This window comes from Oncorhynchus clarkii, chromosome 22, assembly GCF_045791955.1.
Source record: "Oncorhynchus clarkii lewisi isolate Uvic-CL-2024 chromosome 22, UVic_Ocla_1.0, whole genome shotgun sequence".
NCBI lineage: Eukaryota > Metazoa > Chordata > Actinopteri > Salmoniformes > Salmonidae > Oncorhynchus > Oncorhynchus clarkii.
The window spans coordinates 26,106,493-26,250,671 of record NC_092168.1 but is presented as its reverse complement, the minus strand read 5'-3'; the positions used below and the strand labels follow the sequence as shown (position 1 = coordinate 26,250,671).

The 144,179-nt window shown below is 44.4% G+C and overlaps 5 protein-coding genes across 11 annotated transcripts; 3 read left to right on the top strand and 2 right to left on the bottom strand.

The window, feature by feature from the left end:
- Window positions 1–4,320: 4,320 nt before the first annotated feature.
- LOC139380645 (uncharacterized) lies at window positions 4,321–20,592 on the top strand. Of its 2 annotated transcripts, XR_011628453.1 has the most exons (8): window positions 4,321–5,993; window positions 6,752–6,825; window positions 7,050–7,284; window positions 8,310–10,438; window positions 15,970–16,179; window positions 17,938–18,058; window positions 18,408–18,469; window positions 20,452–20,592. XR_011628453.1 is itself a non-coding variant. In XM_071123540.1 (7 exons), exons 1-6 carry the CDS (start codon window positions 5,654–5,656, stop codon window positions 18,037–18,039), a joined length of 3,090 nt encoding a protein of 1,029 aa, XP_070979641.1. In that variant the 5' UTR covers window positions 4,321–5,653; the 3' UTR covers window positions 18,040–18,058; window positions 18,408–20,592. The 2 variants fall into 2 exon arrangements, 1 of the variants encoding a protein (XP_070979641.1); XM_071123540.1 differs by having other exon boundaries at window positions 18,408–20,592.
- A 28,433-nt stretch (window positions 20,593–49,025) lies between these two features.
- Window positions 49,026–84,089, top strand: LOC139380644 (B-cell CLL/lymphoma 9 protein-like). 5 transcript variants are annotated; one of them, XM_071123539.1, is made up of 12 exons: window positions 49,105–49,339; window positions 50,847–51,027; window positions 54,990–55,062; window positions 61,534–61,971; window positions 66,592–66,938; window positions 67,447–67,554; window positions 67,664–67,850; window positions 74,899–74,998; window positions 75,463–77,626; window positions 81,793–82,062; window positions 82,232–82,415; window positions 83,110–84,089. In XM_071123539.1, exons 4-12 carry the CDS (start codon window positions 61,673–61,675, stop codon window positions 83,165–83,167), a joined length of 3,717 nt encoding a protein of 1,238 aa, XP_070979640.1. In that variant the 5' UTR covers window positions 49,105–49,339; window positions 50,847–51,027; window positions 54,990–55,062; window positions 61,534–61,672; the 3' UTR covers window positions 83,168–84,089. The 5 variants fall into 5 exon arrangements, 4 of the variants coding, with proteins under 4 accessions (XP_070979639.1, XP_070979640.1, XP_070979637.1 ...); XR_011628452.1 differs by having other exon boundaries at window positions 49,106–49,339; window positions 82,232–83,410; window positions 83,613–84,030; XM_071123536.1 differs by adding an exon at window positions 54,026–54,128 and having other exon boundaries at window positions 49,106–49,339; window positions 82,232–84,030.
- Window positions 84,090–84,814: 725 nt separating this feature from the next.
- LOC139380643 (lysophosphatidic acid phosphatase type 6-like) lies at window positions 84,815–90,734 on the bottom strand. Of its 2 annotated transcripts, none has more exons than XM_071123533.1 (11): window positions 90,547–90,734; window positions 89,825–90,064; window positions 89,521–89,649; window positions 88,722–88,852; window positions 88,170–88,249; window positions 88,007–88,094; window positions 87,743–87,875; window positions 87,498–87,598; window positions 87,194–87,286; window positions 86,857–87,022; window positions 84,815–85,911 (listed from the first exon to the last, which is right to left on the bottom strand). In XM_071123533.1, exons 2-11 carry the CDS (start codon window positions 90,047–90,049, stop codon window positions 85,777–85,779), a joined length of 1,281 nt encoding a protein of 426 aa, XP_070979634.1. In that variant the 5' UTR covers window positions 90,050–90,064; window positions 90,547–90,734; the 3' UTR covers window positions 84,815–85,776. The 2 variants fall into 2 exon arrangements, with proteins under 2 accessions (XP_070979634.1, XP_070979635.1); XM_071123534.1 differs by having other exon boundaries at window positions 89,825–90,059; window positions 90,547–90,670.
- A 2,045-nt stretch (window positions 90,735–92,779) lies between these two features.
- Window positions 92,780–115,306, bottom strand: LOC139380641 (gap junction alpha-5 protein-like). The gene is made up of 2 exons (XM_071123532.1): window positions 114,881–115,306; window positions 92,780–99,089 (listed from the first exon to the last, which is right to left on the bottom strand). The coding sequence occupies exon 2, from the start codon at window positions 99,057–99,059 to the stop codon at window positions 97,899–97,901; it is 1,161 nt and encodes a 386-aa protein (XP_070979633.1). The 5' UTR covers window positions 99,060–99,089; window positions 114,881–115,306; the 3' UTR covers window positions 92,780–97,898.
- A 19,609-nt stretch (window positions 115,307–134,915) lies between these two features.
- LOC139380638 (gap junction alpha-8 protein-like) lies at window positions 134,916–137,202 on the top strand. Its single transcript, XM_071123529.1, has 2 exons — window positions 134,916–135,048; window positions 135,416–137,202. The coding sequence occupies exon 2, from the start codon at window positions 135,431–135,433 to the stop codon at window positions 137,072–137,074; it is 1,644 nt and encodes a 547-aa protein (XP_070979630.1). The 5' UTR covers window positions 134,916–135,048; window positions 135,416–135,430; the 3' UTR covers window positions 137,075–137,202.
- Window positions 137,203–144,179: the final 6,977 nt, after the last annotated feature.

Here is a 144,179-nt window from a genome sequence, read left to right as displayed (position 1 = left end):
TAGATGTTGGAACATTGCTGCAGGGACTTGCTTCCATTCAGCCACAAGACATTAGTGAGGTTGGGTATTGATTTTGGGGCGGCAGGGTAGCCTAGTGGTTAGAGCATTGGACTAGTAACCGGAAGGTTGCAAGTTCAAATCCCCGAGCTGACAAGGTACAAATCTGTCGTTCTGCCCCTGAACAGGCAGTTAACCCACTAGGCCGTCATTGAAAATAAGAATTTGTTCTTAACTGACTTGCCTAGTTAAATAAAGGTAAAAAAAAAAAAAGGCCTGGCTTGCAGGCGGCGTTCCAATTCATCCCAAATGGGGTTGAGGTCAGGCCTCTGTGCAGGCCAGTCAAGTTCTTCCACACTCGACAAACCATTTTTTATTTTTTTTATTTTTTTTAATTTTACCCCTTTTTCTCCCTAATTTCGTAGTATCCAATTGTTGTAGTAGCTACTATCTTGTCTCATCGCTACAACTCCCGTACGGGCTCGGGAGAGACGAAGGTTGAAAGTCAAGCGTCCTCCGATACACAACCAACCAAGCCGCTGCTTCTTTAACACAGCGCACATCCAACCCGGAAGCCAGCCGCACCAATGCGCCGGAGGAAACACCGTGCACCTGGCCACCTTGGCTAGCGTACACTGCGCCCAGCCCGCCACAGGAGTCGCTGGTGCGCGATGAGACAAGGAAACCCCTACCGACCAAGCCCTCCCTAACCCGGGCGACGCTAGGCCAATTGTGCGTCGCCCCACGGACCTCCCGGTCGCGGCCGGTTACGACAGAGCCTGGGCGCGAACCCAGGACTCTGATGGCACAGCTGGCGCTGCAGTACAGCGCCCTTAACCACTGCGCCACCCGGGAGGCCTCGACAAACCATTTCTGTATGGACCTCGCTTTGTGCACGGGGGCATTGTCATGCTGAAACAGGAATAGAATTGTATGCTGTAGTGTTAAGATTTCATTTATTTGTCATTCTTCTGTATATAAAAATGTAAAGAAAATTGTAACAAAACGGATTCTGATCATTAAAACTAAAGAAACAAACATGGTATGGTCAAAAGAAGGGGCCTAGCCCGAAACATTATTCCTCCTCCACCAAACTTTACAGTTGGCACTATGTGTTGGGGCATCTGCCAAGCCCAGATTAGTCCGTTGTGAATCGTGATTCATCACTCCAGAGAACGTATTTCCACTGCTCCAGAGTCCAATGGCGGCGAGCTTTACACCACTCCAGCCAATGCTTGGCATTGCGGATGCTGATCTTAGGCTTGTTGTGTGGCTGCTCGGCCATGGAAACCCATTTCATGAAACTCCCAGCAAACGGCTATTGTGCTGACGTTGCTTCCAGAGGTAGTGTGAATTGCAACCGAGGACAGGCAAAAGAATGTACGTACTACGTGCTTCAGCACTTGGCGGTCCTGTCCTGTGAGCTTGTGTGGCCTACCACTTCACGACTGAGCCGTTGCTCCTAGACATTTCCATTTCACAATAACAGCACTTACAGTTGACCGGGACAGCTCTAGTAGGGCAGACATTTGATGAGCTGACTTGTTGGAAAGGTGGCATCCTAAGACGGTGCCACGTTGAAAGTCAATGAGCCCTTCAGTAAGGCCATGCTACTGACAATGTTTGTCTATGAAGATTGTATGGCGGTGTGCTCGATTTTATACTCCTGTCAGGAACAGGTGTGGCTGAAATAGCCAAATCCACAAATTTGAAGGGGTGTCCACATACTTTTGTATATATAGTGTATGTTGAACTACAAATAAGAAGAAAGTGGAGATGGATTGGCCACACCCTACGAAAACTGGCCACCAGCCACTTGCCTACCATGAAATGGAACCCCCAGTGGGAAAGAAAGAGGGGTTGACCCAAAAACACTTGGAGGAGAGACTTCCAGGCAGAGATTACGGCAAGAATGGTGGATCAATTATGACAGTTCACTCAGGCCATTTACCATTGAAAGAAATGATCAGTTCCTGTCTACTTAAGGGGGTATCTCCCATAGACACCAATGTGATAGCAGCTGGGTCTGGTCTAATTAGTTCATTGACTTCCATTGAAACAGAAAAAATGAGGGAGTGGGATGTCTCGCTTCCTCTTCCATCTCTCATGACTGAGAGTGGCCTCAACTAGTGCAACCTGAAAAAACGTTCCCCCGGCCCAAACCAAGGGGGATGATGGACATTCGTCAATAGCCTATGCTCCTTATAGAAGCCAAGTAAATATGTCAAGTAAGACAATTTATGAACATCTTTAAAAATGGTAGTTGCATCAGGTTTTCAACTAAATGTATCCATCTAACAAAGTACTGGGGATACCTGACACCTGGCAGACATTTATGTTAAACAATTGGACTTGTGAGAACAAGTATCCCATTGGCCTATCCAGAACAGTGTATGAAGGAAGGAAAATGAGAGGAAGCCCGATATACCTTTGAAACCCACCCATTGTCTGACACTGAGGTGAGATTATAATGCCTGAGAGAGGAGGAGGGGTCGATGTGTCCTTGTGAAAGTCACACTGCTTGTTTATGTGTTAATAGTAATAGTTTAACTATTCACAAACCCTCACGGACAATTGTATGAGTAGCAGACATCTTCTGTCGACATTGGTTTCATTTCACACATAGGAAGTTCACAGAATCAATTAAACAACCTCGTCTTTCAATTTGCTTGTTTTTCTGTAACTGGGTGGTTACTTGGTCTTGGACGTTTCTTGGTAGAGGTTGCCCTTTGACACATACCCAGGATCATCTAAAACCCACTTTTGTTTTCAGGCAGAAAGCTCTGACCCCTGTCGTAGCCTGATCTTCTACTGCCACTCAAATCTTCACCACACCCTCCTCCACTGAGAAAGCCAACATGGTTAGTATATCCTGCAACAACCATATGTGTGAGGGAACAATTTACGAATCTGATAAGCAATAATATGGCAGCAAGGTAGAAAGGCGCCTCCTCTTGCCCAATTGCAGATCCATAACGCCTTAAAGGTGAGCATTTAGAGCCTTAAATCAAAACAAATTGTACTTGTTGCATGCGCCGAATACAACAGGTGTAGTAGACCTTACAGTGAAATGCTTACTTACAAGCCCTTAACCAATAATGCAGTTAAGAAAATACAAAAAGAGAGAGTTATTTAAGTGGTAATGCATAGATAATAAGTATCAGCAGCTTGGGGGGGGGGGGGGGGTGCAATGCAAATAGCCTGGGTAGCCATTTGATTAGCTGTACAGGAGTCTTATGGCTTTGGGGTAGAAGCTGTTAAGAAGCCTCTTGGAGCTAGACCTGGCGCTCCGGTACCGCTTGCCGTGCGGTAGCAGGTAGAACAGTCTATGACTAGGGTGGCTGGAGACTTTGACACCGCCTGGTATAGAGGTCCTGGAAGCTTGGCCCCGGGGATGAACTGGGCCGTACCCACTACCCTCTGTAGTGTACTCCTCAATACCATCGGAAGAATCCCGGGAACATATTCCAATCTGTGCGAGCAAAACAGTCCTGTAGTTTAGCATCTGCTTCATCTGACCACTGGAACTGATCACTAGTCTTTCCAACCACAGGTGAACGTACACAAGTGTAATTTAGGGCAGAATCTGTCATTAGAGTAGTGGTGTATATTTTGCCTCAATCACTTTTTTTGCTTGCTGCATGTCATGCTTTGGAAGAAGAAGAGGATGATGATGATAATAATGATGATGATTAGGTTAAGGACAACAGAGTCTGTTATATAGTCAGGTGCATAGCACTTGGTGTGTGTATTTGCTTATGTATGGTCCACTCTGGTCTTACGTCACACAGTCAGTATGGAAAATGCCTTATCATGGCTATGTACAACTGGAAGCATATAAATGTGACGGTAAAGCCCATAATCCGTATAATAAAGGTTCTAAATTCGGTGCTACAAAATTAAATGAAATACTGCCTTCCAGTTTTGGGGCACATACAGTATCTAAACTACTGCATACAATGCATTCACATGAATAAACTTTGTGGGTGAAGTGCATTTATAAAACATGTTATTTATAGCCCATAGCAGATGAATACCTGAACATTTTGGTATCTGATCACATTTATTGGTCTGAATGCATGAGGAGAATTATCTAACAATATGTGAATCCCCTAGAGAGGTATTGGGTGATATATGAGAAGTAGCGGAATTGATACTTGTAAAAATCACACCAAGCGAGGCAAAACTGCCGTCAACAACCTATCTTGATGCATGAAAAAACACCATCTGACTGGCAGTTCCAATGGCCAATCGCATTGTCTATGGTTGGGGATCTTTAAAGGGTCTACTAATAGGCATTGAGGGAGAGATGCTGCGAGTGTTAGAACGAGTTAGGTTGTCATGTAGTAACCAACAGAAGGTTACGAGTTAAAAAATATATATGATTATTTGATCGTCTGACTGGTTTTGCGTAAAGAGAAGAGATATGGAATGAGTCGGATACCACAGGTGCGAGTCTTGTGTTGTTTTTGGAGACATTATTTAGACATTTTTTTATATTCGTGGTGATCGACGAGATACCTCGCTTCACGCGGTCGTTCAACTCGCGATGCTGGACAGATCGCTGCATCATCATGTTGCTTCCGAGTTAGCGAAAGAAATCACAAGTTACACCAGGGGGGCAGTGAGTCGTCGTCATTTAGCTACAGAGGCCACCCGACAATTGCAAGCAGAAAAAGAGGGATGCATTGGCTACATCTGTTGATTTGGCTTGTTGGCACTTCAGTGATACATTGTCGCGCCCGGTGACGTGAATTAGGAAGATCAGTAAGTGTTTACATTGTAGCCTATCACTTGTGTTTATGCCTGGGATTGGCGCGATGTTCCTCCTAATTTGTTGGGTGGGTGCGATCGTAGTTAGCCAATATTTTGATTATGGGCACAGTAGCTGCATTTGGGATAAATAAAAACTAAAAAGCATTATTTTTCAAACACAATTTTCCTGTGAAACAGGCTAATCTATCCAGACCTAGCCTACATCGTAATCATCTGGAATATAGGCAGTTCATGTGTACTGTTATTGACTCCATCATCATCAAATGACCTCTTGGACTTGTCAAGGGAGTGCACATGTTTAGTGTCTGTTGGATTACACAATTTGTGTAGGATAGGCTATCGACTCAGACACCGGACTCTGCTCGGATTATGATCATGACCCTGGAATGTATGTATAATCGCCAAAGAGATGTTGACTCTATTGAACTATGCTGGTGACATTTCTCCTAAACTAACAAATAGTTTACATAGTCTTGTGCTGCTGACTCTTATTGGATAGGCTACGTATTGATTTTAGTGGGTAAGTGTGCCACTGTCTCAGTACTTGGTCTGTTTTTACCACACAATGGAATACAACATAAATAGCCTATCTAAATAGGTTGCAAATGGGTTCATTTCAAAGTTCCGTTGCATCCTATGTGTTCCTGACGCGTGAGTAATCATTGGTCACAATCCACTCCTGTAACTGCATCCACGTGGAGTTCATGTAGGTCTACTTGAAAACTTTGGGTCGAGGAAACTTCCAGCCGTGACGCACAGACGGCTCCCTCTGCTGTAGTCCTGCTGCAAAAAAGTGACAGCTTTTTATTTTTGCTGTCATACAGCGAAGAGGTATTGACTCAATAAGGAGGCTACAGCAGATTAAAAACATCAGTCTAAAATGGCTGGTGACTGCAACTATAAGATGCATTATGTGAATGATGACACATTTTCTCCATCCAAACCTCTACTGGACCAAGTGCGGGTGCCCGCGGGGGAGCCCGACGCCCCCAGTGTTCTGCAGGGGCGTGGGTCCGTTTATTGCTCGCCAAACTTTGACATGATTGATGGGCTGCTGTACCGTAAGAAGTTGGAGAGAGGTTTCATCCACTACCGGGAGGTGCTAGACGAGGACCGACGACTCGGGGCGATCGCCACTTTCCACCGGCGGCGGCCAGGCATGTGCCACCACTCCCTGGAGGATACGTACAGATCAGTGGCCGAGAACTACTGGTGGGAGGGTGAGTCTGGTCGGGTGGGATGGTTGGTTATTATCGATCCCCCATCCAGTTAAGTCTACTCGATTGAGCTCTCTGTGGGTTAGGACTGATGGTTGTGCCGAGATTTACTGTCACTTTCTTTCATCTTTCTCCTTTTCTCTCACTCTCTCATCCAGACAACCTTTCTATCCCACTCACTCAATGACTTTCTCTTTATAGCTGTTCCTCTCTGTCTGCCTGTCTAACCACCTTCTCTCTCCCTGTCCTGTAGGTTTCAGTGAGTCTATCCTGATGTCTCTGCTGGACTTCTCCTACTCTACCCTTTTTACACAGGACAATGATTAACACCACTTAGGATGTTCCTGAAAGTGGCTTTTCAGCCAAAATAATTATACCTCATCTCATCACATTGTAGACTGTTATTGTAATGTTCTTGCAAGGCTTAGTATAGGCCAGTGTTTCCAAACTTCTCTATCCTCCTATCCTCTGGTGAGATGATGTATTCATCTATTCTGTAAAGAGGGAAGTCCCTCTTTACAACCAGAGAGACCTAAAAGAGAAGGTGAACTGCAGGCGTTCGACAGAGGTGTTATTATATTGCAACATAAGTCAGATTGATGCTGTATAATGAATAAATACTGATCTTGTTTTGCGGTTAAAAAAAACAATGACCCTTTTGGTGGTCAAAAACATTGCCTATGTAAAATGGTTTGTTTCGTTTAATATAAAATCCGTTATGATGATCATTGCAATAATGTACATGATTGACCCTTCCTCAGGGATGTACTTCCAGATCCGAGACTTTGTCCGGGGATGTCCGGCGTGCCTGGAGCAGAGGAACAAGAGAGCCAAGGTAAGAGATGGCACCATAGAGCATCCTGATGTGAAGGCACTGATACTGAACGATGTTTTCACCATGTCGTTTTCTCCCCCATCTCTCCGCCACTCACGTTTGCTCTCATTCACACTTCCTTCTCTCACATTCTCTTTCCTTCAATCCCTTTCTCACCCTCGTTCTCACGTTATTGGTGACTCTGTTCTACTCTCGGTCGTGTTAATTCGCTTTCTCTCCTACAGAAGCGTGTGGGTGAGAGGCGTCTCTCTCAGACGATGATGTCACACAGCCGAGACATGCTGAGTAAACTGAGGAGCCAGCGGGAGGCGGGGCTGTTCTGTGACATCACTCTGAGGACTGACGGGTGCTCTTACTCCGCCCACAAGGCGGTGCTGGCAGCGGTGAGCGAGTACTTTCAGGAATTATTCACTGAGATGGACTCCGCCCCTAGCTCCAGGTCTGACATCGACCTCACAGGTACGAGATTGCCACACACACACTTCTAAATGGGGTTGTTTCTTTATCCATCTGTCTCTGTTTTCCTCCATCTACTCTGCTCTCTCCTTTTGTGTTGTGCCCATGTTTTGGCGTGGACATGACCGCTGCTGCTCTGAAAAGGAACTTAACAGCACTTTCTACCTCACTAACTTTTCCACTTTTTCACTTCCTCATGTTTGGTCTCTCCTCCTACTGTTTCCCCCCTCTGGTCTTCTCAACATATGTCATTTACAGAAGTTAAATCAGTAAGGCTGGTCTGAATGTTCATTTAACTTCATCCAGTCAGCATAACATAAGTCACTTTGTTTCCTATTCTACAGGCATAGTGGGAATGACGACAAAACGTATCATCATCAGCAAAGCATCTTGTTTCTTCTCCTCTTCTCCCATGTGCAGAATGCTATTTACCTTGTGGCCTATTAGCACAACACAATAATGCTCATTCCTCATGCTTGCTGTTAAACCTATGGGCTCACTCTGACAATTAATACCTTCCTCTCTCTCAACCAATGGGTGTAAATCTTGGGATGTATTTATGTCAACTTACCGATGTTCTCTCACTTGCTGTTTTTCAGCAACAGTTTGACAACCATCCACCTCCCCATCAGCTATAATAACCTTATGGCCTTGGCATTGGAACTCCTTTCCCCCTGCAGGGGGGAGGGGGTTTCGACGCCAGCAGTCCCACATAGGGCGACCTGCCATCATATGATCTTGCTCCGAGGATTTTCCCTCGCAGACAAAGCCATTCCCCAAACTATTTAATAAAATGTCATATTGCATTCCTATGTTGTCCATTCAGTTAAGCCTGTTACTAGATTGAACTGTCTGTGAGTTAGGACTGATGGTTGTGCCGAGATTTACTGTCACTTTCTTTCATCTTTCTCCTTTTCTCTCACTCTCATCCAGACAACCTTTCTATCCCACTCACTCAATGACTTTCTCTTTCTAGCTGTTCCTCTCTGTCTGCCTGTCTAACCACCTTCTCTCTCCCTGTCCTGTAGGTTTCAGTGAGTCTATCCTGATGTCTCTGCTGGACTTCTCCTACTCCTCTATTCTGTGTGTGTCTGAGGAGGACCTTCCAGAGGTCAGCACTATGGCCCGTCACCTGGGCATGTGGCCTGCCGTGGAGGCCTGTTCTGCCCTCCAGACGGAGCAGGGATACCACGCCGCCCAATACCCCACCATGGAGCACCCTGCCCTGGGCTTCTCATCGCAGATCCCTGGATCTCCCCTGGAGCTCCACCACCACCAGAGGAACAGGAGGAAGAATAGGGGGTTGGCTGGAGAGGGCAGGGAGAGGGTGGCTGGGGGTAGAAGGGTAAGGGGTGTGGATGATGGCTTCAGACAAATTCTGGATCAGTCCAATGAGTCGAGGGAGGAGAGCCCGACCAGGCGGTCACCCCGTCGCCCCCCCGGACCCAGCCCCCTCCCCCTAGGGCAGAATGGTCTCCCCCTCAGCCCCACCCGCAGGATGAAGCTCATGGACTTCAAATCTCCGTCTTGTAAAGTATCTTCTTCTCCTCCAAAAAACATATCCTCCAACCCCCGCTCCCGAAACACCCAATCTTCCTCCTCCTCGCCCCACACGCGTCTTCTCCGCTCTACTCCCGGGGCCGCCCAGGAAGTTCAGAGACTGCTTCCCAGGACAGAGATCCCTCCTCGGGGCCGAAAACCTCACCCTGTCCCCCATCCTGCCTCCACCTCCAGCTCCTCCACACAGAGGGCTGGCTCTGAGGCCCCCATAGTGAGGGTGAAGCAGGAGGAAGAGGGGGACGAGGATGAGAAAGATCATTTCCGAACGCTGGAGAAGTACCGCCTGATGAGCGTGCTCGGGTTACAGAGGACGTCCCTCCTCCCCAGACCAGAGGATCTGATTGGCTGGAGGCAGAAAAAACGCCTCCGGAAGTTGAAGGTCAATAACTATTCGTTGACCAAGAGGAGGAAACCTCGCCTCCAGGCATCAGGGGGGCTTACGTTCGGGGGGCCGCCCCTGTCACTCCCCCTATGTACCCCTGCCAAAGCCCACTTCCTGAGCAGGATCATAAAGACGGAGCCTGAGTATCCAATCAGCATGGAGAGACTGAAGAAACCCAGGCAGCCCCGGCGGTTTCCGCCCAGTGACAGGAGCATGCGCAGTAAAGTAGTGTTACCAGACCTGCTGCAGCCCGTGTCCAGGCTGGTCTACGGAGGGAGGGATCTCAGGCGCTCTGTCAGGGGTGTTGAGGCCAGCCACCCCCCTCCACCCCTCCCACCCCGTTCTGGGAACACAAGAGTTCCAAATCCCAAGAGGAACGTCTCTACTGTCAGGATCAAACCCGAACCTGCAGACTATGCCATCTCAGCACCATCCATCCCCTCAGATGGCCAACGCCCAAACCCACACCTCTCCCCTCCCAGGGCCCACCTCAGGCACAAGGTTACCACAGAAACTGTCAGAGCGCTCCGCTACAACAGCGGGCGTCCGATGGCCAAAGCTAAGCTGAAGCGGAGTGGCATGAAAGAGGCTGGGAGAGCCCAGCGTAAGCCCAGAGAGGAGAGCATGAGGACCGGGAGCAGCCAAGGAGTGAGAAGGATCATGGAGAGAGGGCCTGGAGGTATGAGCAGCAGGGAGACGAGCAGCATCCTCAGCCCTGATCCTGTTCCTCATCCCATCCACAGCCATCCTCTGTACAGGGTCATCAAGGAGGAACCAGCAGACCCTCTACCTGTGGCGGGGTCCTTCCCCGAGTCACCCTCCCTGTCCTCCTCCCCAGAGCTGGGCAAAAGGCAGATCAAGCCCCCTGTCAAGCTCCTAGACCCAGGCTTCCTCTTCAGCTTCTGCCGGCCGGCAGGAGGGCCCATGTTGGGGGTGAAGAGGGAGGAGGAGAGTGTGGATATCTGCCTAACACGGTCGGTCTCAAGGGTAGAGAGATTTGGTTCCGGGGGGGCCCCAGCCAGGGTCCTGAGGGCCAGAGGAGGCCCCCCCACTCTCCACAGGGTGAAGAAGGAGAGGGAAGAAAGGAGTGTAAGCCAAAGTCCAATCCAGAGGCAGGGGCCACCAAGGGCTGTCAACTCTCACCAACACAAACCCCCCCACCTGGATAGAGCCACAGGGTCAAAGGGTGCTTGTGTTGCACGGGACATACCAAAGGTAAACACTGTGGGGTGGGGGGGGGGGGTTCTTGCGCACTCCTATGATTTGGGCGAGTCTTAATATTTTAAAAGGTGTGCTGCTGCTCTCCACAGTCCTCACCTTATCTCTGTCTCACTGACATGAAAACACACGATGGATGAAAGAAATGGCATAGGTGTACTGAAGGACTTTCACATCCAGTACAGGAAGCCAGGATGAAACTATTGAGATGCCTTGCTTTCCTCCACAGTGGAGAGTAGAGTAAAGGGGAGGTCTGGGGTGGGTGAAGTTAACTGTTATCTCTCCATAACACCATTCATCAGACTGAGGATTCCAGTAAGGGTTAAACAGGCTGAACCAATGTCAGCCCTGTCTAAGGGGAAGGGTGTTCTACTCATCAGCCATACTTTTTCTTTGGGAACTAACTGGAGCAAAATGTTGACACTTTAATACTCTCTTAGATTACATTAGAAAAGTCTGATCTGAGATAAGATTACATTCTTCTTTTGGAGATTGTAAATTGAGTTTGATAACATTCCATGTTGATTAATCTCTGCTGACATGCATAGATCATTAAGCTAAAATATGTAATGACCATGTAACTGGTGTCATGACCTGGTGTCATGACCATGTAACTGGTGTCTTGACCATGTAACTGGTGTCATGACCTGGTGTTATGACCATGTAACTGGTGTCATGACCTGGTGTCTTGACCATGTAACTGGTGTCTTGACCATGTAACTGGTGTCATGACCTGGTGTCTTGACCATGTAACTGGTGTCATGACCTGGTGTCATGACCATGTAACTGGTGTCTTGACCATGTAACTGGTGTCATGACCTGGTGTTATGACCATGTAACTGGTGTCATGACCTGGTGTCTTGACCATGGAACTGGTGTCATTACCTGGTGTTATGACCATGTAACTGGTGTCGTGACCTGGTGTCTTGACCATGTAACTGGTGTCTTGACCATGTAACTGGTGTCTTGACCATGGAACTGGTGTCATGACCATGGAACTGGTGTCATGACCATGGAACTGGTGTCATGACCATGGAACTGGTGTCATGACCATGGAACTGGTGTCATGACCATGGAACTGGTGTCATGACCATGGAACTGGTGTCATGACCATGGAACTGGTGTCATGACCATGGAACTGGTGTCATGACCATGTAACTGGTGTCATGACCATGGAACTGGTGTCATGACCATGTAACTGGTGTCTTGACCATGGAACTGGGGTCATGACCTGGTGTCTTGACCATGGAACTGGTGTCTTGACCATGGAACTGGTGTCTTGACCATTGAACTGGTGTCTTGACCATGGAACTGGTGTCATGACCTGGTGTCTTGACCATGGAACTGGTGTCATGACCTGGTGTCTTGACCATGGAACTGGTGTCATGACCATGGAACTGGTGTCATGACCATGGAACTGGTGTCATGACCTGGTGTCTTGACCATGGAACTGGTGTTATGACCATGTAACTGGGGTCATGACCATGTAACTGGTGTCATGACCTGGTGTCTTGACCATGGAACTGGGGTCTTGACCATGGAACTGGGGTCATGACCATGGAACTGGGGTCATGACCATGGAACTGGGGTCATGACCACGGAACTGGGGTCATGACCACGGAACTGGGGTCATGACCACGGAACTGGGGTCATGACCACGGAACTGGGGTCATGACCACGGAACTGGGGTCATGACCATGGAACTGGTGTCTTGACCATGGAACTGGTGTCATGACCATGGAACTGGTGTCATGACCATGGAACTGGTGTCATGACCATGGAACTGGTGTCATGACCATGGAACTGGTGTCATGACCATGGAACTGGTGTCTTGACCATGGAACTGGGGTCATGACCTGGTGTCTTGACCATGGAACTGGTGTCTTGACCATTGAACTGGTGTCTTGACCATGGAACTGGTGTCATGACCTGGTGTCTTGACCATGGAACTGGTGTCATGACCTGGTGTCTTGACCATGGAACTGGTGTCATGACCATGGAACTGGTGTCATGACCATGGAACTGGTGTCATGACCATGGAACTGGTGTCATGACCTGGTGTCTTGACCATGGAACTGGTGTCATGACCATGGAACTGGTGTCATGACCATGGAACTGGTGTCATGACCATGGAACTGGTGTCATGACCTGGTGTCTTGACCATGGAACTGGTGTTATGACCATGTAACTGGGGTCATGAGCATGTAACTGGTGTCATGACCTGGTGTCTTGACCATGGAACTGGGGTCTTGACCATGGAACTGGGGTCTTGACCATGGAACTGGGGTCATGACCACGGAACTGGGGTCATGACCACGGAACTGGGGTCATGACCACGGAACTGGGGTCATGACCACGGAACTGGGGTCATTACCACGGAACTGGTGTCATTACCACGGAACTGGTGTCATGACCATGGAACTGGTGTCATGACCATGGAACTGGTGTCATGACCATGGAACTGGTGTCTTGACCATGGAACTGGTGTCATGACCATGGAACTGGTGTCTTGACCATGGAACTGGTGTCATGACCTGGTGTCTTGACCATGTAACTGGTGTCATGACCATGTAACTGGTGTCATGACCATGTAACTGGTGTCATGACCATGTAACTGGTGTCATGACCATGTAACTGGTGTCATGACCTGGTGTCATGACCTGGTGTCATGACCATGGAACTGGTGTCATGACCATGTAACTGGTGTCTTGACCATGGAACTGGGGTCATGACCTGGTGTCTTGACCATAGAACTGGTGTCTTGACCATGGAACTGGTGTCTTGACCATGGAACTGGTGTCTTGACCATTGAACTGGTGTCTTGACCATGGAACTGGTGTCTTGACCATGGAACTGGTGTCATGACCTGGTGTCATGACCTGGTGTCTTGACCATGGAACTGGTGTCATGACCATGGAACTGGTGTCATGACCATGGAACTGGTGTCATGACCATGGAACTGGTGTCATGACCTGGTGTCTTGACCATGGAACTGGTGTTATGACCATGTAACTGGGGTCATGACCATGTAACTGGTGTCATGACCTGGTGTCTTGACCATGGAACTGGGGTCATGACCATGTAACTGGGGTCATGACCATGTAACTGGTGTCATGACCTGGTGTCTTGACCATGGAACTGGGGTCATGACCACGGAACTGGGGTCATGACCACGGAACTGGGGTCATGACCACGGAACTGGGGTCATGACCACGGAACTGGGGTCATGACCACGGAACTGGGGTCATGACCACGGAACTGGGGTCATTACCACGGAACTGGTGTCATGACCATGGAACTGGTGTCATGACCATGGAACTGGTGTCTTGACCATGGAACTGGTGTCATGACCATGGAACTGGTGTCTTGACCATGGAACTGGTGTCATGACCTGGTGTCTTGACCATGTAACTGGTGTCATGACCATGTAACTGGTGTCATGACCATGTAACTGGTGTCATGACCATGTAACTGGTGTCATGACCTGGTGTCATGACCTGGTGTCATGACCATGGAACTGGTGTCATGACCATGTAACTGGTGTCTTGACCATGGAACTGGGGTCATGACCTGGTGTCTTGACCATAGAACTGGTGTCTTGACCATGGAACTGGTGTCTTGACCATGGAACTGGTGTCTTGACCATTGAACTGGTGTCTTGACCATGGAACTGGTGTCTTGACCATGGAACTGGTGTCATGACCATGGAACTGGTGTCATGACCATGGAACTGGTGTCATGACCTGGTGTCTTGACCATGGAACTGGTGTTATGACCATGTAACTGGGGTCATGACCATGTAACTGGTGTCATGGCCTGGTGTCTTGACCATGGAACTGGGGTCTTGACCATGGAACTGGGGTCATGACCATGGAACTGGGGTCATGACCATGGAACTGGGGTCATGACCACGGAACTGGGGTCATGACCTGGTGTCATGACCATGTAACTGGTGTCATGACCATGTAACTGGTGTCATGACCATGTAACTGGGGTCATGACCATGGAACTGGGGTCATGACCATGGAACTGGGGTCATGACCTGGTGTCTTGATCATGTAACTGGGGTCATGACCATGTAACTGGGGTCATGACCATGTAACTGGGGTCATGACCATGTAACTGGGGTCATGACCTGGGGTCATGACCATGTAACTGGGGTCATGACCATGTAACTGGGGTCACGACCATGTAACTGGGGTCACGACCATGTAACTGGTGTCATGACCATGTAACTGGTGTCATGACCATGTAACTGGTGTCATGACCATGGAACTGGTGTCTTGACCATGGAACTGGTGTCATGACCATGGAACTGGTGTCATCACCTGGTGTCATGACCATGTAACTGGTGTCTTGACCATGTAACTGGTGTCATAACCTGGTGTCATGACCATGTAACTGGTGTCATGACCATGTAACTGGTGTCATGACCATGTAACTGGTGTCATGACCATGTAACTGGTGTCATGACCATGTAACTGGTGTCATGACCATGTAACTGGGGTCATGACCTGGTGTCTTGGCCATGTAACTGGTGTCATAACCTGGTGTCATGACCATGTAACTGGTGTCATGACCATGTAACTGGTGTCTTGACCATGGAACTGGTGTCATGACCTGGTGTCTTGACCATGGAACTGGTGTCTTGACCATGGAACTGGTGTCTTGACCATGGAACTGGTGTCATGACCATGGAACTGGTGTCATGACCTGGTGTCTTGACCATGTAACTGGTGTCATGACCTGGTGTCTTGACCATGTAACTGGTGTCATGACCTGGTGTCTTGACCATGTAACTGGTGTTATGACCTGGTGTCTTGACCATGTAACTGGTGTCATGACCTGGTGTCTTGACCATGTAACTGGTGTCATGACCTGGTGTCTTGACCATGTAACTGGTGTCATGACCATGGAACTGGGGTCATGACCTGGTGTCTTGACCATGCAACTGGTGTCGTGACCTGGTGTCTTGACCATGTAACTGGGGTCATGACCATGTAACTGTTACATGGACATGACCCCAGTTACATGGTCATGACCCAGTTACATGGTCATGACCATGTAACTGGGCTCATGACCTGGGGTTATGACCATGTAACTGGGGTCATGACCATGTAACTGGGGTCATGACCATGTAACTGGGTCATGACCATGTAACTGGGGTCATGACCATGTAACTGGGTCATGACCATGTAACTGGGGTCATGACCATGTAACTGGGGTCATGACCATGTAACTGGGGTCATGACCATGTAACTGGGGTCATGACCATGTAACTGGGGTCATGACCATGTAACTGGGTCATGACCAATTAACTGGGGTCATGACCATGTAACTGGGGTCATGACCATGTAACTGGGGTCATGACCTGGTGTCATGACCATGTAACTGGGGTCATGACCATGGAACTGGGTACTTGTCCAGAAAAAAAGACAGCATTGGAGCATCTTAAGAAATACGTGTTCCTGAATGTCATCTAACACAATGGAATCGATGTGATTCTGTTTCTCACTCTTTGTCTGCAGAAGCCAGCTAAGCCCCTGCCTAGCCGAGGCCCTGCCCTGTTGGACTCGATCCGCCGGACGAGGCTAAAGCAGCTGCGGGGTCCTCGCAGTCAGGCCCCCAAGGACAAGTCATCCCACGTCTGCCTGCAGTGCCGGGCATCCTGTAAGGACTGTAACGCCCTCATCATGCACCGCATCAGGCACATCGAGGGCAAGCACTGGCCCTGCCCTGTACGTACTGAAACTGTTACATCCTTTGAACACTGTTAGTCTCTCTCTGTGTGTGTGTATGTATGTTTGTTCAGTGTTTTACTGATGTGTGTGTGTGTGTGTGTGTGTGTGTGTGTGTGTGTGTGTGTGTGTGTGTGTGTGTGTGTGTGTGTGTGTGTGTGTGTGTGTGTGTGTGTGTGTGTGTGTGTGTGTGTGTGTGTGTGTGTGTGTGTGTATACAGTTGAAGTCGTAAGTTTACATACACCTTAGCCAAATACATTTAAACTCAGTTTTTCACAATTCCTGACATTTAATCCTAGTAAAAAATTCCCTGTTTTAGGTCAGTTAGGATTACCACTTTATTCTAAGAATATGAAATGTCAGAATAATAGTAGAGTGATTTATTTCATCACATTCCCAGTTGGTCAGAAGTTTACATACACTCAATTAGTATTTGGTAGCATTGCCCATAAATTGTTGAACTTGGGTCAAATGTTTCGGGTAGCCTTCCACAAGCTTCCCACGATAAATTGTGCCCATTCCTCCTAGGATTAAGGTCAGGGCTTTTTGATGGCCACTCCAATACCTTGACTTTGTTGTCCATTTTGCCCCAACTTTGGAAGTATGCTTGGGGTCATTGTCCAGTTGGAAGACCAATTTGTGACCAAGCTTTAACTTCCTGACTGATGTCTTGAGATATATTGGTTTCGATATATCCACATAATTTTTCTTCCTCATGATGCCATCTGTTTTGTGAAGTGCACCAGTCTCTCCTGCAGCAAAGCACCCCCACAACATGATGCTGCTACCCCCGTGCTTCACGGTTGGGATGGTGTTCTTCGGCTTGCAAGCCTCCCCCTTTTTCCTCCACTCATAACAATGGTCATTATGGCCAAATAGTTATATTTTTGTTTCATCAGACTAGAGGACATTTCTCAAAAAAGTAAGATCTTTTCCCCCACGTAGTCTGGCTGTTTTATGGCGGTTTTGGAGCAGTGGCTTCTTCCTTGCTGAACGGCCTTTCAGGTTATGTCGATATAGGACTCGTTTTACTGTGGATATAAATACTTTTGTACCGGTTTCCTCCAGCATCTTCAAAAGGTCCTTTGCTGTTGTTCTGGGATTGATTTGCACTTTTCGCACCAAAGTACGTTCATCTCTAGGAGACAGAACGCGTCTCCTTCCTGAGCGGTATGACGGCTGCGTGGTCCCATGGTGTTTATACTTGCATACTATTGTTTGTACAGATGAACGTGGTACCTTCAGGCATTTGGAAATTTCTCCCAAGGATGAACCAGACTTGTGGAGGTCTACAATTTTTTTCTGAGGTCTTGGCTGATTTCTTTTGATTTTCCCATGATGTCAAGCAAAGAGGCACTGAGTTTTAAGGTAGGCCTTGAAATACATCCACAGGTACACCTCCAATTGACTCAAATTATGTCAATTAGCCTATCAGAATCTTCTAAAGCCATGACATAATTTTCTGGAATTTTCCAAGCTGTTTAAAGGCACAGTCAACTTAGTGTATGTAAACTTCTGACCCACTGGATTTGTGATACAGTGAATTGTAAGTGAAATAATCTGTCTGTAAACAATTGTTGGAAAAATGACTTGTGTCATGCACAAAGTAGATGTCCTAACCGACTTGCCAAAACTATAGTTTGTTAAAAAGATATTTGTGGAGTGGTTAAAAAACGAGTTTTAATGACTCCATCCTAAGTGTATGTAAAATTCTGACTTCGACTGTATGTGTATATATATTGTGGCTCTGTGTTGTAGCTGTGCAATAAGACATTCTTCAGGATGAGGAATGTGAAGAACCACATTCGGACCCACGACCAGAGGCTGTATAAGTGTCGCAGCTGTTTGGCTGCATCCTGAGACCTGACTGGGGAAGGAGGTGAGTGTCCCCTGTCCCTCTGTCCCACTTAAGGGCAAGACGCAATAACCAATGTCGGATGTGTGCAGTAGATCACCTGCAGGTGTCGACTAGCTGTGGCGCTTCAACATGTAAAATAGTGAAATGAACAGAAAAACACTGCCGATGTTCTGTAGTTGGAGGCGACGGGACGGCCACCTGCTGCTTTAAAACTGTTTGGCAGCACGGTCTGTTTTGGCATTTAAGCAAGTGTATATGTCAGCACTGTTCCTGCCAGTGAAGATGGCTGTATTTGGTAAATCATTCTACAGTCCGTCGTGCATTGTCAGACTAGCTCTTCACTCCCCTAATTGTCCTATTTGTGTTTTAGGGTTGAAGCTGTCTACATTGACTGACGGGATGAGGAGAGGCACATTGTTAAACTGCAAGCTTGTAAATACAAAGCGTCAGTCCACATCCAAACACAAGTCTACCAGGAGAAATGTAGTTACTATTACGATGATGATGATTATGATTATTGTAGTAATTCTTGATTGGTAATGTTATTTAAAAAACAGAACTTAATTTCTTGTTTGCATTTTAGGTAGCTACAGGGGTTTAAACTTGAAAATTCACTCAGGGGGTGGGGAACTGTGAGGTCACTGTATTTAAATGGTCGACGACATCACAGTATGTAAATTAGAATGGAAATTATGGAGAATTATTATGATAATGATTACTACTATTGCTATCAATATTTTTGTACGTATAGACTGAATCTGAGTGCACCTATACCATAGCTTTGTTGTAAACCTAAAATAAGTTGATGTAAAACGGAGGGGTAGCGGGAGAGCAGTCCCAGGTGGAAATACTTGAAGGTTCACAGGGGTCGATTTGGAGATGGAATTGGAGAGTGTTTCTTAAAGTCTGTAGACGAGGGGGGTTGTTGGGTTTCTACTCTCTTTGGTGTTCAGAGATGGTATGAGTTGGCTAGTATCGCCTCATGTATCGGTTCTCTAGTCTAACCTTTGTCCAGGGTTAGGGTTTGGGAAAGGGAGTTAGGAGGGGGGAATAGGCCCAATCACAAAATGACCCCTAAACACCATGCCCTATGCACTTGTGGAGATCGTAGCACATTTGATTGATTGAAGCAATATGGAGAAACTTCCCCATAGTAGATCAAATGGAAAGGTAGATGTATTATCATATTGCTTACACATGTCATATCCTCTCAGATCTCCATAAGTGCATAGAGTCTAGGGGTCCATTTGGGATTGAGCCCATGAGTTAGCTAGTTTGGGGTAAGGGGGTTCTCTGACATCCCTGCATGTTTGACTGCAGGTCTGTTTCCTCCCCTTGTCTTTTCCAATGTTACTATATGTCTATGAAAGGGAAAACTGTCATGTCTAAATGTGAATTTGTAAAATTGCTTTCTCAATACTGAACTTTGTTTCTGGATTATATGCAGTTATTTTGGCTCGGTAGTCCAGAACCTTTTATTTGAAATGATGCAATGACTACTATGGGGTTAAAGTGCATACGGCCAGCTTTCATTTGAGGGTATTTTCATCCATATCAGGTGAACAGTTTATAAATTACAGCACTTTTTTGTACATAGTCTCCCCCATTTTAGGGCACCAAAAATATTGGGACAAATTCACTTGGGTATTGAAAAGTTTAGTATTTGGTCCCGTATTCCTAGCATGCAATGATTACACCAAGTTTGTGACTCTACAAACTTAACATTTGTGCGTCTAACGTTCACTAATTATTATTCACGATTCATTCAGAACTATTCGTAATCATGGTAGAAACACATTTTAATTTACAAAAGAAGTGACTCCAAAATGATACAATACATTATTTACCATTAATTTCTATTGGGCACAAAATAATCTGAAACAAACAAAACAGCAAATGCATCCAAAAAGTCTGTAGAGCAGGGCTGCCCAACCCAAGATTTTCAGTCCAACCCTAATTTAGCATACCTGATTCAGCTGGTTAAGGTGTTGTTGAGCAGCTAATTAGTAGAATCGGGTGTGTTAAATTAGGGTTGGACTGAAAACCCACAGGACCCACAGGATCTCCAGGAAGAGGGTTGGGCAGCTCTGCTTGGTGTAATCATTACGTGCTAGGAATATGGGACCAAATACTAAACTTTTGGTGCCCTAAAATGGGAGGACTGTTTACAAAAGTGGTGTAATTTCTAAACGGGTCACCTGATATGGATGGATATACCCTCAAATTAAAGCTTCCAGTCTGAACTTTAACCTGTCATTGTTTGATTTCAAATCCAAACTTCTGGAGTATAGATTCAAAATAAGAAAAATACTGCAATATCCCAATAATGGAGGGCACTGTATATGTTTCTCCTTTTTTAAATTAAACTAGGATGTTTGGCCTTTAAATTTGTTTTTTTTCTTCTCATATTTAAGAACCTCTCTCGTACTGAATGCAACGCGTGCACATACTATGGAGACATTGAAGATGTTCCGAATTTGATTGGAAGTCGGATGATTCACACTCTCCTTTTGGTTCTGTAAAAAGAATGATATGGAATAAATGTTTGCCTTTTACATTTTTGCCTTTCCTGTTTGAAATTAGAATAGTTGTTCACATTTGTTTCTTGTCTACTGTACAGTTTCAGCAGAATACAGACAGAGCAGCTATATACACTGTGTGTACAAAACATTAAGGACACCATCTCTTTCCATGACATAAATTGACCAGGTGAATCCAGGTGAAAACTCTGATCCCTTATTGATGTCACTAGATGGAGAGGAGACGGGTTAAAGAAGGATTTTTAAGCCTTGAGACATGGCTTGTGTATATGTGCCCTTGGGTGTGAATGGGGAAAAACAAAATGTTTTAGTGCCTTTGAACTGCACAGCTGCTGGGTTTTTCCACACTCAACAGTTTCCCGTGTGTCAACATTGGCCAGCAGCCTTGTGAGGGGGAGGTGGTGGGGGTTTGTAACTAAATATTAGGAAGGTGTTCTTAATGTTTTGTACACGGTGTATCACACTTCTCATTCTTGAGAAATGCATGTTTAATTAATGCATCAGCTTGGACATGTATTGAAAACCTTAGGGATTCACCCAGTTACATAAAATGATAAGTATTCTACATATTTCAGGCACATCTTCATGGTCCTACTAACCACAGTCTGTGCTCATCCAGAGGGTTAGGAGGAACGATAGAAGGCAGGAATTGACCAGCGATGGTCACTAATCCATTTACTGTGCCCAAACAGCACATAAAAAGCATCTGCTTCTCATTCAAACATAATGATGTGATGTCACCGGTGTATTCAGAATCAGATATGTAACCATGACTGGCGTAATCCCAAGGACATTACCATGCAGTACCTGATACTACCACAAGATGGCAAGAATACTAGGTAGTGAGAATTGGCTGTGGGTGCCTCTGCAAAATAATGAAATCTTCCATCTTTACTCTTTGAAATGGCCCCCTGTAGATCTGAACTTTGGATAGGTGTATGTGTCAATAATATGGTCATACCTAATAAACAACAGACTTGCACCAACCCAGTTCTTTCAGATCTGAAAAGGCCCCTTGTCAATGGTCCATCAGGAAGTGTCTAAGGCAAGGGGATTATTTCAGACTGGGTATCAGACAGTATCAGTAATATAGTCAGCCTTCACTCAGTGGATGTGTAGTGTATAGGTGTTATGTAAATATTGCATGTTTATGAAAAAAATTCACCATGTTGCAACCGTACCAGAGAAGGGACAGCATAGCGTGCAAAACTGTTTATAAAACTATTTGTTCATTTCCTCCTGATAACAGCACGACATTATACCATATCATACTTTACCATTGTCTATCACTTCTGGGTAAAAATTAAGTACCTTACTGTGATTGTTTTCAATTAAAGTGGTAGAATTTTGATAGGACTGTCTGGGAGTGGTCTGAGTGGATAGGAGAAAACGAGCTGTTATTGGCAGAGAGATTTGGAACTCTTTCACCAGGCAGGCCAAAACTCCATCCCACCAAAACAGGCTAACATTTCAGGCGGTCTTTTCAATGAGCTCTTACACTAAAAGGTCTTTATCATCGTTTTCACAATTTCAGAGTATTATTCCAACCTCCGAGTATAGAAATGTATATAACACACAGGGAAATCCTGTTTTTGACTGCACTGGGCCTTTAAATCTAGTATAAAAATGGTGTTGGAGACAAGAACTCAACTCTTCATTGCATAGACAGCATCTTGTTACTGATGGTAAGAGACTGATTGTGGTTTCTTTCTAGTTTGGTGATTAATATCTGATGTGTGTGAGGAATACTGGGTCTGGAGGGCTGTTCAAACTACATAACTATTACCTCTCTCTCCATCTGAACAGAACCTACAGAATCTACTGGGATTTATTCTCTAACAGTTAGGTCCTCTACTCATCTACACTCTGAATTACTCACTGAGGTGATTATGGCAGTATTTCTGTTACTTGTTCTTTGTCTGATTTCTACTATCTGTGGAAATGGTACAGACATTTTATACTATCTGATTTCTACTGTACATATCTTTACAGTATTGTAAAAAAAAGTGGTTTTACTCTTTCTCTTAGGGGACTATCACCATGGCGATGTTGACCATCCTTCTGTCCTCAGTGCTGCATTTGCTCTGGGCGAGGCATGTAGTAGAGACTCCACCTCACACGTACTCCTCATACATTCATTCATTTTAGTTGTTGTACACTGTGAGACTTCAGTAAAACACCTTAGAATGCACAGTAAAATACCTTGACTGTGTTTTACAGAATGACTGCTGTAGATTGCACTGCATTATTGGTCAAATGCAGAAATTACTGTTATTAACTGTACTTGGAAGCCTCCAATAAAAATGACTCTAACATGCTATGTTTCTTTACAGTAATAGTTTACGGTTACTGTAGATTAAAATGTTCTGTTTCAAACGCCAATCTCATGCTGTCGGGTGAGATGCAGACTATTTCAGTTTTTTTATAAATATATTTTTTTAAATCACCCAAATAGTAATTGTTGTAATGATTAGGCTTCGCTGTACCTCAGCCTCAGGGTGCCATAGTAAATTAACTGAATGCAGATTTGTGACTGTTTACATTTGCAATGGCTTGTTTGCACAGAGAAAACATCTTGTTTCTAGGCCAAACAGTTCAAAAGTCTAAGCGGTCTAAGGCACTGCATCTCGGTGCAAGAGGCGTCACTACAGTCCCTGGTTCGAATCCAGGCTGTATCACATCCGGCTGTGATTGGGAGTCCAATCACAAAGGCACACAATTGGCCCAGCGTCGTCCTGGTTTGGCCAGGGTAGGCCGTCGTTGTAAATAAGAATTTGTTCTTAACTGACTTGCCTAGTTTAAAAAAATAAATAATAATATTACCTGTTAGTTTTATTGTATTATACTGTAAAAACAACAGCAACATACCATATTATTTACAATAAATTGCCATAAATCGCAATGCACTCCGGGTGATTTTTAGGCGTAACTGGTAAATGATACCATACATTCCAATGGTTGGTTTAACAGTACCTTACTTTAAAGAAGTACCATATTTCAAACGGTAATGTAATTTCACCCCACAGAATATAGTACCCTACCGTATTTTGAGTGCAAAAAAAGTTTTTGACCACTAGTGGGTGCATGGTATTGTTGTTTCTGTCGCATAAACATATTTTGAGGTGTGCCTTGTAAGAGGTTACATTTGTTGCACCCGTGAGTGAGATTGCTGTACCAGTTTAACTGATATGTGTTACTGTAGTAGTTCCCCAACAATTAAATGTGTATATGGGACAGATTGGAGTGGCAGCAAGCCTCAAACCTTTAATGGTTTAGTATTTGCCATGTTCTTGACTGTTTTGCCCTGTAGTCACTGCAAGTTTTGAAGCTTTTAAGGCCTCTAGAAGTGCAAGTGGTGAACTACCTGTCATATCAAACCCAGTGTGTTAAGGCATATGATTGTGCAGTCAGTCGGACACCCTGCTGTTTATTATCTATACCAGCGTTTCCCAAACTTGGTTTTGGTATTTTCTCTAGCACTACACAGCTGATTCAAATACTCCAAGCTTGGTGATGAGTTGGTTATTTGAATAAGCTGTGTAGTGCTAGAGCAAAAACTAAAACGTCCACCCGTGGATGACACTGTTCTCCATTCAAGTGGCTGCAGTTTGACTTTGGTTTTTGAAAAAACTCACAGATTTTAACATCGTTCATCAGAATCTGTATGATTTGAAGCTTGTTCTGAATTCCTCTAAAACAAAAGGCATGGTATGGCACTATAGAGCAAGTTAAAGTGTAGAAATATCTGTGAGTTTGAGTGGATGAGAAGTTGAGCATCACCACCCATGTAGAGAAACGTATCAGGATATTCCATCTGCTTATTGGGGTTTATTACCGGCACAAAGCTTGTTTTTCCTTTTCCGCCAGAAAGGAGTTGATTCATTGTGCTTTTCTGTCTGTATTGGACTGTGGTGATACTGTTTATCAGGGATGTAAACTAGTCACCTTTCGGCGAAAGAGTGGAAAGGCAGTTTGTGTTGCGGTTTTCTTGCGGTGAAGGAGAGTCGGACCAAAATGCAGCGTGGTAATTTTCATACATGTTTAATAATGATGAAAAAACGAATAATACAAAAACAAGAAATGTAACACGAAAACCTAACAGCCTATACTGGTGCAAAACAAACACAGAGACAGGAACAATCACCCACAAAACACTCAAAGAATATGGCTGCCTAAATATGGTTCCCAATCAGAGACAACGATAAACACCTGCCTCTGATTGAGAACCACTTCAGGCAACCATAGACTTTTCTAGATAACCCCACTAAGCCACAATCCCAATACCTACAAAAACCCCAAGACAAAACACACCACATAATAAACCCATGTCACACCCTGGCCTGACCAAAATAATAAAGAAAACACAAAATACTAAGACCAGGGCGTGACAGAAACCCCCCCCCCCCCAAGGTGCGGACTCCCGGCCGCACACCTAAACCCATAGGGGAGGGTCCGGGTGGCCGTCTGTTCACGGTGGCGGCTCCGGCGCGGGACGTGGACCCCACTCCAACAAAGTCTTAGTCCCCTTGCATCGCGTCATTTGATTGGCAACCCTCGCCGCCGACCTTGGCCTAGTAACCCTCTACAAGAGCCCCACTGGACTGAGGGGTAGCTCGGGACTGAGGGGCAGCTCGGGACTGAGGGGTAGCTCGGCACTGAGGGGAAGCACAGGACTGAGAGGAAGCTCAGGCAGGTTAATGGAACTATAGCTATAGAAGTATAGCTGAAAACTCTCTGGGCAAGTAGCGTGGCCTGCAATTTATCACAATATACTCTACTTCCTTAGATTTCATGCACCAGCTGCTGTCTACAAATATGCACAGACCGCCCGCTCCCCCCCCCCCGTCTTACCGGAGTGTGCTGTTCTGTCCTGCCGGTGCAGCGTATATCCCACTAGCTGAATATCCATGTCGTCATTCAGCCACTGGCCTAGCCAGTCTCCAGATCTCAACCCCATAGAAAGTCTTTGAAGGGAGTTGAAAGTCCGTGTTGCCCAGCAACAGCCCCAAAACATCACTGCTCTAGAGGAGATCTGCATGGAGGAATGGGCCAAAATACCAGAAACAGTGTGTGAAAACCTTGTGAAGACTTACAGAAAACGTTTGACCTCTGTCATTGCCAACAAAGGGTATATAACAAAGTATTGAGATAAACTTTTGTTATTGACCAAATACTTATTTTCCACCATAATTTGCAAATAAATTAATTAAAAATCCTACAATGTGATTTTCTGGATTTTTTTTCTCATTTTGTCTGTCATAGTTGAAGTGTACCTATGATGAAAATTACAGGCATCTCTCATCTTTTTTAAGTGGGAGAACTTACACAATTGGTGGCTCATATATATATACACTGCTCCAAAAAATAAAGGGAACACTTAAACAACACAATGTAACTCCAAGTCAATCACACTTCTGTGAAATCAAACTGTCCACTTAGGAAGCGACACTGATTGACAATACATTTCACATGCTGTTGTGCAAATGGAATAGGCAACAGGTGGACATTATAGGCATTTAGCAAGACACCCCCAATAAAGGAGTGGTTCTGCAGGTGGGGACCACAGACCACTTCTCAGTTCCTATGCTTCCTGGCTGATGTTTTGGTCACTTTTGAATGCTGGTGGTGCTTTCACTCTAGTGGTAGCATGAGACGGAGTCTACAACCCACACAAGTGGCTCAGGTAGTGCAGCTCATCCAGGATGGCACATCAATGCGAGATGTGGCAAGAAGGTTTGCTGTGTCTGTCAGTGTAGTGTCCAGAGCATGGAGGCGCTACCAGGAGACAGGCCAGTACATCAGGAGACGTGGAGGAGGCCGTAGGAGGGCAACAACCCAGCAGCAGGACCGCTACCTCCGCCTTTGTGCAAGGAGGAGCACTGCCAGAGCCCTGCAAAACCTCCAGCAGGCCACAAATGTGCATGTGTCTGCTCAAACGGTCAGAAACAGACTCCATGAGGGTGGTATGAGGGCCCGACGTCCACAGGTGGGGGTTGTGCTTACAGCCCAACACTGTGCAGGACGTTTGACATTTGCCAGAGAACACCAAGATTGGCAAATTCGCCACTGGCTCCCTGTGCTCTTCACAGATGAAAGCAGGTTCACACTGAGCACATGTGACAGACGTGACAGTCTGGAGACGCCATGGAGAACGTTCTGCTGCCTGCAACATCCTCCAGTATTACCGGTTTGGCGGTTGGTCAGTCATGGTGTGGGGTGGCATTTCTTTGTCTCGTCATGTCTCGCTCCATCCACCAACGCCACATTGCACCACAGACTGTCCAGGAGTTGGCAGATGCTTTAGTCCAGGTCTGGGAGGAGATCCCTCAGGAGACCATCCGCCACCTCATCAGGAGCATGCCCAGGCGTTGTAGGGAGGTCATACAGGCACGTGGAGGTCACACACACCTCATTTTGATTTGTTTTAAGGACATTACATCAAAGTTGGATTAGCCTGTAGTGTGGTTTTCCACTTTGATTTTGAGTGTGACTCCAAATCCAGACCTCCATGGGTTGATAAATTTGATTTCCATTGATAATTTTTGTGTGATTTTGTTGTCAGCACATTCAACTATGTAAAGAAAAAAGTATTTAATAAGAATATTTCATTCATTCAGATCTAGGATGTGTTATTTTAGTGTTCCCTTTATTTTTTTGAGCAGTGTATAATATTGTCTTTATATCTCAATCAGTAATGTGGTTAACCTTAAAAATATAAATGAAAATGATTAAAATCTAAAAGATAAAATTCAACCAGAGAGCGCTCTTCGATCATGGGAAAAGGACTTGACCGTTGCACTTGAATTATTCCCACGGTGAATGGCTGAGCCCGTTACACTATGAAACCACACATTATTGCAGAGACTTTGATATTCCCGGCGGCAACTGATATGGTGAAAACAATGTGTGGGGGGGCCATCAGCAGAAGAACAGAAACTCGCATCAATACCTTTGTCAGATCACACTGTGAAACTAAGAATTGATGCTATAGCTAGCAATAAAGAGGAAACTGACTGAACAACTCAAACTCCCCAGCTTATGCTCTCCAAAAGTACGTTAGCTGTGAGAGCTGAGATGCCACGCATTGACATTTGTTGGCGACATGTCGGGGGATGCAATTCATGAGGAAATATTGTTCTGTCTCACGATTCCCGAGCATGACACGGCACAGGGGATGTTCAGTGTGCTGCGTGGCTACTGTTTAGTGACGAAAAACACATTCCATGGGATCGAATGGTGGACTTTTGCACAGATGGGGCTCTATCTATAACGGGACGGGGGGCAGGCTTCTGCACTCTAGTTATGAATGTGTCTCCCTCTGCCATATGGACGCATTGTATGATACACCAAGAGCAACTGGCAGCAAAAGAGCTGAGCACAGAACTCGGAGATATACTGTAGCAGGTAACTTTGATTGTACACTACATCAAACCACATCCATTGGGTGCAAGCTTGTAGTGTTGGGTGCAAGTGTAGCGCTCTCCATAATACTGAACAACATAGGGTTCAGCCTATAGGGTTTTCTAGGATCATGGTACCAGGCAGGCCATCTGTAGAGGAGTAGTACTTTATTGATCCCAACTTAGGAAATTGTTTCATCACCATCTCCTAATAGGTTACTTCCTGAATGCTGTGACACACCCTGTCAAAATACAACTGCGCAGTCCCAGTCATCACAGGATGTATACAGTCTCCTATAACTGTTAACATTATCACTATCAACAGCTGGATTGGCATACGCAGTATGTCAATCATCATGATCAATGGGGATCTGCTGCTGCTGATGATTGCCATAGGAGTATGACAATCCAGCTGTTGATAATGATCATGTTAACAGTTATAGAGATAATAATGTTCATGATAATGATTGTTGTGATTGTTGACTGAAACCTGAGGATGGATAGTTGGGGTTCACTACTACAGTAAGTTCTCAAAAAATCCATTCATTTTTTAACAATGAATATTCTGTTAATACATACCATCGCTCTTTAGGTAACCTTACAGTTTCCAGCGGCTGCATGTGCAAGTTTAGGACAGTTAGGAGAGTAGAGAACGCCCAGGAACAGCTGACTATTTAATACATGTCTAGTGGGGCCCCCACATTCTCAGAGAGAGTGGGAGAGAGAGAGAAAGTGGGAGAGAGAGAGAGGTCAGAAGGGGTAAGGAGTATGTGGGTGGGAGGGAGGTTAAAGAAGGTGGAGGGGGAGAGGCAAGAGAGGGAGGGAAAGGGACAGAGGGTCTGTCTTGTTTGTTGCTTGTCAGCAATTGCTTGAGACAAGCTTCCCCTCCATGTGTGAATGCTACTTGGCAGGAATGCGTGGACTGTACCAAGTGAAAGACAGGAGGGGGTTCAACAGGGAAAACGGACTCCAACTGAACAGCCAGTGTGTGGGGCTGAACTGATTCCTCTACTCTATGATGCTGCCCTGGTGTGCATCTTTGTGTGTGTGTGTGTGTGTGTATGAGAGAGAGAGAGCGAGAGGTTGCCAGAGCGGAGTGTTCTGTATGGATATGTGCTCTCTTTCACAAACAGCAACGAAGAGAGGGAATGAGACACCCCTTTCTCCCCCTCCCTCCACACAGGAGAAATAGAAGGAAAAACAAAGGGAAAAAAGATGATGAAACCCAAAGTGTACATGTAGACTGTGTGTGCATGTTTGCATGTGTACGATACAGAGACATCTCTTCAAAAGAGTCCAGACACACACTGCCAGTTGTGCATCTTGCTTTGTGTGTTTGCAATATGTGTGTGTTTGTGTAAACACCAGCATGTCTCTCCCCTGTTCCCCAGTAGGGGTTGTAATAGTCTTGAGAATGTGTGTGGTTGTGCTGTGGCTGTGGCAGTATAGCCTGTTGCCTTCCCCCCTATCCACTCCTCTCCTATCTGCATCAATAAGAAACCCAGACAGAGACATATTCCCACTTTCTCTCTCCATCCTTTTCACGGCGAGTAGGATCTTTCCTTTTCAGAGGGAGCACCCATGGCAGGATTTATCTGACATCAGAAAGTGAAAGACAAATTCCTAACAATCTAAATTAGTTCTTTATTAATGAAGGAAAAAAATTGTTTGATTCAATTAAATTAACCACTTTAAAAGCCCACATTGAATGGAGTCTTCCCTAATCCACTCCGCTCTGCTCTTCTTTCCTCCCCTCTCGCTCTCTTTCTATAAGGAACATTTTGTGTTCAGTCACGCACACACACACACAAAATAGAGGCTCCTGTTGGCAGTCACAGAGGTTTCATTTCCAGACTGAATCTTTTTTTGTGTGGAAAAGCAGTAAAGTTCCAGAATGTCCAGTCAGCAGTCTGTTTCTACTCTACAAGAATCAGAAACCCCTGGTCCCTTTTCATTTATTGCACTTGTGGTTTTAAAAGACTCTTAAAAAAAGGATGTGTAATTATAAGTTAATAACTGAATAATGTGTGGATGTGGAAACGTGTTTGGGTTAAGGTGTGTATACGACTGGGGTGCTGGATGGTTCACTGGAGGGGCTGGTAGAGAGGAGAAACAGTAATCACACACACACACACATCTACCTCTACAGCTGTAAGTTGGTGTGGAAGCTATATTCAGGAGACTCAGTTCTGAGAGAGGTGTAAGAGAACATAGGTGAATGGATGAAAGGAGAGGGGAGGACTGATAGAGGAAGGGTGATGGAGTAAGAGGAAAGGGGGGAGGGAGGGATGCACAGAAGGGGAAAGGAGCAATAGAGGGAGTGGGGAAGGAGGGAAAGATGGAAAGGAAGGAATGGAGAGAGGGAGGGAAGAGCAGGAGGTAGGGATGGATGGAGGGAGGAGGGGTGATCTCAGGGGTTTGAAGCACATTAGTATTCATGGAGAAGAGGAGGCCTCAGACAGCACAGAAACAGAGGAGCCAGACGGAGAGCAGGACAATACCACACACACACACACTTTATTCTGCATGTACTGACATCTATGTGTGTTCAGCATGCATGGATGCATAAAATATGTACAGTCCCTTAAGAAAGTTCACAGCCCTTGACTTTTTCCACATTTATTGTGTTACAGACGGAATTTAAAATTGATAACATTTAGATTTTGTGCCATAGATCTACATACAATAACCCATAATATAAAAGTGGAATTTTGTTAGAAATTTGTACAAATTATTTTAAAAAAATGTAAAGTTCTGTGTGCAATAATAGTGGCCAACATGCTTTTTGAACGATTACCCCATCTCTGTACCCCACACATACAATTAAACACACATACAAGGTCCCTCATTCATGTAGTGAATTTCAAGCACAGATTCAACCACAAAGACCAGGGAGGTTTTCCAACGGCTTGCAAAGAAGGGCACCTATTGGTAGATAGGAAAAAAGCAGACATTGAATATTCCTTTGAGCATGGTGAAGTTATTAATTACGTTTTGGATGGCGTATCAATACACCCAGTCCCTACAAAGATACAGGTGTCTTTCCTAACTCAGTTTCCGGAGAGGAAGGAAACTGATCAGGGATTTCACCATAATGCCAATGGTGATTTTAAAACAGAGTTTAATGGTTGTGATATGAAAATATGCATCCTGTTTGCAATAAGGCACTAAAGTAATATTGCAAATAATACAAAGTGTTTTGTTTGGGGCAAATACACCACATCACTGAGTACCACTCTCATATTTTCAAGCATGATGGTGGCTGCATCATGTTATGGATATACTCGTCATTGGCAAAGACTAAGGAGTTTTTGGGGGGTATTTTCTACATCATAGAGTAATAGTGAAGACATCAATACTATGAAATAACACATGGATTCATGTAGTAACCAAAAAAAGTGTTAAACAATCAAAATATATTTTATATTTGAGATTCTTGAAAGTAGCCAACTTTCGCCTTGATGACAGCTTTGCAGACTCTTGGCATTCTCTCAACCAGCTTCACCTGGAATGCTTTTCCAACAGTCTTGAAGGAGTTCCTACATATGCTGACCAATTGTTGGCTGCTTTTCCTTCTCTCTGCGGTCCAACTCATCCCAAACCATCTCAACTGGGTTGAGGTCGGGTGATTGTGGCGGTCCAGTCATCTGATGCAGCACTCCATCACTCTCATTTTTGGTCAAATAGCCCTTACACAGCCTGGAGGTGTGTTGGGTCATTGTCCTGTTGAAAAACAAATGATAGTCCCACTAAGCCCAAACCAAATGGGATGGCATATCGCTGCAGAAGGCTGTGGTAGCCATGCTGGTCAAGTGTGCCTGGAATTCTAAAAAAATCACACACAGTGTCACCAGCAAAGCACCCCACACCATAACACCTCCTCAATACTTCACGGTGGGAACCACACATGCATCTCACAAAGACATGGCTGTTGGAACCAAAAATCTCAAATTTGGACTCATCTGACAGATTTCCACCGGTCTATTGTCCATTGCTCGTTTTTCTTGGCCCAAACAAGTCTCTTCTTATTAGTGTCCTTTAGTAGTGGTTCCTTTGCCGAAATTTGACCAAGAAGGCCTGCTTCGTGCAGTCTCCTCTGAACACTTGATGTTTAGATGTGTCTGTTACTTGAACTCTGAAGAATTTAATTTGGGCTGCAATTTCTTTTCTTTTTTTGTTGTTGTTGAATTTCTACCCCGTTTTTCTCCCCAATTTCGTGGTATCCAATTGTTTAGTAGCTACTATCTTGTCTCAACGCTACAACTCCCGTACGGGCTCGGGAGAGACGAAGGTTGAAAGTCACGCGTCCTCCGATACACAACCCAACCAAGCCGCACTGCTTCTTAACACAGCGCGCATCCAACCCGGAAGCCAGCAGCACCAATGTGTCGGAGGAAACACCGTGCACCTGGCAACCTTGGTTAGCGCGCACTGTGCCCGGCCCGCCACAGGAGTTGCTGGTGCACGATGAGACAAGGATATCCCTACCGGCCAAGCCCTCCCTAACCCGGACGACGCTAGGCCAATTGTGCGTCGCCCCACGGACCTCCCGGTCGCGGCCGGTTACGACAGAGCCTGGGCGTGAACCCAGAGTCTCTGGCGGCACGGCTGGCGCTGCAGTACAGCGGCCTTAACCACTGCAAATTCTGAGGTTGGTAACTCTAATGAACTTCTTCTAACTCTGGGTCTTCCATTCCTGTGGCGGTTCTCATGAGAGCCAGTTTCATCATAACGCTTGATGGTTATTGCGACTGTACTTAAAGAAACTTTCCAGATTGACTGACCTTCTTGTCTTAAAGTAATGATGGACTGTCATTTCTCTCTGCTTTTTTGAGCTGTTCTTGCCATAATATGGACTTGGTCTTTTAACAAATAGGGCTATCTTCTGTATAACACCCATACTTTGTCACAACACAACTGATTGGCTCAAACACATTAAGGAAAAAATTCCCCAAATTAACTTTTAACAAGGCACACCTGTTAATTGAAATGCATTCCAGGTGACTACCTCATGAAGCTGGTTGAGATAATGCCAAGAGTGTGCAGATCTGTCAAGGCAAAGGGTGGCTACTTGAAGAATCTAAAACATATTTGAATAACACTTTTTTGTTTACTACATGATTCCATGTGTTATTTCATAGTGTTGATGTCTTCACTATTATTCTACAATGTAGAAAATAGTAAAAAATAAATAAAAACCCTGGAATGAGTAGGTGTGTCCAAACCTGACTGGTACTCTAAATTGGCTTGAAAATCTATGGCAAGACTTGAAAATGGCTGTCTAGCAACGATCAACAACCAATTTGACAAGAGCTTGAAGAGTAAAAAAAAAATGTATGGGCAAATATTGTACAATCCAGGTGTGCAACGCTCTTAGAGACTTACCTAAAAAGACTGTCAAAGGTGATTCTAACATGTATGTATTGACTCAGGGGATTAAATACTTAAATAGATAATCAAGATATGTGTTTTATTTTTCATAAATGTTTTACAAATGTTTTAATTTTTCTTCTACTTTGTGTCATGATGTGTATGAAGGCGAAGTCAGGTGCAGGAGAGCAGAGTATGATTAAATAAAGCACACTTTATTATAGTTCCAAACCGGGAGCACAACAAAACAAACGCGCTCAAAAAACACAACAATAAAGTAAAGCGCTAAACGAACATCGCTTGACATGAAAACAATGACACACAAAACATGATGGGAAACAGAGGGTTAAATACAAGTAGATTGATCGGGGAAATGAAAACCAGGTGTGTATGAAAAGAAGACAAGACAAGAAGAAAGCCTAGAAAGCCTGTGACGTAGATCGCCGAACGCCGCCCGAACAAGGAGAGAAGCTGACTTCGGCGGAAGTCGTGACAGTACCCTTGACGCGCGGCTCCAGTGGCGACGGTGAAACTCCCGCAGTAGTTCAGGATCCAAAATATCTGCAACCAGAACCCAGCCTCTCTCCTCTGGTCCGTACCCCTCCCACTCCATGAGGTACTGAAGGCCCCCCACCCGACGCCTCGAATCCAGGATGGAACGAACGATGTACGCCGGGGCCCCCTCGATGTCCAAAGGGGGCGGAGGGACCTCCCGCACCTCAGATTCCTGGAGCGGTATTGTACCCCAATACACCAAGAAAGGGGGAGAAAGGTTAGTGGAGGAGTGGCGAAGCGAGTTCTGTGCCATCTCGGCCCAGGGCACGAACGCTGCCCACTCCCCCGGCCGATCCTGGCAATAGGACCGCAGAAACCTGCCCACATCCTGGTTGACTCTCTCTACCTGCCCGTTACTCTCGGGGTGAAAACCTGAGGTAAGGCTGATCGAGACCCCCAGACGTTCCATAAACGCCCTCCAAACTCTCGACGTGAACTGGGGACCCCGATCCGACACTATATCCTCAGGCACCCTGTAGTGCTGGAAGACATGTGTAAACAGGGCCTCCGCAGTCTGTAGGGCCGTAGGGAAACCAGGCAGAGGGAGGAGACGACAGGATTTAGAAAAACAATCCACAACGACCAGGATCGTGGTATTTCCCTGTGAGAGAGGAAGATCTGTTGAGAAATCCACTGACAGATGTGACCAAGGTCGTTGTGGAAGGGGTAAGGGATGTAACTTACCTCTGGACAGGTGTCTCGGAGCCTTACACTGGGCACACACCGAGCAGGAGGAAACATAAACCCTCAAGTCCTTAGCCAAAGTGGGCCACCAGTACTTCCCAGTCAGACAGTGCACCGTCCGACCAATCCCCGGATGACCAGAGGAGGAAGACATTTGGGCCCAAGAGATCAACTGTTCACGGACAGCAGACGGAACGTACTTACGCCCAATGAGACACTGGAGCGCCTGCTCAATGTCCGCATCCAGATAGATCCCACACGACCGGCACTACCAGGCAGGAGGCTTCAAGAAGAAAGCACAGGGGCGGAGTTTCGGTGGCATGCAAGAGCACTGTGAGAGCACAGCTCCTATCCCAGCCTCGGACGCGTCCACCTCCACTATGAATGCCAAAGAGGGATCCAGATGGACCAGCACTGGAGCCGAAGTAAACAGAGCTCTTAGCTGCCCAAAGGCCCTGTCCGCCTCAGCTGACCACTGCAACCTTACAGGAACCCCCTTCAGCAATAAAGTAATGGGCGCAGCAACCTGGCAAAATCCCGGATAACTCTCCGGTAGTAATTGGCAAACCCTAAAATCGCTGCACCTCCTTTACCGTGGTGGGAGTCGGCCAATTACGCACGTCTGAAATGCGGTCTCTCTAAATCTCCACCCTTGATGTGGAAATGCGATACCCTAGGAAGGAGACGGCCTGCTGAAAGAACAGGCATTTCTCAGCCTTGACATACAGGTCATGCTCCAACAGTCGTCCAAGTACTTTGCGCACCAAGGACACATGCTCGGCACGTGTAGCAGTGTAAATCAGAATGTCATCGATATACACCACTACACCCTGCCCGTGCAGGTCCCTGAAAATCTTGTCTACAAAGGATTGGAAAACTGATGGAACATTCTTCAACCCGTACGGCATGACAAGGTACTCATAATGCCCCCGTCTCCCTCCCGGATACGCACCAGGTTATACGCACTCCTGAGATCCAGTTTTGTGAAGCGCGCCCCATGCATTGACTCAATCGCCGTAGCGATAAGAGGTAACTGTACCCCACCGTGATTTGATTGAGACCTCGATATAGTCAAGGCACGGGCGTAAACCTCTATCCTTCTTCTTCACAAAAAATAAACTCGAGGAGGCAGGTGAAGTAGAGGGCCAAATGTTCTCCTGACGCAGGGATTCAGAGACATATGTATCCATAGCCACCATCTCTGCTTGCGACAGGGGATACACGTGACTCCTGGGAAGCACAGCGTCTGCCAGGAGATTTATCGCACAATCCCCCCGTCGATGAGGTGGTAACTGAGCCGCCTTATTTTTACAGAAGGCGAGAGCCAAATCGGCATATTCTGGGGGGATGTGCACGGTGGAGACCTGATCTGGACTTTCCACCGTAGTAGCACCAACGGAAACCCACACACACACCCCTGAGCACTCTCGCGACCACCCCGTGAGAGCCCTCTGTTGCTAGGAAATAGTGGGGTTATGCAGAGCCAATCAGGGAAGGCTTAGTACCACAGGAATTGCAGGTGAGTAAAATGAGAAAGAGACTTATTCTCTCCTCATGATTCCCCTGCATAACCATGGCCAAGGAGATGGTGGCCTCCCTGATTAGCCCGGACCCTAATGGTCGACTATCTAGAGCGTGTACCAGGAAGGGTTTAACGATAGGAAAAATGGGGATCCCTAACCTAATGGCTAATGCTCTGTCGATAAAATTCCCAGCTGCGCCTGAATCGACAAGCGCCTTATGCTGGGAATGTGGGGAAAACTCAGGGAAACAAACAGTTGCTCAACAGAGGAGTGTGGTGCAAACTCACCTGGGGTGATGCCAGAGTGCCCTGCCTGTTGCCTTGACTCCCAGAGGAACCAACACGGCACCGACCAGCAGTGTGTCCTCTGAGGCCACAGATGGCGCACGTGATGGCTCCTCCTCCAGTCTCCCTATGAGCAGCCCCCCCTAACTCCATGGGCACCGGAGCGGGGTTGCTGGATGATGGAACCAACAGAGCCCCCTCTGGATGTCCTCGGGTGACCAGAAGGTTATCCAACCGGATGGACAAATCCACCAGTTGGTCAAAGGTAATGGTGGCATCCCTGCAGGCCAGCTCACGTCGGACGTCCTCTCGTAGGCTGCATCTATAGTGGTCGATGAGGGCTCTGTCGTTCCAGCCTGCTCCGGCGGCCAAGGTTCGGAATTCAAGGGCGAAGTCCTGAGTGCTCCTCGTCCCCTGCCTCAAATGGAAGAGCCTCTCCCCCACCTTTCTGCCCTCAGGTGGATGGTCGAAGACGGTCCTGAAGCGACGGGTGAAATCCTCGAAGTGGTCTGGAGCCGTGTCTCCTTCTCTCCAAACGGCATTTGCCCACTCTTTTTGTGAGGCAGGAGACGAGAGCGGCCACTCTCTCCCCTCCTGAGGGAGCTGGGTGCACAGTGGCCAGGTAGAGGTCCAGTTGTAGCAAGAATCCCTGGCACTGTGCTGCTGTTCCATCATACTCCCAGGGAAGGGAGAGACGCATCCCCCTGGAATCCCCTCCGGATGGAACGGGTGGAGACAACCCCGGTTGTGCTGGTCAAGGCACTGGAGAGACCTCCTGTCTCTTCCAGCGGTCCATGGTCTGGACAACGTGATCCATCATGGCACCAAGATGATGTAGCATGGCCGAATGTTCCTGGACGCTCTCCTCGACTCCTCTAACCGGGGTACCTGATCCTGCTGACTCCATTCAACTCCATGTAATTCTGTCATGATGTGTATGAAGGCGATGGCTAGAAAGCCGGTGACGTTTGAAAGCCGGAGCACTATTGCTGGGCTAAGCTCAGGGAAGGAGATATAATCTAAAATGAATTGGGTGACTTACAACACACCACAAATTATGACAGCAGGAATGGAAGAAGGAAGGGAGGAGGAAAAGGAGAGGCAGAAGCCAAAAAGACAACACTTCCATGGTGGTCTATTCTTAGTCTCACTCCTCAGATTTGGAGGAGTGTGTGTGACTGTGTGTGTGACTGTGTGTGTGGGCGGTGTGCAGCTGATTTGCTTTGACCCCCCCCCCCCTCTCTCTCACACACACACACACACACACACACACACACACACACACATAGAGAGGGAGATCACTTATGGTGTCCTCTAAACACTCTGAGGTGCTGCATAGAGATGGAGGAGGCATGGTTGCCATGGCGGCAGCGCTGCATCCTTTTGTTAAAGATGTCACTCAGGGGGAATCAGGGCTAATGAGGAGGGAGTGTGTGTGTTTGTGTGTTGTACGCTCAGTAGTCTATTCAGTTGGGTGTGTATTGAGAATGTGTGTGTGTTTGTGTCCTAGGGTCAAGGATAGCAGTACTAGAAACGAGAGAAGGAGAGGGAGAAGGTAAAGAGAGAGAGAGGGAGAGCTTAGGCAGGGATATACATGTAAAGGAATGCCTGTAGAAGCTGAAAACAAATCAGTTGTGAGTTTGTGTGTATGTGCAAATTTATGTGTGTTTGTGCATGTTTGTGTGTGTTGTTGCGTATTTACTTTAGACAGAGGAGTGTATGAGAGAGTGTAGGTGATGTGTGTGTGTTGTCTTCATTGAGACTGAGAAAGGTAGAGTGTACAGGGCTGTGTAGGCAGTCGGTTCTCTCTGCTCTTCATCTCACTGTAAATTAGAGAAGAATCTGAAAAAATTGCAGGACTCGTTTAATCACTCTCCCTTCCTCTTATTCTACCCCTCTTTCTTCTCAACAGAAACAGCTTTGAGGTTGACACCTGTGCACCAGGGCTGTGTGAGCTCACACCCCCAAACACACACACACATACCCCCAAACACACACAAACAAACAAACATACATACAATCTCGCACACATATGCATACAAACACACAAGCACAGAAGTATTGGACTGGCATCAAAGAGTGCGAGAGGCCCTCATTTCATTCTCTCCTCTTTTTCCCTTGACTTTTTTGTATTCTCTCTCTCTGTCCCTCTCCCTCTACTGACAGGGATAAATAATTTCATCTAGAAGGTTTTCAAATTCCACGACTCTGAGAAGCATGGCGTTCATCTTTCATTATCTGCTCTCTCAGTCTTCCCTTCTCTTTCTCTTCCATTTCTTATCTCTCTCGCAGACCCTCCCTCCCCCTCTCCAACCCTGTCCTGGCTCTAGTCTAATGATTCATATTTCACATCCAATACCTTTTCATTTAGTCTGTCTCTACTGCTTCAGCCACCACAGCTGATGATCTCAATTGGCTGATAGAATAGTGGCTTAGGCAGACAGGTACACGCACATCTGTCTGTGTGTATACAAACACACACACACACACACTCACACATACACTCAGTTAAGAGGGGATAGAGGGAAGGGGAGGAGAGCAAGGTAGAGAGAGAGGAGGAGAGGAGATTTAGTTGAAGAGGTGAGAGATGACACGCATACACACACACACGCCCCTCTCTCTCTCTCTCTCTGTCGCTCCCTTTGATCTCCAGCTCTGCCCCACACTGCATATTAAGATGCCTGGGCCCTGTTTGGTATTCCAGAGTGGGCAGCAGCAATGCCAGTCTCCATATCCTCTCCCTGCATCCCTCTGAAAGAGAGCAGAAACCCTCTGTCTGTCTCAAGATGCTTATCCAACTAAATGGGTCTGAACAGATGGAAGGAGAGAGAAGGAGGAGGAGGGTGAAGGAGGAGGAGGGAGAGTGAGGGAGGGATAGGAGGGAAAGGGGGATGCAGAGGCATTAGGCCCAGGCAGCAAAGACAGAGTGAGTGTGTGAGTGAGTGAGCAGGGAAAAAGAAGCAGAGAGATGGAGCTGATGTTAGAAGAGAGAGTATAATTAAACGTTATTATCACAATGGGCCAGTAATACAGGCTGTCTGCCTCACTGAAGGAGGGAGGGATGAGAGAGAGAGAGAGAGAGAGAGGAATGGAGAGATTAAAGTGGAGGGAGAGTGAGAAAGAGGCAAACAGAATTAGAGAGAGAGAGTGAGGGAGTTTGGTGGTGGGTGACTGCTCAATGTTTGGGATTAGTATATGACTCGAAAGCTCTCTCTCGTTCACTCTCTTTCTCTAAGCCCTAGGGATGGCACATCTTTAGTTAAACTGCTCTATTAAATGGCGCCTGCTGAGAAAATCAAATTATAACTTCCTTTAATCAGCGAGTATCAGTGGCCCACACAGGAGTAGCCAGCTCTGACAGGAGAAAGAGAGGGAGAGAGAGAGAGAAATAGAGAGAATATAGGATAGAGGGGAGGGAAGCAGAGAGAAATGGAGGAAAGAGAGAGCGAGAGAAGGAGGGAGGGAAAAAGAGAGAATAGGGGAAAGAGTGAGGGGAAATAAGAGAGAGAGGGAGGAAAGGAGGGAGAGGAGGAGGGAGAGCGACTGGAGACCTGAGGGAGGACGATATGAACCTGTCTCCCTTCTGCTTTGGTTCCCATGGCAACAAGATAGTGGGGGGGGGGGGGGGTTGTGGAATGTGTGCATCCATCGCTTCCTCTCTAAACATTCATAGAGAGAATAGAGAGAGAGAGCGAGAAGTTGAGGGGAGATCAATACATACTCTGGGTGTTTTAAATGACATTCAATTAGATGATATTCAGTTGCGGCACAGCTAACTATGTCTACCAGCACAGTCACTCACTGTAACACTGTAACTACCAAGTTCTCTCTAACTTTATCGGTTGTCTACCAGCAGTTTCCCAGTGTTCGAGCTCTCTTATGGTATAAATATTATAGCCCTGTTCAATCATAAATCCAGCTTGTTAATACCTGTTCTAAACCAGCGTTTCCCAACTCCGGTCCTCAAGTGCTCCCAACAGTACATATTTTTGATGTGGCCCCGGACAGGCACCCCTGATTCTACTTGTCAACTAATCATCAAGCCCTTGACGAGTTGAATCAGGTGTTTTTGTCTGGGGCTACAACTGTGTGAGGTTGGGGGTACTGGAGGACCGGAGTTGGGAAACACTGTTCTCAACACTCCCTCCCTGATTAGTCATTAACAGGCCAGTTAGTGTACTGCTGAAACACAGGTGGGCGGAGGCTCAAATCTCTGGTGGCTGCCTCTGCTACAGATGTGTCGGATCTTAATTTGACCAGTATTGCCACAGCGAAAATAATCCTGCAGCAACAGCTAGCAGCATACCAACCTGCATCCTAAATGCAGGCTTGCTTCTGAAGCTAAGCAGGGTCGGTCCCTGGATGGAAGACCAGGTGCTGCTGGAAGTAGTATTGGAGGGCCAGTAGGAGACACTCTTTCCTCTGGTCTAAAAAAATATATATCCCAGTGGCCCAGGGCAGTGGGGACATTGCCCTGTGTAGGGCACAACAGGCTGCTGAGGGGAGGACAGCTCATAATAATGGCCGGAGCAAATGGAATGGCATCAAACACATGGAAACCATGTAGGGGTGGTAACCCCGGTGTCCTGGTTAAATTCCCAATCTTGCCTTCATACCATCATGGCCACCTAATCATCCCCAGCTTCCAATTGGCTCATTCATCTCCCCTCCTCTCACATGTAATTATTCCTCAGGTTGTTGCTGTAAATGAGAATCATCATCTCTGTAGCCCACACATGTAGATAAAAGGTCCTCAGTTGAGCAGTGAATTTCAAACACAGACTCAACCACAAAGACCCAGGAGGTTTTCCAATGCCTCGCAAAGAAGGGCACTTATTGGTAGGATGGGTAAAAATAAAAAAGCAGACATTGAATATCCATTTGAGCATTATGAAGTTGTTAATTACACTTTGGATGGTATATCAATACACCCAGTCACTACAAAGATACAGGCTTCCTTCCTAACTCAGTTGCCGGAGACGAAGGAGATTTCACCATGAGGCCACTTTAAAACTGTTACAGAGTTGAATGGCTGTGATAGGAGAAAACTGATGATGGATCAACAACATTGTAGTTCCTCCACAATACTAACCTAATTGACAGAGTGAAAAGGAGGAAGCCTGTACAGATTAAAAATATTCCAAAACATGCATTCTGTTTGTAACAAGAGACTAAAATAATTCTGCAAAAAATGTGGCAAAGCAACTTTTTGTCCTGAATACAAAGTGTTATGTTTGGGGCAAATCCAATACAACACATTACTGAACACCACACTCCATATTTTCAAGCATAGTGGTGACTGCATCATCTTTTTATTCTATTTGTATTTTTTAAATGTTACCTTCATTTAACGAGGCAAGTCAGTTAAAAACTAATTCTTATTTTCAATGACGGCCTAGGAACAGTGGCCACTGCCTTGTCACTGCCCACCTTGTCAGCTCAGGGATTTGATCTTGCAACCTTTCGGTTAGTAGGCCAACGCTCTAACCGCTAGGCTACCCTAACCCAATTGTTAAGGACTGGGGAGTTTTTCAGGATACAAAAAGAAATGGAATGGCGCTAAACACAGGTAAAATCCTATAGGAAAACCTGATTCAGTCTGCTTCCACCAGACACTGGGAGATTAATTCACCTTTCAACAGGACAATAACCTAAAAAGGCCAAATCTACACTGGAGTTGCTTACCAAGAAGACAGTGAATGTTCTGGAGGGGCCGAGTTACAGTTTGGACTTAAATCTTCTTGACAATCTATGTCAAGACCTGAAAATTTGACAGAGCTTGAAGAATTTTGAATATAATAATGGGCAAACGTCGCCCAATCCAGGTGTGGAAAGCTCTTCAGAGACTTGCCCAGAAAGACAGCTGTAATCACTGCTAAAGGTGCTTCTACAAAGTATTGACTCAGGGGTGTGAATACTTTGGTAAATTCAATATTTCTGTACTTCATTTTTAATAAATGTGCAACAATTTCTAAAAATAAATGTTCACTTTTCATTATGGGGTATTGATTGTATGTAGATCGGTGAGAAAACTATACATTTTAAATTTGGGCTGTAATACAACAAGGGTGTATGAATACTTTCTGAAGGCACTGTACCTGCTGAGGGGAACAGAACAGACAAAAAAGACTGCTGTGAGAGACTCAACAAAGAGAGGGATGGGGAAGGAAAGCAGGATGGAGAGAAACTGTAAATGAGAGCAAAGGAATAAAATCAATTTCAATTCATGTGACTGTTGGTGAAAAAGTGCTATGAGTATTTTCAGTTTGAAGAGACACATAACAGTGAAATTGATTCAAATTCAACAGTTTGAGAAAGAAAGTAGGGCGAAAGGTCAATAAAGCAGAATCTCCCCAGAGTGGATCTTATAGGCCTAGTGCTTGTAGAATCCAGGACAACTGTCAAATAGAATAGAAGATTCTGTATTAACCATCAGTGAGGATCTCTGTAGTGTTTCTTGACTGTTACTCATAGCAACACTGCAAACCATGATAATGGCTGCCTGATGATTGGTCTGACAGCGGAGCTCCAGTGTGTGACCTCATCGGTGTGTGAGTGAGCTCACTGTCTCAGTATTTTGATAACCCTGTTGAGTGAGGCTGCTCTCACCACTGCAGAATACGCTAATGAACTCACTAAACAAATCCAATACTTCCAGAACCAAAACATCAACAGCAGGGACTAGTCTGAGGATACAGGCATGGATATAGATGGGTTTCTGTTAGCAAAGATGAGGTGTTTTGGGCCTGTTATGTCTATTGTGTCTTTCTGTATTGAAGGGGCATTGAAATGAGAGTCATTGTGTTGGTTGGTGAGGAAAAATCCCTCTACTTTGACAATAAAGCCCCTTTTCATGTGTGTGGAGTAGCCAACCCGAGCTTCTTTTAGGAACAGCAGTGCAAGGACCGGGTACCGCCTCATCCCATCATGTATGGCGGATCCTTGAAGACCCCTCACTGGGCAGACTGGGGCGTGAATAGGTCATCGATTAGTATGTCCTCATCTGGTCTTGGAGAGCAGCAGCGTGAGTACTGTTCTCTATAGGTCCTTAATAAGAAGATCTCTCTCTCTCTCCTTTTCTCTTCCGCCGCCCCCTTTCCCTGTCAGTGTGTCTACAGCATGTCTCCCTGCATAGCAGAATTTACTAAAGCCTTAAATAATGCAGATGGTAATGTGATAAGAGTCAATGTTGGTGTCCTGCTTAAACACGTGCGCGCACACACACACACACACAGTACAAATATAGATAGTCAGACCGAGACAAAGACCGATCAGACACATATATAACAGACCACAACACTCATGAACGTACACCTACACCAACAAATACACACACACTGAACCAGTCAAGGAATCACCGAAGTATTCCACCAATTTTTATGTACGTAGGCCCAAATCTAAATATATGATACATATTTTGTTTGAGTTTAGGACAGGAGGTGGAGCCTGTTGTCCTGTTTCCTCAGTGTGTTCCAACTTCTCAGCCAATGAAGCAGCCAGAGTGGGAACGCTGGAGAGTCAGAACAGCGGCCTGGAAAGCTCTGCTAGTGTGCATGTCTAATGCATCCCAGTCTGGGAATACTGCCAGTCTGCTGTTACTAAACAGTGGACTTATCACACAGACACACACACACACAGTCTAGGCTTATACTGAGTGCACAAAACATTAAGAACACCTTCCTAATATTGAGTTGCACCCCGCTCTTTTGCCCTCAGAATAGCCTCAATTCTTTGGAGCATGGACTCTAAATGGTGTTGAAAGCATTCCACAGGGATGCTGGCCGATGTTGACTCAAATGCTTCCTACAGTTGTGTCAAGTTGGCTGGATGTCCTTTGGGTGGTGGACAATTCTTGATACACATGGGAAAATATTGAGCATGAAAAACCCAGCAGTGTTGCAGTTCTTGACACAAACCTATGTGCCTGGCATCTACTCCCATACCCTGCTCAAAGGAACTTACATATTATGTATTGGCCATTCACTCTCTGAATGGCACTCACACACAATCCATGCCTCAATTGTCTCAAGGCTTAAATATCATTATTTACCCTGTCTTCTCCCCTTCACCTACACTGATTGAAGTGGATTTAACAATTGGCATCAATACGAGATCATAGCTTTCCTCTGGATTCATCTGGTCAGTCTATGTCATGGAAAGAGCAATTGTTCCTAATGTTTTGTACAGTCAGTGTAAATCCAGAGGGGGAGAAAGAGAGAGATCTGTATACAGTTTTATGCTCTGTCACAGATCGGCACTAACATGCACCAACATGTCTAATATAACCATGGCCTCAGTCAAAAGTCACAAATATGCAGCGCTAGTCTAAGAACCCAGGGGACCTTCTGCTATTTAGCTTCTGTTGTTCACTTGTCTGTATCTGTGTGTAAAAGGACAGCGAGTGAATCTGAGAATGTCAGTCAAACACAGAATATCTCTGGATTTTTTTCTGAAATCCGTGTTTCACTTGGCTCTTCCCTCTCTTATATGACATCATTTCTGTGTTCATGACAAATAAACCCAACCCTGACACAAGACACGACCCCTGTCCTGCAGTCTGTGTTCTCCTGTACAGATACCCTCTTCACTCACCCACTCACCATCCACTCCCATCTCTGTGTTATTTTTTGTGGATTATTTTATAGCACTATCCACAGGCTGCTTCAATAATTGAATCGGCTGTGTCCTATGTGCTGTTGTGGAGTTCTGAAGTCCCCTGGCATTTCTCTCAGCTCTGTTGTTTACTATTCTTCCTCTAAAAGCATGCATTGTTAAAAAAATAATACTTCAACTGTTTACAAGTAAATGAGTTAGCTAGGTTTTCTCAATTGAAAATAGAATATGTGTTGAAACAAAATGTATTATTCAATGCCAAATGTTTTGTTTGATGATTACCAAACCTACACTGCTCAAAAACATAAAGGGAACACTTAAACAGCACAATGTAACTCCAAAGTCAATCACACTTCTGTGAAATCAAACTGTCCACTTAGGAATCAACACGGATTGACAATAAATTTCACATGCTGTTGTGCAAATGGAATAGACAACAGGTGGAAATTATAGGCAATTAGCAAGACACCCCCAATAAAGGAGTGGTTCCGCAGGTGGTGACCACAGACCACTTCTCAGTTCCTATGCTTCCTGGCTGATGTTTCGGTCACTTTTGAATGCTGGCGGTGCTTTCACTCTAGTGGTAGCATGAGACGGAGTCTACAACCCACACAAGTGGCTCAGGTAGTGCAGCTCATCCAGGATGGCACATCAATGCGAGCTGTGGCAAGAAGGTTTGCTGTATCTGTCAGCGTAGTGTCCAGAGCATGGAGGCGCTACCAGGAGACAGGCCAGTACATCAGGAGACATGGAGGAGGCCGTAGGAGGGCAACAACCCAGCAGCAGGACCGCTACCTCCGCCTTTGCGCAAGGAGGAGCACTGCCAGAGCCCTGCAAAATGACCTCTAGCAGGCCACAAATGTGCATGTGTCTGCTCAAACGGTCAGAAACAGACTCCATGAGGGTGGTATGAGGGCCCGACGTCCACAGGTGGGGGTTGTGCTTACAGCCCAACACCGTGCAGGACGTTTGGCATTTGCCAGAGAACACCAAGATTGGCAAATTCGCCACTGTGCTCTTCACAGATGAAAGCAGGTTCACACTGAGCACATGTGACAGATGTGACAGAGTCTGGAGACGCCGTGGAGGACGTTCTGCTGCCTGCAACATCCTCCAGCATGACCGGTTTGGCGGTGGGTCAGTCATGGTGTGGGGTGGCATTTTTTGGGGGGGCCTCCATGTGCTCGCCAGAGGTAGCCTGACTGCCATTAGGTACCGAGATGAGATCCTCAGACCCCTTGTGAGACCATATGCTGGTGCGGTTGGCGCTGGGTTCCTCCTAATGCAAGACAATGCTAGACCTCATGTGGCTGGAGTGTGTCAGCAGTTCCTGCAAGAGGAAGGCATTGATGCTATGGACTGGCCCGCCCGTTCCCCAGACCTGAATCCAATTGAGCACATGTCTCGCTCCATCCACCAACGCCACGTTGCACCACAGACTGTCCAGGAGTTGGCAGATGCTTTAGTCCAGGTCTGGGAGGAGATCCCTCAGGAGACCATCCGCCACCTCATCAGGAGCATGCCCAGGCGTTGTAGGGAGGTCATACAGGCACGTGGAGGCCACACACACTACTGAGCCTCATTTTGACTTGTTTTAAGGACATTACATCAAAGTTGGATCAGCCTGTAGTGTGGTTTTCCACTTTAATTTTGAGTGTGACTCCAAATCCAGACCTCCATGGGTTGATAAATTTGATTTCCATTGATAATTTGTGTGATTTTGTTGTCAGCACATTCAACTATGTAAAGAAAAAAGTATTTAATAAGAATATTTCATTCATTCAGATCTAGGATGTGTTATTTTAGTGTTCCCTTTATTCTTTTGAGCAGTGTATATTTCAAGGTGCAGCCTATTTTTTTAACACTCAACTTACTTTTCCTCTTTGATTAAACCTAATAAATAACTAATACAAACTATATTTCATATAAATACAACCCAGTTTTTAAAAAATCTTGTTGCAAGATCACTTTTAAATTTGTAATGAATTGAGTTATTTAATTGAGTTACAAGCAATTAAATACATTCCCTGTAAATCAAGAAATTGAGTTGGTTAATTAAATAACTTGAAATAATGTTTCCAAACATATTATTTTCACAAGACTTTCACATATAGTAGCCACACTATGGTAACCAAGCATTGACTACCTTAAAAGGGATACTTCAGGATTTTGGCAGTGAAGCCCTTTATCTACTTTCCCAGTCAGATGGTATCCAACTCGTGGATACCATTTGTATGTCCCTGCGTGCAGTTTGCTAACCAGCCCTAGCGCAATGACTGGAAGTCTATGGGCACTAGCAGATAACCATACACTTCTAGTCATTGTGCTAACAATAGTTAGCATTGGCTCATGAAACTTCCTTCATACTGGACAAATTATTAATACTGGACAAAAGTATTCCTTTAACATAGAAACCTTATGGGCTCTTTAATATGACATGCACTTGTATCCTTACAGATGCTGGCAGTGTACAAAATTAGTTTGAATAATGAATAATAATAGACCACATTAATTGGAATAACATTCACTCTCATGATTGGGCAAAAAGAACAAACTGAAAGCCACGCCTCCAACTCTTCTAATATGCTGTTGCTGCTACATTGCCCCCACTGCTATTCAATGTGCATGCCTTGAGGTGGTGAAAGCGATTTAGAAGCGGTCATTGCATTTTTTAAAAATCACATTGATCTGTCAAATTTGTTATTTGATTTCATACAAATTTAATAGGTTGAACGAACCAAAGCATAATTTTTAATCGTTCCAATCAGTAAAAGCACTCCAGATGAACAAAAGCATTGTCCCACTTTTTATATTGTGGGATTGTCTTCTCGCTCTGTCTGTCAGATTGCTGGTAGAGAATAATGGGTATTAGGACAACTCTCCCCTGTCACTCTCACAGTACAACAGCTGTTGAATGGTTTGGTGGATGTGGTTAGGTTGATGCATTGTTATTGCAATGGTATTATGTGATAAGGGTTTGTCTTGCATGTGACAAGTAATATGTTATGCACACACAGGATGATAATTAAGTGGAGATAGTCATTCAGGAATAATCTCTGCCATAGCCTCACGGGTTAAAAAAAAATGCATGTATTATTACCTCACTTTTCTGCACAACAATCATCATCTGGTCCATCAGAACCCACACACACACACACACACACACACACACACACACACTAAGAGAGGGGGCAGGGGGCTGTCAGGGGCCTCATAGGAGAAGAGAAACATTAAGCACAAGCAATCTTAGAGTGGTGCTCTTCAATATGTAATCAAGATACAGTACATTTCAAATGTAATCCAAATGTTTAATTATAACAACTGGGGTTTTAATCAATTGGTGTGTTTGTGCACAGTTGAGTGTATGTGTGTGTCATTCATCCATAAAATGTAACATTTAGAAGGGAAATGACATCTTGTTGGTGTGTGTGTGTGTGTGTGTGTGTCTGTGTGCAGGCTATGTATTATGGAGAAATGTACCCTTATCTTCTTCTTTACTCTTTTGGTAAAATCATATCTTAGAAGTCACTCTTTTCTTAATATCACCTTCCCTCTCCGTGTCAGTCTTTTTGACACTTTAATAATTGAATCAGTGTGTAGGATTCTGTGAGTAGGATTCAAATGAAAAGACATTGCAGGAAAGGAGGGGAAAGAGGGGAGACGAGGGAGTTTGGTTGAAGTAGATTCTTAATGAGGATAGACTCAAAAGGCTACATACAGTCTGCGGTGAATGCTGTGTGTTTTATTGTGCAGGTAATGGTATAATATCTGTGTAGCCTACGTACACACAGTTTAATGGGTTTCACGTCAAACCAGTTGAATATTCTAATTTTCAAAAGTCTACTTGCCCGTTTTCTGTCTTGAGACCGCATTTCGTGTCCCCTTCTCCGACAGTTACATTCTCACTGGCACATAGACCTGACCTAGAATTGCTACATAGAATTCGGACTAAACCAACACACTGGGACGGGCGGGGGAGACAGCAGGAAATCTTAGTTATGGATATAATGTAGTAGGACCGCTGGAAGCTACGGCGAAAGGGGGGGAGACATTTCTATTTATAACATTGGTCGAATAATGTAGCTATTTCATCGCTACAATTAGGCTATAGAACGTAGCCTACTAAGCGAAGCAAGCCCGATGAGTTATTCCAGGTGAGTTTTCGGGGAAATTGTCGCTGTGGCCGCTCACCTCCTGGCAAGGCTACACGGGGGTCCTCCTCCCGGGGACATCTCAGTCCAGTATCCGCTCTACCTACCTCTGTCCCCGAAGGATGGCCACAAAACCCAGCATACCCGGTCTGACAAGGAAAGATCGTTTCTTCTCATCAACGGTGATTTTTTTTTCTTCTCGTGATTACGGAGGATAATTCCACACAACGTTGACAGGATATGATATTACGCGCGGAGGAATATGGCTTTTTACGCTTTACTGGAGTACCAATCTTGCCTCTCGAAAATGAAAATAGCCTACGGTGCAGCATGCATGTGCCACATTCTTCAATACAATTCCGCGCAAGCAATATACAACACAATTTATATTTGCTTGAAAAAGGCGTAGGCTATTGTAGGTCCACTATAGGCCTAACAAACGTATAGCCTAGCCTATCCTTAGTAGCCTACCCTATTAGGCTATCCACACAGAGAACCTATCCTACGTGCTATTGAGATCAAGCGAATTCGGTGACGATAACATTCTACATTGTTACTGTACTGAAGTTGAAAATGTAACACTGCTTGTCGTGGGAGTGGCTATATTTTTCTATTAGACAAAGCTTATAATGTTTCCCCTTTTTAAGTATTGTCTGTCTGTGGGCGCTGATTTGGACAAGCAGGGTTGTGGCGAGTGGCAACCGCCGTGAGAGCCCCCCTCTCGGGGCCGACTTTGTTTGCGCTGGCCGGGGCTGTGTGAGAGAGCTGTAGTATTCCCTTCCCCCAGTTCTTGGGCGAAACAGGAACAACTTATTTTAGGAGGAAAAAGTTGGAGTTTGGAGCGCCCTGAAATACTGAGGACGCCAAACGTTAGCCAGTGAGACGCTGAGATTTCATGGGGTCACTTATTTCGTTTGTTTTAGGAGTTTTTCACTCGTTTGCAAACTAGGCCTACAATTATATATATATATACATCTTTTACGGTGTATTTATGGCCATAACTGTATAGCTAGTTTACCGCATTACTACAGTGCCATCTCTACATTACTCTATCTGGTGGTAGCCTCTTGTATAGTCTATTCTGCGATTGGGACATTTTAAATCAAGTGATGTCACTCAGGATGCCAGATATTTAAACTAACCAAGGCCAGATATATTATTAAGTGACATTGCATGACTGTATGTGTGTCAAGGGTTGTGGTTTGTTTCTCCCAGGCACGTAATTGATCAATTCATATTATTGATTGGCTAGAGTCCACACAACTGCTTACCCTGAACCCTAATCTGTCCCTTCTGGGCTGAAGTCTTTTCTCTACTAATCCAATATTCCCCACCAACCCTGGCCCTGGATGGTGCTTATTTTGTTTCAGCCCAACATCTGAATCAACTAATACACTATTACTGATACGTTGATTTGTGAAGTTGTAATCATTCTGGTCTGGAATAAAATACAATTCTGAACACCTGTATCTCTCCAGGACTAAGGCTGGAGACCATTTAATCATTGAACTAGGCTAGTTCTAGAGAGGGATAACTAGTTCCTAGATATAATCTATTCTACTGAAAAGGGGTTGAACTAGTTTACATTTGAGTAATTGCTGCTGTTGTATCGCTCCTGGCAGTGTTACAAGTATTTTTGCAACAGAAGTCAAAATGATTGGATGTTGAGTAAAACTTTGTCTCTCTTAGGTGTGTGTTTGTCTGCAGTGACCTGTGAGGGTGTTGCCAGTGACAGAGCAAGGATCAACTCCTGCCTTCAGCCTGTCTTTGTCTGACTGGGAGGAGTCAGGGTTCAAAGGTTGTGACTCTGAGGACCCGCGGGCTGTATTTCCATATGAGGCCCTGCTGAGGGGGCTGGGGACCAACCGAGGTAACCTATCAATCACTATACTCTGTCTGTATCTGTCTGTCTCTCACACACACACACTACCTTTGCCTGCTTCAATGCCTGTTGAACATTCAAAGCCGTGAGTAGGGATGACTCAGGGCTGGATTGTTTTGGGCTGGCAGCACTATCTGTGATCTGTACATACTGAGGACACTGGAGGGTCAAAGCTTTCTGCCTGAGAAAATTATCCACACTGTCATCTAATCTACAGTGTTAACCAAAAACCACAGCAAGGAAGATGACAGGATGAAATGGATACGGATGTATTAAGGACAATTTATTTATTTTTTCTCCTGAGTGAATTGGCCTAATGTTTCCTATTTTGTTTACTTCGTGGCTTTTCAAGTAAAAATCTTGGGGTCAAACAGTAGGAGAGAAATGTGTGTTTAGAGAGAGGTAGAGATGCATCATGTGCTTCAGCTTGAAAGATGAGGTCTTCCTGGGGTCTTCAAGTCATGTCACATACATAAGTACAGTGAAATGGTTTTCTTGCAAGCGCTAAACCCAACAATGCAGTAATCAATAACAATGCAATTCTTCCTTGGGCTTACATCTACATTATATATTTTTTAAATCTGTCAACACATCTCATAACAAGACATGGCATCAATAATAAGATACAACGAGCTGAAACAATCCACCTACGATTTCCCACAGGACTTCTTGTCACCACAAGGCCTTGTGCCGTTATAGCTAGCTATCTGACCGTTCAGAATCATAGCAACGCTTCTAGCCACATCCATGCGCATCATTTTGTGACGTTGTAGGCCAACCCGTCTCTTTCTCTCCGCTCTCTTCTCTCTCTCTCTCCCTTCTCTCTTCTCTCTCCCTTCTCTCTTTCTCTGTCTCTCTCTCTCCCCTCTTCTCTCTCTCTCCCCTCTCTTCTCTCTCTCTCTCTCCCTTCTCTCTTCTCTCTTCTCTCTGTCTCTCTCTCTCCCCTCTTCTCTCTCCCTCCCTCCTCTCTCTCTCTCTCCCCTCTACCTCCCCTCCTCTCTCTCTCTCGCAGTGCATTCGGAAAATATTCAGACCCCTTGACGTTTTCCACATTTTGTTACATTACAGCCTTATTCTAAAATGAATTAAGACATTTTTTCCCTCATCACTATACACACACAATACCCCATAAAGACAAAAATGAAAACAGGTGAAGACATTTTTGCAAATGTATTCAAAATAAAAAACAGAAATACCTTATTTACATAAGTATTCAGACCCTTTGCTATGAGACTCGAAATTGAGCCCAGGTCCATCCTTTTTCCATTGATCATCCTTGATGTTTCTACAACTTGATTGGTGTTCACCTGTGGTAAATGCAATTGATTGTACATGATTTGGAAAGGCACACACCTGTCTATATACGGTCCCACAGTTGACAGTGCATGTCAGAGCAAAAACCAAGCCATGAGGTTGAAGGAATTGTCCGTAGAGCTCCGAGACAGGATTGTTTCAAGGCACAGATCTGGGGAAGGGTACCAAAATATTTCTGCAGCATTGAAGGGCCCCAAGAAAATGGTGGCCTCCATCATTCTTAAATGGAAGAAGTTTGGAACCACCAAGACTTCCTATAGCTGGCCGCCCGGCCAAACTGAGCAATCGGGGGAAGAAGGGCCTTGGTCAGGGATGTGACCAAGAACCCGATGGTCACTCTGACAGAGCTCCAGTGTTCCTCTGTGGAGATGGGAGAACCTTCCAGAAGGACAACCATCTCTGCAGCACTACACCAATCAGGCCTTTATGGTAGAGTGGCCAGAAGAAAGCCACTCCTCAGTAAAAGGCACATGACAGCCCGCTTGAAGTTTGCCAAAAGGGACCTAAAGGACTTTCAGACCATGAGAAACAAGATTCTCTGGTCTGATGAAACCAAGGTTGAACTCTTTGTCCTTAATGCCAAGCTTCACATCTGGAGGAACTTGGCACCATCCCTATGGTGTGAAGCATGGTGGTGGCAGCATCATGCTTTGGGGAAGTTATTCAGCGGCCGGAACTGAGAGACTTGTCAGGATCGAGGGGAAAGATGAAGGGAGCAAAGTACAGAGAGATCTTTGATCAAAACCTGCTCCAGAGTGCTCAGGACCTCAGAATGGTGTGAAGGTTCACCTTCCAACAGGACAATGACCCTAAGGCTTCGAGACAAGTCTCTGAATGTCCTTAAGTGGCCCAGCCAGAGCCAGGACTTGAACCCCATCGAACATCTCTGGAGAGACCTGAAAGTAGCTGTGCAGCAACGCTCCCCTTCCAACCTGACAGCTCTTGAGGGGATATGCAGAGAAGAATGGGATAAACTCCCCAAATACAGGTGTGCCAAGCTTATAGCGTAATACCCAAGAAGACTCGAGGCTGTAATCGCTGCCAAAGGTGCTTCAACAAAGTGCTGAGTAAAGGGTCTGAATACTTATATAAATGTGATGTTTCAGTATTTTATTAATAATACATTTGCAAACATTTCTAAAAACCTGTTTTTGCTTTGTCATTATGGGTATTGTGTAGATTGATGAGGGGGAAAAAAAACAATTTAATACATTTTAGAATGAGGCTGAAACGGGGTCTGAATACTTTCTGAATGCTGTGTGTGTGTGTAGTTCTGTGTCTACCTGTGCATTTAATTGGACAGGTCTTTGCCAGTATTTTAAAAATCCCATGGGAATGAAACACCAGGTTAAAGTGGGTTAATTTAGGGACAGACCCTGACTCATGTTCTCTCCACAGTGCTAATGTTGGGCTAGAGAAGAAAAGGTTGTGTGTGTGAATTTGTGATCATCAAAGATATTACTTGCACAAATATGACCTCTACACCATTTATTGTACACGTTTGGTCAGTAGGACCTTATTGGAGACGTGTATGTGCAGTATGTAATGTGTGTGAGACACAAAACAGGCCACATTGCATGTTCTGTTTCTGAGCTCAACTAAATCTGCTCTCTGTCCCCATGCGCCTCCCATTCCCCAGGATCACTAATCAATTACATGGTCTCTCTTTCAGGCATTACTACATGCTCCTCCTGCTCACCAGTAAAGGATTGGGTGGAGGGGAGGTGTACAGTATAGAAGTGGACCACATAAATGTAACATCACCATATCCAGCTGTACGACAAACCATCGTAAATGTTTACATGATAGACTGGAATGTTTATATGTGTGTAACGCACCAACACATTTTATTTAGTTGTTTTTGCACATCAAATGGCAATATTTTAAAATATTTGCATTGCGCTATTTCAATGTCGCCAACATTTAGCCGGGCCTACCCAGTTCCTTGGGAGTAGAGAGGACTGTGTGTTCCCTCTGTCTGTCTCTGTGGGGCACAGGGCCTCCGAAGGCTCCCTTCGACTGTTGGGATTTCCCACAATGCTTTGAGCCGCAGGGAGTCCTCACGGCATGAGCTATGGAGGAATGTGGCCGGAGTGTGGGAGCGAACTGCGGGATGGAAGGAGAACATGGCTGAGGGAGGGGAAAGGGGGGAGGAGACAGGAGCTAGTGTGTTGAAAGCACTGGAGTTGCAGTCAGAAACCATCAAATCAATATCTCTCCACCTATAGTACCTACTCCATGAATAAACAAAGAATGTTAAGGATTATACTTCAGTCTGTTATCAACTTCTGTGCTGTTTGTGTGTGTGTGTGTGTGTACGTACAAGTATTTGAGATGGATATAACTGTGTGTGTTAAGGAAAGTGATAGTGTGTGCTTTGTATTATCATATGTTACTAATTATATTACACCCTCAAACAGAAACAGAGAGGGGTGTGAGTGAGGTAGAGAGGGATAATGTGTGATGAAGTGTGTGAGCCAGAGATCAGAGCAGCAGAAGAGCTGCTGAGTGCCAGTCCTGCTGCCCGCTTGGCTGACACACACACATGGCACCGTGCCCAGGCTCAGACAGCAGATGTGTCAGTCGTGAGTCAGCTGTGTGTCTCGTGTAACCTTTTCCGTCTCTTCTGCCTGCAGGTTTTGGAGTAACACACGTTTCTCTTCCCGCTGCAGGGATGGCCACATCTATATCATGACAATGATGGACATGGTGAGTGATGTGATCATAGTCATGTCCTAAACATGACATTACAGCGTAACAGTGGGGAGGAGAGTGAGGGCCCTGGATGCCGGTGTGCATCACCACAGCAAGTCTTTCTTTATAAGAGGCCATTACTAGCTAGATCTGTTGAGTTTAATATGGCTAGAGACAGGCACATTGATGGATAAAGAGATAGAGAGAGAAAGACGTGTGTGTGTGTGTGTGTGCGCTAAAGCTGATATTTTTTTTTTGTACCTTTATTTAACTAGGCAAGTCAGTTAAGAACAAATTCTTATTTTCAATGACGGCCTAGAAACAGTGGGTTAACTGCCTGTTCAGGGGCAGAAGGACAGATATGTACCTTGTCAGCTCGGGGATTTGAACTTGCAACCTTTCGGTTACTAGTCCAACTCTCTAACCACAAGGCTACCCTGCCGCCCCTACGCATACTTAATGTGTGAGTTAAGTATGCGGAACAGTCGAAGAGTTCACTGTAAACATTTGACATGGCTCACATTCACAAGGAACAAGAGCTCACTCATAAATGTGTGTGTGCGTATGAATGTGTTTGTCTATGTACAGGTAACAGCCAAAATAAAGGAAACACCAACATAAAGGGTCTTAATAGGGTGTTGAGCCAGAACAACTTCAATGCACCTCAGCATAGATTCTACAAGTGTCTGAAACTCCATTGGAGGGATGTGACACCATTCTTCTACAAGAAATTCCATCATTTGGTGCTTTGTTGATGGTGGTGGAAAAGGCTGTCTCAGAATCTCCCAAAAGTGTTCAATTGGGCTGAGATCTGGTGACTGAGACTGCCATGGCATATGGTTTACATTTGTTTGATGAGCATGATAACATTCAGTGACCACCCTTTCCCCTGTGGATGGGGGGCATTGTATTTATATGTGGGAAAATCCATGGTAGCTAAAATAATGGCCTACCCAGCATTTTTATTCGGTACGTGCTATTCGGGATCCTTGGGACATCCCCTACTCCATTGAAATGGTTATGGTTAGGGACTTCCCAATGATCTTGATAGCACTAACTATTTTTATATTTGACCCTATGCATGATGGGATGTTAATTGCTTAATTAACCCAGGAACCACACCTGTGTGGAAGAACCTGCTTTCAATATACGTTGTATCCCTCATTTACTCAAGTGTTTCCATTATTTTGGCAGTTACCTGTATGTCACAAACCTCTCCCTTGGCATCACAGCGCTATATTTAGCCGTTATCCTGAGTTCCAAGAATTCTGTGCGTTCCGTGTGTGTGTTATCTCCAGGGCGTGTTGTCTGTCTGGCACCGGGTACAGGAAGTCACCTGAACAGGTGAGATCCCAGGTGTCAGCTGTCAGCCAATCAGAGCAGGAAGAGGAAGGCATCCCCCTGTCTCAGACATGTTGGTTGGAAGGACTAGAACACTCAGTGAAATGAACTGGGAGCTGCATAGTGTACAGATGAATGTTCCTTCTGCTATCGCCTGTGTTCTGTCTGTCAAAGGTATTTTCTGTCTTTATTGTCTTGTGTGTGTACCTACAGTTGAAATTGGAGTGTGTGGGGTGCTATTGCATTGTATGAAATCCAGGCTAGGTTGACACATGCTACATGTAAATATGTTTTCATTGTGCAAGACTAGTGTGTCTAATATGCCGTTCCAGTGGTTATCCAGGTTTAGCTGTGTGTGTGTGTGTGTGTGTGTGTGTGTGTGAGTGAGTGAATCATGGTCTTGCAGAGGATAGAAAAGCAAGGGAGAGTGTTAACAAATAGTGTTTAAAATGATTTAGAGGGAGAGAGTGCGACTGCTCTCTTGGCTGAGCTGCGATATTGGATTTGCATAAATGAGTCTAAAACATCTGCAGGCCATTTACAGCCAGCGGGGCTAAGAGAGGGTAGTGTGTGTTTGTGTGCAAGCTGTGTAAAAAATAAATAAACCTGCACTTCAAAACTTAATTAAGTTGCCTCTTTTTAAATGTGGAAATCACTCTTTATATCAGCGGCTCTTTACTGAAGAAGCACATTTGTTGTTTAACTGATCAGTTAGTTTAATAGTGGGAGAGGATCCGTTACCGTATACGTGTTTGTTTTGCTGGGGCTGCTCTTTGTGTGTGTGTGTGTGTGTGTATATAGATGTACTGTATCTAACTCTATATACTAAAATATAAACACAACATGTAAGGTGTTGGTCCCATGTTTCATGAGCTGAAATAAAATATCCTAGAAATGTTCTGTGCACACAAAAAGCCTATTTCTCTCAAATTGTTTACATCTCTGTTTGTGAGCATATCTCCTTTGCCAAGATAATCCATCCACCTGACAGGTGTGGCACATCAAGAAGCTGATTAAACAGCATGATCATTACAAAGGTGCTTCCTTGTGCTGTGGACAATAAAAGGCCACTCTATGATGTGAAAGTTTGTCACACAACACAATGCCACAGATGTCTCAAGTTTTGAGGGAGCATGCAATTGGAACGCTGACTACATGAATGTCAACCAGAGCTGTTGCCAGATAATTTAATGTTAATTTCTCTACCATAAGCTGCCTCCAATGTCGTTTTAGAGAATTTTGCAGTACGTCTACCGGCACCACAACTGCAGACCACACGTAACCACGCCAGCCCAGGACCTCCGCAACCGGCTTCTTCACCTGCAGCCCAGGACCTCCGCGTCCGGCTTCTTCACCTGCAGCCCAGGACCTCCGCGTCCGGCTTCTTCACCTGCAGCCCAGGACCTCCGCGTCCGGCTTCTTCACCTGCAGCCCAGGACCTCCGCGTCCGGCTTCTTCACCTGCAGCCCAGGACCTCCGCGTCCGGCTTCTTCACCTGCAGCCCAGGACCTCCGCGTCCGGCTTCTTCACCTGCAGCCCAGGACTTCCGCGTCCGGCTTCTTCACCTGCAGCCCAGGACCTCCGCGTCCGGCTTCTTCACCTGCAGCCCAGGACCTCCGCGTCCGGCTTCTTCACCTGCGGGATCATCTGAGACCAGACAGTTGATGAATCAGTGGGTTTGCACAAATGAAGAATTTTTGCAAAACTGCCAGAAACCTTCTCAGGGAAGCTCATCTGCGTGCTCGTCGTCCTCGCCAGGATCTTGATCCGACTGCAGTTCGACGTCGTAACCGACTTCAGTGGACAAATGCACATCTTCAATGGCCTCTGGCATGCTGGAGAAGTGTCGTCTTCACAGATTAATTCCGGTTTCAACTCTCCCGGGCAGATGGCGTCGTGTGGGCGAGCGGTTTTCTGATGTCAACGTTGTGAACAAAGTGCCCCATGTTGCTGTGGGGTTATGGTATGGGCAGTCATAAGCTACAAACTATGGACACAATTGCATTTTATTTATGGCAATTTGAATGCACAGAGATACCGTGATGAGATCCTGAGGCCCATTGTCGTGCCATTCATCTGCCACCATCACCTCATGTTTCAGAATATATTGCACAGCCCCTTTTCGCAAGGATCTGTGCACAATTTCTGGAAGCTGAAAATGTCCCACTTCTTCCATGGCCTGCAAACTCACTAAACATGTAACACATTGTGCATGTTTTGGTCACTACATTTGAGAGAAATAAGCTATTTGTGTGTGTGAAATATTTCTGGGATCTTTTATTTCAGATCATGAAACATAGGACTAACACTTTACATGTATTGTTTATATTCTTGTTCTGTATGTACGCATGCTTATATTCAACAAAAATATAAACACAACAAAATATGCCAAATATCAGTCTAAAGAACAAATAAATCCGATTTGACCGTTTAGACACAAGCCGCATGGCCAATAATCAGATTTGTGGCTTGAAATATCCGATTACATGTGCTTTTTGGCAGGAAGAATAACAGATTCTAATCAGATATGCATTTTTTTTTTTTAGTCACTTCAAACTGCCAGTGTGAACAAGGCTTTAGTGGTTGCTTGTGTGTGTGGTGGGTGCTGCGTGTTTGTTCTGTGTGATAGGAATGTCAGCAAGCGGCCCAATTAGCGTCTCGTTAGTGTGTGATTGGAGGGAGAGGGTGATTGACAGTTCCTGCTGTGTGTGTGTGTGTGTGTGTGTGTAAGACTGATGTGAGTATATCTAGCTACAACAGGAAATACAGAGTGGTTTTGCTATTCTAAGGCTCAGGCAGAACTAGTTTCTTTGTAAATACACTAGGTTTTCCTCAGCATACAGTGCCTTGCAAAAGTATTTATCCCCCTTGACGTTTTTCCTATTTTGTTGCATTATAACCTGTAATTGAAATTGATTTTTATTTGGAATTCATGTAATGGACATACAGAAAATAGTCCAAATTGGTGAAGTGAAATTTAAAAAAAATATATAAGAAAGGGAAAGTGGTGCGTGCATATGTATTCACTCCCTATTCACTCCCTTTGCAATGAAGCCCCTAAATAAGATCTGGTGCAACCAATTACCTTCAGAAGTCACATAATTAGTTAGATTGCATACAGGTGGACTTTATTTAAGTGTCACATGGTGTGTGTGTGTGTGGAGGAGAAATGCTCACTAACAGGTGAAAACTAAAAATTTGAGAGAAATGAACTCTTTGTGCATATGGAACAGGTCTGGGATCTTTTATTTCAGCTCATGAAACATAGGACCAACACTTTATATGTTGCATTTTATATATTTTTTCCAGTAGACTATATTTGCCCATTATTCTTTAAAAAAATTATTCAAGCTCTGTCAAGTTGATCATTGCTAGACAGCCATTTTTTGTCATAGATTTTCAAGACGATTTCAAAACTAACTAGGCCACTCGGGAACATTCAATGCCGTCTTGGTATGCAACTCCAGTGTAGATTTAGCCTTGTGTTTTAAGTTATTGTTTTTGTCCTGCTGAAACAGTGTCTGTTGGAAAGCAGAGTGAACCAGGGTTTCCTCTAGGATTTTGCCTGTGCTTATATTGACCGATGACAAGCATACCCATAACATGATGCAGACAGCACAATGTTTGAAAATATGAAGTGGTACTCAGTGATGGTTTGGATTTGCCCCAAACAATGCTTTGTATTCAGGACAAAAAGTTAATTTCTTAGCCGCATTTTTGCAGTATTACTTAAGTGCCTCGTTTGTAAGCAGGATGCATGTTTTGAAATATTTGTATTCTGTACAGGCTTTCTTCTTTCCACTTTGTCATTTTAGGTTAGTACTGTGAAGTAACTACAATATTGATCCATCCTCAGTTTTATATATATATATATATATATATATAAATATCACAACCATTAAACTATGTTTTATAATCACCACTGGCCTCATGGTAAAATCAATGATCAGTTTCCTTCCTCTCTGGCAACTGAGTTAGGAAGGATGCCTGTAGTGACTGGGTGTATTGATACACCAATCGTAGTGTAATTAATAATTTCACCATGCTCAAAAGTGTATATATCTTTTTTTACACATCTACAAATTGGTGCCCATCTTTGCTAGGCATTGAAAAACTTCCCTGGTCTTTGTGGTTGAATTTTTGCTTGAAATTCACTACTCGATTGAGGGACCGCACAACTATCTGTATGTGTGAGGTAGTCATTCAAAAATCATGTTAACTACTATTACCACAATTTGTTTTGCAATATGTTAAGCACATTTTTACTCTTGAACTTATTTAGGCTTGCCATAACACATGGATTGAATACTTATAGACTCAAGACATTTCAAAGAAAGAAAAAAAATGTTTTTCAAGACATTTCTGCAAACAAAATGCCCATTTTGACTTTATGGGCTTTTGTGTGTAGATCAGTGACACAAAATCTCAATTGAATTCAAGCTGTAACAACTAAATGTGGAAAAGTGAAATGGTGTGAATACTTTCTGAAAGCACTGTCGGTCGCTCTGTCCCTATGGAGTTCTCTCTCGCTGTACACACACACAACCCTGTACAGTAGTGTATAGTTAGCCCATGTAGGAGCAGCTAACCCCCCCCCCCCCCCCCCCCCCCCGGGGATCTCTGGAGCCGGTTACAGTATGAGTGTTTTGGAGGAGTTCCTAAATATTTGCGGGATGACAGTGTGATCTGACTGTGCTGCTCACTGTGGATTCTCATGTCATTACCAGAGGGGGATAAAACACACACTGCTGCAACAGAATACATATGCACTCACAGGAAAACACACACACACTGCTGCAACAGAATGCATATGCACTCACAGGCAAACACACACACACTGCTGCATCATAGAATGCATACGCAAACACGCATGCGCACACACACACGCACACAGTGTAATTACCGGTGTGGGCTCTGTGGTCAATAAGAATCCAGGCAGTCATAATTGAGAGCTCAGTCAGTGGAGCTTCCATTAGTATTCTGTGTTTCCCCCAGTCAACCACATTCAGGGACTCCCATCACTTCTACCAGAAAGGATGATACACAACAGAATTATTTTCAAATGTGATAACCAATGACCATGTAACAGCAATGACAATTGTTGTAAAGGTGTCCTTACATTTGTCTTCTGTCTTCTCTCCACAGAGTGCCCAAGGGCTGTGAGAGCCCCTTGGGGAAACTTCATGCAAGAACCCACTCTCTTCCTCACACAGAAACACACACTCTCTCTGACACACACACAGTCTTATTGAGACACACTCACTCACACACACACACACAGAGCATGTTGGAGGTCCAGGAGGAAAGGCCTGCCACAGCAGGAGGGACGGCAGCAACACACTTCAGCAAGAAAGAGCGAGGGAAGAAGGAACGAGAGGAGGCCAAGGACAGCCGGGGGAATCTTGGGAATATCGGGAACAGTATTCCAGGTTCGGGTGGCCGAGGGAACGGCAGAGGGAAAGCCCCTCACACACACACAGGCAGCCCCCACCAGCTCATCACCCCACCCTGCTCTGTGGTGCTGGGAGCCCCCTCCATTCATCACAACAGACTGAAGAACTCCCCATCCACCAACACACAGAGGTGAGGGAGAGCGAGTGTACGTGTGTCTGTCTGTGTAAAGTAGTAGTAGTAAAAGTGGTGTGTGTCCTGGGGTCAGGGAGTACACTGTGTTTGGATCTTCTCTCTGCTGACTCATGTTTCTGGAGCCACTGAAAATCAGCATCTGCCCTGCCAAATGCCTGCCATCCCTCTCTCTCTCTCAGCTGTGTGTGTCAATAGGGTGTGGTATGGGGCTGTCTCTGCCAGTTGGAAGTGTCCTGTTCTCCTGAGCTGTACTTTTCTCATGGCCACTGAGAAGCAGCCGCCCTGATCCTCCTCTCCGCCAGATTATTATGGTCTGTGTCTCTGGCCTACGGTTGTGAAGAACTGCCCCTGTCAGTTGTACATGGTTGTGATCCGAGCCAAATATAATACTCTGGCAGACATTATTCCTACCTCACTATTGACCAGTGAGAAAATGGTGTGTGTGTTTTCCTTCCCTCGGTCTGTCTGTACTGTGCCTATACTTGTCTATACCAACGGTGATCTACAAGGCATTCCTAGTCGATCACCAAATATTTCTCTCAAACAATAAAGCCTTGCATTCCTATTTTTCATCTCGTGCTGTTGGCAGTAGGTGTACCCGATTCAGCTGCCCTGCGCGCCGGGTTGGCGACGTGTTCAAATTTTTAACCATTTCATGTGTCTGAAGCTGAAAACTCTGCCTTCCCAGGGGGGCCCGGAGAACAAATCAAGTGCATTATAGGCCTACCGCTGGCCAATCGGATGGCTCAGATTGCTGGGTCTGCAGTAACGTAGCAGACTTAAAAGAAAGTTACAGCAAATTTTGATACTGTGAGCTTTTAAAACCCTGACTAGAGAGACGGTCAACAAATACAGCAAAATGGTGGTTTTATGAGGGAGAACTGTGAGTTCTTACTCAGCATTGTCAACACTTTGTATTCCACACTTTTATAAGCCATACAATGCGGGTTCTTCCTGCTTGCGCTACAACAAGCACTGCAGCTGTACAGCCTACCTCAAATGTTGAAAATAAAATAATATATATATTTCTTTTTTTAATAAGGTCAACAGCAATGTATTGACAATTCAAGCAAAGCCAATATGCAGTGATAATGTATTGGGCCTATAGCTTACTGCACATACCTCATTGCTACAGTACTGTTTTTAATTGGTTAATGTTGCATAGGATTACTCTGACTCAGAAAAGGTTGGTGACCACTGGTCTAACTGTAGGTATTGGCTGATGATGTATGTACAGCACAGTGGTTAGTAGCTATAATGATGATGTATGTACAGCACAGTGGTTAGTAGCTATAATGATGATGTATGTACAGCACAGTGGTTAGTAGCTATAATGATGATGTATGTACAGCACAGTGGTTAGTAGCTATAATGATGATGTATGTACAGCACAGTGGTTAGTAGCTATAATGATGGATCATGGTAGGTTGGGGGATTTCCCACAGCGTAAGTCTTGAACACAGTAGGCCTACTGTTTTTAGTCTGTTTTTCAATTAGGGTGCCTCCATACAAATAGAGCTGCTGAAGGAGTGTGTGTGTGTGTGTGTTTATGTATTAGTCTGCACACGTTAGGTTTTGTGTGTGTGTGATTCACTACTCTGGCAGTCTCTCCTCCCGGCAATGGAAAGAGCGGAGTGAGGAAAGAGGTAGGGGGAGATGGGGAGGGGTTGATGGGACAAGAGGTCAGTTTGGTCCACTCCCAGCCAGCCGTCTGACTCTCTGGCCTCTTTTCCAACTGAGGCTCCTCAGTCAGGAGTCTGTTCACTGGGCATTAACTCTAGCTCCAGGCTCTGGCCTGTTTCCCCTCTGTGTCCCTGGTTGTGTCAAGTGTTTTCCCTGTACTCACTAAATTGATGCCGCCACACAACAACAAAAAAGGAACATAAAAATATTTCTGCCAAGATTCACTTTGAAGATGCTAGAATTGTCCACATTTACTTTTCCTCTGTCAACAAGACTAGTAAAGAACAGCAAAATCAGACAACCCCATAGTAAACTGGCTTTAACGGGAGGTGCATTCAAGTTGCGGGTGCCACAGGGAGAGAAACATGCATTCTGATAATCAGTCAATGTCCAACATTTCTTAATGTAATTGCACGCATGGCACCATTAAAAAGGCAATTACAACTAGAGTTTGTAGCATGGTTTAGGAACAACTGCACAACAAAACTCTTCACAGGGCAATGGTGTCTTGAAAGGGAAATTACATACTTTGTAATTGAAACAGTTTTTCTCGGTTGAATAATTCATGCTTATTCAAAAATCATTTAAAAATATTAATAACAATTAGGATGTTGTGTCAAATGTAAAGTTGTTCTCTAAAAGTCTGACTTTAAAAACTCAAAATAAAATAATTTGGAATCGTTTGAGTAGAATGTCCTTTTTAAGAAGTCACCAGAACTGTACTTCTATCTCCCCACCTTTTTCCTGCGACCTTTGCCACCACTGCTTTTTCAAGGGGAAACAAGTCGTGGTGGGGAAGTAAGAGAACTAACAGAGACTGTGGGAGAATCTTAATTGCATACTCCTCTCGTTGCCTCCTTCTCAAAACCCATCGGAGGAGAAGATCAGAGGGGAGGGACCTTTGATCTGTGTTTTGAGAAGGAGGAGAGCCTGGATTGCCTGGCTACACACACACTCCTTGCTCCGTCCGAAACCCTATGCCACGCCCACAGACGTTAGTTTCTTCTCTGCAATGAGTCTGGACCGGAGTACCTGTCCGACCCTTCAGCGACTGCTAACACATTCGGGGCCTTCTAATTGGTTCAGAAACCAATAGGTTGAGCCAGAGCTAGAACACACATGGGTTAAGCGGCTGTTTGAAAATTTGTCATTGGCTTTGATGCTCAGATTGGTTAGACTAGTGGTCACCAACCTTTTTGAGCCAAGATGACTTTCTGAGTCAAAATGCAAGCCGAGATCTACAGCCAAGATTTTTAGAATTAACATGACTTAAAAAACATAAGCATATGTAACATTAGCCAATTAAAAACAGTACTGTAGCAATGAGGTTTGTGCAGTAGGTTTACTAGGCTATAGGCCCAATACATTATCACCGCATATTAGCTTTGCTTGAATTGCCCTGCCAAATCATTGTTGTTCAGACAATTATTTTCAATGATATTTCAACATTTGAGGTAGGCTGTATTATCGCACCGGTAATAGATCAGTTGTTGTATTACTTGTGAGGCACAGCTGAGTAACCATACATTTAAATAATGTGCTTTTTATTCTAATTGTACTGGGCTGATGGTGCCTGCATCTGATAGTGAGTCTCAGTGGAGGGAGTGAGCAGCAGACTGAGGGTCCGCCTCTCAATGTCCCTCCGCTCTCTCTTTCCTCCGCTGACATTGACCAAAAAGGGACACCGGTTTCCAGCTGATGGCGAAACTGAAGTCGCACTGCATTATTTCTGCCTCGTGCACAAATTCATGTTGTTACTCCTATGAACAGAGAAAGTGAAATATAGACCCAAGCTGCAAATAACAACGCAAGCCTATCGATACGTTCCTACTCATTCATTACAGCTACAATGCTGGTTGTAGCGCGAGTGGCAGTTGGAAGAATTGCGCATTTTATGGCTTATAAAAAGTGTTGACAGTGCTGAGTAAGAACTTAAAACATGAACTCACTCTTAAAAACAGCAGCTCTTTGCTGTATTTGTTGACAGTCGCTCTAGTCATTGTTTTAAAAGCTTTGAAATCTCACGGTATCAACTTCGCTGTAGCTTTCTTTTATGTCCGCTACGTTACACTGAGCCATCCGATTGGCCAGTGGTAGACCGTGGCCAATATAGTGCACTTGATTTGTTCTCCGGGCCCGCCGGGATGTCAGTTTGTACCTTTAGACACATAAAATGGGAACACTTCGCCTACTCGACGCGCAGGTGAGTTGAATCGAGTGCATCTACCGGAAACAGTACAAGACGAATTAAAAAACATGATCGCAAATCTTAATCGTGGTTTTTTGTGAAATGTTTGGTGATCGACTAGGAATGCCTTTCGGTGACCACTGGGTTAGAAGATCCAATCGCGAATGACTTTGTTTTGTAAAACTCTTCTCCGCCCCTCGTCACCACAAACAACTTCAATGATGGAAGTTTCAGACTAGAGGTGAGGAGTGATTGCAGTCTGACTAGAGACAGGAGAAGGGATGTGAGGAGTGATTGCAGTCTGACTAGAGACAGGAGAAGGGATGTGAGGAGGGATTGCAGTCTGACTAGAGATAGGAGAAGGGACGTGAGGAGTATGCAATTGAGATTCTCCCTGAGTGTACTACTTGGGGAGCCATATCTGTTGCGGCATTCACACACACGTACACACAGAGTGTGAGATATGCACTTGATTCTCCTGGAATGTCATAACCCAAGTCTCCAGTAATTCTTCCTCATCAGTCTAAGTAAAGTTGTCTTCCCTTTCGCCTAACCATGACCAGGTCAATAGATTTTTATATCAATGAGACTACCTGGATAAATAAAGGTTAAATAAAAATTATGCTGCCATTTTTTTTCACTGTCTGTCACTATGAAAGAGTGCATGAAGTACAATTTGCTTCAGTTTATTTATGTACAGTTGATAAGCACTTCTCTCTCTCCCTCCTCATCTCTCCCTCTCTCAGTCCTAAACCCAAGCCGGAAGTCATGGTGCGCTCCCCTCCTGTCATGTCTCCCTCCGGTGGTGCCGCCCAAATGGACTCCAAACTGCCCAATCAGAACAAACCAGGAAGCTGCGGCAGCCAACTTCAGGCTTCGCCCTGCGACCTCAAGACAGTGGGTGTTAAGGGCTCCCAGCAGGGGGGTGTATTGGGGACGGGTCCAGGGGGCATGGGGGGGCTGAAGAACGGCCAGGGCCTGACCTCTGGGGGACAGGGGTCAAAGGTGAAGGTAAAAAGAGAGAGGAGCACCTCGGTGGAGTCCTACAACGAGCAGCAGCCAGACACAGTCACGCCCAACAGCGATGACAAGGGTGAGTATTACACTGCACTCCAAGTAGTATTCAGCTCAAATATGTCAAGTTGAGTACCGGTATACGTAGTGGTATGAAGTAGTGTACTATTTACTGATGACTTCCTACTTTCTTTGATTTGATTTCTAAGCTTGCATTTCCATGAAGCTAAAGTGCTTATATATTTCTGTTTCTCTAACACAATAGCTGTTGATGTTAGTGGGCATGTTACGAATCCATTCTGTGTGAACATGTGTTGTGGCTGTGGAAACAGAAGCAGGCCCCTGAAAGCGTGTCATTATGGTCACGCACTCTGCCCTTGATCCACTGCTGTGTCGGTCTCTCCTCTGCTCCTGGGAGTCTGGTGCACAGGACTGCACTTAGAGAAGGGAGGGGAGAGGGGAAAGTGTGTTTGTATGTGCTATTGACATGGGAGCTCAGCTCGAACTCTGGTCTGTAGAAACGCATGCACACACATGAAAACACAGCTACACACACACTGACTGTGTGTGTGTGTGTGTGTATACAGACAGTAACAGGGTGAAGAGGATGTGTGTGGCTGAGAGGAGGCAGCCATACAGTGGAGCTGACTGGTGCTCTGGAGGAGAGAGTGATGAGGACGACAAAGGATTCTTCAGTGAGTGTGTGTGTGTGACTTTGTGTATGTGTTTGTGTGTCTGTCGGTCATCCCCATTTCCACCTGCTACTGAAAACTACAGTACCAATGATCCTCTGTCCTTCCCCAGACTGTAACTCCAGTGACGTGAAGCCCCAGGACTCCAACTCCCATCCTCCCTCCAACGCCGGACTCAGCCGCTCTTCCACGCCCTCCCACAATCCACTAGGAGGCCAGGGCGCAGCGTCGGAGTCGGCGGGTGGTCAGAAGGCTGGGTCTAAAGTGGTTTATGTCTTCACTACAGAGATGGCCAACAAGTAAGGCAGATCACAGCGAATTAATGTATATTACACTGCAAAAATATATTTTTCAAGATATTTGATCTTAATCGCCGCATTAATTGTCATATGAAGGTAAAATATCTTGAAATAAGACAATTATCTGCCAGCTTTTATCTGCTAGCTTGGTACGAAAAAACAAGTTAATTATCACTCAATATAAGATATTTAGGCATGCATAGATTTAACTTTTTGCTAAATGTTCTCCACTCAATGGGCTTTATTCAGTGTGTGTTGTGAGTGTCACCAGCAAAGCACAGTCACACTATCACACCTCCTCCTCCATGCTTCACGGTGGGAACCACACATGCAGAGGTCATCCGTTCACTTACTCTGCGTCTCACAAAGAAACTGTTGTTGGAACCAAAAATCTAAAATTTGTACTCCTTAGACCAAGGAACAGATTTCCACCGGTCTAATGTCCATTGTTTGTGTTTCTTGGCCTAAGCAAGTCTCTTCTTATTATTGGTGTCCTTTAGTAGTGGTTTCTTTGCAGCAATTCGACCATGAAGGCCTGATTCACGTGGTCTCCTCTGAACAGTTTATGTTGAGATGTGTCTGTTACTTGAACTCTGTTAAGTATTTATTTGGGCTGCAATTTCTGAGGCTGGTAACACCTGGCACACCTGTTAATTGAAATGCATTCCAGGTGACTACCCCATGATGCTGGTTGAGAGAATGCCAAGAGTGTGCAAAACTGTCATTTAAAAAGTATATATATTTCACCTTTATTTAACCAGGTAGGCCAGTTGAGAACAACTTCTCATTTACAACTACGACCTGGCCAAGATAAAGCAAAGCAGTGCAACACAAACAACAACACAGAGTTACACATGGAATAAACAAACATACAGTCAATAACACAATACAAAAAAAGCTATATACAGTGTTTGCAAATGAGGTAAGATTAGGGAGGTAAGGCAATAAATAGGCCATAGTGGCAAAGAAATTCCAATTTAGCAATTAAACACTGGAGTGATAGCTGTGCAGAAGATTAATGTGCAAGTAGAGATACTGGGGTGCAAAGGAGAGAAAAAAACAATATGGGGATGAGGTAGTTGGATGGGCTATTTACAGATGGGCTATGTACAGGTGCAATGATCTGTAAAACTGTATTTTTTTGTGAAGAATCAACAACAAGTGGGACACAATCATGAAGTGGAACGACATTTATTGGATATTTCAAACTTTTTTAACAAATCAAAAACTGAAAAATTGGGCGTGCAAAATTATTCAGCCCCCTTAAGTTAATACTTTGTAGCGCCACCTTTTGCTGCGATTACAGCTGTAAGTCGCTTGGGGTATGTCTCTATCAGTTTTGCACATCGAGAGACTGAAATTTTTTCCCATTCCTCCTTGCAAAACAGCTCGAGCTCAGTGAGGTTGGATGGAGACATTTGTGAACAGCAGTTTTCAGTTCTTTCCACAGATTCTCGATTGGATTCAGGTCTGGACTTTGACTTGGCCATTCTAACACCTGGATATGTTTATTATTGAACCATTCCATTGTAGATTTTGCTTTATGTTTTGGATCATTGTCTTGTTGGAAGACAAATCTCCGTCCCAGTCTCAGGTCTTTTGCAGACTCCATCAGGTTTTCTTCCAGAATGGTCCTGTATTTGGCTCCATCCATCTTCCCATCAATTTTAACCATCTTCCCTGTCCCTGCTGAAGAAAAGCAGGCCCAAACCATGATGCTGCCACCACCATGTTTGACAGTGGGTATGGTGTGTTCAGCTGTGTTGCTTTTACGCCAAACATAACGTTTTGCATTGTTGCCAAAAAGTTCAATTTTGGTTTCATCTGACCAGAGCACCTTCTTCCACATGTTTGGTGTGTCTCCCAGGTGGCTTGTGGCAAACTTTAAACAACACTTTTTATGGATATCTTTAAGAAATGGCTTTCTTCTTGCCACTCTTCCATAAAGGCCAGATTTGTGCAATATACGACTGATTGTTGTCCTATGGACAGAGTCTCCCACCTCAGCTGTAGATCTCTGCAGTTCATCCAGAGTGATCATGGGCCTCTTGGCTGCATCTCTGATCAGTCTTCTCCTTGTATGAGCTGAAAGTTTAGAGGGACGGCCAGGTCTTGGTAGATTTGCAGTGGTCTGATACTCCTTCCATTTCAATATTATCGCTTGCACAGTGCAGGTGCATTTATACGGAGACTTGATTACACACAGGTGGATTGTATTTATCATCATTAGTCATTTAGGTCAACATTGGATCATTCAGAGATCCTCACTGAACTTCTGGAGAGAGTTTGCTGCACTGAAAGTAAAGGGGCTGAATAATTTTGCACGCCCAATTTTTCAGTTTTTGATTTGTTAAAAAAGTTTGAAATATCCAATAAATGTCGTTCCACTTCATGATTGTGTTCCACTTGTTGTTGATTCTTCACAAAAAAATACAGTTTTATATCTTTATGTTTGAAGCCTGAAATGTGGCAAAAGGTCGCAAAGTTCAAGGGGGCCGAATACTTTCGCAAGGCACTGTACCTTCTGGAGCGCGCGGTACGGGTGGGTGCTACTATGGTGACCAGTGAGCTGAGATAAGGCGGGACTTTACCTAGCAAAGACTTCTATATGACCTGGAGCCAGTGGGTTTGGCGGTGAATATGAAGCGAGGGCCAGCCAACGAGATCATACAAGTCGCAGTGGTGGGTAGTATATGGGGCTTTGGTGACAAAACGGATGGCACTGTGATAGACTGCATCCAATTTGCTGAGTAGAGTGTTGGAAGCTATTTTGTAAATTACATTGCCGAAGTCAAGGATTGGTAGGATAGTCAGTTTTACGAGGGTATGCGTGGCAGCATGAGTAAAGGATACTTTGTTGCGAAATAGGAAACCGATTCTAGATTTCATTTTGGGTTGGAGATGCTTAATGTGAGTCTGGAAGGAGAGTTTACAGTCTAACCAGACACCTAGGTTTTTGTAGTTGTCCACATATTCTAAGTCAGAATCGTCCAGAGTAGTGATGCTGGACGTGCGGGCAGGTACAGGCAGCGATCGGTTGAAGAGCATGCATTTAGTTTTACTTGTATTTAAGAGCAGTTGGAGGCCACGGAAGGAGAGTTGTATGGCATTGAAGCTCGTCTGGAGGTTAGTTAACACTGTGTCCAAAGAAGGGCCAGAAGTATACAGAATGGTATCGTCTGCGTAGAGGTGGATCAGAGAATCACCAGCAGCAAGAGTGACATCATTGATGTATACAGAGAAAAGAGTCAGCCCGAGAATTGAACCCTCCGATTTGACACACTGAACTCTGTCTGAGAAGTAGTTGGTGAACCAGGCGAGGCAGTCATTTGAGAAACCAAGGCTGTTTAGTCTGCCGATAAGAATGTGGTGATTGACAGAGTCGAAAGCCTTGGCCACGTTGATGAATACGGCTGCACAGTATTGTCTTTTGTCGATGGCGGTTATGATATCGTTTAGGACCTTGAGCGTGGCTGAGGTGCACCCATGACCAGCTCTGAAACCAGATTGCATAGCGGAGAAGGTACGTTGGGATTCGAAATGGTCGGTAATCTGTTTGTTAACTTGGCTTTCGAAGACCTTAGAAAGGCAGGGTAGGATAGATATAGGTCTGTAACAGTTTGGGTCTAGAGTGTCTCCCCCTTTGAAGAGGGAGATGACCCTGGCAGCTTTCCAATCTTTAGGGATCTCAGACGATACGAAGGAGAGGTTGAACAGGCTAGTAATAGGGGTTGCAACAATTGCGGCGGATAATTTTAGAAAGAGAGGGTTCTGATTGTCTAGCCCAGCTGATTTGTAGGGGTCCAGATTTTGCAACTCTTTTAGAACATCAGCTATCTAGATTTGGGTGAAGGAGAAATGGGGGAGGCATGGGCAAGTTGCTGTGGGGGGTGCAGGGCTGTTGACCGGGGTAGGGGTAGCCAGGTGGAAAGCATGGCCAGCTGTTGAGAAATGCTTATTGAAATTCTCAATTATTGTGGATGTGACAGTGTTTCCTAGCCTCAGTGCAGTGGGCAGCTGGGAGGAGGTGCTCTTATTCTCCATGGACTTTAGTGTCCCATAACTTTTTGTAGTTTGTGCTACAGGATGCACATTTCTGTTTGAAAAAGCTAGCCTTTGCTTTCCTAACTGCCTGTATTGGTTCCTAACTTCCCTGAAAAGTTACATATCGCGGGGGCTCTTCGAAACTTATGCAGTACGCCACAGGATGTTTTTGTGCTGGTCAAGGGCAGTCAGGTCTGGAGTGAACAAAGGGCTATATCTGTTCCTGGTTCTAAAATTTTTTTGAACGGGGCATGCTTATTTAAGATTGTAAGGAAAGCACTTTTTAAGAACAACCAGACATCCTCTACTGACGGAATTCGGTCAATATCCTTCCAGCATACCCGGGCCAGGTCGATTAGAAAGGTGTTCTCGCTGAAGTGTTTTAGGGAGTGTTTGACAGTGAAGGGTGGTCGTTTGACCACAGACCCATTACGGATGTAGGCAATGAGGCAGTGATCGCTGAGATCCTAGTTTAAGACAGTAGAGGTGTATTTAGAGGGCAGGTTGGTCAGGATGATATCTATGAGGGTGCCCATGTTTATGGATTTGGGGTTGTACCTGGTAGGTTCATTGATAATTTGTGTGTGATTGAGGGCAACTTAGATTGTAGGACGGCCGCTGTGTTAAGCATGTCCCAGTTTAGGTCATCTAACAGTACGAACTGTGAAGATAGATCGTGGGCAATCAATTCACAGTGTCCAGTGCACAGCTGGGGGCACAAGGTGGTCTATAACAAGCGGCAACGGTGAGAGACTTGTTTCTGGAAAGGTGGATTTTTAGAAGAAGCAGCTTGAATTGTTTGGGCACAGACCTGGATAGTATGACAGAGCTCTGCAGGCTATCTCTGCAGTAGATTGCAACTCCGCCCCCTTTGGAAGTTATATCTTGTCGAAAAATGTTATAGTTAGGGATGGATTTTTGGTGGCCTTCCTAAGCCAGAGTTCAGACACGGCTAGGACATCAGGGTTGGTGGAGTGTGCTAAAGCAGTGAATAAAACAAACTTAGGGAGGAGGCTTCTAATGTTAACATGCATGAAACCAAGGCTTTTACGGTTACAGAAGTCAACAAAGGAGAGTGCCTGGGGAATGATGCCTGGGGAACCCTTTAATAATGGGAATTGATGGGAAATGATGTAAAATATATCACTAGCCACTTTAAACAATGCTACTTAATATAATGTTTACATACCCTACATTATTCATCTCATATGTATACGTATATACTGTACTCTATATCATCTACTGCATCTTTATGTAATACATGTATCACTAGCCACTTTAACTATGCCACTTTGTTTACATACTCATCTCATATGTATATACTGTACTCGATACCATCTACTGTATCTTGCCTATGCCGCTCTGTACCATCACTCATTCATATATCTTTATGTACATATTCTTTATCCCCTTACACTTGTGTGTATAAGACAGTAGTTTTGGAATTGTTAGTTAGATTACTTGTTGGTTATTACTGCATTGTCGGAACTAGAAGCACAAGCATTTCGCTACACTCGCATTAACATCTGCTAACCATGTGTATGTGACAAATAAAATTAGATTTGATTTGAATGGGAGTGGAGCTAGGTGCTGCAGGGCCTGGTTTAACCACTACATCACCAGATGAACTGACGAAGAGTAGGATAAGGGTACGGCTAAAGACTATAAGAACTAGCCGTCTAGTCTAGTGCGTTCGGAACAGAGAGTAAAAGGAGGTTTCTGGGCGTGGAAGAATAGATTCAAGGCTTAATGTACAGACAAGGGTATGGTAGGATGTGAATACAGTGGAGGTAAACCTAGGCATTGAGTCACGATGAGAGAGGTTTGTTTCTAGAAATATCATAATCGAATATGTGAGGTTACCGCATGTGTGGGAGGTGGAACAAAGGGGCTAGTTAAGGCATATTGAGCAGGGCTGGAGGCTCTATAGTGAAATAAGACAATAATCACTAACCAGAACAGCAATGGACAAGGCATATCGACATTTGGGTATGAATAGCCGAGTGATCAAATGGACCAGTGGGTATTTAGGCGAGCTGGAGACACGGCGACTCAGACAGCTAGCGGGCCGGGGCTAGCAGAAGGGCAGAAGAGTCTGTTGTAGCCCCCTTGGACGGTTACGTCGGCAGACCAGTCGTGTTGGATTGGCAGAGCTCCGTGTAGGCAATAAAAGGCCCCAGGCCAATTGGCAAATAGGTATTGTAGCCCAAGAAATTGGTTGATGGACAGTCCGATATGCTCTAGGCAAGGCAAATGGTGTCTACTTTGAAGAATCTCAAATAGAAAATATATTTTGATTTGTTTAACACTTTTGTTTACTTTTGATTCCATTTGTGTTATTTCATAGTTTTGATGTCTTCACTATTATTTTACAATGTAGAAAATAGTAAAAATAAAGAAACTTTTGACTAAGTGTGTCCAAACTTTTGACTGGTGCTTTATATAAACTGAACAAAAATATAAACGCAACAATTAATAAGGGATTGTGACGTCAATAAGGGATCATAGCTTTCACCTGGTCAGTGTGTCATGGAAAGATATTCCTAATGTTTTGTACACTCAAGGCACACACACACACACACACACTGTACACACGGAGGGGGCAGAGAATAATAACCAATGTGCATAAGCACATCATGCTGCACATTTCTCTGAGAAAGTAGAGGAGACATCAAATCCAGAAATATTGCTCTCCACCGAACATGTGAAAGCCTGCAGCTATGCTTTGTTTTCAGTGTGCTTGCCTGAAAGTGTGTGTGTGTTTCAGTTAGCTCAGATTAACACTGTCCTCTGTAGGGAATAGGAGATGAAAGATGTGGATGTTAATTGGAAAATGTGTGTAAAGTTGTTTGTTTAGTATGTCAACCTTGGCATTTCCTTCATGCCCTTGTCTAACACTGCCGTCATTCTGCTGGCACACGTGGACACACACCACGCATGCGCACACACACACACACACATAGACTGCTGACTGATGTGTGACTGTCTGGTTTCTGATCCTCAGGGCAGCCGATGCTGTTTTGACAGGACACTCAGAAAATATAATCAACTTCCACATGAAAAACATATCCAACAGCAAGGACAAGACCCCCCTCCCACCCCTGGTAAGGACACACACACACACACACAAACACACACACACACACACCATTCTTGTATAACTAACCTAGTGGGGACACACAATTCAGTCCCCTTAAATTACATTTTCCCTAAACCTAACCTTAACCCTAAAACCAAACCCTAACCCAGCTCCTATCCCAAATTCTAAGCCTAACACTAACCTTAACCCTAAACCCTAAACCGCCTTGAAATAGCATTTGACCTTGTGGGGACTAACAAAATGTTCCCAGTTGGTAAAATGTTGGTTTGTTTACTATTCTTGTGGGGACTTAGTTAAACACGTCCAGTATAGTTAAACACACACACATACACACAATACACAGTGACAAAGGTGATGACCGCAGGCCACTTGGCATACAGTCAGCTTTGATAAAGACTTACAAACCCTCACTTACTCAAGCCTCCTTGTTTTTAATTCCCTCTCTCTTTTTTCCTTTCTTCATTTTAGAACAATCAGACAGGACCCCTCCGAGGTGACTCCAAGCCCTCTCAGCAGTCATCTCACCCCTCAGACCAGAACCACCAGACAGTGTCTAAACCTGGCATGACTGATCAAGCTCCACCCCAGCCCCCTCCCCAGGGGATTAAGCCTGGTTCACTCACCCAGGATGGGGCCTCCTCAGCAGGCATGGACCCCAAGAAAATCCCTGGTAATACCATGGGTCCAGGTGACCAGGCCCCTGGGTGCCAGCCTCAGTCCGAACAGGGCATGCCCCCTGTGAACCCCCCTCAGCCTGGGGAAGGAGGAGGGCCGGGGTCAATGGGGATGGGTCACCCGGGTCTGACACCCCAGCAGCAGCAGCAGCAGCAACTGGCCCAGGAGCTTCTCAACATGGAGGCCAATACCGAGGGACTGTCCCAGGAACAGCTGGAGCACCGCCAACGCTCCCTCCAGACCCTCCGAGACATCCAGCGCATGCTCTTCCCTGACGACCGCGACGCCCCACCGCCACCCGGCCCCCATGGGGGACCCCCACAGCCCCACGACGGCATGCCTGATGTGGGACCCAGGAGGCCGGAGCAGGGCCCTCTCCAGGCCATGATGGCCCAGTCCCAGAGCCTAGGTCCACCAGTGGGACCAGGAGGGCCCCGACCCCAGGGACCCCCATTCGGCCCCCTGCATGGACACCCCAGAGACATGCCCCCCTTCCCAGATGAGCTGGGTCACATGATAGGTCCTGGGGGGTGTGGAGACGGAGAGCACATGACCCCGGAGCAGGTGGCCTGGCTGAAGCTGCAGCAGGAGTTCTACGAGGAGAAGAAGAGGAAACAGGAAATGCATCACCGCCCACTTCCTCCCGACATGATGATGCATCCCCACGGGCCGCGCGGCATGATGAGAGGACCCCCACCTCCCTACCAGATGGGCCCCGGAGAGGTGTGGGGTCCAGGGGGGCCGGGAGGGCCATCAGAGCACTACCAGGAGCGCATTGCCATGGGCCCCAGAGGGATGCCGCCTCACATGCAGAGGATGCCAGGGTTCCCCCAAGGCATGATGAATCCTGATATGGAGGGACCCCCCAGGCCCGGGATGGGCTGGCCTGAAGACATGCCCCCCAGAATGGGGGATGGCCGAGGGTTCCCAGGAGGGCCAGGGGGGATGTTCGGAGGTCCAGGGTTGCGGGGAGAGCGCTTCCCCAACCCCCAGTCAGTCCAGGAGGCTATGTTTCACCAGGGCATGGGGGGCGACAAGGGACCGGGCCTTCCTCCACAGATGATGATGGAGATGCAGAGGATGATGGGACACCAAAGAGGCGGCATGGAGCCGGGCAACGGTGGCGGGATGATGTTTCCCAGGATGCCTGGCGAGGGCCCCATGAGCCCCTCCTCCAGACTGGCTGTGATGGGGGGCCGGGATATGGGCCCTGAGTTTGGCATGGGCCCCCATGGGAACCCCCAACTACGAGATGGGCCAATGAATATGAGCCCAGACGAGATAATGAGAATGAGAGGGCCTCCAATGGACAACATGGGGCCCCAGGGAAGGCAGATGCAGGGGTCCCACTTCCCTGACCATCCCCAGCCAGGGGACTTCCCCATGGGGCCCGGACGGCCCTTCCCTGGGGGTCCTGGAAGTATGAGGGGGCCTCATGGAGAGCAGCCCTACCGTGGCCCGGAGCACAGGACCACGCCTACGGCGGGCAACGGCCGACTCAACCACCTTCCCACCGCCGCCGGAACACCCCAGGGCCAGAGGGGACGTAAGCCTGCAGAACTGAACATCCAGTCAGGAGGGGCCAGCTCGCCCAGTCTCAATCCCCTCAAGTCCCCTCCTTTGAGGCAGGTGCAATCCCCCATGATGGGCTCTCCCTCTGGGAATCTCAAGTCCCCCCAGACCCCCTCCCAGCTGGCTGGTATGCTCTCCGGCCCTCCGGGACCCAACGGCCCCCCTAACACTACCAACTCGGCCCCAATGAAGTCCCCTCATTCTATGATGGGGTCTGCTGGTGCCTCCCCAGTACATATGAGGTCCCCGTCCCTCCCCAACCCTTCTCCAGGGTGGGCATCCTCCCCCAAACCCCCCATGCCCAGCCCAGTACTCCCCCAGCAGCAGGGGGGAAAACCCCCCCTCAGTATGACCTCACCTAACATGATGGGTAACATGGAGCAAGGTACAGTACTTCTATGGCTTTATTCTTGTTAATGTTATTTCTCCCTCTACCGCTCTTTTTCTCTAGCTCGCTCGCTCTCTCGCTAATCAAATTTGATTTGTCACGTACTTCGTAAACAACAGGTGTGGACTAACAGTGAAATGCTTACTTACGAGCCCTTCCCAACAATGCAGAGAGAAATAATAGAAAAAACACATAATAATAATAATAAATACACATTCAGTAATGAAAACTTGGTTATATACATGGGGTACCTGTACTGAGTTGATGTGCAGGGGTAAGAGGTGGATATGTACATATAGGTAGGAATAAAGTGACTAGGCAACAGGATAGATGATAAATGGTAACAGCAACGTAATGTAACAGCAACGTATGTAACAGCAACGTATGTAACAGCAACGTAATGTAACAGCAACAATGTAACAGCAACGTATGTAACAGCAACGTATGTAACAGCAATGTAATGTGACAGCAACGTAATGTAACAGCAACGTAATGTAACAGCAACGTATGTAACAGCAACGTAATGTAACAGCAACGTAATGTAACAGCAACGTATGTAACAGCAACGTATGTAACAGCAACGTAATGTAACAGCAACGTAATGTAACAGCAACGTATGTAACAGCAACGTATGTAACAGCAACGTATGTAACAGCAACGTATGTAACAGCAACGTATGTAACAGCAACGTATGTAACAGCAACGTAATGTAACAGCAACGTAATGTAACAGCAACGTATGTAACAGCAACGTATGTAACAGCAACGTATGTAACAGCAACGTATGTAACAGCAACGTAATGTAACAGCAACGTAATGTAACAGCAACGTAATGTAACAGCAACGTAATGTAACAGCAACGTAATGTAACAGCAACGTATGTAACAGCAACGTATGTAACAGCAACGTATGTAACAGCAACGTATGTAACAGCAACGTATGTAACAGCAACGTATGTAACAGCAACGTATGTAACAGCAACGTAATGTAACAGCAACGTATGTAACAGCAACGTATGTAACAGCAACGTAATGTAACAGCAACGTATGTAACAGCAACGTAATGTAACAGCAACGTAATGTAACAGCAACGTAATGTAACAGCAACGTATGTAACAGCAACGTAATGTAACAGCAACGTAATGTAACAGCAACGTAATGTAACAGCAACGTATGTAACAGCAACGTATGTAACAGCAACGTAATGTAACAGCAACGTATGTAACAGCAACGTATGTAACAGCAACGTAATGTAACAGCAACGTATGTAACAGCAACTAATGTAACAGCAACGTATGTAACAGCAACTAATGTAACAGCAACGTATGTAACAGCAACGTAATGTAACAGCAACGTATGTAACAGCAACGTATGTGATGCGTAAATGCAGATAGTCCGGGTAGCTATTTGGTTAACTTTTTAACTAACTATTTAGCATTCTTGGGTGATTGGAGTCTTTGACCATTTTTAGGGCCTTCCTCTGACACCGCCTGGTATAGAGGTCCTGTATAACAGAGCACCCAGCCCCTGTGATGTACTGGGCCGTACGCACTACCCTGTGTAGTGCCTTGCAGTCGGATGCAAAGCAGTTGCCATATGAAGCTGTGATACAGCCAGTCAAGATGCTCTCAGTGGTGCGGCTGTAGAACTTTTTGAGGATCTGAGGGCCCATGCCAAATCGTTTCAGCCTCCTGAGGGGGACGAGGCGTTGTCGTGCCCTCTTCACGACTGTGTTGGTGTGTGTGTGTGGACCATGGTAGATCCAACTTGAAGCTCTCAACCCTCTTTAATACAGCCCCGTTGATGTGAATGGGCGAGTGCTCGACCCTCCTTTTCCGGTAGTCCACGGTTTGTCTTGCTGAGGTCTCTGACCTCCTCCTTATAGGCTGTCTCATCTCTCTCTCTCCCTCTTTCTCTCAACTGCTGTGATAAACAACATAAAACATGTGTATTTCAATTTCAAGACAGATAATATTCATTTTCAAAGAGATTTTAATACTTACTACCTTTCTCTTGAATGATGATTACCTCACGTCTTTAATAGAGGGCTGTTTTGTAATGTCTGTTGACCAAAGCAGTCTAAACAGACCTCTGTGTTGTGTATCAGGCAGGTTAGCATTTGTCTGTCATCTTTAAATCATGTAATTTATAAGTCAATTGAAAGAATCATTCTCATCCATCTAAACACATTTTCCCAAAGCAGAAACATTCTCCCTTTTCAGGGAAATCACACCCCCATCATTTTTTACAATTAAAACATTTTAAAGTTTAATTTAACCTTTATTTAACTAGGCAAGTCAGTTAAGAACAAATTCTTATTTACAATGACTGCCTACACCGGACAAACACCGGACGACACTGGGCCAATTGTGCGCCACCCGACGGGACTCCCAATCACGGCCGGTTGATGTCTGTATCTAAAATGTATTTGCCACAATGTCCCTTATATATCTACAGTGCCTTGCAAAAGTATTCGGCCCCCTTGAACTTTGCGACCTTTTGCCACATTTCAGGCTTCAAACATAAAGATATAAAACTGTATTTTTTTGTGAAGAATCAACAACAAGTGGGACACAATCATGAAGTGGAACGACATTTATTGGATATTTCAAACTTTTTTAACAAATCAAAAACTGAAAAATTGGGCGTGCAAAATTATTCAGCCCCTTTACTTTCAGTGCAGCAAACTCTCTCCAGAAGTTCAGTGAGGATCTCTGAATGATCCAATGTTGACCTAAATGACTAATGATGATAAATACAATCCACCTGTGTGTAATCAAGTCTCCGTATAAATGCACCTGCACTGTGATAGTCTCAGAGGTCCGTTAAAAGCGCAGAGAGCATCATGAAGAACAAGGAACACACCAGGCAGGTCCGAGATACTGTTGTGAAGAAGTTTAAAGCCGGATTTGGATACAAAAAGATTTCCCAAGCTTTAAACATCCCAAGGAGCACTGTGCAAGCGATAATATTGAAATGGAAGGAGTATCAGACCACTGCAAATCTACCAAGACCTGGCCGTCCCTCTAAACTTTCAGCTCATACAAGGAGAAGACTGATCAGAGATGCAGCCAAGAGGCCCATGATCACTCTGGATGAACTGCAGAGATCTACAGCTGAGGTGGGAGACTCTGTCCATAGGACAACAATCAGTCGTATATTGCACAAATCTGGCCTTTATGGAAGAGTGGCAAGAAGAAAGCCATTTCTTAAAGATATCCATAAAAAGTGTCGTTTAAAGTTTGCCACAAGCCACCTGGGAGACACACCAAACACGTGGAAGAAGGTGCTCTGGTCAGATGAAACCAAAATTGAACTTTTTGGCAACAATGCAAAACGTTATGTTTGGCGTAAAAGCAACACAGCTGAACACACCATCCCCACTGTCAAACATGGTGGTGGCAGCATCATGGTTTGGGCCTGCTTTTCTTCAGCAGGGACAGGGAAGATGGTTAAAATTGATGGGAAGATGGATGGAGACAAATACAGGACCATTCTGGAAGAAAACCTGATGGAGTCTGCAAAAGACCTGAGACTGGGACGGAGATTTGTCTTCCAACAAGACAATGATCCAAAACATAAAGCAAAATCTACAATGGAATGGTTCAAAAATAAACATATCCAGGTGTTAGAATGGCCAAGTCAAAGTCCAGACCTGAATCCAATCGAGAATCTGTGGAAAGAACTGAAAACTGCTGTTCACAAATGCTTTCCATCCAACCTCACTGAGCTCGAGCTGTTTTGCAAGGAGGAATGGGAAAAAATTTCAGTCTCTCGATGTGCAAAACTGATAGAGACATACCCCAAGCGACTTACAGCTGTAATCGCAGCAAAAGGTGGCGCTACAAAGTATTAACTTAAGGGGGCTGAATAATTTTGCACGCCCAATTTTTCAGTTTTTGATTTGTTAAAAAAGTTTGAAATATCCAATAAATGTCGTTCCACTTTTGATTGTGTCCCACTTGTTGTTGATTCTTCACAAAAAAAGACAGTTTTATATCTTTATGTTTTAAGCCTGAAATGTGGCAAAAGGTCGCAAAGTTCAAGGGGGCCGAATACTTTCGCAAGGCACTGTATTTCAAACCAGGATATGTTTTGCTACCTAAGGTAAATAGTTATTATTTTTCATCTCTCTCTTCTCTCTCTCTCTCCCCTCTCTCACCAGGTGGTAACGTCCCCCCCTCGTCAGGAGCCCAGTCTGGCCCCATGCCCCTCCAGGGGGGTCCAGGTGGCGCCCCGACCGGCAGCCCCTATTCCCTCCCCCCCGAACCCACGCTATCCCAGAACCCCCTCTCCATCATGATGTCACGCATGTCTAAGTTCGCCATGCCAAGCTCCACCCCCCTCTACCACGACGCCATCAAGACGGTGGCGAGCTCGGACGACGACTCGCCCCCCGCACGCTCCCCAAATCTACCCCCCATGAACAACAATGGTGAGTGGATGGAGACATGGCTAGAAGTCATGTTAAACCATTTTTGAGATGTATTTTGAACCCTTTTTCATAGAGGTGTGACTCTGTTTACGCCACTTGATGTAGGTTTGCTGTCTGTGTTGTATGGTGCACTAACATCCCTCTTGTCTCTCTCTGTGGCCCTCTGTAGGTATGGGAATGAACCAGCACCAAGGTCCTCCTCGTATGATGGGCCCCGGCTCCTCTAGCTCAATGCCTGCCCTCAGTCCTCTGGGTATGACCCCCATGGGCTCCCAGCCTCTCTCCCACGGCATGCCCCAGCAGATGCCTTCTCCCAACATTGGCCCGGGCATGATGCCCCATGGCATGATGATGCCCCCCAACCCCCAGGACCAAGGCATGGGCAACCCCCAGATGATGCCCCAGGGGCGCATGGGCTACTCCCACCGAGTGCAGGGCTACCCCCTGCCCCAATCCCCCTCCCAGCAGGGTCCCTTCTCCCCCCACAATGGCCCCGGGCCCCAGGGCTTCCCAGGACATCCCATGGGCTTCCAGGGAGAGGGGGGTCCTATGGGGGGTCGGATGGGGAACATGCCCCATGGAGGGGGAGGCGACGGGGGTAGGCCCAACAACCCTGGAGGACCGCAGTTCAACATGCAGGGAGAGTTTAGTGATGCAGATCTGCATGAAGTGATGCGAACAGGAGCATCCGGTATGCCAGAGTTTGACCTGTCCAGGATCATCCCATCAGAGAAGCCCAGCCAGACTCTGTCCTACTACCCCAGGGGAGGAGGAGATGGGCCTGGCCCAGGGGGGAAACCTCCACACATGCAGGGGATGATGCAGGGTATGATGGGGGAGGGCCCGCCCAGGATGGGCATGTCCATGCAAGGGATGGGGGGGATGGCTGGGGGGCCGGGAGGTGGTATGGCCCCCCAGGACATGCCCATGGGAAACCCTTCCCACAATCATATGCGGCCGCATGGACCCCCAGGGTTCATGGGTCAGGGAATGATGGGGCCCCAGCACCGGATGATGTCACCGGGGGGTCCGGGGGGCATGATGCAGGGGAAGGAGAGGGGGGTGCTCTACAACCACCCTGGGCCTGGGGGGTCGCCCAATATGATGATGTCACTACAAGGCATGGGTGCCCCCCCCCAGCAGACGATGATGATGGGGGGGCATATGAGGCAGCGTGGCAGGGACATGGACATGGGGTTCAGCCCAGGGCCCGGAATGTTCTAACACACAACTCACAGAATCTTGGACCTTGAATGTTCTGAGCCGATATACAGTATGAGGATGGAATAAGTCTCACAGCAGATAAGAGATGGATTAAAACGCAGGAAGTAAGGAATGAAAGACAGAGGTGGGTTCTCTGGATTGAAACATGTAGTGCAGAGGAATGGGTAGTTAATGGCTTGTGGGAGCTACATAGCCCAGTACTTGTCTTTTACCACAAGCATTTCATTTAGTCTCTTCAGAAATGTCTGAATGTATGGGATTGCTGTGCTTCAATGTCAATTTAATCTGTTCAAGTGTTTTTTTTCTTCTAAATCTCTGATTATAAGGGTGAGTTGAGCATCGGAGAGGAATGGAGTGAACCACCTTGGAGGACTGTACATCGACTTTTTCAAATCAGTTAAAAATCAACAATGGATTTGTCCGGTAATGGATAACAAACATAGAAAGACTTTGTGGAATAAAATCGTACTTTGAGAAGATTTCAATGGAACTCCCATCTTCTCTCTGGCTCCATCGTTTTGACTATTTCTGTCCAGTATGACTGTGTGTGTATGCGCCTGTGTGTGTGTTTTTGTTGTAAGTATGTATAGGGATTCTATCAATGACCTCTAAGCTCTCTTATCCACCTTTCATTGGGGGAGGGACGCCCCACTAAAGAACAGTACTGTTTTCCATTCATTTCCTTTGTAACTCCAGTGTATAACAAACCAAACTATGACCTCAAAGATACTAGTATTATTAAAAAAGCACAAACATGGATCAACTTAAGTGTCTTACTCACATATAAACATTTCTACCAGCCAGTCAGTGTGAATAGCGGTAGTACTGTTCTGTGTGCTCTCTTACTCCTGTTTGTTCTTCTATTTACTCTGGAATATCATTCCCACAGCATCAATCTCATAGAAAATGAACTGAGTGGGATCAGACTGTAGAACTGGTGAGCTCGTCATGTACTTTATAGTCGTCTCAGACATTAGTGGGACAGGCCTCGATGAGCTAGTCAGGTGCTGTATGTATGGTGGTCTCAGACATTAGTGGAACAGGGTATCAAGAAAGACAGAAATCTGACCATCAATATCTTTCCAGACCATATAACATTACTTTTCCTTCACATGGTCAGGAAAAACCAAGATCCCTACTTCCTCACCCGTCTGTAAGCTTGTCATGTGTACCTCCATTGTCTTTGGTACAGAGACGTCTTCCAAGGCTGTGGCAATGGAAGACAACATATTGGCCGTGTTTGAGTGGATCAAAACTACAATGTATCAGACAGTGCCATTGTTCCACTCTAATCAGGGACTTATTTAGACCTGGGACAAAGGTAGGTGCAATTAATTAGGTAGAACAGAAAACAAGCAGGCTCCAGCCCTCGTAGGGTAAGAGCGGAATACCCCTGAATTCTAATACATGACTGAAAGGTGAGGTTCAGGTATCCTTACGAGGCCCACTGACTGACCATATATGACCACTGGTGTTGAGATTGGACCACAATTTGCATTGCTATGCTGCACAGTAGTGAGAGACAAAGCCTTGACCAACTCTTTTATTACTCTCCACCACTCCAAAGTCAAAGAATTTCAGGGCAACTCTCCATGATTTGGCATACAACTAACAAGCAAATTAAATCACTCCAGTGTGGGGGTGTATATTTGCTCATAGGTCCATGCATTTCATTTATACACAATACAATCCTAAAAGGCAGCACCTAGTGTTTCACTCACGACAGACTTTTAGCAGAGTAGTTCCCTTTTAACAGGTTCTAAAATGAATGATTTGGAGTGGGTAAACGTGCACACACACACACACACATTTGGTTCCCTTGGTTTATGAACACAACGTACATGATGTGCTTGGTTTTCCCCTGAGGAAAAGATTGCAGTTTGATATGAAGAAATTTAGTTCACTCTAAAAGCAACAAAGCCAGAACATATTTCAGCTAGTTAGAATCTGGTGCACTATAATTTACAGTGCATAAAGTAATCAGATATACAGTAAATACACATTGCTGTGTGCATAGTAGTCACAGAATGTAAACGTATGAATATAAATTGGTAACACACTTATTTTTTTGGCAGAATATATTACCAGATCATTTCAAAAATTAAGACCTCTAAGTAAAACTCTTCATCTTAACCAGTATGAGCAGTAACACACAGGATGCCCATTGCCCTGATATCAGCTGGATGTGGTTTCAAAGCCAGTTATACACTTTGACAGTGAAGCTATATTTGTGCGTTTAGGCAGTGAGGTATCCTAACACACAGTTTGTACTGTAATACAGCCTGTTTTCAAAGTCTGAGACAGTGGGCCTCCCTTCAATGAGCATTAAGACAACCGCGTACTCACACTTTGAAAACCTCTGTTGTAATACACTGGCTAGTGATAGGCAAATGCTAGGCTAGGGCTGGAGAGTGGAAGTCTCTAGTGGGATGTAAACACGGTGGCTGGTAACAGTGAGTGCATGGGGTAGAGCTGGGGGTCGCAGAAGCCTCAGGGTTCAGCCACGCCCTTTGTGCGGTTGCAGAGTGACTCGTAGAGCTCAAAGGTCAGTGAGTAGTTGGAGAGGGCCTGCTTGAACTCCTGCAGGGGGCAGTAGACTCCACTACAGCCTGGAACCAACTGGTCCTACAGAGATGGATCAAAATAAAGAATGTAAGAAAGACACTAATCACGTTTCCATCCACAGTTATACCGTATAAAAAAATGCAGATCATTTGTTCGTTCGACACGGAGGGACCTTTTTGTATTGGTAAAATGTATTATGCGAGAAATGGTGGTGAAAACTGACTCAGTAAACCATGCAGTTTATTAGGCTACAGATTAAATACATTGATGACCTTCACAGGGTGGTGAAAGTGCAAGGTGATGAGCTTGATGCTCCTTTCCAAATAAATATTGAGGATCTTATTTTGGTGACATGATGATCGATGCACCACTACCATTTGACAAATAAATAGTATCCACAACTCTCCTCTTGGCATTTGCTATTTAACGCAACAGTTGTGACAAAACAAAACACTACTGATTTCTGACAAAATCAGTAGAGTTGAAAATGCATTGGAAACACAAAACTTTAGATTTCAACTTTAGTGAAAAAGTACATATACTGATTTTTTTTTAATATCCGCAACAAATCAGTTTGGTGGAAACATTTTCATTATGCGGATTTTAAACATTTTTAACATAAAGATGGCGGCCCCCCAAGTACTTAACACAAATGTCTTGTTTGCTCAGTTCGCCGTATTGTACAATGTTCTCCATTACTCTTTTTTTAATTGGCATCAGCACAGTATACATGATCCCAATTCTAGCTCCAATACTGCGGCATTTTGGAAAAAATTATTGTGCTGATTTACTGGCACATTGGACCATGTTGCGCACCGTAGTTTAAGAACTCTGTGGGTAGTGCTAAAAACAATGATGTCATATCTGAATTCCTCCACCTTTATGTACCTTCACCATTGGATGGAAACCTAGCTAGACAAACAGATCACTGACTCTCGGAGAGAAACTGAAATATGGAAATTGTTTCAATATTGTGCGCACACTTCTGTGAGCCCTGCATCCTACCTGGCCAATGTAGGACACTTTGACGAAGGCCTCTTTGGTCTGCCGGTGCTGGTGCAGCTCCAGGGTGATGTCTGAAGCGTATGGTGGCCATCGCATGTCAAAAATCCCCAGAGCCATGAGACAGGGTATCAGAGTGGTGTCGTGGGCAGAGTACAGGAAGAGCTTCCTGAAAGAAACATGCATACTCTCAGATTTCTGATGTTTAGCAACAACACGTTCTAAGAATGTGCCATTCGGAAAATGACATTTGCTACCATCAAGTGGTTGGGTTGAGAACTGCAAATCTCTGCTACTGGCTCTGTGTTCTAATGGACAGGTAAATGTTACAGTAGTTCACCTGTTGGGCTCTGAGGTTGTGTCCTGTAGTTTATCTTCTATGTTGCCCATTAGGACATGCAGGAGGGGACCCACACACAGCTGCAGGTTCTCCCTAGTCGCAACAAACCAACCCCAGAGAAGATTAAAAAAACAACTGTATTGGGTGATTTTTTAAAACACCTCTAATGCACAGTGGACTGTGATTTCATAATGTGGAATAAGGAAGCATATGCTCATGGAACAGGGAACTGTATTTTCTGTGTGTTCTACTCCCCAACCCTCTACACATGCTGATCTGTATTTAAATCCCTCTGCCCTTTGACCTCTTGCTAGGTTCGTAGATGTGGTAGATCATCTCCACAGCTCTCCGCTCCACTGTGTTTCTCCAGGAGTCAAGGACTGGTGGGCAGGGTAGGCCGTGGGTCTGTTAGAACACACATATTGTTACGTTAAAATGTCAATGTAACGCAGTGATAGTATCACTCATATCCTTTGACCACATAATCAACTTTGGTAACAAAAGGATATTTTTTAGTCATGGTATTGTATTTTTGTTGTTTTGTGTCACCTCTCTTGCCACCATGTCATCCCTGATGAGGATGAAGTCAACCCGTTGTTGGGCAGCGATGCCCAGAGCACTCTTGATGCTCCTCAGGTCCGCAGCAATGTCTGGCAGAGTGGATGACTCCGCCCAGCGATGACTACAGCACACACAGACACAGCCAATCACAAAAACCAACACGAGAGAAACATCCAATTACAAAAATCAACAAGTGAGGGATCCAGCCAATCACAAAAATCAACAAGAAAAGGGACCCAGACAGTCACTCACCCGCTGAGGAGTTTGAGCAGTCTGCATCCATGGTAGTTAGGGTACAGGATCTCTGACTCTGCCTCAGTCGTCAGAATGGGAACCATGTCTTCAGGAGAGGGGGAGCAACATTAGGAGATTGACCAGTATTTCCTATGACACACAAACACAAACTGACACCTACCTCTCTGGCTTTGATAGAACAGCCCTGCCACCAGGCACTTGGCAGACTCTATGGTTCTCACAATGTTAGTGGAACGCACACTGGGAGAGAGAGAGAAGAATATATCAATGTCTTGTGGCTACATGTACTCTGTCACAGATCTTACAATCGTGTTGTAGTAGGAGTGTACTTTACCGTTCAGGTTGATAACTGATTATGGTATGTTCTTGTTCTGTTACCTATTCATGTCCCCTTTATGGACCAAGCACCTACAGTCATGCATAGTGTATGAGCAATGTAATTATGCCATTGCTAATTACTTTAGTAAATGTAAAGCTCAAGTTTACATCCTTGTATTCAGTGTCTTTCTTTCTAGATCCATAAAGTAATAACAGTACATTATAGGTTACCTAACCTGGGGCCCAGATATTTCTGCTATACCCTTTAACATTGTCAAGCAAAAACAAAGAGGGAGTTGGCTACAGAACCAGATGTGACTACCAGGCTACTGGTCTGTACTTACTTGACCTCTGTAGGGCTGAAAGTGGGGCTGAGGATGGCTGTGGTACTTACTAAACCTCTGTAGGGCTGAAGGTGGGGTTGAGGAAGGCTGTGTCCTGGATGTATCTCTTCCTCAGCCTCTCTCCCAGCTCATACAGCTGTTGCATGCCCACCGTGGTCAGCTGACCTGGGTACGTACCCCCCTGCAGGGGAGAGGAACAGGGTCAGGAGTCAAAGGTTGCCAAGACAGTCAATCCAAAATGGCATCACCAGTGTCTATCTATTGTGTGCCCGCGGAGTAGTACTGTGGTATGCCAGGTGCACCGCGAAACAGACACAATCCTCCGAAGAGTCTCGCAGCAATCTCCCGCTGAGTGAAGGACAAACCTCTCAGTATATGCTCATTGGTTATCTGTTCGTTCCCTCAGTGCCAGGCCCAGACCATAACAGTCAGAGCTGGGTCAGAGTGAACCACAGATTGTTCTTGCACTTGAACAGGCCTTTAGCTGAGATACAGCCCCCGGTCTAAGCCTCAGGAGAAGGTCTCTCAGGGTGCAAAGTCCTTTATGATGACCCCTACCCTCAAAGACCACTAATAGATTAAATGGGCAACTAGAATTTCAATCCTGACACGTCGTGCCAGTGATGTTGTGTGATGTTACTGGTCTGGAGCGGGAAATCCTAATGGTTGACAGCTGGCTGTGAGTAACCCAGTAAGTGACAGTGACATATGTCTGTATGGAGTCAATGCCAGCACACCTACGTGACAACTTAAATCCATTAACCGTACTTATCCAAGCACTGCCTACTCCTTTCCTTATCTCTCTAGGCACTACTTCCTCTGCTCGTTAACAGACACAGGCATACTCACGGTCAGTATGTTGGCCCGGTAGCTGTCCTCCACCGGTGAGGAGGGCCGTGGACCTCCTTCCAGGTCTGTCACCACATAGTTGATCTGTGTGTGTGCTGGGGGTTCCAGGAGGTTAGGCACCCACTGGGCCTGATACAGACAGGACAAGGAAAAAGGTTAGACTTCCAGATGCTGGTGAACATAGCCTCATCTCCAAGACAAGGCATATGAAGGTAAGATAAATGGCTTTCCCTCAACTTCAAGTCCTGGGAAACAGAGCATCAGGTCTGTCAGATGTTCTTGTGTGACACAGGTGGTCTCTCACCTCCATGATGCCTGGTATAGACTTCAGCGGGGTTCGGGCTCCGTGGCGGAACAGGACTTGTACGAGTTTGAGCTCATAAGGAAAATGTGGTTCCTTGCATGAGGGGGCCGAACCCGAATCCGTCTGGGTTGGTTCTGTCTTCTTATGAGACCAGAGCATGGATCCAAACGCCATGGACACCGAGCCCAAAACACCTGCTTTGGTCAAGAGGTTCCTCGTCCTCATGCTTACGTTACTATACTGCCGAGACAGACCACACAATACCAACATTGAACATAGCTTGCTAGCTAGCACACTGCCTATCATTTGCAGCTAACGTTAACCATGTTTAGTGATCTGCATAAGATTTTAGCTAACGGTAGCAAACGTTATTCCAATCTTTATTTTTGGTAGCTAACGTTATCTAGTTAACGTACTGTATACAACTACATTCTGGGTAAACCTGGCACTTGATATTTTGGTGTCGATGATAGCAAGTTATGAAGCAGGCGTTTGAAACAAGCTGGCTGTGTCGGTAATGTCAATATTGAGAATGTGCTGCAGACTGATGAGGTTAGCTAGCGATACAGTTGATATCTCAGCTAATGTCAAAGCCATTCAAGTAACGTAATCTAAATATGTAACGTTAACTAGCTAACCAGAAATTAATTCATTTTCGGGTTAGCTAGCTCTTTAGCTACTTCAACGGCACAATATGTTGCACTCAAATGTACAGTACTTACGTTTAATTATCACTGGAAGTTATTAACTAGTTTTAAAACAAAATAAAAGTCATCGACTAACTCCGTGTATTTTGAAAACACGTCACCCGGCTAGGGACAAAATGTTTTTTGGAATATGTAGTCATTTCTGGTGTGATCCAAGCTTTCAAAGTGAAACTGCTCTTCACGGAAAAGCTAACCACATGCGTCATTTCCCTCCCATGCCCCTCATTACCGTAAAAACAGCGTGGTGCGCATATGAACATAGCGCAATATTGTATGAAGTGGGAAATAAAATTAAAACTAAACAGACAGTATACAGGTAATTACCAAAATAAGGGAAACACTTGGGTAAATGAGTCATACAAGTATATTGAAAGCCGGTGCTTCCACACAAGTGTGGTTCCTGAGTTAATTAAGGGGCTCCAAGAAGGCGCAGCTAAGGCACTGCATCTCAGTGTCATAGGCGTCACTACAGAACCTGGTATGATTACCGGCTGTTTCACAACCGGCTGTGATTGGGAGTCCCATAGGGTGGTGCACAATTGGCCCATTATCGTCCGGGTTAGTGTTTGGCTGGGGTAGGCCGCCATTGTAAATAATAATTGAGTGCGTATGTCCCAGAGGGTAGTGCGTAATGGCCCAGTACATCACTGGGGCCAAGCTTCCTGAAATCCAGGACCTAAATACTAGGCGGTGTCAGAGGAAGGCCCTAAAGACCCTAGTCAACTAGTCATAGACTGTTTTCTCTGCTACCTCACGGCAAGCGGTACCGGAGCGCCAAGTCTAGTACCAAAAGGCTCCTTAACAGCTTCTACCCCAAGCCATAAGAGGGCTGAACAATTAATCAAATGGCCACCAGACTATTTACATTGACATCCCCCATCTCCATTAGATTTTTACACTGCTGATACTCGCTGTTTATTATCTATGTATAGTCACTTCACCCCTACCTACATGTACAAATTAGCTCTAACCTGTACCCCCGCATATTGACTCGATACCGGTATATAGCCTTGTTATTGTTATTTTATTGTGTTACTTTTTATTATTTTTTTTACTTTCGTTTATTTGGTAAATATTTTCTTAACTCTTTCTTGAACTGCACTGTTGGTTAAGGTCTTGTAAGTGAGCATTTCACGGTAAGGTTGTATTTGGCGCACCTGATAAATACAATTTGATTTGATTTGAAATAAAGGTTACAAAAATAAATGGGAAAAAAGCAATGAACATCCCATCATGCTTAGGGTCATCTAACATGGCTATGCCCTAGGATGACAATGCCCCATCGACAGGGCATGAGTGGTCACTGAATGGTTTGATCAGCATGAAAACGATGTAAACCATATGCCATGGCCATCTCAGTCACCAGATCTCAACCCAATTGAACTATTTTGGAGATTCTGGAGTGACGCCTGAGACATCTACCACCATCAACAAAACACCAAATGATGGAATTTCTTGCGGAAGAATGGTGTCGCACTCCCCAAGAGGAGCAGACACTTCCCAAGGTGCATTGAAGCTGTTCTGGCTCATGGTGGCCCAACGCCCTATTGAGACACTTTATGTTGGTGTTTCCTTTCTTTGGTGTTTTATGCATATTATAAATATAGGTCTATGGTCTATGGTTTTATGTGTGGAGATTTACTTGTGAACTAAATATTTTAATCTTTCTACCTACTGGAATTGAAATTGCCCCAGTGCCTTGTCTGCGACTTGAACTTTAGACCCATCTTGTGTACTTTAGTGTGTAAGTCATAAATTAGATATACACATTGGATGTTATGATGTATTCATATTATCTAATGATGAAGCCGATAGTCATCACTACGTGTTCAGACAGGCAATATGATAAAAAATGAATATCCAATGATGATAATGATAGCCTATTCATTTTATTGTAGACAATGAGTAGTGTGAATGAAGGCTATCTGCAACTAGTAAGATTGCGTGTATGCAGACCTACAGTAGACAGGGTAGAGGGTAGGAAACGTAGTTTTGATCAGTGTTTCCCAGAGTACCCTAATTGAGGAAGGACCTGACATACAGTATACAATCATTCCTTGGATGACCAGATGAGCGCTTCTATAGAGGGAAGGTCTTGTGTAGAGTTAGCCATAGTGTGGCGTTTCAATGTCAATTAATTTGTTTGAGGGCAACCATATCGAGGACAAATGTTTGGGCTGTGGTCGACTTTACTGAGAAAGTTTGTGTTACATTCATTTCTGGCGGACAAATTCATTTGACAGATTAGTTTTATTTTATTGCAGGCTTTACAGGAACAGAATGACAACATGACATGTGCACAGAGAAACAGCAACCAGTCTGTTGGCATTCCAAAAGAGGTTCCTCTACTCTATAGAAAAATAAAATATGATTCATGATATTATAAAGGGGGCTGTATATTCCAAAACCCCAAAAGCCTAGTGCAAAATCAGTTTAGAACTTCACAGGTTGTGGCTATGCCTTCTTTAGTAGCCTCCAGGCCTAGACATGTTATTTTCTGACTAGCCTCACATTTAAACAAAAATAAATCACATTTAAACAAATATGAAAATACATGTACTGCCAAGAGATAGATAGCTACCAATGTGACAATCAATCAACTGTTTCACACAGTCACATTAAAGTATAGATAACTGACAAAATAATGGAAACACATGTAAATGATTGATACAAAGTATATTGAAAGCAGGTGTTTCCACACAGGTGTTGTTCCTGAGTTTAAGCAATTAACATCCCATCATCCTTATGGTCAAGTATAAAAATGCTGGGCAGGGAATTATTTTGGCTACCATGGCTATGCCTCCTGACAATGACCCCATCCAGAAGTCACAAATGGTTTGATGAGCATGAAAATTATGTAAACCATTTGCCATGTTGTCTTCATCACCAGATCTCAACCCAATTGAACACTTATGGGAGATTCTGGAGCAGTGTCTGAAACAGTGTTTTCTACCACCATCAACAAAACACCAAATCATGGAATTTCTTGTGAAAGAAGGGTGTAGCATCCCTCCAACAGAGTTCCAGACACTTGTAGAATCTATGCTGAGGTGCATTGAAGCTGTTCTGGCTCGTGGTGGCCCCACACATTTTGGAAGATACCTGTAATTTTGTTGTAAGAAAGGAATTACACTGTATTTTAAAGGCTCAAGGGGAAATGTCTCCACCTCGTGGGTAAAAAAAAAACTGAAACATGCAGATATACTGTAGGACAATCAACTTTTCAAGCTTGTGCCTTGCCTTGATTCAAGCTAAATGATTTGTTTTCATATGTGGCTTTTGAACACACTGTTCTTTCACATCAGGACATTTTCTTAAATCTAACATGGAGCTGAACGTTTGGGACTTTGATCCTTTTGTGAATTCACTTTTCATAGGCACTTGATTACTTTTGCATAGTTCCTCACTATCTGAACCCGAGCGTAAAAAACCCTCTGTAATAATTGGAGTCTGTTGAATGGAAAAACACTTTTCTTTTTTGCACAGCTGTCCCTTGTTCTGATTTTTGACTGGAAGATAATGCTTGTGCTATGTTACTGTATACGGTGCATTCGGAAAGTATTCAGACCTCTTGACTTTTTCCACATTTTGATACGTTTCAGCCTTATTCTAAAATTTATTACATATTTTCTTTCCCTCATCAATCTACATACAATACCCCATGATGACAATGCGAAAACAGGTTTTTAGAAATTCTGGCAAATTTATAAATAATAAAAAACGTATTTACATAAGTATTCAGACCCTTTGCTATGCTATGACAAAATTTAGCTCAGGTGCATCTGTTTCCATTGATCATCCTTGAGATGTTTCTACAACTTGATTGGAGTCCACCTATGATAAATTAAATTGATTGGACATGATTTGGAAAGGCAAACACCTGTTTATATAATGTCCCACAGTTGACAGTGCATGTCAGAGCAAAAACCAAGCCATGAGGTCGAAGGAATTGTCCCTAGAGCTCCAAGACAGGATTGTGTCGAGGCACAGATCTGGGGAAGGGTACCAAAACATTTCTGCAGCATTGAAGGTCCCAAACAACACAGTGGCCTCCATCATTCTTAAAATGGAAGAAGTTTGGAACCACCAAGACTCTTCCTAGAGCTTGCTGCCAGGCCAAACTGAGGAATCGGGGAAGAAGGGCCTTGATCAGGGAGGTGACCAAGAACCCGATGGTCACTCTGACAGAGCTCCAGAGTTCCTCTGTGGATATGGGAGAACCTTTCAGAAGGGCAACCATCTCTGCAGCACTCCACCAATCAGGCCTTTATGGTAGAGCCAGATGGAGGCCACTCCTCAGTAAAAGGCACATGACAGCCCGCTTAGAGTTTGCCAAAAGCCACCTAAAAGACTCTAAGACCATGAGATTCTCTTTGGCCTGAAGTGTCACTGGAGGTAACCTGGCACCATCACTACAGTGAAGCATGGTGGTGGCCACATCATGCTGTGGGGATGTTTTTCAGCGACAGGGACGACTGGGAGACTAGTCAGGGTCGAGGGATAGATGAACGGAACAAAGTACAGACAGATCCTTGAAGAAAAGCTGCTCCAGAGCGCTCAGAACCTCAGACTGCGGTGAAGGTTCTCCTTCCAACAGGACAAAGACCCTAAGCACAAAGCCAAGATAACAGGATTGGTTTCGGGACAAGTCTCTAAATGTCCTTGAGTGGCCCAGCCAGAGCCCAGACTTGAACCCGATCGAACATCTCTGAAGAGTCCTGAAAATAGCTGTGCAGCGATGTTCCCCATCCAACCTGACAGAGATTGAGAGTATCTGCAGAGAAGAATGGGAGAAGCTCCCCAAATACAAGTGTGCCAAGCTGTTAGCATCATATCCAAGAAGACTTGAAGCTGTAATCGCATCCAAAGGTGCTTCAACAAAGTACTGAGTAAAGGGTCTGAATAATAAAAAGGTCTGAAATGTAATATTTCATTAAATAAAATGGTTGCAAAAACTTCGAAAAAACCTGTTTTTGCTTTGTCATTATGGGGTATTGTGCATAGATTGATGAGGGGAAAAAACAATTTAATCAATCTTAGAACAAGGCTGTAACACAACAAAATGTGGAAGAAATGTAAGGGGTCTGAATACTTGCCGAATGCAGTGTCTGCAATCAGGATTAAACACAGAGAAAACAGTTGCTCCTGCTATATTTGAAGCTGATATAGTGCACAATGGATTGCATTGCAGAGATCTGTGTCCCAATTTCACTTTCCAAACTGCTGCAGATAGCCTCCGTCACTGGATCGCAGGGATCAGGGGACAACACTCTTTGGTCAGACCCCTGAATGTAGGGTTTTTTCCTCCTCTGACAGCAGTGTGTGTGTGTGGGCGTGTGCGCGTCTGTGTGTTCCATTTGCAAGCATGTACATGTTTGTATTATTATAATCAGCAGCTGGGTATACAGTGGGACAGTTTTTGGCACACTGAATATGCAAGCTTAATGTACACTATTCTTAGACTTTAAAGAAAGATCTACTGTAATTCTCTGATCTATAAAACATCAAAACATACAATGTGCAATTATCTGTTATTTCAAGGCTTTCCCAAATTGTGATTTAAAAGGTGTATTTCTCTTTTGCATCAAGATCAATATTTGATCACAGTTATCATGTCCATGTTTCAAGCTTGGCCAGGCTCTTATTGCTCTAACAAAAAACATCAGTACTCCCAACGGTCACAATCTTAAAGCTCAGTCCAATATGCGGAAGCTCTCAAGATCCACTCAACCCACTCCCAGTGAGCTTACACACCTCAAGGTCTCTCTTCCTGTGATGCTCTTGGGGCTGTACACCAGATAATCCTCCACAGTTTCCCCCATTTTGGGCTGCTGCTCCTGGGTTTGTACGGCCAGCCTGGTGCCTTCTGAATGGATCAACTTGGAGTTTGCCAACACATCCATCTTTAGCCCCAGTCTGTATTACACTACCGGTCAAAAGTTTTAGAACACCTACTAATTCAATGGTTTTTCTTAATTTTTTACTATTTTCTACATTGTAGAATAATAGTGAAGACATCAACACTATGAAATAGCACATATGGAATCATGTAGTAACCAAAAAAGTGTTAAACAAATCCAAATATATAATATTTGAGATTCTGCAAATAGCTACCCTTTGCCTTGATAACAGCTTTGCACAGTCTTGGCATTCTCTCAACCAGCTTCATGAGCTACTCACCTGGAATGCATTTCAATGAACAAATATGCCCTCTTAAAAGTACATTTGTGGAATTTATTTCCTTCTTAGTGTGTTTGAGCCAAACAGTTGTGTTGTGACAAGGTAGGGGAGGTATACAGAAGATATCCATATTTGGTAAAGACCAAGTCCATATTATGGCAAGAACAGCTCAAATAAGCAAAGAGAAACGACAGTCCATCATTACTTTAGGACATGAAGGTCAGTCAATATGGAAAATTTCAAGAACTTTGAAAGTCGCAAAAACCATCAAGTGCTATGATGAAACTGTCGTTACTCTCATGAGGACTGCCACGGGAATGGAAGACCCAGAGTTACCTGTGCTGGAGAGGATACGTTCATTAGAGTTACCAGTCTCAGAAATTGCAGCCCAAATAAATGCTTCACAGAGTTCAAGTAACAGACACATCTCAACATCAACTGTTGAGAGGAGACTGTGTGAATCAGGCCTTCATGGTCAAATTGCTGCAAAGAAACCACTACTAAAGGACACCGATAGGAAGAAGAGACTTGCTTGGGCCAAGATACACAAGCAATTGACATTAGACGGATGGAAATCTGTACTTTGGTCATGAGTCCAAATTTGAGATTTTTGGTTCCAACCACTGTGTCTTTGCGTGACGCAGAATAGGTGAATGGATGATCTCTGTATGTGTATTTCCCACCGTGAAATTGAAATGGTTTGGGATGAGTCGGACAGCAGAGTTAAGGAAACGCAGCCAACAAGTGCTCAGCATATGTGGGAACTCCTTCAAGATTGTTGGAAAAGCATTCCAGGTGAAGCTGGTTGAGAGAATGCCAAGAGTGTGCAAAGCTGTCATCAAGGTAAATGGTGGCTATTTGAATAATCTCAAATATAAAATATATTTGGATTTGTTTAACACTTTTTTGGTTACTACATGATTCCATATGTGTTATTTCATAGTTTTGAAGGCTTCACTATTATTCTATAATGTAGAAAATAGTAAAAATAAAGAAAAACCCTTGAATTAGTAGGTGTTCTAAAACTTTTGACCGGTAGAGTACCTGCTCCAGTTCAGTCTCTGGGTCTATAGACCCAGCCTGCTCCAATCTCCTCTAGGCAGGGTCTCTCTCCTGCTGTGTCTGAAAGTCCTGTCTGCTCCGTCCTCTCTTTCTCAGCCCCTTTCTCGTTCTCTGTCTGTCTAGTTCTACACGGCCAAGTCATCTGGTCGGACCCGGCTGCTGGTACCGCTGGTCTTGCTGAAGCGGCGTTTGTCTTTCAGGTAGCTGGCGTGCAGCAGGGTTGGCGCGGAGCACCCGTTGGGCATCTCCCCTGGCATCTGGGTATAGCTCATTCTCAGGAATCCTCCCTCCCCTTCCAGGTCGTCATGGGAATGATGGCGCTCGGTGGCCATGTTGACGGAGTTCTGCTGGTGTGCCATCCTGTTGTTGAAGGGGTGAGAAGGCACGGAGGTCATGGGGTTCATGGGGTTCATCGTATCCGACGATGCCAGGCACTGGCTGAAGTCAGGGGGAGGGGTGCAGCCCGGGGAGTTGTGATGGGGCGGGGTGTCGGGGTCCTTGGTAACGGCAATGGCCACAGCGTTATGGGTGCGGTTCTTGAGGGCGGCGTGGGTACGCTTGCACTTCCTGATACGCCTGTAGGCCAGGTGGTAGAGCTCAACCACAGAGAGGAGCAGGGAGACACCAGACACCACCAGCATGAAGACGATGAACACGTTCTTCTCTGTGGGCCTGGACATGTAGCAGTTGACTGGGTTGGGACAGGGCCAGGCCTTGCAATGGTACAGAGCCCTGAGGAAGACTCCATAGATCATGTATTGGACCACGATGAAGGTCACCTCCATCACTGTGCGGATCAGAATGCTCAGAATGTATGTAGATAACAGCGCTCCCCGCAGGCGAACCTGCCCTGACGCCTCCAGCACCTTCCCACAATCCCTCTGCTGGAGGTATGCCTTCTCCCCTGATACGCACCCCCCCTCTCCTCTCTCCTCCATCTCCTCCCTCTTCTCCTGCTCCCTCCTCCTTCGTTTCTCATCCCTCCGCACGATGTGCATGGCGTGGCCCATGTAGATCAGTGATGGCGTGGATACGAAGATGATCTGTAGGACCCAGTAGCGGATGTGTGCAATAGGAAACGCCTGGTCATAACAGACGTTGGTACAACCGGGCTGCTGGGTGTCGCACAGGAAGTCACTCTGCTCGTCTCCCCAGGAGGACTCTGCGGCCGTGCCCAGGACCAGGATCCTGAAGATGAAGAGGACAGTGAGCCACACCTTCCCCACTGATGTGGAATGTTCCTGAACCTCCTCCAGGAAGTTCCCCAGGAGACTCCAGTCCCCCATCACTACTGCTCACTGGTCACTGGCACACACCTGAGAGAGGAGAAGAGGGAGAGAGAAAGAAAGAGGGGCAGGGTGAGGGTAAAGGGAGAGAAAGAGGAGGGAGGGAGAGAACGAAGAAGGGATAGCGAGTGAAGAAGAAAGAAAATAGGGAGAGAAAAGAAAGGAGATAAAATGACTAGTGTGTGTGAGTGGCATGGTATGCATGTATAAATAGCCTGTGATTGGCCTGGAGACTGGACACGACACAAATGCCTGAGAAGGAATCTTTTCCCACGACACACACAAACATACTGTATATTTAAGGGCATTTCAAAGTAAATAGTGAGGTTGTTTCTGAGAAATGATATATAGTAGTTGGATGTTTGTGTTACTATTCCTGACACTGACACATTATAACTAGACAGAAAGGGTGAGGGGCCACAGGGCAGGACAAGGCTAGGAGCTAGTGGCCCCAAATGTTAGAAATGGAATGGAATTCTGTGCCCCTGACCTAACCCTACAATCTCCAACATCTCCTCCATAATGTCCAGTGCACAGCATTGGTCATTGGTCACCATGTTTGTACCGGTTAATTGAAGCCTTTGATGTTCCCTCGCTCGTCTCTCCGTTCCACTCCTCCTGTGATTTGTATCAGTGTGTGTGTGTGTGTGTGCCGTTGCCCCCTGACCGCAGTATGAGTGAGACTTTGCGTGTATCTACTGTCCCTATAAGGCATCTCAGCAGATCGTTTTATGAGTGTCATCAAACCCCCAATCATCGAAGTAGGCACTAAGTGAACTGATCTGAATTTTACTACAATTATTCAACAGGCGAAAATAAAGTAGGCACACGCACACACACACACACACACACACACACACACACACACACACACACACACACACACACACACACACACACACACACACACACACACACACACACACACACACACACACACACACACACACACACACACAGACATGCATCGTCCGGGTTTAGCTGGGGTAGGCCATCATTGTAAAATTTCTTAACTGACTTGCCTAGTTAAATAAAGGTTAAATAAAATAAATACATATGACCATGAGAGGTTTGACAGTACATCTCTAGCTCTAGAGTTAGCCAAATTACAACCCTTAAGAGAGGTCCCTTTTGAGTGGCTTTGTTTAAGAAATCATATTGTTTGGGATTGGTTCCTCTGAGAACAAGAACAGGAAGTTGAGGAAAGGAGACATAGACTGAGACCGCTCAGCCCTCTGCAACCTCTGGTCTGTTCCGATTCTCAGCGTAGCTAAGATTCCGTTCCCACCATGACAGCCTGTGTGTGAGTATCCAGACAGACTGACAGACTAATTACTGCTCCTGTGATGGGTCTGTACCCCCGTGCTCCTACTTCTACCTCTCACCCCTCTTATCCTCCTCTGAGCGACCATGCCAACTCTGTCTGGGAACAGCAACAAAAAGACTGTCAAATAAGATCAAGTCTCCAATTTGCATAGCGCCCCAACAGATCCACAGATGATGCAATCTCGATTGCAGTCCACACTGCCCTTTCCCACCTGGACAAAAGGAACACCTAAATGAGAATGCTGTTAATTGACTACTGCTCAACTAAGGACCCTGTGACTGAATACCTCCCTCTGCAACTGGATCCTGGACTTCCTGACGAGGGTAGGAAACCTCAGCCACACTGACCCTCAACATGGGGGCCCCTCAGGGGTGCATGCTTAGTCACCTCCTGTACTCCCTGTTCACCCACGACTGCGTGGCCACGATGAGACAGCCTATAGGGAGGAGGTCAGAGACCTGACAGTGTGGTGCCAGGGCAACAACCTCTCCCTCAACATGAGCAAGACAAAAGAGCTGATCCTGGACTCCAGGAAAGGGAGGGCTTAGTGTACACTCACTGACTAACCACACATAGACACTCCAACACACACACAAGCATATTGACGCTACACACACAAACACACATACATTCACATTCCACACATTCTTGTCTTGATATGTGAGTTTGTCCTATATTTATACATTTGTAAATAAGAATTTGTTCTTAACTGACTTGCCTAGTTAAATAAAGGTTAAATAAAATAAAATTCCTTCACACTCTTCACACATGCTGCTGCTACTCTCTGTTTATTATCTATGCATAGTCACTTTACCCCTACCTACATGTACATACGACCTCAATATCCTTGACTAACCAGCAGTGGTGTAAAGTACTTAAGTAAAAATACTTTAAAGTAGTACTTAAGTAGTTTTTTTCTTTACTATTTACAGTTTTGACAACTTTTTAATTTACTTCACTACATTCCTAAATAAAATAATATACTTTTTACTCCTTACATTTGTCCTGCCACTCAAAAGTACTCGCTACATTTTGAATGCTTAGCAGGACAGGGAAATGGTCCAATTCACACACTTATCTGGCAGACTCACTATACACAAATGCTTTGTTTGTAAATTATGTCTCAGTGTTGGAGTGTGCCCATGGCTATCCGTAAGTAAATAAAAAACAAGAAAATGGTTCTGTCTGGTTTGCTTAATATAAGGAATTTTAAATTATATATACTTTTACTTTTGATACTTAAGTATATTTTAGCGATTACATTTACTTTGATAATTAAATACATTTAAAACCAAATACTTTTAGACTTTCACTCAAGTAGTATTTTACTGGGTGACTTTCACTTTTACTTGAGTCATTTTATGGTATCTTTACTTGTACTCAAGTATGACAATTGGATAGTTTTTCCACCACTGCTAACCCCTACCCCGCACATTGACTCTGTGCCGGCACCCCTTGCAAATATCCTCATTATTGTTATTTTTATAGTGTTATTACTTTTCCTTTAGTTAACTTTTTTAAAACACTGCATTGTTGGTTAACGACTCGTAAGTAAGCATTTCACGGTAAGGTCTACTACACCTGTTGCATTCGGTGCATGTGACAAATACAATTAGATTGGATTTGAAGTCTGAGAAATAAACAGTCAGAAATATCAAGAGTGACTTAAGGGTGCAGGTCTAAAGCGATCAGAAAGTTAACAGTAAACTAGAACAGCATGTGTGATACACTGTGTGACAGCACAATGAAATATAGCCTACAGAGCAACAATATATGAGGTGAAAACAACAGACTTACTAGAAGGCTCAAGACACAAAATGACGAACTTTAACAAAAGATGACCTCACCACTTTGAGTAAAGTTCATCTGATCATACCATAACTTGTGTTGTTGAACTAAACACAACACTACTGTATGTAAACGTCTGGCCTCATATCGATACTAATATTGCAATGTTGGCCAGCCAAGCTACACAGCCAATAGGTTGTGTTGTAAACAGGTGAGGAAACCCTTTTGTCAGACCAGTCTGGTAGGAAAATGACTGTTTTAACTCCTACCTCCTGCCATTGTGAAGGCCAGGCTCTCACTCCCTTCCTCTAGTCGAGGCTAGCTCTTCCTCATTTCTTTGTGGCTCGCTGTAAACACATTATCTGATCGCTACCCAAAGCTTTGATGACAGTTGGATGTAGAAAGGCATGTTCTGGCTGTTATTTTTTTAAAGGACCCCATGGCACTATAAAAATCCAGGTAATATGGTCTAACAATGACTTATCTCTGAACTCAATTAATGAAATCACTTTGCAAGCAATTATAGAGCATGGAATTTAAGAGCTCCTTGTTGGGAAGAGGCCTAATTTGATATTGATGAAAAATAAAGGAAAAGGAGGAAGGGTGGAGGTGGTTGGCTAAAAGCGAAAATATTTGGTTAAAATACAAAGGGGAGGGATGCCCTTTTTGCCCCTGGACAAATATGTTAAATAACAAACAGTCTTGCGTATGTGTCATTACTTCAACAGAAAAAGTTTAGAGAGAATGTCCAGTAATTTGTACACGTAACCACTTGGTACAGTAGCTGCCCATCTTTGCCGTCACATTTGAGATTGTTCTATTCCATTCCTGGGTGCCCAGTAATAAATAGGGATTTACTGTAATACACTGTACCCACTGACCACGTCATAGCTGTCATATTGGTTTATAATATCTGTCTCTGAGTAATGGACACTTTGGCAATGAGGTATCTAACACAGCACACACTGGGCATAGCATACCACTCAGATATGTCTCTGACATTGATCAGAACATAGGGAAGTTACAGAAGGAAGCACCCGTGGTAAGAACTACTCAACGTTGGCCTGATTGGAATCCATGCTACAGGACTGCCACCTCATTTAACCACAGTAAGGTGACTGGGAACATGGACTAGTACAAACAGACCAGCTATGACCTCCGTAAGTCAATCAAAGAGGAAAAGAGACGTTACGGGGACAAAATGGAGTCGCAGTTCAATGGCTCAGACACGAGACAGATGTGGCAGGGACTACAGATAATCATGGATTATAAAGGGAAAATCAGCCCCAATCTCTGTAGCCAATGTGAGTAGAAGACTTTAACCCTCGCAAGGCTGCCGGCCCGGACTGCATCCTCAGAGCATGCACAGACCCGCTGGCTGGAGTGTTTACGGACATATTCAATCTCTCCCTACCCCAGTCTGCTGTCACCACTATCACCTCGTAGCACTTACTTCTGTCATCATGAAGTGCTTTGAGAGGCTAGTTAAGGATCATATCACCTCCACCTTACCCAATATCCTAGACCAACTGTAATTTGCATACAGCCCCAATAGATCCACGGATGACACAGTCACATCCCACTGCACACTGCCCTATCTCATCTGGAAAAGAGGAATACCTACACTACATGGCCAAAAGTATGTGGACATCTGCTCGTCAAACATCTCATTCCAAAATCATGGGCATTAATATGGTGTTGGTCCCCCCTTTGCTGCTAGAACAGCCACTCTTCTGTGAAGGTTTTCCACTAGATGTTGGCATATTGCTGTGGGGACTTCCATTCAGCTACAAGAGCATTAGTGAGGTTGGGCACTGATGTTGGGCGATTAGGCCTGGCTCGCAGTCGGTGTTCCAATTCATCCCAAAGGTGTTCAATGGGGTTGAGGTCAGGCCTCTGTGCAGGCCAGTCAAGTTTCCACACTTGATCTCAGCAAACCATTTCTGTATGGACCTCGATTTGTTGCACAGGGGAATTGTCATGCTGAAACAGCAAAGGGCCTTCCCCAAACTGTTGCCACAAAGTTGGAAGCACAGAATCATCTAAAATGGAATTCTATGCTGTAGCATTAAGCTTTCCCTTCACTGGAACTAAGGGGCCTAGCCCAAACCATGAAAAACAGCCCCAGACCATTATTTTTCCTCCACCAAACTGTACATTTTGCACTATGCATTCGGGCAGGTAGCATTCTCCTGGCATCCACCAAACCCAGCTTTGTCTGTCGGACTGCCAGATGGTGAAGCGTGATTCATCACTCCAGAGAATGTGCTTCCACTCCACTGCTCATTGAGTCGAATGGCAGCAAGCTTTACATTACCCCAACCGACACTTGGCATTGCGCATGGTGATCTTAAGCTTGTGTGTGGCTGTTCAGACATGGAAACCGATTTCATTAAGCTCCTGACAAACAGTTATTGTGCTGCTGTTGCTTCCAGAGGCAATTTGGAATTTGGTAGTGAGTGTTGCAACCGAAGACACAACTTTTACGAGCTACACGCTTTGGCACTCACGGGTCCCGTTCTGTGATCTTGTGTGGCCTACCACTTCGCGGCTGAGCCGTGAACATTTCCTAGACATTTCAACTTCACAATAACAGCACTTACAGGGGCAGCACTAGCAGGGCAGAAATTTGACTAATTGACTTGTTCGAAAGGTGGCATCCTATGACGGTGCTACGTTAAAAGTCACTGAGCTCTTCGGTACGGACCATTTGACTGACAATGTTTGTCTATGGAGATTGCATGGCGGTGTGCTCGATGTTATACGTCTGTCAGCAACGGATGTAGCTGAAATAGCCATATCCACAAATTTGAAGGGGTTTCCATATACTTTTGGCCTTGTAGTGCATGTAAGAATGCTGTTCCTAGACTCCAGCTCAACCTTAAACACCATAGTACCCTCCAAGCTCATCATTAAGCTCGGGGCCCTAGGTCTGAACCCGGCCCTGTAAAACTGTGTCCTGAACTTCCTGACAGGCCGCCCCCCAAGTGGTGAAGGTCAACACCTCCGCCACACTGATCCACAAAATGGGTCCCCACAGGGCTGTGTGCCCAGTCCCCTCATGTACTCCCTGTTCACCCATGACTGTGTGGCCATGCACATCTCCAACTCAATCATCAAGTTTGCAGACGACATGACAGTGGTAGGCCTGATTACCAACAACGACGAGGTTTAGAGCCCTGGCGGAGTAGTGCCAGGAAAATAACCTCTCCCTCAACATAAAAAAAACAAAGGAGCTGATTGTGGACTACATACAGGAGACTGAAGAGGGAGCATGCCCCGATCCACATCAACAAGGCTGCAGTGTAGAGGGTCAAAAGCTTCAAGTTCCTTGGCGTGCATATCACTGAGGACCTGAAATGGTCCCACAACACACACACACACCGGGATGAGGAAGGCACAACAGCGCCTCTTCAACTTCAAGCGGCCAAAGAAATTCAGCATGCCCCTAAGACCCTCACGAACTTCACCAGATGCCACATTGAGAGCATTCTGTCGCACTGCCTGCCTTCCAGAACATTTACAGCACTCAATGTCAAAGGAAGGCCAAGAAGATCATTAAGAACCTCAGCCACCCAAGCCACAGTCTGTTCCCTCTGCTACCATCTAGCAGATAGAGACAGTACAGAGCTGGGACTGAGAGACTGAGAAACCGCTTCTATCACAAGGCCATCAGACTGTTGAACAGCCATCACTAGCCGGCTACCTGCCCGGTACTCAGCCCTGCACCTTGAGACTAATGCCCCATGTACAGTATATAGAGTCATTGAACTCTGGTCACCTCATATTCTGTTTTATATACTGTTGTTTAGTAACTGTAACTGGGATTTTGTCTTGATTGTATTTTTGGTTATTGGTGTATTTTTATTGTATTTCCTGACATTCTACTGTACTGTTGGAGCTAGTAAGATCAGTGTTCAGTGCACCTGCCATAACACCTGCAAATCTGTGTAAGTGATCAATAAACTTAGCCATAGGCTGCATTGGCATAGCGAGAGTCTGGGGTCTGTATTGTAGTCTATAGAGATAGATATTGTTAACAAAAAGAGAGTGAGAGTATACTGTATGTTTAGAGATGGTGTTTGAGGTTGGACAGTAGGCCTACACACTTTGCATTAAGTGAGGTTGGACTACATTTAGTGAACATACTGTAAACACAGGGCTAGAGAGGTTTGGAAAAGTGGGTGTGATGCCTGAACTCATACCATAGGGGCCTTTAGTGGAGTAGCCTATAGATAGAGAATGGATCAGGAACCCAGAACATCAGCAAATAACAAGAAGGACACACCGAGTGACATGGACAACCTGTGGTTCATTGTAGTAGTATTTACAGTAGTCTTTACATACATTGACTGGACCTGGCCTGGAGAGCAACCAGGCTATAGTCCATAGAGATGACATAGCTAGCAAACTGCATCAATAATGTGTGGTGGTAACTGATGTTCTAATTAAGGGCAGGTACAGACCCAGCAGCAGCAGCAGCAGGGCTGAAAAAGCCACCGGAATGAATACAGTGTTTTCTCTCAAAGCAAGCCAGGGAAGGAAGCAACACAACAGCAATAAATCCTATCCAATGCCTCTACCCTCCTCTCCTTTTCTCTGCCTGGGCTCAAAGCATTGCGTTAGAGGGAAGTTAGTGATTTTCCAGCTGGAGATCAACCACTCCATTCATGGGACTGATCTCTACAACCTATAGCTGTCTTGTAAAACACTGACTGTTGGACTTTTGTCTGCCTTAACCAGTGCCATTTAAGTGATGACTAATTTGAAAAACCAAACCCACAACCTCAGAGCATTGAAGACTGGATAAAGGATGAACTATCTACAAGGAGCTCCCGCAAGAGTAGTATCATAACTGGACAATCTACCATACTGACCTATATGAGATTACATATCTATGTAGAACTATCCTGAGTTTCCATATAAAAAGATTGCCTCACTGAAAAGACTGAGAGAAATCAGTCTTGCTCCAAAACATCATCAAATTAAATCAAATGTATTTATATAGCCCTTCTTACATCAGCTGATATATCAAAGTGTTGTACAGAAACCCAGCCTAAAACCCCAAACAGCAAGCAATGCAGGTGTAGAAGCAGGTGTAGAACGTCAACCCCTCTATCCTCTATTCATTCCAACCCCTTCCCATCACAAACCCCTCTGCCACCTCCCTCACCATAATCCCATCCACCATTTCTCCTTCCTCTCCATGCATCCACCAGAAAGGAACAACAGGGGCAGTGTTGATTTACACATTGTCCCTTCACTGCTCTCATCACTAGTCTGATCCGTAGACATTAAAACCAGTAGATAGTGATGGCACTGGCGTCATCGACATTTTCCTAGGGAAAACTCCTGACGGCGCATGAAGCCACAAGCATTTGAATTTGAAGCACGCCATATTGCTGAATGGCACCAAAAAAATTGCTGAAGATCATGGTGAAAGTGGCCGTAACTAGCAAAGGTCGATGTAAACGTTTTCATCCTGCCTGAGATAGTCAACCCAGTCCACCGGTCGTGATTGGTCTGTGGTCAGCACGTGGTCCTGTGTGACGACAAGTGTACGCTCCGAGAGCGAAACGAGATGGGCAGGGCTAAAGCTTAAGAGGGTGTGAACGATGCTGAATGGGTGTAGACAAAGAAGAGCTCTTCACTAGATACCAAAACATTCAAAGGCCATTTTCTCAAAAGTGAGTTTACAAGTTGATCAACTTTCAAAGCAGAATTACTTTCCCATTGTTCCTCAAATGCAGTGTATGATATACCATTTTGTAGCTCTGAGTCTTTACTTTTATCCAATGTAAAAAACATAATTTCAAGTTTTGCTACATAAGACCAAATCCAGGTTGTGAGTCATAAATGTAGTAGTCAGAATGGATCACTGTTTAATGAAATATCTCAATTCGTAGTGATCTTTAAAATAATTCACTGTGGGGATTGTGCTTGATCATAATAAACACATTTTAAAGGCCAAAACAGTCATAAATATTATATTTTTTTGGGGCTGTTCTGTTCGTCGTAATTTACATAGGCTTTCTAGGGTAGACCAGTAGCCAACCAGCAGAGCTCCACGCTCCAGAGGGGACACTGGGGGCCTGGTCTGATCAGTGACGCACACCCTCTCTGTCCCCATAGAAGACAACAATATATAAAATACTATGCCTTCAGATAGTATTCACACCCCTTGACTTTTTCCACATATTGTTGTGTTACAGCCTGAGTAAGCCTACACACAATACTGGCCTACACACAATACCCCATCATGTCAAAGTGAAATAATGTTTTTAGAATTGTTTACTAATTAATAAAAAATGGAAAGCTGAAATGTTTTGAGTAAAGAAGTATTCAACCCCTTTGTAAAGGGGTATGAATACTTTCTGAAGGCACCGTATATATACACATATACACATTATATACAGTGCATTATGGAAGTATTCAGACCCCTTCACGTTTTCCACAATTTGTTACATTACAGCATAATTCTAAAATGTGTATATACATAAAACAAATATTTCTCATCATTCTACACACAATACCCCATACTGACAAAGCAGAAAACCGGAGCAATCGGGGAGAAGGGCCTTGGTCAGAGAGGTGACCAAGAACCCAATGGTAACTCTGACAAAGCTCCAGAGTTCTTCTGTGAAGAAGGACAACCATCTCTGCAGCACTCCACCAATCATGCCTATATGGTAGACGAAAGCCAATCCTCAGTAAAAGGCACATGACAGCCCGCTTGGAGTTTGCCAAAAGCCACTCCCATTCTTCTCTGCAGATCCTCTCAAGCTCTGTCCGGTTTGATGGGGAACGTCGCCACACAGCTATTTTCAGGTCTCTCCAGAGATGTTTGAATTGGTTCAAGTCTGGGCTTGAACCTCTTTAAGGTGGCAGACATGGACAAATCTGGTAAAATTACTGAACTAAATATAGATTTTTATGTAGTCCTTGACCTGGATTTTTAAGGACTGTCTCAACAACTGTAGAAACAAAACATACTGTACCATGCCACTGTATGGCATAGTTTGCATTTTAAATGAATTCATACAAGCCTTTGCCAAATGCACATTATAACAAGGCAACAGTAAACATGTCATGCCCCACGAATGAGGCAGCGCCCCACTTGGGCCAATAAGTGTAATTTTGTCAATTATCTCCATGGCAAGACGCATCATTCACTCAAGATTCGTAAAAATTGGGCCATTGGTGTCTGAGATTGTGTGTGACAAATGTACATACAGTTGATTACTATAGCGCCCTCGTTTGACCAATCAGTATAATTTAGTCAATGCCGGATCTCTATGGCAAGACAAATCATTCACCCATGTTTTGTCAAAATCAGGCCAGTGGTGTCTGAGCTAGACTTATATCCCTGAGCATGTGTGCCAAATTTCATCACTCTGAGTCAAGCAGATCAAGAGATATAAACATGTGCCTGTTATAGAACCACCGTGAGGTTAATATGAATGTTCTTCCATATGTTGAGTCTTGACAGTGTTTGCAACATGTGTGCCAAATTTTGTTACAATACGAACATCCTTGACTGATATATATGCATTTATGTGACAGACCACACCCATGTGAGTGTTTATTGGTCAATAGCGGCCATGTTGTTTTAGGTACTCGCCTAGAAAATATTGCATTGAGAGAACTTTGTCCATAGATGCCACATCAAGTTTCGTGCAGATCGGTCTTTTGGTGCCCGGTGTCATAAAGTTGCCTTGTTGGAAGAGGTTTATGATCCCCCCCTAAATACCTTTTCCCCTTTTTCTCTCCACTCTACAGAATGGACTTTTGGTGCCCAGTGTCATAAAGTTGCCTTGTTGGAAGAGGTTTATGATCCCCCCTAAATACCTTTTCCCCTTTTTCTCTCCACTCTACAGATCGGTCTTTTGGTGCCTGGTGTCATAAAGTTGCCTTGTTGGAAGAGGTTTATGATCCCCCCCTAAATACCTTTTCCCCTTTTTCTCTCCACTCTACAGAATGGACTTTTGGAAAGCCCTTTGTTAACATAGAGAGAGTAGGGTAACATCAAAAGGTTGGGGTAAAGAACAATCTTTCTGTAATCCAACCATTTGAAAGTGTCCGTTGGTACTTAAAGAATATGATGTCAGATCAGTTGTTGTCTGGGACATTATATCTGATGATAGGACGACATAAAATGTATCTTGGAAAGTCTAGACATTCTAGTTATCAGATTCACATGGAATTGTTGTGCAATTTAAATGTTTAAATATGAAACCATTTGTGAAAAGATTAAATGTAATTTTAGCTTCTAAATGAGAGAATTGTTTTCATTATGTAAACTATGATCACTCGGTGGCCACGCCCAAGTGAACAGACATTGGTTGAGAAATATGAAACACGCCTTCCTCTAAACCCACCACAAAAGCACATTGACGAAAGTCAACCATGTGTTCCCGATGACGTGAGGACTGATGTCCATACGTTTAAAAGGGCTAATATCGACTGCAACCTAACAAAATTAACTTACGTTCCCGACAGACATGAGGACTGGTGTCCATTCATTTAAAAGGGCTAATTTCAACGTGGGGGTGGCGATCGCCACGCTGGAAGGATGAATTTCGACTACACCAGCCAGAATATAGCATGAGCTGAGTATGGCAACTTGGTATGAACTTTGAACTCTTATTCACTAAAGAAGTGATACATCCTAGACTTCGAGTTATCAGCAGCTGTAAACATGCGTGGCCTAGGAAAGGACGGACAATCTCTTCAGAATGACAGGGTACTTAACCTATCCGTTCTACCACATGACAACAGACGACAACGTATCCGCCCAGAAATATTCTTCAAAGGACAAGGGAGATCTCTGCTGGGCAACCCAGCCTTCCATCTTCAACCAATCTATCGAAGCGCAGCTCAGAGTAAATATATTTCTTGCATTTTCCTTTTCCAAATGGGCGGTTATTTATAATGCACAAGATTCTGTATTTACGATAGCATAGGTCCGATAGAGACCCAATCCTTTTGTTCCTCAGTCTTCCCGCTCTTTCATTCAAACCCAACCCCCTTTCATTGTCTAACCAGCCGTCATATCGTTTCATTCGCTAGGGACGTTTTCTTCTATGACATAATTAGTAATCAATGTATGATCCATCCTGTGTATATGTAATTCTGGGTGATTTAGGTATTTAGTAAATAAATAATTAAACCAAATTTAGTATTGCTGATTCAACTTGTTAGCCAGTTGAACTCTATAAACATTTTTCCGTGGTGCCCCGACTTCCTAGTTAATTACATTTACATGATTAGTTTAATCGGGTAATATTATTTACAGAGAATTTATATGATAAATGTCATATATTAATCCATAGTAAAGACACGACACAGGAGAGTAGCGTTAAGTGTTTGTTGCAAAATTAAAATGTCGGAAAATCCATCATGGCCGACCTTATGGGTCCCTGAGGCAAATCTGTTCCTTGTGAGGAGAGGGACCTATGCACTGAATTTCATGATTTTAGGTAAAATGGGGTGAGGCGCGTGACCTTTCAAAGTTAACATGTTCAATCTATTGTTATAGCGCCACCATCTGGCCAATCTATGAAAGTTTTTAATGCCAGATCTCTGTGGCAAGACGCATTATTCACCCAAGTTTCGTCAAAATCGGGCCAGTGCTGTCTGAGATATCGTGTGTGACTAATGTACAAACGAACATACTAACTGACTAACAGACGGAGACAAATCCACAGTCCCCGCCCCGATTTCATTGTGGGGGAGAACAAAATATCCTCATCAATAACAGTCCCGAATGCATATACTGTGCAGTGACAGCTTAGTAAAAGTGGCACAACTTCAGAGACATATTAAGAAAACATAAAGTCCTCCTCCTCCCACCTCTCTCTATGAAGTCCCAGCACACTGCTTGTTGTACCATTGGAGAACAAAGAGGTTGGGTAAGGATGCGACCCCCACCCTGACATAAGGCAGGTGCTCAATCGTTGTTTTGGTTTTAACATGGATGCCAGGTGGGCCTTTTATCTGACAAAAACACTCCACAGTTTTTTAGTAGGCGGCCTGAAACACGAGAGGAAGAAAGATTGAAGAGAGAGAAAGAGGGGAATAGTAAAGTATATATACAGTTCATTAGGTACACCCCGTTCATGAAAATGGTTTGTGGCTTGCTATATAAAGCAGGCAGACAGGTATTGATGCATTCAGTTACTGTTGAAATTAACATTAAAATGGGTAAAACAAGTGACCTAAGTGACTTGGAGCGTGGTATGATGGTTGGTGCCTCGCGCGCCGGTTCCAGTATCTCAGAAACGACAGCGTCTAGAGTTTACAGAGAACGGTGTGATAAACAAAAAACATCCAGTCAGTGGCGGTCCTGTTGGAGAAAACAGCTCGTTGATGAGAGGTCGAAGGAGAATGACAAGAATTTTGTGCAAGCTAACAGGCGGGCCAGTAACAGGCAAGTAACGGCGCAGTACAACAGTGGTGTGCAGAACGACATGTCAGAACGCACAACTTGTCGGTCCTTGTCATGGATGGGCTACTGCAGCAGATGACCAGACTGGGTTCCACTCCTATCCGCTAAAAACAAGAACAAGTGCCTCCAGTGGGCACGTGATCACCAACACTGGACAATTAAGGAGTGGAAAAAATCTCCTGGTTCCTGTTGCGTCATGCTGATGGCAGAGTCAGAATTTGGTGTAAGCAGCAGGAGTCCATGGATCCATTCTGTCTGGTTTCAACAGTACAGGCTGGTGGCAGTGGTGTAATGGTGTGGGGAGTATTTTCCTTGCACACTTTAGGTCCCTTGATACCAATTGAGCAATGTTTCCATGGCCTGAAGAATTCAGGCTGTTCTGGAGGCAAAGGGGGGTCCAAACCGGTACTAGATGGGTGCACCTAATAAACTGTATATGTGTATATTAGACATCAACAGTTTGAGGTCTGAATGGCCCTCCTCTCTAAACACATTGACTATTAACTGACTTGGAGGGGCAGGGGTGGGGTGGGTTGGGTACAGACCCCCTGGGTGAGTTGGGGGGAGGCAGCGGGAGACGGAGGGAGAAATACTTCCTAAATCACAGAGTGGGTTAGTCACCTGCCACACGACTGCTACTTATAGAGCAGCGAGCCACCAGCAAGCCCTGAGGACTGGCGAGCCATATATCAGTCACCGTCTCACCCCACCAGACGCCACGCAGCTAGCCAGATCATCTGCTACCTTACATGGAGGTCTGCCTTTTCGTCTGCCACTAACTGTACACAGACCCACAGCCCTGTTATGAGCTATTGTTTTAACTGTGTTACACTGGGTCGCTCAGCCCAGACACCAGCCTGTTGCCGGAGGGGAAGACTATTGATGTTTGATTATCAATTATAGTACCTGCATTAAAGTTTTGTTATAAAAGTAAATGTTCATTGCAGGTCGTGTACATGATTCTAGTTTGATTCTAAAGTTGAGTTGCTAAATGCTTTGCCTTCGGGAAGTACATGTATATTTACTGTAGTTTTTAGGATTATCAAATTGGATTTAATCTTTTCATGAGGTAGAGAGTGAGGTGATAATCAGTAGCATGCAAAACAGAGACCAGGTGTGTCTTGATGTTTCCTGCAGTTATCTCTTCACTTTTCAACAGTTCTTCTAATAAACAGGGGTGTGTCAGACCATGGAATGTTTGTGCAATAGGGTGTTATAACAGTCTTTCTTATCAATAGTATCTCTATTTCTAGCTGCACAGCAATGTATGCTCATTATCAGGAAGTATCCCTAGCTGCCCAGGGGCCTTGACCTGAAGGAGTCTGCTACTAATTTTGTTAGTCACTCTCACTCAAATATCATTAACATAAGTCATGGCAAAATGTGTAGAACTGCAGGAAATAAACTTTAAAACATAAATTTTTCTCTCCTCCATCAAAAGGTGCGCAACTAAACATTTGCCCTCTTGGTGCGTGGGGCTCCCCAACCAAATCTCAATTATGGCCCCCAAAAGGCTACATCCAGCCATGGTCATGAGACAATGCATCTATAGGTGAACAAAGAGATGAAAAAGGTACACATCTGTCATGTCATTTAATGCCGAATTGGTGAAAGTCTTGTATTTGTTAATGATCCTGTTTTTGATATTTCATGTAAGCAATCTTATGTCAAGCCATCCAATCTGAAGTCTTGTAAATTATTGTAGATTTAAAATGGTGTTGTAGCTGTATGAATAACCTTCATGAAAGAAACACTTAATATAAGGACATTTACTGCTCTAAGAGACCTGTGTCATCTTAGACAGCGGAACAGTGGAGTCGTTTGTTAAAATATATTTGTCTCTGGAGCTGCTGGCTGACTGGATGAGTCAGTGTTGAGAGAGAGTGAGACTAACACACACCAGGACCCCTATAAATCGTCCCTACACTCTTCTCTGTGACAGATACCTCACCGCTATGGACCAGCGCCCTGTCAATGCTCTGTCTCAACTAGTAAAAGACAGAGACACTGGATATGATGCTTTAGTGGCCCAGCAACTATATAGTATGAATACAAGAGACAGATGTTAATAGAATACCTCTATAAAACCCTCACACACACTCACTGAGTGACAGCTGTGTGAGTCCTGTTAGCCTTGAGTGCACCTATGAAAAGGGACAAATTAAGACTCTGGTCCATTTCCACAAGTTTCCTGTTCTACTTTGAAGTGTCCTTCCTATGTTTATGTATCCCATCGAGGGTGATGTGGTGGTAAATTACCTTTTCGTGCTACAGATGGTGATGGCTGTCAGTACTGAGGAAGAGGGTCCTAGCTGCTTCCCATAAGGGTCTTCACCTCAGAGACTGATGGAATGGTGGAGGGTGGATTGGACCGGGCCGTAGAGGTGTGGTGACCTGGTGGGATGATTGGAGATGGGACCGGGCCGTAGAGGAGTGATGACCTGGTGGGATGAGTGGAGATGGGACCGGGCCGTAGAGGAGTGATGACCTGGTGGGATGAGTGGAGATGGGCTGGGTCGGAGGACAGAGGTTGGTGGAGACCAGTGATCCTGAGCCGTACCTCTTGCAGACACACCGTCAGATATAATCAACAGGAGCTGGGTAGATCAGAGAAGAATATGATTTCTGTAGAGTGGAGTAGGATCTCTGTAGAGTAGAGTGGAGTAGTGCTGGAGCTCTGTGTCGTCCCAGGGTGGGAATGCTAACTTGTGCAGGGGGCACGGGAAGAAAAGCAGGGGCATCATGAGAGGATTTCCTCTCTGCCCTCCTCCCTGCCTATCTCTCATCCGCAGTCTCCTCCCTCCCTCTGCAGTCCCCTCCCTCCCCCGTCTTCTTATGGTACATCCCTCTCACAGATTCCCTGGTAGGCTCCCTGGCACTTTATTTTGGTGGGAAGAATTCCTTAGCATCGGGAAGGGAAGTGGAATTGTGTTCAGGGATCAATAGGAATTCCGTTCTGACAAAGCATTCAGATTACTTAGTCGTTGTTGTGTGTTTTACTTAGTCGTTGTTGTGTGTTTTTTTGTTTTACTACCGTCAACAGTACATTGTCTTTAAAGTGGTAGTCAGCATAAGCAACAGTCTGACATTGCAACACATACTTTCCCAGCTTACTATATAACTACCGTTTTTTTTTTTTTAGTGGTCGAAATGTATAGGTAACATGATTAATTATGTCAAGGAATATACCAGGTAGAATCACTCTACCGGGAAAGAAATATGAGATTTCATATGAATGCTAGTCATTGTTCAGTAAGTTCTGTGGAAAATGTTTAGTAAAGCAACGTTTTAAGTATGTTATTCACAGTCAATAATGTCACTGTTATATGTGCAACAGGTTTAATGTTTTATAATAACTTTACAATAACAATATAGATTTTATGCAAATATTATAGGTTACAAACAAAAACATTATTTATGATGATCAGGGTTCAATAAGCATTTAAATTAGACAGAATTGGGTACCCCACCCTCGTTCAACTACTATGTAATGATAAAGTCAGGGATAATACAAGTTTATCTGGCATACTGTATAATAAAGCATGCCCCACGGATGCCAAAAACAATCTACCCCCTCCACTCTGTGCTGAGAATACCTGTTTTGGTCATGTCTTCTCTTCTTTTCTCTCCCTCCTCCCTTGCTCTCAAACACAGTCCTGCTCTGAAGTCAGGAGACAGAGTTTGGGATGCCAGCCGATACTCCTCCACACCCTCCTACTCCTGTTTCTCCTTCTCTCTCCTTTTCTCCTGTACCAGTATCTGGCCTGGCTGGTTTCACTGTTCTAGATGTACGGGCCTGCAGCTATATGATGACATTATATAGTGTCAATCCTTTAGGTTGTGATTCCTACTTGATGCAGGGCAGCCTGTTCGAATGACTGTTATTACAGTAAGTGGTGAGGGCACACACACACACATTGACACACACGTGAATACAAACACACACACACACACACACACACACACACACACACACACACACACACACACACACACACACACACACACACACACACACACACACACACACACACACACACACACAAAGGCAGATACACAGACATTATGACAATGCTAATTTAGTGGCAGGGGCACCTCTGTAAAATGTGACATTGCTTTCCATCACCTTGTGGGAATTCTGTTTCCATCTCTAATGAGAGGGGTGAGAGGAGAGATGCACCTTTCCCCCCCAATACACACATGGAAACATACTCCCTACAGTATGTGTGTCTGTGCTGGTCCTAGATCAGCCAGATCTCCAGTGGTGTTACTCTGCGGGTTACTCTAGATCTGAAGAGTAATGAAAAGAGCCCGTTCTCCCTGTAACAAGTCTGTCTTTGATGGCGGACTGTGGAGAATGCCTGTGCGTGTATATATACATCTGGGAAACTAGTTAATGATGCAGATATCATGCTGTGCGCCTTGAGGTTGAATCAATCAATCATACTCTTAAAGGAAATGTTTAAGGAAAGAAAATTTGTTAATAATTCCTAATCACTCTATTTTCATTCTAAGGGATATTCAACCCCTTTTCACCTCTTAGTGTTTATCATCATCAGGCAGGATTATGGTGAGAGCAGAGTTTGTTTAGTCAAACAGTATCAAGTGATCTGGAACAGAGAGGTTACACTCTCCAATTCAACGTAATCTCAACATTTACAACAGAGCAGCAGTACCAGGGTGGGGGCTGTGTGTGGGGAGGAGCGGGGGCACTCTGCCAGATCGTATTAACTTAACCTAGTAACCCCCAAAAACCCCAAAACCCCCAAAACACCCTCCCACCCCACTGTAGCTGTAGTCCTGGGTTTCCTGGGTTATACCACTGTGGAAAATGTAACAAAAGTTCAGTTCAACACACACAAATAGCACAACTGACCTGACAATGGCTTTTAAGGGACAAAAACAGTGATATGTTGTGATATACAATGGTATTATCACCAAACCTTACGTGTGTGTGTGTGTGTGTGTGTGTGTGTGTGTGTGTGTGTGTGTGTGTGTGTGTGTGTGTGTGTGTGTGTGTGTGTGTGTGTGTGTGTGTCTGTGCGCACATACGTGTTCACACATAGGTGAGATATGTGCTCTAAGTATGTGCTGAGTGATTTGCCAGGGCAGTCTGCATTCTTCTTACATACTGAACTACATACAGTAAGTGATCCGAGTAGGCCTCCTGATAAACCAGTGTTGTTCTAATGTAGCCCTCTCTCTCGGTCATTCGATAGGCAAACCCAGAGATGTTGCTCCCATTCCTGCATGGGCCCTATTGATTCCCTGAGCCAGCAAGGTGGGACAATCTACTGTTCTGCCCTCAGAGCAAGGCAGTTAACCCTCAACAACACCTGCTCCCTGGGTGCCGATGATGTGGACGTCTATTAAGACAGCACCTCTCTGATTCAGAGGGGTTGGATTAAATGTGTAAAACACATTTTGGTTGAATGCATTCAACTGACGAGGTATCAGACCACTGCTTTTTAGACCCCTCTGAGCTCATCATCATAGTGCTGTTATCCCAGACCTGAGGGATAGAGGGATATGGGTCATGTGGGTCATGTGTGTCAAGGTTGACTGTCGGTTCCCCTCTCTAACCTCCTCCCTTCACCTCCCTCCTATAGCCTCCTAAAGACTGGAGCCTGTCATTACATCCTGCTTACGTGTGTGTGTTTTCCATTCAGCCTCTCAATGATCATTTATATGCCTTCTAGGCTTTGCCCATATAGAGAACTCTGAGAGGGATTACTTCCATTCGTTGTTAGGTAAAGGGGGAAAAAACACATGATATTGATAACCTACAGTTATAAGACAATCGACAAAAAGGTTATACTAATATATTACAATTAGCCTATTTCTTTGGAATGTCTCTTTCATGAGTTATTGATGGGAAATGTACTGGAACATATGCTGGGCCATTGTTATTCAAATTAAGATCTTATCAATGTTTATATTCAAAATGTTCCATGAGTTTTCTGACTTTTTCCTTTAGTAGACCTAACATAACTAACTGGTCTTTTCTTCAAATCAAAACAAGCAGAAATGCAAATCAAAACAAGCAGAAATGTAAATTGGTCCCTGCTAGTTCCTCCTCCACCATGAGAACAAGGCAACCAAGACTGGGAGAAAGCTAGAGGAAATTTGGGCTTTAATGCTATGTTTGTCTCCAGTTGAGTTTGAACTGAGCAGTAGAGTAGGAGAGAGCTAACAAGGCTCCCTTGCCAAAGACAACTACCTCAGATACGAGGACAGATATGCAACGAGTGCGTGTGGACTGAAATGGCTCCTTTTGTGATAGAAGGCAGAAAAGGGTGTGTATTGTGTGTGTGTGTGCTATACGTCCATGAAAACAAACTGAATGAATGAGGAGGGCATCGCTCATCAACTTGGCCAGTGAATATGGGTACATCTATATGAATTCAATCACTTTTGACAGCATCCCTTTTGATTTTAACGAAACCTTCCATACATATTTGCTCATTGTAGAAATGACCAGAAAGTGACTTTTTGGATCTGAATGCCAAACCATTCAAGAGATAAAGGTGACCCAATTTGCATACCCCACCATACCATGAGACATCCATGTCTTCATCACAGGGGAAGATAAACGGTTGAGATTGATATAATTTGAAATCTTACAAACAGAGTTGTCAAACTATTTTATAATTTCTGGAGAAAAAAAAAGACATTTAACCTTTAACGTCCATAATCTAAGAAGATGTAAACTCCGATGTTTTTATTGAAATATTCTCATATGTTGTAGCTGTTTTACAGCATCTAATGGTTTTTTGTTGTGCCCATGATCATTTGAAACATAACATGCTCTTAAATACAGGGTGGGTCTGCTGTTTTGGCTGATAAACAAATAGAATTTATGTTCAAACTTTTAAAATGGTACCACAAAGATGATTGGAGGTCCACACATCAGAATATTGACTTGAGTGGCAAAATCCATTGTTTTAAAGTATACTGTAAATCTACCATAGGAAACCTATTGAAATGATAGAAATATAGATAATAGAATAGACATGACAATTTCAGTTGACATTTAACAGTAGGTGGACTGGTGGTTATCTTTGTGGTAGTAATTAGGAGTTAACATTTCAATACAATTTAAATGTCAATGGTGTACCAGCTAAATTGCAGTGGTCTGAAGGTTTAGGTCCATTCTACTTATATGATTGAAATGGAACTCACCCTATATTCAAGAGCATCTCAACCAAATGGCTGGCACAACACAAAACCCTTAAATGATGTGAAATAGTGTGTAAGTTACAACAACGAATAGATTGGATTGATTATTATATTTAGTCACGTGCACAGGGTCGAAGATGTAGTTGCAGTGTACAGTGAAATACTTAAGCCTCGAGCTCCAACAGTGCATGTGTGAATGAAACAAAACAAATGGAGGGGGGGGGGGGCAGGGAGCTGACAAGTGGTGGCTATTCAACAGCCTGATGTCTGGGGGTAGAAGCTATTGGCCAGTCTGTTAGTTTTAGCCATGATGCTCCTGTCCTGCCCGTGCCTGAGTAATGGAAGCGGGGAGAACAGGCTCAGGTGGTGAGGTCCTTGATGAAATTTGGCGTTTGAGAAACATGGATAAACTTCTAATTCTGATGCGAGAGAGAGCACTAGTTGCAAAAGAGATGCTGTCAAAGTGATTCAATTCAAACCCACATAACTATATATATAAACTACAAACCCACATTACCCACATAACTATTACGCAACAGACAATACCCAATCACCGGCCCAGGGTTCGACTGAAGGGTCACGGATCTGGGTTATTCCAAAAACTTCACCAAGAAATGTACCACACTTTTCCTAAACTGGTTAGCAATGGATTGGGTTGATAAACATCTCAGAATATTATTAACAGAAATAGTTTGTTGTTGCTAGCCTAGTCTCGAAAACCTGACCCTTGGCAACAGCAGTGATGGACTCTTTTGGCAACTTCAATAAAGGAAAAACAAATTGTTCCGGGGTGGGTCCTCTTTAGAAAGACAACTCTCCCAACACATGCAACATGATTTCAATAAAAATAACCTCCATCTTGCTAGCTACTATTTAGCATTTTATTCAAGGGGATAAGGTAGTGACATAGGCAGTGATGTAGTTCCCCTGTGTTACATTGGGGGATTTATACATATTTACAATTTCTGTAGTAGCACTACACCACATTCTGTATACATGAGGTGAGGTCCTCGGGACTAAACTAACAATGCCCAGGTTCTTTACATCAAGTAGTGGAGCATGGGAAGGATCAGCCTGGAATGATACAAACATAGGTTTTATTGCAATTATTCAAGTAACTCAATGAAAGCTTATTTCAGACACCATCTACAGCACCTAGTGCTCAGTACAATCACTGCAGATAACAAGAAATATTCTTACTCTTTCTGGCCAAATACAAATCACATACTTAGGAAGGGGAACAGGTACCTGTGGCTACGGGCACAGTTTTCATAAACATAGGCCAGTCACAATCCATACCCTGGCTCATACCAGCCTGCACGTAAAGCACACCCCCTGAAACAGGGTAAAGCGCACCCCCTGAAACAGGGTAAAAAGCACCCCCTGAAACAGGGTAAAAAGTACAGCTTTTATACAAAAAGCCACACCTCTAAGTAGAATGCGCTACACCTGTGACTGACAGAGGCAGGAGGCTGCGTTCAAGAACCACAACCCATTACATTTGCCAAGAGGAGTGACAGGTAGCCTAGTGATTAAAGTGTTGGACTAGTAATTGAAAGGTTGCAAGATCAAATCTCTGAGCTGACAAGGTAAAAATATGTTGTTCTGCCCCTGAACAAGGTAGTTAACCCACTGTTCCTAGGCTGTCATTGAAAATAAAAATGTGCCTACAATACATAGCCTACTGCATATTAAGCATGGCAGAAAAACATAAAATCAAAGTGATTTAAGATGTCTTTGGTACATAACTGGTCAAATCTATATTAAACAAATGAATGTTTTTTTCCTTTGAGTGTGGACTGCATTATTATGCATACTGGATGGACTGGTTACCTTATACTATGGTCCAACATTCCCATCCACGAGTCTGGGAGAGAACGTAAGTCCTAGGCAATGCTGCTGGTTCACTGATTGTGAAGTCCGGCTTACAGTTAGTGAATTTGTATTTGATGTTAATTGGGTGACACATTCCCTTTAGCTACAGTTGAAGTCGGAAGTTTACATTCAAAAAATAGGTTGGAGTCATTAAAACTTGTTTTTCAACCACTTCACAAATGTCTTGTTAACAAACTATAGCTTTGGTAAGTTGGTTAGGACATCTACTTTGTGCAACAATTGTTTACAGACAGATTTGTTCACTTATAATTCACTAATATCACAATTCCAGTGGGTTAGAAGTTTAGATACACTGAGGTGACTGTGCCTTTAAACAGCTTGGAAAATTCCAGAAAATTATGTCATGCTTTAGAAGCTTCTGATAGGCTAATTGACATAATTTGAGTCAATTGGAGGTGCACCTGTGAATGTATTTCAAGACCTACCTTCAAGTTCAGTGCCTCTTTGCTTGACATCATGGGAAAATCAAAAGAAATCAGCTAAGACATCAGAAAAATAGTTATAGACCTCCACAAGTCTGGTTCATCCTTGGGAGCAATTTCCAAATGCCTGAAGGTACCACGTTCATCTGTACAAACAATAGTATGCAAGTATACACACCATGGGACCAAGCAGCCATCTGCTTAGGAAGGAGATGCGTTCTGTCTCCTAGAGATTAACATACTTTGGTGCGAAAAGTGCAAATCAATCCCAGAACAACAGCAAAGGACCTTGTGAAGATGCTGGAGGAAACAGGTACAAAAGTATCTATATCCACAGTAAAACAAGTCCTATATCAACATAACCTGAAAGGCCACTCAGCAAGGAAGAAGCCACTGCTTCAAAATCGCCATAAAAAAGCCAGACTACGGTTTACAACTGCACATGGGGACAAAGATCGTACTCTTTGGAGAAATGTATTCAGGCAGGATGAAACAAAAATAGAACTGTTTGGCCATAATAACCATTGTTATGTTTGGAGGAAAAAGGGGGGGCTTGCAAGCCGAAGAACACCATCCCCACTGTGAAGCACGGGGGTGGCAGCATCATGTTGTGGGGGTGCTTTGCTGCAGGAGGGACTGGTGCACTTCACAAAATAGATTGCATCATGAGGAAGAAAAATGATGTGGATATATTGAAGCAACATCTCAAGACTTCAGTCAGGAAGTTAAAGCTTGTCCATTTGGAAGACCCATTTATGACCAATGACCCCAAGCATACTTCCAAAGTTGTGGCAAAATGGCTTAGGGACAACAAAGTCAAGGTATTGGAGTGGCCATCACAAAGCCCTGACCTCAATCCTATAGAAAATTTGTGAGCAGAACTGAAAAAGCGTGTGCGAGCAAGGAGGCCTACAAACCTGACTCAGTTACACCAGCTCTGTCAGAAGGAATGGGCCAAAATTCACCCAACTTATTGTGGGAAGCTTGTGGAAGGCTACCTGAAACGTTTGACCCAAGTTTAACAATTTTAAAGGTAATGCTACCAAATACTAATTGAGTGTATGTAAACTTCTGACCCATTGGGAATGTGATGAAAGAAATAAAAGCTGAAATAAAGCATTCTGTCTACTATTACTCTGACATTTCACATTCTTAAAATAAAGTGGTGATCCTAACTGACTTAACATGGAATTTTACTAGGATTAAATGCAAAGAATTATGAAAAACTGAGTTTAAATGTATTTGGCTAAGGTGTATGTCAACTTCCGACTTCAATTGTATATATAATATTTCACCACCATGCGTTTCCATCTCTTCCTCTCTCTTGTTTATTCCTTTCTCGAGCGCGCAGACGGGCAGTCAACAGTTTAGTGAAATATTTTTCGTTTCGAAAACATATTACTATCGATGTTCTCGAACAGATTTCACTTGGTTTCCCAAATTAAACACCGGGTAGCTGCAGGAACAAGGTTGGAGTGCCCGTGGCACCAGAGTTTGGGCGGAATATCACCTGTTGGGTCAGCGAGAGTATGCTCCTCAAACAGTGGTTGATGCGTCGAGTGACATAAGTGTTCTTAGATTTGTTTCTCAGTTGCTCATATTAAGCACATGCTCCACTATAAAACCGAAGTAGCCTACAAAACGGACCCGTGGGAAAGCGCGCGGCCTCCATTCGCTATTCGAATGCATACATGTACTTTTCCCATGCCCCTGTTCCTGCCAATCTGATAAAGGGCCATTCTAAATCGAAACTAATTTGACATATTAGTAAAAACGAGATTAAATTGAGAATAGTCTGATGGGTGGAAATTATGATCACTTGATGGTTGGAAATTATGATCACTTGATGCGTAACAGCTGTGCCAAGCTATTTTTCTTCTTCGTCAAATCATCAGTAGCCTATAGTCAGTCGCACCATGCAGCCCATATTATGTTTTGATTTTTAAGACATTCTAAGGTTTGTGTCATTCACAACTAACGTTGTCAAATAACCCAATCTAGCATATAGGACAATTTTTCAAATGATCACTTTTACGCTCAACGTAGCCACTTCATATTCGCAGTCGCTGCATTATGGAAAAAATGCTGTTCAATTATGTTCTTCTTACTATAAAATAAAATAAATTTGTGTCAACTCGCATTCTATGCTAATGAAATACATTTTCTTCATATCATATTTCTTAAATACATGATTAAAATAAATAATGGATTTATTTTGATGGTGTATATTAAATTGATGCATTATACTTTTTTTTTACATGTATGTTCAAAAGGCCTACATCAGTGGCTTTTGTGCCTGGAGGTCTGGATATGCTAAACGTCTCTGTAGACATAATTTCAACCCTATGGTTATGCATTTCTCCCTGCACCCCAACTCCTCAAACTATTGATCTGCTTCTTATTTCCCATACCCTCTATCCTCTTTCCCTGTTCTTGTCATCTTATCACACTGAACCTGCTCACCTCCTCCACCCCATCCTACCCTCCCTCTTCCTCTCCTCCATTGTGTGTGTCGATCATCCTCTACATCCCAAGGTTTCCCGTGGTACAGAGAGGAAGCTGCCCTTCCACATCCTGTCAGAATGGAACAATCCATCTCTCTCTCTCTCTCTCTCTCTCTCTCTCTCTCTCTCTCTCTCTCTCTCTCTCTCTCTCTCTCTCTCTCTCTCTCTCCTTAGGCGCAGTGGGGTTAAGTACTTATTAATAAGTAAACATACTTTAAAGTACTACTTAAGTCATTTTTTTGGATATCTGTACTTTACTATTTATATTATTGACAACTTTTAATTTGACTTCATTACATTCCTAAAGAAAAGAATGCACTTTTTACTCCATACATTTTAAGTCACACCCAAAAGAACTCTTTATTTTTGACAGGAAAATAGTCAAATTCATGCACTTATCAAGATAACATCCTTGGTCATCCCTACTGCCTCTGATCTGGGGGACTCACTAAACACAAGTGCTTTGTTTGTAAATTATGTTGGAGTGTGCTCCTGGCTATCTTTAAATAAAAGAAAGAAAGAAATACATGTGCCATCAGGTTTTCTTAATATAAGGAATTTGAAATGATTTATACTTTTACTTTTGAGTATATTTGAGTATATTTGAGTATATTTGAGTAATTACAATTGACTTTTACTCAACTAGTATTTTACTGGATGACTTTCCCTTTTACTTGAGTCATTTTCTATTAAGGTATCTTTACTTTTACTCAAGTATGACAATTTAGTACTTTTCTAACACTGCTTGGGCCCATGGGCTCTATGAGTGTGTTTCCTGGTTTCCAGTAAGGAATTATTTTATTGCCTCATTTAAAAATTATTTAAAAGCTCCCTGGTCTCCAGGCTTACTGGAGCAGGGTTTAGGCTTGTGAACCTGCAGTGAGCTCTGACTACAGGACTCAGGTTACATGAGACTCACTCATCCCTCCTAGCTCCAGGACCAGGCCAGATCCCTCACTGGGTGTGTGGGAATGTAGACTAGATGATGCATGGTCACAGAGTCCAGTGTTTCCCCTGCCTTGCCTGTTTGTGTCCCATGCTCAGGCAAGTTCTTCTCTACATAGTTACCTGCACTAAATACGAACACATCTGTACATGGCAGGAAGCAGGCCCTGGTGTAGAGTAGGCCTTTACCCAGCAGGCAGGAAGGAGTATGCCCCATGTCTCATGTGGACCATTAGAATCACTAGATCTCCTAAAAACGCTTGTCTGGAGTGGAGGCAACACAGTAAACACAAGCTGAAGACAATAGAGGCCTTCTCGACACGCTGAGTGTTGGATACAGGAACTCTGTCCCTTCACAAACACACAGTAGCCGGCGTGTGTTAGCATTGTGTTAGCAATGTGGCAGAACATAGGAAGGGAAGCCTGGAGCAAAAACCCAGGTAGTGAACCCAAACAATACAACCCTCCACCATCAAACAATCTCTAACAATCTTGATAACTGTTTTACAATCTAATGAGCAATCTTACAGTATTTACCTCTCTAACGAACCATGTAACAATGGTCGACGCAAATATTTATCACTGGCTAAACGTTAAGGATAAGCTAGTCAGATTAACTTCCTTGTTTTGCTTAGCTCTAATATCACACTTAAAATGAAGGAAGCTTGGTTTGTGTTTTGGGTGTGTGTGTGAAATGACCTTGGCTATGCCCTATCTGGTTTATGGAAACAGGTCCAGTGAGGTTATCAACCAGGTCTACTCCAGAAGAGGTAGAGACAGAGTGCTCGTCCAAACCCAACAAACCTGACCTCCCAAATACAATGGTATAACCTAAGTCCAGCTGGGCAACAACAGATCTGCCCTCCTAAACACAATGGTATGGCCCGTGACCAGCCGAATAGCACAATGTCTTCCATAACCCAAGGTGTGTGTGCCTTTACCACTCCACTGGCACAGAAGCTGGTCCAAATGCAGGCTCCAGTTTAAACACTGAGAATAAAAAAGTCTTATCACCAGTTTGACTTGGCCGACGTTGATGCACATTCTCTCTCTCTCAAACATTTGGCTTTATTTGCTTTGGTGACTATGAGAGGAAAGGGTCGGAAATGCCTTTGTGTGGTCTGTTCAATAAGAACAATCATTGGAAAGTAATGAATGTTGGGTTCTCAGAGGAAACACTACATTTCTCAAGGATAGAGAGAGGTGTTTTGTTCACACATTGGAGGTGCGAGAGGTTGGAGCTGCCATGACCATACAAGTATTTGGCCTAGGCCTGATTTTACTGGTAAATTGGCTTATATGGCTTAATGAAACCTTTATTAAGCCTTTATAAAGCCTACATAAATGCTTCATAACTTAAAATCAGATGTTCCATTATATAAAGGTGATATATCTAGTATTTTACAAATTGTGACATAGCCCTTTGCATAGCCCCTCTGCATTCCAGTGCACAGTAAGTCCAATACTTTAGTGGTCATGGTAGTGTGCTAGGTCATGGGAGCATTGCCCCCAGGCCCTCCTATACAGACATCTCCAATAGCATCTCTTTAACACTCTCAGTGAATAACCTCTCTATGCATGTGAGACTGTGCATGTGATAACCACTCAGGCATGTTTGATATTGTGACGTGTGTGCAGTGGCGACCCGTCATTCAGAGCCCCACCTGTTTAGCAATATATATATATATGTATATATATATATATATATTGTTGTTGTTAATGCCTTTTTTGCATGTTATTTTGGCATTAATACATGTCACATATCAGTTTGCAAACAATATAATAATAAGACTGTAATAATAATTGAGTTAATAAAGCCGCATACAAACATGATCTCTTTTTTGCTTTCTTGACTAAGGAAGCTCTAAAATGTAGGTGTTTCATCCTAGCTCAGTGCTTTCTGTAGTGGTGGGGCAGCCAGCAGAAAATATTGGGTAGGGGTTGGTAATGTTCTCTAGTTGCGCCTTGACTGGCTCAGTGTTCGGTCACTCATGCGGACACTACATCACCATAAAATCTTCAGGGAGAGCTCGAAAATTGAAGCCCATTGGGTGCTGCCATAGAGTTACATTAGAAGGGCCCATCCAAGAATGCTCAAGGTCATTGGCCCACAGATAAAAGGAAGTCAAATCACGTTATACCTACTTTAGATTTAATTGGACTGATCATGTCAACATCATACTTTCAAAATCTTAGCTAGCAAGCTAGCAGTCATCATCATGAATCAAGTCAACAATCTACTGGCAAATCCTTTTCAATCATTGTCATATGAAGAGAAATAATGAAGAGAAATGATAGATAAAATGTTCCAGTGCTCATCGGCCAAAACCCTGCTCCAGTGCTCATCGGCCAAAACCCTGTTCCAGTGCTCATCGGCCAAAACCCTGCTCCAGTGCTCATCGGCCAAAACCCTGTTCCAGTGCTCATCGGCCAAAACCCTGCTCCAGTGCTCATCGGCCAAAACCCTGCTCCAGTGCTCATCGGCCAAAACCCTGCTCCAGTACTCATCGGCCAAAACCCTGCTCCAGTGCTCATCGGCCAAAACCCTGCTCCAGTACTCATCGGCCAAAACCCTGCTCCAGTGCTCATCGGCCAAAACCCTGCTCCAGTGCTCATCGGCCATAGGACATAAACATTACACAACACGTTTGAAATCGCAAATTCAACAATGAGTGGTTTGGAAGGAATCAGTGGCTTGGACCACACACCAACTCCACTAAATATCAGTCTAGTGATTGCTTTACAATGTTTAGCAAGCATTGTAAACAATCACTAGACTGATATTCATTGCAGTGAGTGTGTGGTTCAAGTCTGGGTTTAAGGGTCTCTTTTCCGAGCTTAAAAGGATAAACATTCAACACTGGCCATGCTGTCAACCCAGAATGACTTCTACCATGTTCAAAACAAGTAGAATCTAGAAAACGAGCTCCGACTGGGAAAATACGTTTTGAACAGTCATCCAACTGAGAATTCCAAGTCGGGAACTAGGGCCTCTTTCTAGAGCTCCGACCTGAAGATCACCGATGTCATGATTTGACCTTGTTTTTTTTAAGAGTTCCCAGTTGTCTTGAAAGCACCATAAATCCAGAGAATGACAGACTTTGATGACAAAATGTGTCCACGAAGGACCGCCACGCCACCTTCCTGTTCAAGTGAGCACAGCACAACAAGGTGAGTCCAAAAATGTATTGTATGCCCGTCCTAGCTTGATCATTAATGTCTTCATCAAAATTACAGATGGCCTCTTATCCACTCGTCGCCCCGTAGTTTGTACATTTCAATTGTCACTAGAAACCACATTTGTTTAGGTAAGTCAACCATATCAGCTATGTTTTTTTAAAGGCAGTAAATGAGGCTGAATTAACTGTTTCACTGCCAGACAAGGCTCCGCTGATAGCCAGGTTTAGCAGTGGTAAGGTGTTGGGACTCTGCTGTTGGGACTCAGCTTTATCTAGGCCCTAAGAGTTTGTAGGCATCGTTTGTCCCCGTTATAGTGAAATGAATGTATTGTTTAGGGATGTGTTGCATTGTGTAGTGGCTTTGCTGGCATGCATCAAAAACATTTTGCTTTTAGTTTCAACCACCAAGATTTACATGCTAAAATCGCCACTGTATGTATGTGTTCAGATTGAACAATTCCATATATATAGCCCATACAGTATATCTGAAGGGAAAATAGGATGCTTTATGAAAACCTTCCCTTACAAATAACCTATACATCACCTGACATGTACTGTATGAAATGCGTGGGTGGCTACATGCACAGTGTTCCACTATGGATTCTAATCAAGTATTCAAGTGTGTGAGTATCTTAGGACCACAACAAGCTCACAGGATCTAGCCCTGGGTTTTCAGTCTTTTTTTCTACTAATTTCTGTCACTCGCTTTCTTTTCTCTCTTTCATCCCTCTCTCATGACACTCATCCTGTATCTCATCTGTGAGACTTCTGCCTCGTGTAGAGAAAAGTAGAAGGGCTGAGACTCATGGGTTTGTTATTGAAGGGTGTTACATCTCTCTGACTTGAGATTGTCAGCACTATTGTGATGTTCTGGGACATGTTATGCACATTTATGCCACCCTCAAGGCAAACACAATATAAACTTTAATTTCTAATCAACTGAGTAAATGGTGGTCAGGGATCAGGCTAAAATCATAGTTTTGTAAATCACATTGAGAATAATGGAAATCTTCAGTCTTGTAACTTGTAAGGCTGCAGCTTTAAGCATAAAATCAGTATGGCATGTATTTTATTTTTCTCATTCGTCTTACTAGTTCTCAATACATATAAATGGTTATGTAAGATTCTTAACTTTGGGGAAATGTATGTGGAGTCATTGGGAGAGATGTAGGTTTATGTAATGGTATTGTTGCAGCAAGGTCAATGACCAATGATGGAAGCTACTGTAGTAACCATAGATACCTGAGTGGTCTTTTTTTTTGTCTGTGTGGTGTGTCGGTGTGTTTGTGGGTAAAAAGGGAGGGGGCAATGTTAGTCTATTCTACATAAACTCCTCATAACATGATGACAACCATTATGTATTTACCCTACTTACTGTACTGTCCTTACTGTATTTTTGTTCTTACTGTATATTAGTTTTTTACCATAACTTATAGTCTCTCTGTCCGTCTCTCTCTCCTTTTCGCTCCCTCTTTTCCAATGGCTATGTTGGGAGCAGGAAGCGAGTGGCGCCATCGCGCCGTAGGCAGATCGCTGTACGATAGGTTTGTTAGCGTGTTAGCGTTCTGATTAGTGGCCGGTTAGTGCCCTGCCACAGGAATCTAATCTGGCCTCACGCCTCACCGCACATGCTCAATAGAGTCCGCACCCTCCATCATGACATCATGTCTTTGTGTGAAATCCCAGCACCATTCACGGGCCCATGGCAGGGCTTAGCATGCCAGCGTCCACCAAACCAACACACAGCGCTTTAAAGGGAGTCCCCCAGTGCCCCAGCCTTCTCAGAGGATACATCCTTCACCATGGGTCCACCGGCTCGGAAAATGTCAACTTGCCACCACCACACCTGTGCTTTCTGCTGCGTTTCCTCTAGGGGGTTACTCCCCTGGCCTTGGTGGAGAGGAAATGTGTTTCATAACCTTTTGCTGACCTTTTACTTTTCTCTGATATTCACATTTGAGGATGAGTGGCAGGCACATCACAACCTGCCTCTTAATTCTGGAAGCACAGAAAACTATTTCCTAAAACACACCCACTAACTTGACACCTGAAGTTCCGGAAGTCTCATCAGCAACTGAGCCATTAGTAATACCACTTATAAGTAATAGGACATGTTCTGTGTGATAAAGGAAGACCAGGATTCGTTATCTCTTGGTTTTGTCCTGCATTAGTCTTGCAGTAATAAACATATAGTAAATTCCTAGGTCAAAAACACTCAGGTTAACTGCTGTACTGCTGTTCCCAGCAGTTTGCTCTTGGTATCGAGATTTTGAGACCAAATACCCAACTCAATGACACCCCAGAGTCTGAAGACCCAGATTGTTGGGTCCAGTCCAAAACCCAATGAGAGCGTGATCACTTACTGGTTGGTGGAAATACCAGGCGAGGGTTAAAATGAGACATGAGATTTTAGTGGTGTAGAAGGGTGCCATGGCTTGCGTCCACTGGTGATAATCAATTTAAAGCCCAAAGAATCAAATCAAATGTATTTATAAAGCCCTTCGTACATCAGCTGATATCTCAAAGTGCTGTACAGAAACCCAGCCTAAAACCCCAAACAGCAAGCAATGCAGGTGTTGAAGCACGTTGGCTAGGAAAAACTGCCTAGAAAGGCCAAAATCTAGGAAGAAACCAGGCTATGAGGGGTGGCCAGTCCTCTTCTGGCTGTGCCGGGTGGAGATTATAACAGAACATGGCCAAGATGTTCAAATGTTCATAAATGACCAGCATGGAGCTGTTGTTTTTTAATCTAATGATGTCTTAAAGGTATCAATTCTAACTGTCCTTATAGGCGTGTGGTAGTCCGTACAGTATCTGGTCATTTTCAATAGAAGAACTATGCCCTAAATGAATAGTTTGTGCATAAAGCTCCTATTGAGTACATGAACCAACCCTGGGTCATGAGAATGAGATCGTGGAGGGGAGATTTAAAGTGTAAATCTAAATAAAAGTTCTGTATAGGTTGCATAAAACATCGCCCATTGCCTGCGACATAACTCTTTCCCCTTCCGTTTTATCACTGCACCAATGGTTTCCTCTGGAGCACAATATTTCAACAGTTTAGATAACACACAAACAATTCATTTATTCAAATAAACCTTTCCCACGTCTGAGTGTGGTTTGAATGTATCTGTCATCTCAAGTATTGGCTTGGTGAGAAGTAGGACTGTTCAAAGTTCTAATATGCAGGTGTTATATAGTATACAGTGGTATTGTAGTCACTCATCTTTTTTGACCGTTTTACATTTATGATCAATATAATGGCACTCAACTGAAAATGCTCATGTTTCTGGCAGTAATATACAGTGGGGAGAACAAGTATTTGATACACTGCCGATTTTGCAGGTTTTCCTACTTACAAAGCATGTAGAGGTCTGTAATTTTTTATCATAGGTACACTTCAACTGTGAGAGACAGAATCTAAAACAAAAATCCAGAAAATCACATTGTATGATTTTAAAGTAATTAATTTGCATTTTATTGCATAACATAAGTATTTGATACATCAGAAAAGCAGAACTTAATATTTGGTACAGAAACCTTTGTTTGCAATTACAGAGATCATACGTTTCCTGTAGTTCTTGACCAGGTTTGCACACACTGCAGCAGGGATTTTGGCCCACTCCTCCATACAGATCTCCTCCAGATCCTTCAGGTTTCGGGACTTTCAGCTCTCTCCAAATATTTTATATTGGGTTCAGGTCTGGAGACTGGCTAGGCCACTCCAGGACCTTGAGATGCTTCTTACGGAGCCACTCCTTAGTTGCCCTGGCTGTGTGTTTCGGGTCGTTGTCATGCTGGAAGACCCAGACACGACCCATCTCCAATGCTCTTACTGAAGGAAGGAGGTTGTTGGCCAAGATCTCGCGATACATGGCCTCATCCATCCTCCCCTCAATACAGTGCAGTCGTCCTGTCCCCTTTGCAGCAAAGCATCCCCAAAGAATGATGTTTCCACCACTATGCTTCACGGTCGGGATGGTGTTCTTGGGGTTGTACTCATCCTTCTTCTTCCTCCAAACACGGCGAGTGGAGTTTAGACCAAAAAGCTATATATTTTTTTCATCAGACCACATGACCTTCTCCCATTCCTCCTCTGGATCATCCAGATGGTCATTGGTAAACTTCAGACGGGCCTGGACAACTTCTTCCATTTTCTAATAATTGCAGGCAACAGTTGTTGCCTTCTCACCAAGCTGCTTACCTATTGTCCTGTAGCGCATCCCAGCCTTGTGCAGGTCTACAATTTTATCCCTGATGTCCTTACACAGCTCCCTGGTCTTGGCCATTGTGGAGAGGTTAGAGTCTGTTTGATTGAGTGTGTGGACAGGTGTCTTTTATACAGGTAACGAGTTCAAACAGGTGCAGTTAATACAGGTAATGAGTGGAGAACAGGAGGGCTTCTTAAAGAAAAACCTACAGGTCTGTGAGAGCTGGAATTTTTACTGGTTGGTAGGTGATCAAATACTTATGTCATGCAATAAAATGCAAATTAATTACTTTTATTTATTTATCTTTATTTCACCTTTATTTAACCAGGTAGGCTATTTGAGAACAAGTTCTCATTTGCAACTGCGACCTGGCCAAGACAAAACTTAAAAATCATACAATGTGATTTTCTGGATTTTTGTTTTAGATTCCATCTCTCACAGTTGAAGTGTACCTATGATAAAAATTACAGACGTCTACATGCTTTGTAAGTAGGAAAACCTGCAAAATTGGCAGTGTATCAAATACTTGTCCTCCCCACTGTACATCTATATTAGCCACAGACAAGTCAAGCATTGTATTCCAGAGTGTAAGTATGAGAATGTGTATGTGTGTATGACAGGTGATAAACGTGCCACTGCGACCGGCTGTGTCACCTCCAGAATGATGAAACTCTGGCCTCTAACTGCCATCCTGTTCTTGTCTCCTGCTCTAATGCTAGGCTCCTGAATTATGGCCATGTTAACAACAGGGTCAGGGAAACACTGGCATAGAGTGTGAGAAAAGTTGCCTTGTTATATATGAATGATGGGTGTTTTGAGTTTGACAGTATGAAGCTCAATGCAATTGTGTATGTATTGTATATGAATTTCATTTATCTTCCTGTGTCAGGCACTGGGTTGAGGTAAAAACAATGTAGATAATGTTGTGGAGGGTTTTCAAATAAACCCTTAATTTGAAGTAATTCATGAAAAATTTGTATTTAATTTGACAAATCTGCTACACATCTGTTAAAGTGCTCATATATTTTTTTATTAGCATATAATGTAATGATGTTGTAGATGAGTCTTACTGTAGATAGAAAGATAAAAGTGAGCCATAAAGCGTTGACATTTTTCCTTACCTGTTCCTGGAAAGATGTTTTCCAAAATAGAGTCCTTGCTACATATCATTTCACTCAATAGCTGAAATTCTTCACATTCTGGACAGATCATTCAAACCTGTGACACTAACTAACTATGGCATGTATCGAACATAAACATGACATGATCCTTACTCAGTTCTTAGTCATAAATTAGTCACCAAAGTAATGTAGATGAAAACTGTGAATTCTCATTACAGTACTGTTGTCTTGCTTGCCTACTTATCATTTATAGCCTAATCAACCCGAATGCATGACGCATATCATATACTGTGAATTGTATGAGAATATGAATGGTTGCAATTTAAGTTATTTACAAAAAAGTACACCTACAGAAAATACTTTCTCTCCGTAGAATACTATAAAATTAAGCTACCATTCACAATTAATAGCAATGACAATATGACCATGGATGAAATGACAACAACCAAAAACCAAGTGCAGGTCCACGAGGAAATTCACCCCCATCCCCCCACTTCTCATAGTGTTATATCCTGACTCGGTCTCTGCAGGCCGATAGTAGGACAGTCGCCAGTCAGCTGCTGTGGTTCTCTCTCTCTGTGTGTGTGTGTGTGTGTGTGTGTGCGTGTGTGTGTGTGTAGGGCTGTATTGAGGAGAGCTGCAGAGGGGATGTACTCGGTGCCCTGGCTCTGTGGTGTCCATGTTGCTTTGGGAGCCTCAGGCCTGCTCCCATACATCCCACTCTGGGTCTGTTGATCCTATTGTCTCCTCCGTCACCACGCATCGCCCGGCGAATAAAGGCCGTCTGGCTCCAAGCTTAAATATTGCAGCAAACTAAAAACCAACCATCAGAGCCGATATATTCACATCTGCTCAGTGGGGCAACAAGGACAGGTCTTTAGGTGGGAAAGAGGGCAGAAGTCTACTTTTCCCCGCCGGGTGCCAAGAGAACAGGACAGGACACTACAACTTCGCCGGAGCCGCATCTGTGGCAAGTTAACTATTTGTTAACATTAGACCAAATATCATACCTTACAGATGTAAATATGTGGGTTATGAATGTGTTATTGCTAGTTTTCATGGAGGGTTGATTTGGTGACTAGTGGATCGGTGCTTTAGTGATAGGCTGTGCAGAGGGACTTTAACTCGACAGATCGCTGTTCTTTCGCCATTATTCAGATTTTGTCATGCAACAGCTTTTTAGCTGAACAAAGACATTGCAATAGCCGTGTGGTGAGGGACAGGAATTTTGGAAGTTCCGCTGCTTTCCACAGGGCTGTTTTTAAAACCTATCTCTGTCTCTCTATTTCCTCCACCCTCTCTATCCCCCCGCGTCCACCACTTCATTCTATCTACAGCGCTACGGACCGATCATGGGTGACTGGAGCTTTCTGGGTAATATTTTAGAGGAAGTGAATGAGCACTCAACGGTGATCGGCCGGGTGTGGCTCACGGTCCTCTTCATCTTCCGCATCCTCATCCTGGGTACGGCGGCAGAGTTTGTGTGGGGCGACGAGCAGTCAGACTACGTCTGCAACACGCAGCAGCCCGGTTGCGAGAATGTGTGTTACGACGAGGCGTTCCCCATCTCCCACATCCGCCTGTGGGTTCTGCAGATCATCTTTGTGTCCACACCATCTCTGGTCTACGTGGGCCATGCTGTGCACCACGTCCACATGGAGGAGAAACGCAAGGAGCGTGAGGAGGCCGAGCTGAGTCGCCAACAGGAGCTGAGTGAGGAGCGGTTGCCACTAGCGCCTGACCAGGGCAGCGTGCGCACCACCAAGGAGACCAGCACCAAGGGCAGCAAGAAGTTCAGGCTGGAGGGCACCCTGCTGAGGACCTACATCTGCCACATCATCTTCAAGACGCTGTTCGAAGTGGGTTTCGTAGTGGGCCAGTACTTTCTGTACGGCTTCCGCATCCTGCCGCTGTACAAGTGCAGCCGCTGGCCCTGCCCCAACACCGTAGACTGCTTCGTGTCCCGGCCAACAGAGAAGACAGTCTTCATAATTTTCATGTTGGCCGTGGCTTGCGTCTCGCTCTTCCTCAACTTTGTGGAGATCAGCCATCTGGGCTTGAAGAAGATCCGCTTCGTCTTCTGGAAGCCAACCCCGGGGCAAGCCCAGGGTGAAGGCCTGAGCCCCATGCCCCCCCCAGGGGGGATCCTCAAGAGCCTGCCTCCCCTGGCCGTGCCTTCCATCCAGAGGGCCAAAGGCTACAGGCTGCTGGAGGAGGAGAAAGCCCCGTCCGTGACCCACCTCTATCCTCTGGCAGAGACGTGCATGGAGGCAGGGAGGTTAACCCCCCTGGCCCCACCCTTCCAGTGCATGGAGGAGAAGGCGGAAGAACTGAGGCACACGGAGGACATTTCTAAGGTGTACAATGAGTCCCTGCCCTCCTATGCCCAGACCACCGAGATAGGGGAGGACACACTACCACTACACCAAGAGGAGGAGGAGCAGGAGCAGCAGGAGGTGGTGGAGGAGGACAAAGAAGAGGAGGAAGTAGTGGAGCAGGATGTGGTGGATGGAGTGGTGGAGGAGGTGGTGGATGGAGTGGTGGAGGTGGTGGTGGAGAAGGATGTGGTGGATGGTGTGGTGGAAAGGGAGGAAGAGAAAGAAGAAGAGCAGAGGGAGGAGGATGAAGGGGAGAGGGAGAAGGAGGTGGTGGAGGAGGTTGTGGTGGAGGATGTGGTGGAGGAGGATGTGGTGGATGGTGTGGTGGAAAGGGAGGAAGAGAAAGAAGAAGAGCAGAGGGAGGAGGATGAAGAGGAGAGGGAGAAGGAGGTGGTGGAGGAGGTTGTGGTGGAGGAGGTTGTGGTGGAAGAGGATGTGGAGCAGGATGATGCGGTGAAGGAAGTTGTGGTGGTGGAGGAGGCGGTGGTGGTGGACGGGGAAGGGGGACCTCCAACCGAGGCGGAGATGGAGGTGACGGATACGATAGAAGACACCAGACCACTGAGCAGATTGAGCAAAGCCAGCAGCAGGGCCAGGTCAGACGATCTCACCGTATGAACCTGTGAGAGAAAACATGCGCACACACGCACACCGAACACAGGAGAACATACACCTAACTCTAGACAACACACACTTAAAACAGCAGGGCTTAACCAAGGGAAACACATGTAAATCCAACAGGGATAGATTCAATCACAAGTTACACATTACCCTTATGACGTGGGCAACATCATTCAACAAGGCAAAGAAAGATCTGAGCTTGTTTGTGAGATAAGTGAATTTGATAAAAAGTAGCGATTAACAAGAGGAGGGATAGATTTTTTTTCATTAAGCGTGTTCTTGTGTAAAAAATGTAGAAAGGGCAAACATGCAGAAAGGGGAAAATATTTTTACTTTAACAATAACCAATGAAAGTTCACTAATGTTTACATATTCTGGTGGGGTTGAATGGGTAGGGGAAGAGATTGAGCATATATTCCTGTCTTCAAGGCAGTAACATTACTGTAGGCAGGCAAGCACTTTCATTCCCATACAGTCGGTGACAGACTGCAATTATGTAGTTGCAAACATGTTGCAGGTGGAAGGGCTCTTATACACCAAGTCCTTGCACAGAAAAATCATGGAACAAAATTTACAAACTTATGACTGACTCTTCAACACTAAGTTGATAGTCATTTTTTGGGATAAAAAATAGCATCATTTTGGCACACATTTCCTAGAGAACAGAGAACTCTGTGCAAGGCCAATATAACCCTCATATCAACTCAATTATGCTTTGATTTACATTTCTTTCAATTGAAGGGAGATTTGCATCTATGTACAAGAACATATCTCTCCCTTTCATGTTTATATGCAGCGTTGTACAGCCAAAAAGCTGGGTAGTGGAGAAAAACAAACCCCAAAAATACCACATGTTGAATGTCTCTTTTCAATGTGATTCTACAGCTCATCTTTTGGATTGCTTATATATTTCGTTGCCTATATAATGCAGAAGTGTGAACGGTTATAATGATGTCTTTTTGTGAAAGAGAGGAGTGCTGGTTTTGCCCGATCACAGACTGGACCATAGTAACAACCTCAGGCCAAATCCTCTCTTTTCGCGCTGTACAAACAGGCTTCAGAGCGATAAAGATCACGCACGATCAGCACAAAGTATTGTGGAGCCACAGACAATAAAATAAACCACTCTCACATATGAAAAACAAGCTTCCTTGATATTGTTGTGGGGGAAAAATAGTTTTACTTGATTTTATCTGCCCTTGATGTTCCTTGCCCCTGTACAAATATGAAATACTTGTTTACAAAATTTTGAAAGAAAAACAATAAATGGTGAATCTCATTGTACATAAACTATCATCCTATCTGATGTCTAATAGCAAACATAATGTTGAGACAGTTTAAGTTATGATATTATGTCTAGCTAAATTACTAGAAAACAGTCAAGAAAACTTAATAATGCTGCTCAAGTCACTGATTTGGTAGGGAAAATTAAGTGCTTATCAAAATCGAATCATTATTTCCATAATTACCAAAGACTTGCTTTGCAGAACTTTGACCTTTCTTATCGCTGTCCCAGAGATGTTTTTATTTTTACATGTTTAAAAAGTTGTTAAGAGAGCAGAATTCTCTCTTACAAGTACTTTTTAAATTAAAACAAAAAAACAATTCCCCTTGAAAGGGATGCCTTAAAGTATGACTTATGTGTATTTAATTTAATATTTCTATATTTTTCTCTCTTGCTCTCTCCGCTTTATTTAGATTGCTTGGCTATTTTGCTTTCCAATGTATAATTGTATGTGCTTTATCTGTAAATGTAAATTCTCAGATGTCTTTGTAAAGGTTAAAGCACTTCCATTGCTCTGGGAACTATGTGAATGTCATGTCTTAAATTCAACGTTTTTTCCCCTTAGCTTTCAAATAATCCTTTGTACATGCAAACACCCCCTTAATTTGTTAGGGAAATGTAAAGTTTGTCTGCAAATAACTGTACTTGCTTCTCAGTCAGTGCTGTGCCTTAAAGCAAAGCATTGGTCAATGCAGCAGTGGGTTTATCCAGTGGCACAGATCAAATGGTGCAGAAAATCCACAAGCACAAGCACGCACTCACACATGCATACACGTGTGCATGCACACACACACACACACTTCCAGTGTTGGTTTTGGGGGTATGATCAAACGGCTCTAGACAAACTCTGACAGAAAGGCAGCTTTGACCCCTTTGTGACCCCTAGCCACTCAGTTGCTTCCCATAAGCCAATGCTTTGACAACATTGTGAATGAGACAACAGGCTTTTCACAAATGCAGAATAGTTTAGCCCATTTCAACACTGAAATGTATTCCAAAATGTGTTCTGGTTCTCATGTGTGGTAAATTCATATAACTGGTACATGTGTGTTTTGTGTTTCAAACAGTTCTCCTTGCTTAATCGTTTGTAAGAACATTTGACTAATCTTTGGAAAGAAAAGATAACCTTTTACTAACTTCTAGTCCTCCTAGTTGTGTGGCTGTATGATCTTTTGGACAGTGAACCAAGGCAATAAAAGGTCACACGTGGGCAAGAAGTGTTGCGTCAGTGTTTCTCTTCAAACTACTCTCTCTCTCTCACCCCCCCACACACACTATACAAACACACTCACACAAACATTTTGCTGACATCTGATGCTTTGCAGCCTATTGCCACAGTACATTACTTACCAGAGAATTCTGAATGTACATGGTTAAACATGTATCAAGTGTTAGTGAGTATTTACTGCCCCCTGTTGGCAAAGATAGTGACTCAGTCATTTATGTTTGAAACAGCTTTACTAATACTAAGCCCTGCCGACTGCTGGTTATCAGGTTACTTTGATACATCAGTACAAGAGATTGATGAATATATAAAAAGTGACTGACCACTGACATATATAGAGCAAACTCACTCCAGGTCTCAGGTTCAATATACACGTTACTTTGTAAGAGTCAATATACAGTGGGGCAAAAAAAGTATTTAGTCAGCCACCAATTGTGCAAGTTCTCCCACTTAAAAAGATGAGAGAGGCCTGTAGTTTTCATCATAGGTACACTTCAACTATGACAGACAAAATGAGAAAGAAAATCCAGAAAATCACATTGTAGAATTTTTTATGAATTTATTTGCAAATTATGGTGGAAAATAAGTATTTGGTCACCTACAAACAAGCAAGATTTCTGGCAATCACAGACCTGTAACTTCTTCTTTAAGAGGCTCCTCTGTACTCCACTCGTTACCTGTATTAATGGCACCTGTTTGAACTTGTTATCAGTATAAAAGACACCTGTCCACAACCTCAAACAGTCACACTCCAAACTCCACTATGGCCAAGACCAAAGAGCTGTCAAAGGACACCAGAAACAAAATTGTAGACCTGCACCAGGCTGGGAAGACTGAATCTGCAATAAGTAAGCAGCTTGGTTTGAAGAAATAGACTGTGGGAGCAATTATTAGGAAATGGAAGACATACAAGACCACTGATAATCTCCCTCGATCTGGGGCTCCACGCAAGATCTCACCCCGTGGGGTCAAAATGATCACAAGAACGGTGAGCAAAAATCCCTGAACCACACGGGGGGACCTAGTGAATGACCTGCAGAGAGCTGGGACCAAAGTAACAAAGCCTACCATCAGTAACACACTACGCCGCCAGGGACTCAAATCCTGCAGTGCCAGACGTGTCCCCCTGCTTAAGCCAGCACATGTCCAGGCCCGTCTGAAGTTTGCTAGAGAGCATTTGGATGATCCAGAAGAAGATTGGGAGAATGTCATATGGTCAGATGAAACCAAAATATAACTTTTTGGTAAAAACTCAACTCGTCGTGTTTGGAGGACAAAGAATTCTGAGTTGCATCCAAAGAACACCATACCTTCACAGTAGGGGGGTGGAAACATCATGCTTTGGGGCTGTTTTTCTGCAAAGGGACCAGGACGACTGATCCGTGTAAAGCAGGGGTGTCAAAGTCAAATGGACGGAGGGCCAAATAAAAAAATCAGCTACAAGACGAGGGCCGGACTGTTCGAATGTTCATTGAAAAATTTTTAAATGACGCATATAGTCTAGTGAACCTAATTGAACCTACTGAAAACCTAACAAATATATTACAATATGATCAGATAAATAAAGCAATATTTTCTTATGGCTCTGTCAGTAATCTTTAATTTTCAACAGACACAAAAGACAAATTTCCTTTATATAAATATCCCCATAACATGAACATTAAATGAAAGAAACCGGTATTCAAGGCACCATCAGTAGACTATATTTTCTATTTTAGCAAAAGTGGGCTAAATTTACTTCAAAGAAAAAACAATAATAGCAATTTTCTATCATCCACTCAACTGAAATATTTTTAAAATATAATTGGATTGAAATACAAAAAAATAAAGTGCAAAAATCTATTAATCAAAAACAACACTTTGTTTAAGGAGAAGTAACATGCAGTGAAAACAAATATTAAATTTTAACTTTTAAACTTGAACTGAGTAAAAACTCTAAATATGTGATTGCACAGTAATGTTCACTTGTTTGAGGTTGAGGGTGATACTTGGTGGTGTCCCATCTTTTCCACAAGTTCATCAATGTTCGGGGTAAGGCTCTGAGCTGAAGAAATCCTCAGAATTGAGTGGAGGTGTTCTGCAGTAAGTCGACTTCTGTGTGATGTTTTGTTCAGGTTCATCAAAGAAAACAGTTGTTCACACAGGTATGTGCTGCCAAACATAGACAACGTTTGAGCAGCCTGGATGCGCAGCTGGGGCATTGTGCCGGGGAGGAAACGGGCGAACTCCGCAGCACCCACTGCCGCATATTTTGCCCTCAGTGCATCATTGCATTGGAGGTCAATCAACTCCATTTGGAGGTTTGGTGGTGAGCTTTCCACGTCAACAGCAAATGGGTTACCGAGCAGTTCCAACCTGCTTTTTTGTGCTTCAAAGTCAGCAAATCGGCGTCGAAAGTCAGCGGCAAGCATACCTATTTTATCAGCCAACTGTGTGCTCGGGAACGCACTGGTAGAGAGCTTCTCTTTCATGGTCTGGCAGCTGGGAAAGTGGCTCAAATTTTCTTTCCGCATCTGCGTCTCCCACAGAGTCAGTTTGGTTTTAAATGCCTTCACTGTACTGTACATATCAGAGATGACACGATCCCGACCCTGCAGCTGCAAGTTTATTGCATTCAGATGACTCGTAATGTCACACAGAAAAGCCATTTCACACAGAAACATTTCGTCTCGGAGTTGTGTTGTGTCTTTCCCTTTGCTGTCCAAGAACAGACAAATCTCCTCACGAAGCTCGAAACATCTTTGAAGCACCTTTCCCTGGCTTAGCCATCGCACCTCTGTGTGATAAGGCAAATCACCATGCTCCGTTTCTAACTCCGTCAGAAATGCCTTGAACTGGCGGTGATTCAAACCTTTGGCTCTGATAAAGTTAACTGTGCGCGTGATGATGCTCATTACATGCTCCATTTTCAAGGCTTTACCGCACAACGCTTCCTGGTGTATGATACAATGATAAGCTGTCAGCTCACCTGTCGCGTTTTCCTCTTGCATCTTTTCCCGTATCTTCGCCACCAGTCCGCTCCTGTGTCCACACATCGCAGGTGCTCCGTCGGTTGTCAAACCCACGAGTTTTTCCCAAGGCAGCTCCATCTCATTTACACATCTTGACACCTCTTCATACAAATCATGCCCCGTAGTTGTGCCATGCATAGGACGTAAAGCCAAAAACTCCTCTGTCACGCTTAGGTTGGAGTCCACTCCGCGGATGAAAATTGACAACTGGGCAATGTCAGAAATGTCGGTGCTCTCATCCACAGCCAAGGAATATGCAATAAAATCTTTTCCCTTTTTCACAAGCTGCTCTTTTAGATTGATGGACAACTGGTCTACTCTCTCGGCAATGGTGTTTCTGCTCAGACTCACATTTAAAAAGAGTTGCCTTTTTTCTGGGCAAACTTCGTCACAAACTTTAATCATGCAGTTTTTGATGAAATCCCCCTCCGTAAATGGCCGGGCTGATTTAGCGATCTCTTCTGCCAAAATAAAACTGGCCTTGACAGCAGCCTGGCCTTGTGATTTGGCTTTTTTGAACAGAGCCTGTCGAGATTTGAGGCCTCGTTTTAATTCCTCTGCCTTTTGTAGCCTTTGTTCCATGTCCATATTCTTGTTTTTGTCCGCGTGTTTCGTTTCATAATGTCGTCTCAGATTATACTCTTTCAGTACCGCCACACTTTCTCCACACAGAAGACACACAGGTTTTCCAGCTACCTTCGTGAACATATACTCCGACTCCCACCTTGTTTGAAACCCCCGGTTCTCAGTATCCACCTTCCGTTTTGCCATTTTTGATGGGTATCTGAAAGTTAATTTTACTGTGATGCTGACGACTGCTGTGCCAATAAATATTGAAATGAAGCAGCCTACTGCTCGGTGCGTCACCTTTGCATTGTGGGAAATGTAGTATTGGTGCGTGTAAAAGATCTGCGGGCTGCCGGCTTGCTGCGGGCCGGTTCTAATAATAAATCAAGATCATCCCAGGGGCCGTAAAAAACCTTCTTGCGGGCCGGATGTGGCCCGCGGGCCTTGACTCTGACATATGTGGTGTAAAGGAAAGAATGAATGGGGCCATGTATCGTGAGATTGAGTGAAAACCTCCTTCCATCAGCAAGAGCATTGAAGATGAAATGTGGCTGGGTCTTTCAGCATGACAATGATCCCAAACACACCGCCCGGGCAACGAAGGAGTGGCTTCGTAAGAAGCATTTCAAGGTCCTGGAGTGGCCTAGCCAGTCTCCAGATCTCAACCCCATAGAAAATCTTTGGAGGGAGTTGAAAGTCTGTGTTGCCCAGCAATAGCCCCAAAACATCACTGCTCTAGAGGAGATCTGCATGGAGGAATGGGCCAAAATACCAGCAAAAGTGTGTGAAAACCTTGTGAAGACTTACAGAAAACGTTTGACCTCTGTCATTGCCAACAAAGGGTATATAACAAAGTATTGAGATAAATAAGTATTTGGTCAATAACAAAAGTTTTCCACAATAATTTGCAAATAAATTCATAAAAAAATCCTACAATGTGATTTTCTGGATTTTTTTTCTCATTTTGTCTGTCATAGTTGAAGTGTACCTATGATGAAAATTACAGGCCTCTCT

Coding starts and splice junctions, on each gene's coding strand:
- LOC139380638 (XM_071123529.1), top strand. CDS start 135,431: ATGGGTGACTGGAGCTTTCTGGGTAATATTTTAGAGGAAGTGAATGAG.
- LOC139380645 (XM_071123540.1), top strand. CDS start 5,654: ATGGCTGGTGACTGCAACTATAAGATGCATTATGTGAATGATGACACA. Junction 6,826..7,049: donor AGAGGAACAAGAGAGCCAAG/GTAAGAGATGGC, acceptor TCTCTCCTACAG/AAGCGTGTGGGTGAGAGGCG. Junction 10,439..15,969: donor TTGCACGGGACATACCAAAG/GTAAACACTGTG, acceptor CTTTGTCTGCAG/AAGCCAGCTAAGCCCCTGCC.
- LOC139380644 (XM_071123538.1), top strand. CDS start 61,673: ATGTTGGAGGTCCAGGAGGAAAGGCCTGCCACAGCAGGAGGGACGGCA. Junction 61,972..66,591: donor CCATCCACCAACACACAGAG/GTGAGGGAGAGC, acceptor TCCCTCTCTCAG/TCCTAAACCCAAGCCGGAAG. Junction 82,063..82,231: donor ACCCCCCATGAACAACAATG/GTGAGTGGATGG, acceptor GGCCCTCTGTAG/GTATGGGAATGAACCAGCAC.
- LOC139380643 (XM_071123533.1), bottom strand. CDS start 90,049: ATGAGGACGAGGAACCTCTTGACCAAAGCAGGTGTTTTGGGCTCGGTG. Junction 88,853..89,520: donor ACCGGGCCAACATACTGACC/GTGAGTATGCCT, acceptor TCTCCCCTGCAG/GGGGGTACGTACCCAGGTCA. Junction 87,023..87,193: donor ACAACCTCAGAGCCCAACAG/GTGAACTACTGT, acceptor TGTTTCTTTCAG/GAAGCTCTTCCTGTACTCTG.
- LOC139380641 (XM_071123532.1), bottom strand. CDS start 99,059: ATGGGGGACTGGAGTCTCCTGGGGAACTTCCTGGAGGAGGTTCAGGAA.